Source organism: Taudactylus pleione, unplaced genomic scaffold (genome assembly GCF_031769625.1).
Source record: "Taudactylus pleione unplaced genomic scaffold, aTauple2 ptg000582l, whole genome shotgun sequence".
NCBI classification, from domain to species: Eukaryota; Metazoa; Chordata; class Amphibia; order Anura; family Myobatrachidae; genus Taudactylus; species Taudactylus pleione.
Genome location: NW_028284984.1, coordinates 210,265 through 354,443, shown reverse-complemented (window position 1 = coordinate 354,443; position 144,179 = coordinate 210,265).

Genomic DNA, 144,179 nt, shown 5'->3' with positions numbered 1-144,179 from the left:
AAATGGATCAGGGTTGTTCACCAGCTCAGCTTTTATAAGTGTCACCAAGCTACCAGAGTCTAACTGTGCCTCTACTCGGTTGCCATCTACAGTGAGTACACACATGTGCTTATCAGTCTCAGCCTGCCGGTCAGCCGTACAGGCTGTCTGTGCAAAGAAAGACCCCCTGCGGTAGACATGAGCAGTATCACATTGCATAGGTTCAGTTGTAAGTGAACAATTAGCGGCAATATGGCCGAAGCCACCACATCGGAAACACTGAGTCATATTAATGTCTAGTCGTTTACAGGGCAAGAACCTTCCTGGCCTGGCAGGCCTGTCTCCAGGTTCTACACCCTCAGTCTTAGGTACATTCCACCACCCAGCACCCTTCTCCCCTGGAACAGTCTTACCAGTGTCTGTGGGAGTTTGCCGGTGCGCCATCGGGGCTCGGTGGGGCATACTCATCAGCTCCTCAGCCGCCACGTACCTCTCCACCAGCTCGACCAACTGGTCCGCGGACTTGGGGTCTGCATGGCTCACCCACTTGCGCAGAGTCACAGGTAATGATCGCAGGTACCGGTCCATCACGACCCTTTCCACGATCTGTGGTCCCGTCAGCGTCTCGGGCTGTAGCCATTTTGAGGACAGATGGATGAGGTTATGCATCTGTGAACGTGGAGGCTTGTCCCTATGGAACTCCCAGCGGTGGACCCGTTGGGCACGAACAAAGGTGGTGACTCCCAAGCGAGTTAGGATCTCCTGTTTTAGTTTTTTATAGTCCTTGGCATCAGCCAGGCATAAGTCGAAATAGGCCTTTTGTGGCTCCCCAGACAAAAAAGGTGCCACCAGACTTGCCCACTGCTCCTTGGGCCAACTCTCCCTTTCGGCCGTTCTTTCAAACGCGGTGAGATAGGCCTCCACATCATCGCCCGAAGTCATCTTTTGGAGGAAGTGACTGGCTCGTACGGAGTGAGTGGGGGTGGGAGGACCAGTAGCAACATCTCTGGGCCGGGCGAGCAGGTGCTGTACCACCTCTTTTATGGCCTGGCAGGTTTCCTCGATGGCGACCTGTTGTTGCCTCTGGGCTGTCTCTAAGGCCAACAGTTGCACCCTGGTGGATTCCTGCTGAGCTCTGGTAGATTCCTGCTGAAGTTTGTTTGTCTCCTGCTGAGCTGCTGTAGCTTGGAGCAAGGCCTTAATAATGTCCTCCATTTTGTCCTGGGGTGTAGGTTGGAAGCTGAACCTTGCCTCTCTGAGCATTGGCTGACGCCTCCTCTATGGGACTCCAAGGACACAGCGTTATTTCCACACTTACAAATTGGGTGTTTGTCCCTTTAATTTTTAAATGGAAAGTTTTCCTCTTGCTGCAACTTCAGTGCGAGTGGTAGCGGGATCGATGCCCGCATTCTCCACCATATTGTGACACAGTTAGGTTAGGGGGTCCCTCTCCTGGGTAGAGGACTCCTTCCTTACACACACACACAGCAGCAGGGAAGCAGCACACCAGTCTGGATGCAAGTACAAGCTGGTCAGCGCCAGTCTTTATTGTACAATGTCAGAAATATAAAGAAAACATAAATATAAATCCTAGCCCTGTCGGGGCACTAACTTCACAGGTAGTTCCCTCACTACCAGAACCTGGCAGGGCCTAATGCCCTCGCCAGCAACAAAAGCACAGCACAACACTCACAGTTAGGTATCCAAGTGTCTCTGAGCAAACTCCCTGCCTGCTCTCCCAGGTGAGACACTCAGCCCTAAACACACTAGGCTTATATTGGCCACTCTCAGGTGGAAACTCTAACAAGCCTGTTACCAGGCTAAGAGAACCAAAACCTGGAGTGGCCGTGGGTGGAGCCCTCCCTCTCCTCTCACCCACAACCCCCAGGTCCCAAACCGGCTTTTCAAAAAGCCGAAACTCAAGCCTGCTATACTGCAGACTTTCTCCTGGGGGTTTAAAACACATAAGACAGGAATCTGGGACAAATGTACCTGCCACAGACCACTTTACCAATGATCCTATCACAATATATATATATATATATATATATATATATATATTGTGATGAGAGGGGTTGTCTCTCACCTGAATTACCCACATTCTGCTGGAATCAGCTCCCTCCAAGGGAGGCTGGAGTGAGACCTGTGCATTCTGCATTAGCAGTGGAGGTGTGGAATTCCAGGTTTTCACATTTACACAGACCCAGCTCGAGTAATCACTGGATAATACTTTCACACCTGATGCTCCTTGTTCCTGATGCTGGATAAGCTAGCCAGGCGATAGGCTGGGGGTGGTGGTTAGCATTAGGGTGCCAGGACCTGGAAGGTCCACAGACATTAGCACAAGGAGTGCTGAGACATTTACTTTTATGTTGTTTGCTTATTTTCTGTTATGTGCCTGTGTGTGTCCAGGCCTGACCTCATGTATGCTAAGGTGCAGTGTCTGCTACCATTAAACAGACACTGCTTTACCAGCCTGTCTGGAGTCCTCATTTCAATACCCAATGTTACAATATATTATAAGGGCAAAGTCGTGCCCTTATATTAAGGCTGCATCTAAAAAAATGGATTTCTCCATAGAGAATTCTAAAGGGGGGGCAGGGTGTTCAAAGGGCTACACCTCAAAAGCTATTAAAGGTACGGATCTGATATGTGGCATGGCCGGGTAGAACTGTCACTGGGTCCTGCATGCCAAATTTCAAGGAAAAAACTTAACAAATTAGGATTTGGGAGTACTCTAAAGCTCCAACTGTCACATTTTTCTGACACTCTCAATTAGGACCACTTTTCTGCTGTAGTCTATGGGGGTTTTTTGTGAAGGCAAACTGGGTAGGAGGGCAAATTTAGACTTGGGGTTTGTTTTAGTAGGTAGCTATTGTGCCAGGGCACGTGCTTTTGGGGTTCAGGTAAATTAGAAAGTTACAGTTTTTAAACTACTACATCAAGAATCCGCCATTATAAAGATAGGACTTTTCAACTTGTTGCGCAGCCTCTGTAGGAGTCTCTAGCGGGTGTTCTCACTGTGGCTTCACTTGGGTGCACAAAGATGGGCAATGTTTGCGGGCGATAGTGGCGCTGGAACGCACCAATGGTAGCAAGGGTTGGGGACACGGAGGCGGAGACATCAGCGGCGGCGGCACGTGTGTCGGCGGTGTCAGCGGCGGTGCGGGTGTTGGTGGAACCCAGCGGCGGCAGTGGAACTAGTGGCAGTGCGGGCGTTGGTGGCGGGCCTGGATCTGAGAGGATCCAGTCCCCGCCAGCCATTCTTCTGAGTACGACAGTGGCGCCCATTTCAAAAATGGCGCCTCAGCACCATTTTTGAAATTCAAAGATGGCTGCCGCGAGCCAATCACGGCTCACAGTGGCCATCTTTGAATTTCAAAAATGGCCACCGCAAACCAATCACGGCTTGCGACATCATTGGAGGCAGCAGGACCCATCAGCGGCACCTGAAGAGGACCACAGAAGCCCTGGGGAGGAAGCAGCCACCCCCCCAGGTGAAGACACCAGAAGCCCTGGTGAGTGGGCACCCACCAGGCGAAGAAGAAGAAGCCCTGGTGAGTAGGCACCCGCCAGGCAAAGATGCCGAAGCCCTGGCAGGTTGGTGCCCACCAGATGAAGACGCCATAAGTCCTAGAGGCGGCAGCCACGAAAAAGAGTTGACACAGGCTGTCACCCACTAGGTGAAAACGCTAAAGCCCTAGCGGGTTGGCGCCCACCAGGCGAAGACATCAGAAGCCCTAGTGGGCGGTGGCCATGTAAAAGAGCTGACACAGGCTGCCGCCCACTAGGCAAAGATGCTGAAGCTCTGGCGGGTTGAGGCCCGCCAGGCAAAGACACCAGAAGTCCTAGTGAGTGGCGGCCACGTAAAAGAGCTAACACAGGCTGCCGCCCACTAGGCAAAGACACCAAAGCCCTCGCGGTGTTGCGCCGGCCAGGCGAAGATGCTGGAAGTCCTAGTGGGAGACAGCCATGAAAAAGAGTTGACACAGGCTGCAGCCCACTAGGTGAAGACGTTGAAGCCCTGGTGGGTTGGTGCCCACCAGGCAAAGACACCAAAGCCCTGGCGGGTTGGCAGCCACCAGGTGAAGATGCCAAAGCCCTGGCGGGTTGGTGCCCACCAGGCGCAGACGCCAGAAGTCCTAGTGGGTGGCAACCAAGTAAAAGAGCTGACACAGGCTGCTGCCGCCCACTAGGTGAAGACGCCAAAGCCCTGGTGGGTTGGTGCCCACCGGCAAATATGCCAAAGCCCTGGTGGGTTGGCATCCGCCAGGCAAAAACATATAAGCCTTGGCAGGTTGGCGCCCGCCAGGCAAAGTCACCAAAGCCCTGGTGAGTTGGCACCTGCCAGGCGAAGATGCCTAAGCCCTGGGGTGGCGGCGGCCACATAAAAGAGATTACAGGTCACAGTCCCCCAGGTGAAGACCTGTAAAATAAAATATTACAATATTAAAGTGTGTTTTTTTTACAGGTGGACTACAGGTGGCAATGGGCCCTAATGCCCAGCATGCTGGTACTTGTGGTTTTCCAAGTACCAGCATGAAGGGAGGCGTGCTGACTTCAATGGTGAGAACTGAGCATGCCCTTTTCAAAAATGGTGTCTCAGCGCCATTTCTGAAATTCAAAGATGGCCGCCACAAGCCAATCATGGCTCGCGACATCAACACCCCGCCCAACTCGGCGGGTTTATATACAGCCAGCGCGAGTTCCGGCCACTCACATTCCGTCGGCCGGGAGAGAAGAGCTGTCGAACACAGAAGACACCGCGGAAGCCCTGGATGGGCGGCGGCCGTGCAAAAAAGCTGAAAGGCCGCCGTCATCCAGGTGAAGATGCCGAAGAAGTCCTGGGGGAAGCGGCAGCCATGAAAAAGAGCTTAAAGGCTGCCGCTCCCCCAGGTGAAGGTGCAGCTAAATAAAATATTTTAAAAAACTGTGTCTGTTTGTTTTATTTTAATATTTATTTTGCAGGGTTACTATAGGTACCAGCAGGCCCTTAATGCCCCGCCTGATTGTACTTGTGGTTCTCCAATTACCAGTGTGTGGGCATGCCTGCTGGGACCTGTAGTACTACTGCAAAAGACAATATTTATATTTTCGTACGTGCTACACTACATAATCAACCCAGCACACATCACCCAGGGGTGCTGGGGATAGCCCCGGACTTTCAGCCTGGGCCTGGGGTGCCCTGTGGAGGGGGATACCTTTATTGGGGAAGGTCCTCAACTCCCCAAGGATCCCTGGCCTGGGCTGACTAGCGGACAGGGGTGATTCTTCGGCAGTTGACAGGGCTCCCCTGGCTGTGTCATCACTCCCCCGCTAGAAAGAGTCCGGTGCTGGATCTGGGAAATACAGGGGGACCCTATGCATTTTTCCCCCTGTGTTTTCCTGAACCATAACCGGCTTGGAGCCCAGTGCTGGTTGCATTAAATACAGGGGACCCTTACGTAATTTGCCCCCCGCATTCTGGCAAACAGGACTGGTTCTGAAAAGCCTGGTGCTGGTTGTGCCTAATACCGGGAAACCCCTACGTCATTTCTCCCCTGTATTTAGCACAACCAGTACTGGCTTTCCAAAGCCCGCTGCTGGTTGTTGTTTTTGGGGAGGGGACACACGTTTTCTTTTTTTCTTTACACACGGATATTTTTTAATCACAGAAGCATAGACGGGTCTCACTGATCACATCCATGCTTTTGTGTTTATTTATACACAGATACAGGTATCACGGATCTTTCAGATCCGAGCCTGCATCTGTCTGCTGCTACCTCCCCCCAAGTCCTTCTGCTTGCCCCACCGCCGCCACTAATGCCCCCGGGTCCCGGCCACAGCTAACATCTGCTGCCCCCTGGGTTCCTGCAGTAAATTACGGCTGCTTTCTTCTCCCAAGCCCATCCACTGCTACCGACCGCACTGACCTGCCATCTTGGTGCACCCAAGTGAAGCCACAGTGAGTACACCTGATGGAGGCTCCTACTGAGGCTGCGTATCAAGTTGAAACTTCCTATCTCTATTATGGCGGATTCGTGAGTTAATAATTTAAAACTGTAACTTTCTCAATTACCTAAATCCCAAAAACACTTACCGTTGAACAATAGTTACCTAATAAAACAAACCCCAAGTCTAAATTTGCCCCCTACCCTGAGTTATGCCTTCCCAAAAATCCACCATAGAGAACAGCAGAAAAGTGGTCCTAATTGAGTGTCAGAAAAAACTGACAGTTGGAAATTTAGATTATTCCCAAGTCCTCAATTTTTATGTTTTTGCCCTGAAATTTGGCATGCAGCACCGAGCGACAATTCTACCAGCCCATCCCAAATGTCAGCTCCGTACCTCCAATAGCTTTTGAGGTGTAGCCCCTTAAACACCATGCCCCCCCCCCTCCGGAATTCTCTATGAGAGAATTCTGTTTTTTTAGGGGACCCCTACGTCATTTGTCCCCTGTATTTTGGTAAACAGGACTGGCTCTGAAAAGCCTGGTGCTGGTTGTGCTTAATACGGGGGACCCCTGCATCATTTGTCCCCTGTGTTTAGCACAACCAGCACTGGGGCTCCGAAGCTTGATGCTGGTTGTGCTGTGGGGGCACGTCATTTTTTTTTTTTTATTATTATTATTATTATTATTATTATTATTATTATTATTATTACACATTCATTTTTTAAAACAATGCATGGATGGATCTCACTTATACGTCCATGCATCTATGTCTTAGTGATTTGATTTTCTCAGGTGCATTCCCAGCACCAGAGAGTCCCTCTGTGGCCCGCTGATGCTTCTGCGCACGGCCCTGTTGCTGCCACTGCTCCATACCCCCACTGCTGCCACTGCCCCACACAACAGAAGCCTGCCCACACAGCCATCTCTCCCTCTGCACCCTTAAAACACCTCCTGTGTGCTGTCTGCTCCTCCACCTGTATTAGTGTACCTAGTTGTTGACCTTCTGCCCTGCAGGTGGCCCGGTTGGATCATCAAAACCCTGATGATTAATACATTTTTAAAAATCTTTGGAATTCCATAGACAAAAAACCTTACGGTTTCACATGTCCTATTAAGGCTGCTTAAACATGATCTGAAATTTCACAAAACCTATGGAATTTCTGCCACTCAAACTTCAAAAAGCAATGATATTACGATCATTAAGGCTGACGCCTTAATGGACGTGTTACTTGCGTAATACAGATATGGTATGCCATGACACTTTATGGTTAACTGCAGATTCACCACTCTCACAGAGTGACATGGCTGGGGGCAAGGCAGTGGTAAAGATGGAAGGAAACACAGTGGCATGGATGCAGGAAGACAGTGCGGTGCACATGGGGAAAGACAAATTGGTGTGGATCAGGGCATACAGACTAGCACAGTTGGGAGAACACACAGCTGTAGGGATTGGGGAAGTTATAGCAGCATGGAGGCAAAGATAGTATACATGTATAGACAGAGTATGATAGTTTTAGCAATTGGGAAGCTGAATGTGTATAATAAATTAGATAAATATATGGAGTGAGAAGGATGTTGTAACACAGTGACATTTTTGTGATGACTGACTGGGAAGATTGTGGGCACTGAGTGGGATGTGGGAGCCACATAACTGCTCAGACCTCAGTTGCATAGACTGCATATATGTATTCCAATGAGCACACAATTCTGTGAATTAGCAGCTCCACCATTTTGTGAGTGACAGCAATCTCACTCTGTGAGAGTGGTGAATCTGCAGTTAACCACATGGTGTCATGGCATACCATATCTGTATTACGCAAGGAACACGTCCATTAAGGCGTTAGCCTTAATGATCGTAATTGCATTGCTTTTTGAAGTTTGAGTGGCAGAAATTCCATAGGTTCTGTGAAATTTCAGATCAGTCTAAGCAGCCTTAATGGTACATGTGAAACCGTAAGGTTTTTTTATTTTGTCTATGGAATATATATATATATATATATATATTTTAGGGGTGAGCGGGTTCGGATTTCTGAAATCCGAACCCCCCCCCGAGCCCCCCCGATCCGAGGCCGATCCTTGTCAGGCTCGACATTTCCCGCCTGACTCGGATCTGAAATCGAGGCAAAACGTCATCATCCCGCCTTCTGGGTCTCGCGGGTTTTGGATCCTATATAAGGTACCCGCGTCGGCACCATTTTCTCACTCGGCTGTGGACAGTGAAGAGGGAGGGTGGGAGTTAGGGCTGGCTGTGCTGTGTAGTGTAGTGTAGTGCAGTGTATCATTGTGCTGTGCTGTGCTGCTGTTGTCCATAGGGGCTGTGTCCACTCCTCCAAAGTCCATAGGGGCTGGCTGGACTGTGTTGTGCAGTCAGTTGTCCATAGGGGCTGTGTCCACTCCAAAGTCCTGTGCAGTGTCCCAGTCCTAAAGGGGTGCTGTAGTGTTGTCCAGGGGGTGCTCTGTCCATCAGGGGTGATCCCCCCAAGTCCAAAAAAATAAATATTTTTTCTGTGTTTGTGAATTGTGTGCACTGTGGCTGCACATGCATCAACAAAGGAGCAGCGCCAAGCGTGCGCCTGTGTCCCATTAGTAAAGGGCCGGCTGGCTTGTCCGTTAAAGGGTGCTGTAACCCCCAAAGTACACTCCAAACAAAATAAAAAAATATTTTCTGTGTTTGTGAATTGTGTGCACTGTGGTTGCACGTGCATCAACAAAGGAGCAGCGCCAAGCGTGCGCCTGTGTCCCATAAGTAAAAGGCCGGCTGGCTTGTCTGTTAAAGGGTGCTGTAACCCCCAAAGTACACTCCAAACAAAATAAAAAAATATTTTCTGTGTTTGTGAATTGTGTGCACTGTGGCTGCACGTGCATCAACAAAGGAGCAGCGCCAAGCGTACGCCTGTGTCCCATAAGTAAAGGGCCGGCTGGCTCATTTCTTAAAGGGTGTGGTGTAACCCACAAAGTGCACTAGTCTCCAACAAAAATAAAAAATAATTTTCTTTGTTTGTGTGTGCCTTAGCCGCACGTATATATCAATATAACATAAATGGAGGACCAAACTTTCTCCGTTAAAAATAAAATAGGGAAAGATCAAGAACCACTTCCTCCTAGTGCTGTTGCTGCTGCTGAGAGTTGTTCATCATCCCAGAGAGGAAGTAGGAACACCACCACTTTTACTAAACAATTGACCCTCCAACAGTCCTTAGCGAGGAGGATGAAGTACGACAGCAGTCATCCTCAAGCAAAACGTATAACTGAGGCCTTGACTGCTATGTTGGTGTTAGACGTGCGTCCGGTATCCGCCATTAGTGCAGTGGGATTTAGACAATTGATGGAGGTAGTGTGTCCCCGGTTCCAAATCCCATCTAGATTCCACTTCACTAGGCAGGCGATACCGAGACTGTACAGAAACATCAGAAAAAGTGTCCCCAGTGTCCTGAAAAATGCGGTTGTACCCAATGTCCACTTAACCACGGACATGTGGACAAGTAGAACAGGGCAGACTAAGGCTTATATGACTGTGACACCCCACTGGGTAGATGTATCACCTTACGCAGCAACAACAGCAGCGTCACCAGTAGCAGCATCTCAGAAACGCCAGCTCGTTCCAAGGCAGGCTACGCTGTGTATCACCGGTTTCAGTAAGAGGCGCACCGCCGACAACCTCTTAGAGAAACTGAGGGAAATCATCGCCCAGTGGCTTACCCCACTTAGACTCTCCTGGGGATTTGTGATATCTGACAACGCCACCAAAATTGTGCGGGCATTACATCTGGGCAAATTCCAGCACATCCCATGTTTTGCTCACACAATAAACTTGGTGGTGCAGAATTTTCTGTAAAGCGACAGGGGCGTGCAGGAGACGCTTTGGGTGGCCCGAAAAATGTCTGCCCACTTTTGCCATTCAGCGACTGCGTGCGCCTGTGTCATAAGTAAAGGGCAGGCTGGCTTGTCCGTTAAAGGGTGCTGTAACCCCCAAAGTGCACTCCAAATAAAATAAAAAATTCTTTTTTTTTCTGTCTTTGTGAATTGTGTGGGCTGTAGCCGCACCTGCATCCTTAAAGCAGCAGCGACAAGCATGCATCTGTCTATTAAAGGGTGGTGTAACCCCCAAAGTGCGCTCCACAAAAAATAAAAAATTCTTCTTTTTTTTTCTGTCTTTGTGAAATGTATGCGCAGTAGCCGCACCTGCATCCTCAAAGCAGCAGCGACAAGCATGCGTCTGTCTGTTAAAGGGTGGTGTAACCCTCAAAGTGCGCTCCACAAACAATAAAAAAATTCTTCTTTTTTTTCTGTCTTTGTGAATTGTGTGGGCTGTAGCTGCACCTGCATCCTCAAAGCAGCAGCGACAAGCGTGCGTCTGTCTGTTAAAGGGTGGTGTAACCCTCAAAGTGCGCTCCACAAACAATAAAAAAATTATTCTTTTTTTTTCTGTCTTTGTGAATTGTGTGGGCTGTAGCCGCACCTGCATCCTCAAAGCAGCAGCGACAAGCGTGCGTCTGTCTGTTAAAGGGTGGTGTAACCCTCAAAGTGCGCTCCACAAAAAATAAAAAATTCTTCTTTTTTTTCTGTCTTTGTGAATTGTGTGGGCTGTAGCCGCAACCTGCATCCTCAAAGTAGCAGCGACAAGCGTGCGTCTGTCTGTTAAAGGGTGGTGTAACCCTCAAAGTGCGCTCCACAAACAATAAAAAAATTCTTCTTTTTTTTCTGTCTTTGTGAATTGTGTGGGCTGTAGCCGCACCTGCATCCTCAAAGCAGCAGCGACAAGCATGTGTCTGTCTGTTAAAGGATTACATCGGTGACAGCATCCAAGTAGGCATGTCAGACAGTCTGTACCTGTACTGGCAGGAAAAAGAGGCAATTTGGAGGCCCCTGTACAAACTGGCTCTATTTTACCTGAGTTGCCCCCCCTCCAGTGTGTACTCCGAAAGAGTGTTTAGTGCAGCCGGGAACCTTGTCAGCGAAAGGCGTAGGAGGTTTCTTCCACAAAATGTGGAGAAGATGATGTTCATAAAAATGAATTATCAACTCTTCCAGGGAGACCAGCCTCCAGAACGTACAGAGGGACCTGTGGTGGTGGATTCCAGGGGGGACGAATTAATACTCTGTGAGGATGAGGATGTACACAACACTGAAGAGGGTGAGGAATCGGTGGATGAGGAGGACGACATCTTGCCTCCGTAGAGCCAGTTTGTGCAGGGACAGATTAATTGCCAGCTTGTTTTGTGGGGGCCCAAACGAACCAATAATTTCAGCCACAGTCGTGTGGCAGACCCTGGCGCTGAAATGATTGTTTTGTTAAAGTGTGCATGTCCTGTTTATACAACATAAGGGTGGCTGGGAGGGCCCAAGAACAATTCCATCTTGCACCTCTTTTGTTTCTTTGCATTATGTACTGTTTGAGGCCTAGTTTTTCAAACTGCCATCCTGTCTGCCACTGCAGTGTCACTCCTAGATGGGCCACGTGTTTGTGCCGCCCACTCATGTCACTTAGCATAGTCATCCAGCTACCTCGGTGCAACCTTTTGGACATAAAAACACTATTGTGAGGTGTGAGGTGTTCAGAATAGACTGGAAATGAGTGGAAATTAAGGTTATTGAGGTCAATAATAGCATAGGAGCAGAAAAACCCACACATTCTGTGATTTTAGCTGTTTTTAAAAAAAAATACAGATCCAAAACACAAAACCCAGAAAACTATGGCTAACTCCATCTAGCATTAGCTACTGGCGCCAAGCTCCAGAATACATTGGTTTTTATTGTGGTTGCTTTCGCAATAAAAATAGGGGACTGCAGCAGATATTTCTGATATCCTTTGTGGTCCCTCATAGATTCAAGGGGATACTTGTGGGTACCCCCAAAATGGGTGTTTTTTTTCAGAGGATATTCTGCAAATATTCCTGAATAAATAGAGCATAACCTTTTTGCTGTAGCTAAGCCGGCACACTAATCTGATACTTCCATGGCATGTTCAGCACTAATTTGCCTTATTATTTATGCAGAATGTGTCCTGAAGGACGGGATTCCTACCCACAAGACATGAAAGAATGACGCACACAATTCTAGCTCCACATGTCTGCAATCTTTTACATATATTATTCTTAAGGAACTCAAATGCCCTTCCAAAAATTAGAAGCAGCATATGTACACAGTTAGCTTTCTGTGATGTTTTCATAGCACAACATAAAGGGAGAATGTTTACTTCCAGCTAGAGAATAACAAACTTGGGCAAGAAACAGGCATCTGGGTTTTCAATAGGAATTTCTGAGCAATTTAAGACTTCAACAAAGCCTTTTAACCCCTACTTGCCTACTATCGGGGAGCTCTTCTGAGAGAGTAAACCAACATCCCAGGTTCTTTCACTCCCCCAAAGACCTGGGCGATATGGGGTATCAATGATGCGCTAACATGTCCATGCCAATTGTGCAGCGGGGGATGAGTGGGGTTCGGAGCCGTAATATGCAATGCCACAAGGTAATTAATAGTACACAGCTTCATAACTATTAGCCTGCATTTTGTATATATTCATAACCATATTAACTCACTAATTTTCAGATATATTAATGCTTTAACCTTTTCGCTGCTAGGACTGCATGGCAAAATTATACTCAACACAAAACACTTATGTGCTCCATTCAGTATACATTAAGATGATCACCCATTTTCCATGACTGGTATGAATTACAGATGTGTCTAAAGGCTCTAGTTATTATCATTATTTTTACTAAAATAAAGTGAAAAAGGGTGTTTTCACACCCTTTTCACATTATTTTAGTTTCACCTAAAGTTACTAAAGGGCAATTGGAGTAGAATTCGTAAAATTCTACTCCAACCCCTAAGTATCACTTATTTTTAGTAATCAGATCGCATTTCCCATAATTGTAATGGAAATGCGATCTGTGTGCAAGTTAATAAAAATGAATTGTGATCAGCTGTGTGATCTAAACAGACCACACGCTGATACACTGCAAAAAAAAAAAGGTAAAAAAAAAATTAACTTACCTGAGTCCAGGGTCCGTAGTTTGAGGCTCTGGTGATGTCCTCCCTCTGGTCAGCTGGTCTGCTAGCGTTCCCGCTAGGCTGTTTTAGGCTCCTTCTGGAGAACAAAAAGCACCCTGCCCACCAGAAGGAGGGCAAAAAGCGCCCTGCCCTCACAGCCTGCGGGTGCCGTCTTCACCCGCGGGTCGCAGTGTCCCGCGGGTGGAGAAATGTGTGGTGACCCTGTCACCGCCGGAGAATAGACGCTGGGCGCATGTTCCCGGCATCTATTCTCCCTGTCTGCAGCGCTTGGGGGCTGCCCGGCATGTCCGTAAGTGCCGGGCACGCCCCAAGAGTCACGAAAAGGGGATGCGTCTTATAGACACAGACCCTTTTCAATGGCCATGCCACGCCCTGCCTGATGCCGGAGCTAGAGTGAACACTAGTCTTCCATACTGCACTGCGGCCCATTCATCAGGTGACCGGGTCCCAGTGCAGTATGAGATGTCAGCTGACCGGAGCCATGGAGGACATCACCAGAGCCCGGATCATGCAGGTAAGTGCAATTAAGAGAGGGGGGGTCGCAGAGGGTCCGCGATCACAGGGGGCCGGGGCTTAGCACCAGGGGCGGGGCTTAGCACCGGGGGGTAGCAGCGGCGGCCGGTCGGCACATGTGCGGGCACTTATCACGGTATTTTTTTTTTAAATACCATGATAAGGCTGAGGAGGGGATTCGCAGGGACAGAGCTTTATCGCAAGCTCCCTGCAAGGGATTTTTAGTAAATCCCTGTGATATTGCCTGAATTCGTTCAGTCGGTAATATCACACTACAATCTGCATTCCCAATTGCGGATTGTAGTAAATAGAGCCCTAAGTGTGTGGAGAGGTGTAGAAGTCTGAAGAGCAGAACTTTACACAGGGCTGGTGCAAAGTTTCTTGGTGCCCTAGACAATGTTTCATACTACAACCCCTCCTCCCCCAAAACACCCTTCCCCGCAGCTCATACACTACAATCATGTGAACTACAGCTGAGAGGCTGCAGTGATGTAATTTCAGGGGCTGAATCCCAGTTGCTGGTGTGGTACCCCAGAAACTGGGAGTACAACTTATGTAGTATTTCCTAGTGTCTAAATATGTAATTTATATGCATGCGACTCTGCACTGTTTGACATTGGTGACAGTGGACATTAAGGACAATTGCAGAAGTGGGCGTGCGGGCAGAACTGACAGTTGACGGAAAATGACAGTTGGCTGCTCTTGCTCACGGTCCCAGAAGAAAGCGGCTCGGACGTCAGTCAGAGAGGCTGCAGTTGAGATTGCTGGGCTACGGGAGTGTAGACATCCTTCCCAACATCTGCGGATGTCGCCGGCCAGGGCTGTGACCAACCAGGCACACTCAACCTCCCTTCATACTCACCAGCAGTAGCAGGCGGTCCAGAGGTGGGCAGAAAGTGGCTGGGACTTTACCCTCTAAAAGGGGAGTGGATGGAGAGGGAATAGCAATATCCCATCAACAAGCTTCTCATCTCAGGACCTCCAGATCCCGTACGTGAGAGAAGTCTGTAGCACCATATTCCCCACAGCCCTGCACCTCAGTTACCTCTTATAGACAGTGCTATTACGTCACTAGCTGCAAATATTAGTATACAAGATATATCTATTCAGCACAGGGACTGCTATGCAGCACAGGGACTGCAGTTAGCCATATCAAGCACAGTTCTGCATAATATAACACTGCACTCCAACTGTCTGGCTGCTTAGAGGTAGACAGTGTCCTCTTGTGGCAGTTGAGAGAGAGAGACTCAGGACTCAAGCGTAGCTATAAAAGCATAATTCTGTAGACTAGACAATTTCTCAACCAGTTAACCCGGGCAACCCAGCTAAAGTGCACCAACTCTATAGTAAGCACTGGACTTATTCAAGGGACTTAGCATGCATGCAGGGAAGTTAATTGAGTAGCCAAGACAAACAGAGGTTGATATATATCTTTACAGTAATTACCAAAGTGTTTGGTGAATTATTTTTATGTGATACTGTCACAAATATGTTGTGTTTCTTTTCTTTGTTGAGTTAACCCTTTAAGTCCGACAGGTGCCTACCTAAACTGTGTTCCTGAGGAAGAGGGTAGTTGACCCTACAAATATTCCTGTTGAATAAAACTTTTGTTTTATTCAAAACATTTTAAAGTGTGATACTCTAGCAGGGGTGTTAACAATATATTGTAAATTGTCTTTTACCAGTGATTATCTATTGTGTAATATCATCTGTTCAAATAAATTGTACTTTGCGTTTGAAACATAATGGGTTACTATACATGCCTGCATACTCCTTCTTACTCTCTAAACAAAGCAAAAGAACTAAGAGACCCAGGAACTGGTAAGAGTCGAGACACCATAACGCATCACTTGCTCAAACTTTTGGGGTGTTGCACTTGGCATCACAACGAACAAGATTTAGAGTCCAAACTAAAGAGGAATTGAAAGCAGGAACAATGTAACAGGAACAACAAGTGATGGGGGACTCATCGGTTGCAAGTGCCTGTTGCAACAGATCAGGGGCTACAATGATGCCTCAACTCAACCCAATTATGCTGCCATACTATTTTGGTGCTCCTTGGCTCCCCACGTACATGGATCTGATGGAAACTCTCTGACGGAGTTTAAAAATAAAATGAAATCCATGTTCCGGCTATACCCACTAAGCTACCAGCAACAGGTTGAAATATTAATTGGACAACTCAAGGGATCGGCCCTTAAGGAAGTGACCTTTTGGCCCTTGGACGAAAAACAGAAAGTAGATCAGGTGTTTCAGTGGTTGGCTGCTACTTTTGAGACCAGAACCATCTCAGAATTAAAAATTAGATTCTATGCCCGAAAACAACTTCCAGGAGAAACCCTGCGGGATTATGCCTTAAGTCTACAGGAAGCTGTACAAGCTATACAAGCTGTAGATGGTGAAGAAATACAAAACAAGGATGAAGCTTTGGTAGCTCAATTCATCGAAGGGTCTACTAGGGGATTCCTATTTTGTCTGCAGCTTGCAATTCTTTGGGATGAAGGGAAAAAAAACCCTATACACTATGAAGATCTGCTCCTGAAGTAATACAGAGCAGCTTTGCTCTGATTGGTCAGAACGTGGGAAAGTCACCCTGTATTGGTTAGCTGTATTATAGGCATTGATCCACTGCACTCACCACTGCTAGATCTGTGTGCAGGGGGTATGTGACCACAGTGTTTAAATAAAAATAACAGAGGCTCTGCACTCACCATAACAATGCATGGGGATTTAGTAGAACTCCAGCTTCTGGCTCTCTCCATGCGCACTATGGGATAGACGTCATGATGTCTCTCCCACAGTTCCGAGGAGCAGCCGGGCGGACAGGACGGCGGCGGATTAAGGTAAGTGGGTTTATTTTTTTTGTACAAGCGGCACTACAGGGGCATTATATGTGGGCACTACTACAGGGGCACTATATGGGGGTACTACTACAGGGGAACTATATGGGGCACTACTACAGGGGCATTATATGGGGGTACTACTACAGGGGCATTATATGGGGGCACTACTACAGGGGCATAACTATGGGGGCACTACTATATGATTTACTTCCTTTCAAATCAAGGGGGTAATGTCGGCGTATCTAAATATATTTTGGGGTAAAAGGTAAAAAAGTTCCCTGACCCCTGGTCTAGTGTGTATCCAGTAGTGCCTGTTGTCTGACCATGCAGGAAGTGGCCCTTGAGCTGTAGCTGTCTCCTCAACCTATACATGTCAACCTGCCACTTAAACTTAAAAGTGCGGTCGGTCTGCATCCCATCCAGACAATAACTGTTCAGAATGGGAATGCGGATGCGAACAGTGTAGTGCCCACAAGGGAGGTAGCAATGAATTGTCCTTGGACAAGAGCAGAGCTAAATTCCATAATGAATGATTTCCCTGATCCTAAAAAGGAATTAGCAAAATGCCAAAGATTTTTGAAAAATGTGGGTAGTGCTCACGAGCCAACCAATAAAGATTGGCGAGTGGTGTTTAGGGCTTGTCTTCTACACAATACCGACGTGACAAAGTTTATCATGGATTGCGTATTGGATGGAGATGTTCCCTTAACAGACGAAATTAACCAAGGTAACATTTCCCGCATAATAACTCAATTGGGTGTATATTTTCCAGTAGTAGTTAACTGGAGCAAAATTTTCACCATAAAACAAAAGGAGAGTGAATCTGCAGAGGATTATTGTAACCGAGCTCTGCAGGCTATCACCCAGTACACTGGGATAGAGGATATTAAAGATAGCACTCATCACAGGAGAATGATCATCACTGTACTTATGGATGGTCTAAAAGAGAATCTAAAGACCCGAGTTCAGACCTCACTACCTGGCTGGAGAGGAGTTACTGCGACCATCGGGCTTGCGACGAGACCCTGCGGTAGGGTCTCACTGCCGTAAGCCCAGGAGTGCTTTTGGCTCTATCAGAGCCAAAAGCACTCCCACTGACATCACTAGTGATGTCAGTGGGGCCGGCCCCAGACGGTAGGCGTTCCCATGGGAACGCCTCCATCTGGGCAGCAACGCCCCCGACACACCCACCAAAGGGGGCGTGCTGTCACTCACCATCGACAGCACGCCCCCTTTGGTGCGAGACCCATCGCTATTCGGGTCTCGCGCATGCGCACGACGGAGCTCCCTCCGTCATGCGCATGCGCACTAGGGCACCATCGACCCGCTTGCAAGCGCTCAGCACTCACGAGCGGGTCTGAATCAGGCCCTAATTCTTTATTGAAAAACGTAGGAGTTGTCCGGAGCCACGCAAACAATAGAGATGTTAGACAATGATGTACTGCTAATGGAAGCGCCGCTTGGATCGGCCCGTCGTATCATGCATACAAAGTATGGTACTTATGCAATAAGGTATTGTGATGTATGGTTTAAGATAATGATGAAGAGTGCTAGACCGTTTCCCAGAATTGGTAGTTTTGATAAAGATGTATTGGATAATGTCCGGGACCACATCAGTCTGATGCGGTCTCGAGGTAAGAAGGTAAAATATTATGAATGTTTAAAATTGTGGCAGCATGAAGGGGATGCGTGGCTTAAAAATGTGCAAGCGACACAAACTAGCGTCATGAACGCATTGCCAGGAAATACACCCGCAGCGCTGGATTGCAATGCGTGCGAGCCACAAAATGGCGCGCACGTGCAGCAAGGTAGCATTGCGGAAGGTATTGCCAGCAGTTCATGCGCACCACCGCCACCTTATGTGGATGGGGGTGCAAGTACAGTTATTGAAAAAACCTATAAAAATGTAACAAGCAATTTGTACCCTCTCTTAAGGAACCATAAAGAAAATGTTCATGATGTGGACGATGAGCCTATTGTAATGTCTGCCATTTCCCATGCTGCACAAAAGATAGATGCTGTACCACGACAATCACGAGTGGTGCCGCCATCTCCATCGGTAACAGCAAGGGAAGTGCTAACACCCTCTGCACCCATAGAGGAAGTTGTTAATACCATACGTAGCAGCAACAGATTAAACCCCCAGCCAGGTAACAAGGTCAAAGGTAGCAGTACTGCCGGTCTGCATCCTATTCGGACAATAACTGTTCCGAATGGAAATGCAGATGCGAACGGTGTAGTGCCCACGAGGGAAGTGGTAATGCATTGTCCTTGGACAAGGACAGAACTAAATTCCATCATAAATGATTTCCCCGATCCCAAAAAGGAACTAGCCAAATGTCAAAGATTTTTGAGGAATTTGGGTAGTTCTCATGAGCCAACTAACAAAGATTGGCGTGTGGTGTTAAGGGCCTGTTTACCACACAATATCGACGTGACAAAATTTATCATGGATTGCGTATTGGATGGTGACGTTCCCTTAACAGACCAAGTAAATCAAGGTAACATTTCCCGCATTGTAACTCAATTGGGTAAATATTTTCCAGTAGTAGTTAACTGGAACAAAATTTTCACCATAAAGCAAAAGGAGAGTGAATCTGCAGAAGATTATTGCGACCGGGCTCTGCAGGCTATCACTCAGTACACTGGGTTAGAAGATATTAAAGATAGCACTCATCACAGGGGAATGATAGTCACCATACTCATGGACGGTCTTAAAGAGAACCTAAAGACCCGGGTTCAGACCTCACAGCCTGGCTGGAGGGGAGTCACAATAGATACCCTCATAGAATCTGCCATAGAACATGATAAAAACATCTCAAAGAAGAGAGAGACCCAGAGCGAAAAGCTAATGGCTGTCAGTATCCAAGCTCTAGAAGGAATGACAGTAACATCACAGCCAGCAGACACACCTGCACCCACACACACACTTACACCTGAACAGTTATATGCCCTCACTAATCCCACACAACAGCAAACACAGCTCCATCCCACATACCCTACACAACCACAGGTCCCATACTACCCACAAACTTCATGCCCCCTACAATACCCATATCCTCCATATCCCTACCCATATCCACCACCTTTCCCCCCTGCTCAAATCTCACAACAACCCGTGTCCTCATCTGATCCACGAGCATGTTTTAATTGTAAACAATTAGGACATTTAAATAGAAACTGTCTGGTAAAAAGGGTAGGACCCCCAAACCAGAGAGTACCTAAAGGATATGCACAGAGACCAGCAAATATCCAACAGGTACCAGCTCCAATTGTGGCCGTTAATGCATTATTGGAGAATGGTAGCCAACGCTAGGGGTCAGGTCATACCTATAGTCTACAGATAGTCAGGTTAACGGAAAGTACTAGGGAAGAACCGGTCATGATGGTTGATGTAGCTGGTACTAAATATCCTTTTCTTGTAGACACAGGGGCGACCAGGTCAGTGATAAAATCTCCCATTAATTTACAGGTGACCAACGATATAGTACCAACAATGGGTGTAACAGGTAAAGTGCAACATTATCCTTTAACAAAGTCCACAGAGGTTACTATCGGGCCGTTGCATACCAGGCATTCTTTTCTTCTGGCTGCAGCGGCTCCTACTAACCTGCTGGGTAGAGATTTGTTATGTAAGATGGGATGTGTCATATACTGCACCCCTGATGGTGTATTTCTAGATATCCCAAAGAGAGTTGCGAATGAGGTGCGGGATATGTTGGACACTCCCCAAAGGATAATGTATCACTCTACCAGTTTAAATGAAAATCCATCTCAGGTAGATCAAATGTTGTCCCAAATTCCAGGTTCCCTTTCGACTAAGGATGGACAGGACACTGGATTAATGGCAAACGTAAGCCCCGTAAAGGTAAATTTAAAAGGCGGTAGGCAAGCTCAAAAAATTCCCCAGTACCCACTAAAACAGGAGGTAGAATTAGGGGTTTTTCCAATAATTGAGCGATTATTGCAACAGGGAATTTTAGTTCGTACAGCTAGTGTAGCCAACAGTCCCATCTTTACGGTGAAGAAGAGTGGTGGGAGGGGTTATAGGCTGGTACAAGACCTTAGAGGTGTTAATAAGGTAGTAGAGAGCCAATTCCCCGTAGTGCCAAATCCAGCTGTCATTCTTATGCAGATCCCACCAAATGCAACCCATTTCATTGTCATTGACCTCTGTTCTGCTTTCTTCTCTGTGCCTCTCCACCCTGACTGTCAGTATTTATTCACATTCACATACAGAGGTGTACAATATACATGGACACGGTTGCCCCAAGGTTTCATAGACAGCCCCAGTATCTTCTCCCAGGCCTTGCACGACTGTTTACAATCTGTTCAACCTGCAAATGGATCTGTTTTAATTCAATTTGTGGACGATTTATTGCTATGTTCTGATTCGTTTATGTCATGTTTGAATGATACTAAACTTTTGTTGCTTCATCTCTCGCATACAGGACACAAGGTTGCTAAGGAAAAACTACAGCCGTGCCAATCCAGAGTAAAATATTTGGGACACTGCCTAACTCAGGGGTTACGACATCTCACAAATGACAGAATCCAGGCCATACAGAACATGACACTGCCGCAGAACCAGCAGCAAATTCGTACCTTCTTGGGAATGTGTGGATACTGTAGAATGTGGATCCCAGGTTTTTCTATTTTGGCCTTGCCTTTACAGGACTTAGTCACTTCCTCAAAGCCCAATCGTGTCATACACACAGAGGAATCAGAGCAGGCTTTCCTTAATCTTAAGGATAGTCTGACAAAATCACCTGCATTGGGAATACCTGACTATGAAAAACCTTTTGATTTGTATTTTATACATAAAAACATGGTGATGCCAGTAGGCCCGTAGCATACTACAGTGCACAATTGGACACTGTGACAAGATCACTCCCAACGTGTTTAAGAAGTGAAGCAGCAACTGCTCTATTGGTCAGTAAGAGTGAGGATGTAGTACTAGGCCATGATATGATTGTCTATACTCCCCATGCTGTATCTGCTTTGCTAAACTCTGCCCAAACCAGACATGTCTCCTCAGCTAGGTTCACAAAATGGGAACTAGCCTTAAAAGCGCCTGCAAACTTCACCATCAAACGGTGCAGTACGTTAAATCCAGCTACGTATTTACCATATGTGCAAAATGATGCGCAAAGGGTGGAGAGAGGTGAGTCGCTGGCGAAAGGTGAGTTCTGCAGGTGTATTGATACACATGATTGTATGGAATATCTGAATCAAACCTTTACTGCAAGACCTGACATATGGGATACACCTTTAGAAAATGTAGATGTGACATTTTACACGGATGGGAGTTGTCATAGACAAACTGAAACAGGAGAGTCATGTACAGGTTATGTTGTGGTAAATGACGAGGACGTTATAGAAGCCGAACCTTTAGGCCCAGCACACTCGGCCCAAGTGGCGGAACTGGTGGCACTAAAGAGAGCATGTGAATTAGCGGAAGGTAAATCTGCTAATATCTACACTGACTCTAGGTACGCCTTCGGGGTAGTACTCGATTTCGGCACCCTATGGCATCTGTGAAAATTTATGACAGTAGCAGGCACACCAATAGCACATTCCAGACATATAAAAGGACTACTAACAGCAATCCAATTGCCTAATACAGTGGCGGTAATTAAGTGTAAAGCCCATACATGTGAGGATGATCCAATGTCACTGGGCAACAACAGGGCAGACGAAGCTGCAAAATAGGCAGCAGGGTTAATAATGAATGTATATGGGAAAGATTAAACTTAGATTTATAAGTTAAAAATGAATGTACCAACTGAACAAATGATGACTTTTCTATCAATAGATATGCTGAAATTAATTGAGATGCAAAATTTGTGTTCCACGCAGGAAAAGGCAGTCTGGAAGTCCAAGGGATGTGGGCAAGAGTCTTCTGGACTCTGGAGAGATGGACAAGGTAAGCCAGTGGCTCCCAAGGCATACTACCCAAGCCTGGCTGAGGCAGCGCATGGTCTGACTCATTTGGGAAAGCAAGGTATGTGCAAATTGGTGAGAGCATACTGGTGTGCACTGGGTTTTTCTTCTCAAGCAGAAAAGAGAGCAATGTCCTGTCTGACCTGCTTGAGGAAAAACATTGGGAAAATGATCCCTACCGAACCATCCCACATTCCTCCGACAGACGGACCTTTTCAGGTAATACAAATTGATTTCATCCAATTACCACCCTGCAGGAATCTCAAGTATGTATTAGTGTGCACTAATGTGTTTTCTAATTGGGTTGAGACATACCCAGCTGCCACTAATACTGCTGCGTTTACTGCCAAGAAAATTGTTCAGGAGTTTGTATGCAGATACGGTATCCCTAGAATTATTGAGAGTGATAGGGGTACTCATTTCACAGGTGATGTTTTCCAAATATCTGTAAACTGATGGGTATTAATAGTAGACTTCATACCCCCTACTGACCGCAAGCCAGTGCCAAGGTGGAGAGGATAAACGGGACTATTAAAAACAAATTAAGTATAATCATGTTGGAAACTGTACTAGGTTGGCCAGAAGCACTACCACTTGTCCTTCATAGTATTAGGACAACTCCTAGACCCCCTCTCAATCTGTCCCCCTTTGAAATACTGTTTGGTAGACAACCTCATTTGATATAAGACAGCAGGAAGATTTGAAAGGTAACTGTAAGGTATCTTATATCAATGAGCAAACAGTTAAAACAGCAACAGCAGGAACTGAAATTGTTGTCACATGATATGCCTGAAACAAACTGTCATGGTGTTGAACCTGGAGAATATGTTATGATCAGAAATTTCTTGTGTTCAGGTTGTTTGACAGATCGGTGGGAAGGTCCGTATCAGGTGTTGCTGATGAGCACAACTTCATTGAAGGTGGCGGAGAGAGATACCTTGGTCCATTCCACTCACTGTAAAAAGGTCAACCAACCGGTGGAGAAACAAGGCGGAGACGAGGTAGATAAAGCAGACTTGTCAATCGCGAGCTTGTTCTGGGAGCGTTAAAAGGTTGCAGTGAGATATCTGAGCTAAAGAAATTTGCAGATCCTTGCTACGGCAATGGACTGGTCTGCTGTGTTCATTTTTATATTCTCTTCCAGAGTTTCCATCATCCTGTTTGTTTGGGGATCTCTTATTTCTGTGACGGGGAACCGATAGAGGAGATGGGAGCTAATGGCAGTATTGACGGAGTGGAGTCGAGAGGAGGAGTGCTATGCCAATCAGGGGAATGTCTGAACAATCTTACTACAGTAATTGTTAAGAGATCTGTTATTTTGGATACTCGGAGACAGTGTGAAGGTCTATCATCTAAGGATTATTGAATGTGTGAGTTCTGTAGGTCCGTAATTGATGAGAGATGCATCCAACGGTGTCAACCCAAGTATAATCAGTATTGGGGTGGGTATCCTTTAGAGGATTATCACACTATGGTGGGCAAAATTTTGAACCAAACCGACTGTTGGGTGTGCTCTCACGTGCCCCAAGGACAGCATAATGTAGGATTAGTGCCACTCCCATTAAATGTATCTGAAATTTTAGAATCACAAAGAGGGCATGCACTGGATGGAAAATTTCTTAAGTCCAAACCACCCCATTTTAAACTCCACCAGTAGCAAGTAGATAAATCACTTTTATGTTTAAACATCACCAACTCCAATGAACCAGGAAGTTGGGAGGTGACTGGGAATAACCAGACGATGACCTTCTCACTAAGAGCTGATCATGAGCCTATGAATTATGAACTGTTACGCACAATTAGATCAGGTGGAAGACATTTCCGGTATAAATATACACTAAGTTCCACCAAAGAAATGATTGGTAGGGTACCAGAAGGGTATTGTGCCAAGATATTACAACGGGAAACTTGTATGAGTCAAATGGGAGAACCTTAAGTAGGATCACTTGCTAGGGAAATGTGTGGGTTACTGATGTTCACTATTCCTTATGTTCTCCCCGATGATGTATATTTTATATGTTGAAGGAAAGCGTATAAGTGGCTCTCTCCAAGTTCCGAAGGTTTGTGTTACCTGGGAAGAGTAGTCCCAGAGGTTATGACCCTTACACATGGTGAAATGCTTGGTATTCATAAAGACACACCATCACCATATCTTCACACGCAGTATGAACACAGAGACAAAAGAATTATGATACCTGGTGACGTGCATAAAGCCACACAGTTAATTAGTGAGACAACTGGCTTTCAAGTATACAGGTAGGGAGTTGCAGGCCTACAAGAAAGAACTGGTGCAACACAGACTAGTGTTAAATTATTTAACAGCTGTCACTGGAGGGTATTGCGTAACTTTGGCCACCCAATTTGGAGTAAAGTGTTGCACTTACATTACAAATGATACAAGCGATCCCAAGGAGGTACTAGACCGGAAGATGGATGAAATTCTGCAGTTAAAATGGGAATTTCGAAAGAACCATAATGCTTCAGTGGCTGAAGTAGAGGAGAATGTAGAGGATGGGTTTCATGGTTGAACCCAGTGAAATGGTTCTCATGTCTAGGAGAGTGGGTCCAGGAAATGATTGCATGTATAGGTAAACTCCTGATCCTCATACTAGTTGTCATCATAGTAATTGGCACGTGTCAGGTGTGTTCCTACTTTGTTGAAATGTGGAAAATGTAAAGATATAGTGAATCAAAGGAATGAAATAATGATGGTGGTCAGTAGTAACAGTATGAATACTAAGGTAAATGTAGGACTGCATTACAAACCTGGACTAGAAGGTACCATCATATGATGTATAAGATTTAGACATGCATAAAATGTGTTATTAAAATGTTATTTCAAAACATCTTAAATAATGTAAGTCCCTATTCCCCCTCAAGACTTCCCTTATAGGATTGGTGCATCCCAACATCTTTCCCATGATCTCCCAAAATCTGCTGTGTGCGCATAAGGGTAGTTTTATGTCCCTCCCAGAGACACATTATTGATGATTTAAGAACCACCTTGTGCCATCCCATAATATAACATTAAATAATATGCCATAATGTAAGCCTAAATTAAATTTTAAAATCAGAGTATGATAGCATGTTGTTTACTGTCAAAGGGTGGACTGTCGAAGCCGGATAATTGGCTGTGACAGGATCAGTTTAAAATTAAATCTGCACAACGCCATTTTGCAAATGGCAATGAGATGCCATTTTGCGACTGGCCGCCCAGCGCCATTTTTTGTGAATCTCGCCCATTATAAGTACATACGGCGATGGTATTATTTAGCGTTGTGCGATTCCCACGCAATAGAAAGAAGTTAAAAGTCCTCATCATACAAATACAGACAGTCACTAAGCCATATAAAATGATTAACCCTGCAAAACACGTACCATGGTGTACTCCACAAACACATAGTCGCACAATGCTAACTAGCGTATTTTCTCAATTCCCCAATACTTACACACTGCACACTTACATAAAAGGTTCCCTAGTATTAAAGTGTAATATTCAAGGTTTATTCAGTAATGATTAATGTTGTGTTTGGTGTTGTACTGATCCACTGTGTCTCAACAGATTTCCGGTATCATCGGTGAGAAGATTGCAACATGCATCTGCAAACTATGGACTATAGAGAGTTATACATTAAAATGTACTCTGTAATGTTACCAGCTTAGATTTAGCATGCAGTGGGAAAAAGGAAACAAAGGGTTGTTGTAGGCTGGTTTGTGTCCATACAAACTGACCTATGAACTATCATGTAACAGAAGAACCTTTAAGAAGAACCAATGGAATCATGCCAAACTGTTCTATTGTATTGCCTATCCCTGTAAAGAGTATATATGTGGGCTCTCTAAACTTGGATACCAGTCTTCTTGCCTTGCTGTTGACGGAGGTTTCTATGTTGATGCCGGAATCTGGGTCCAGAGAGCGTGCGTATGTAACAACTGTACCTTGAGTCTGTATGATTTATTTGCGCTAATTGTATTTAGATCACAGCATGTAACCATCTGTTTTTATATTGAATAATAACTTTTGTGCTTTGGAACCACACTCAAAATCTGAAACCTTTTATTTCTTGTGCGACTCATAACGCTAAAGAGCGACAATTTTAGAAGGTGCAGGCAGGGATCGTAATTAGAAGGTATAGACAGGCAGGAATCTAACGATACTGGATTTGAACCTCTATACGCTCCTACCTATACCTTCTAAAACCTGCCTATAAACCTCTAAAATTTACGCTATTTGCGTACGCAGTCATACCGTAAAATAAAGACTTTAGACCTTGAACATGTGTTTCCAAAGCACAAAGTATTATTCAAGTAAAGTACTGTCAGTTACACGCTGTGATCTAAGTACAATTTAGCGCAAAGAATTATACAGACCCAAGATACAGTTATACATACGCACGCGCTCTGGACCAGATACCGGCATCAGCAAGAAACCTCCGGCAATCAGCAATCAGCAAGAAGACTCCAGACTGGGGTCACAACACACACATTTATACCCTTACAGCAACAAACAACACAATAGAGAGGTTTGTTGCTGATCCCATTGGTTCCCATCACGGTGCGTTTGTTACAGGACATTTAACAGGTTGATTCAAATGGAAACAGAACAGCCTCTAACAGCGTGTTGCCTCCTCTATTCCACCTGCATGCAAATCTAGGCTGTTGGTTTCACAAAATACATTTTGGTGCTTTATATCTCTACGGTCCATAAGTTGAGAATGCATGTTGCGATCTTCACACCGATGATACCAGAAAGCTGTTGAGAAAGTGCAGATCAGTATAATACCAAACACGGCTTACTTATCACGTATTAAACCTTAGATACCAAAATAGCCTTTATTTCACAGCATTTCTAATAAATGAATAAAACTTAGATCTTATACTTTAAAGCTATGGAACCTTTTATGTGAGTGTGCATTATGTAAGTATTAGGGGTTTGGGAAAAGACGCTAGTTAGGTTTATCTGATTTGGGGCAGATGTGCACACATGCAGCTAATAAACAGCATTCGCATGAAGGATATTGTGCATTCGCTAATGTGCATCATGTTAACAGCGCAACTGTGCATAATTTGCGGTGTTTATGCATGTGAATCTATTTATAATAGATTTAATATATATATATATATAATTTCTTACTAACATTTTTTAAACTGCAATGCAAATGTGTTATGGGCAGTGAGCTCCACTCTCAAACAGGGTGGAGACCCCCAACCGTGCTGGTGCCAGCCTGTCTGACAGTGAGTTTAAAAGAGCAGATTTCTTACCATTGTTCATTCAGTCAAATTCAAGTGTCTGGGCCATATTACAATTGCCACAGCTACACCTGTCCACATGTGGGGTCTCTCCTTTTACATGCAAAAACACCCACAGTTCCTGGTGTATTGTTTTTTTCTAATTCCTTTTCTCAGGAAGCTGTTTTTCTAGTTGCTAACTGATACTATGTTTGTTTTGGTATATTTCTATGCAAGGTTGTCCCCAGAATGGGCCCGTCATGGCTTCTAAAGGGATTACCAAAAACATTGCCATCTGTACTTAGCTTGTGAGTTGTAACTTAAAATGGCGTCGTGCAGATTCTTATTTTTCCATTCGCAAGATGGCGTCGCTCCAAACTAATTTTACACTGATTCTGTCTCAGCCATTAAACCAGCTTCGATAGTCCACCCTTTGCCCTTTGATAGCAAACAACATGCTATCATACTCTGATTTTAGGCTTGCATATGGGGTATTATTTTACCGTTATTTTTATGGGATGGCACAAGGTGGTTTCAATTCATCTATGATGGGTCTCTAGGGGGGGAACATAAAACTACCATTATACGCACACCACGGATCTTGGGAGATCATGTGAAAGATGTGGGGATGCACCAGTCCTATAAAGGAAGTTTTGAAGGGGAATAGAGACTTACATCATCTAAGATGTTTAAATGAGAAAAATAAGTTCAGGGTTGTAATGCAGTTCTACATTTACCTCAGTATTCATATGGACACTACTAACCACCATCATTATTTTGCCCTTTCGGTTTACCTTATTTTTACATTTCCCACACTTCAACACATTAGGAACACACTTGACACATATGCCAATTACTATGACGACACCCAGTATAAGGATCAGGAGTTTACCTATGCTTGCGATCATTTCCTGGACCCACTCCCTTAGACCTGAGAACCACTTCGCTGGGTTCAACCATGAAACCCATTCCTCTACCTTCTCCTCTACTTCAGCCACTGAAGCCTTGTGGTTCTTCCGAAATTCCCATTTTAACTGCAGAATCTCATCCATCTTTCGGTCTATCACCTACTTGGGGTCACTGGTATCATTGGTGACATAGGTGCAACACTTCACTCCAAATTGGGTGGCCAAAGTTACGCAATATCCTCCAGTGACAGCGGTTAAATAATTTAACACTAGCCTGTGTTGCACCAGTTCTTTCTTGTACGCTTGCAATTCCCTACCTGTATACCTGAAGGTGTCATCATACATCTCGGTGATATTATCTATCAATTTAGCAAGATCTTGGATATATCTAAAATTTAGTGTACCCCGAGCGATCCTGGTGGGATCCAATGCGACTAAAACTTGAAAGCCAGTTGTCTCACTAATTCATTCAGTGGCTTTATGCAAGTCACCAGGTATCATATTTATTTTGCATCTGTGTTCATACTGTGTGTGAAGATATGGTGATGGTGTGTTTTTATGAATACCAAGCATTTCACCATGTGTAAGGGTCATAAATAACATAACAATTACGGTACTAAGATTGGTCAGACACTAACCTGATCTGGCATAGCACTCCTCCTCCTGACTTCACTCCTTCAGCACTGCCATCAGCTCCCATCTCCTCTATCGGTCCTCCATCACAGAAACTGGGTATCCCCAAATAGATCATCACGACAGAAACTCTGGAAGAAAGAAATAGGATGACCACAGCAGACCACTCCATTGCTGGAAGCACCGATCTACACATTTCTTTAGCTCAGGTATCTCACCGCACCTTTTAACCCTCCCGGAACAGGCCCACAATCGACAGGTTCATGTTATCTGCCTCGACTCCGCCCCGTATCTCCACCGGTTGGTTGACCTTTCTACAGTGAGTGGAATGGACCCAGGTATCTCTCTCGGCCACCTTCAGCAACACCTGATTCGGACCTTTCCAATGATCAGTCAAACAACCTGAGCTAAAAAAAATTAGCATCATAACAAATTCCCCAGGTTTGACATCATGACAGTTTGCATCAGACATGTTAGAAAATAACATTTACAATTTCAGTTGTTCTTACTCTTCGTGAGACACTGCACAGTAACCTCATTATCATATTTTCACATGAGGCTGCCTGTTAAACAGTATCTCAAAGGGAGACAGATAAAAAGACAGTCTGGGATGATCTTGATATTAATACCCATCACCTTACACATGTTCTGGAAGACGTCACCTGTGAAATGAGTACCCCTATCACTTTTAATAATTCTAGGGATATCGTATCTGCATACATATTCCTGCAATTAAATCCTGTTATCAATAGCTACTGCTCTAAATATTGCCTGGGCCCCTGGGTTGGACAGTATTCAGAGTATTTGACCTTAGCCTGGCATGGCTGCCGTTTGTCCTTAGCAACCTTGTGTCCTGTGTGTGAGAGATAAAGCACAACAGTTTAATATCATTTAAACATGACCTAAATACAACAATAAATCGTCCACATTTTACATTTTACATTAGAACAGATCCATTGGCAGGTTGGAAAGATTGTAAACAGTCATATAAGGCCTGGGAGAAGATACTGGGGTTGTCTATGAACCAATGGGACACTCGTGTCCATGTGTAGTGTACACCTCCCCCTAGGTGAGAAAAGAAAAATACTGACAGTCAGGGTGTTAGGGTACAGGGAAGAAAGCACTACAGAGATTGGGAATCAGTGACATCAATTACCATTACCAGTTTTTCCCTAGTACTTCCCGTCAACCTGTCTATCTGCAGACCACAAGTATGACCCAACTCCTAGCATTGGCTCCCACTCTCCAATAAAGCATTAACGGCCACAATTGGAGCTGGTGCCTGTTGGAGGTTTCCTGTTACTATCTGGTTTGGGAGTCCTACATTCTTCACTTTACAGTTCTTACTTAGGTGTCCCACTTGGTTGCAGTTAAAACATTTTTGTGAGCGGGGTGGATGAAAGGATTGTTGTGGGAGTTGAGCAAGAGGGAAAGGTGGTGGGTATGGGTAAGGATATTGAGGGAAAGGATATTGTGGGGGGTATGCAGTTTGTGGGTATTATGGGACTTGTGGATGTGTGTGATAAGTGGGGTAGGGCTGTGTTTGCAGTGGTGTGGGATTGGTGAGGACGTGTAACTGTTCAGGTGCAGGTGTGTGTGTGGGCGCAGGTGTGTCTGCTGGCTGTGATGTTACCATCATTCCTTCTAGAGCTTGAATACTGACAGACATTATTTTCTCGCTCTGGGTCTCTCTCTTCTTTGAGATGTTTTTGTCATGTTCTATGGCGGATTCTATGAGGGTATCTATTGTGACTCCCCTCCAGCCAGGCTGTAAGGTCTGAACCCGGGTCTTTAGGTCTTCGTTAAGGCCATCCATGAGTATAGTGACAATCATTCCCCTGTGGTGAGTGCTATCTTTAATATCTTCTAACCCAGTGTACTGGGTGATAGCCTGCAGAGCCCAGTCGCAATAGTCTTCTGCAGATTCACTCTCTTTTTGTTTTATAGTGAAAATTTTGTTCCAGTTAACTACTACTGGAAAATATACACCCAATTGAGTTATAATACGGGAAATGTTACCTTGGTTCACTTCATCTGTTAAGGGAACGTCACCATCCAATACACAATCTGTGATAAATTTTGTCACGTCGATATTGCGTGGTAGACAGGCCCTTAACACCACACGCCAATCTTTGTTAGTTGGCTCATGAGAACTACCCAAATTCCTCAAAAATCTTTGACATTTGGCTAATTCCTTTTTTGGATAGGGGAAATCATTCATGATGGAATTTAGTTCCGCTCTTTTCCAAGGACAATGCATTACCACTTCCCTCGTGGGCACTACTCCATTCGCATCCGAATTTCCATTTGGAATAGGTATTGTCCAAATGGGATGCAGACCGGCAGTGCTGCTACCTTTGACCTTATTACCTGGCTGGGGGTTTAATCTGTTGCTGCAACCTATAGTGTTAACAACTTCCTCTATGGGTGCAGAGGGTGTTAGCACTTCCCGTGCTGTTACTGATGGAGATGGTTGCACCACTCTTGATTGTCGTGGTGCAGCATCTATCATTTGTACAGCATGGGAAATGGCAGACATTACAACATTCTCATCATCCACATCATAAACATTTTCTTTATGGTGACTTAAGAGAGGGTACAAATTACTTGTTACATTTTTAGTTTTTTTTTTTGATAACTGTACCTGCACCCCCATCCACATACGGTGGTGGTGGTGCACGTGAACTGCTGGCAATACCCTCCGCAACGCTACCTTGCTGCACGTGCGCCCTATTTCGCGGCTCGCACGCATTGCAATTTAGCGCTATGGGTGTACTTTCTGGTAATGAGTTCGCAACGCTAGTTTGCATCGCTTGCACATTTTTAAACCATGCATCCGCTTCATGCTGCCACAATTTTAAACATTCATAATATTCTACCTTTTTCACTTGAGAACGCACCAAACAGATGTGAGCTCGGACATTATTCAATATCTCCTTATCAAAACTACCAATTCTAGGAAACGGCCTAACACTCTTCCTCGTCATATTAAACCATAAATCACAATACCTGGTTGCATTGGCACTGTACTTAATATGCATAATATGTCGTGCCGACCCAAGTGGCGCTTCCAACAGCAGCAAATCATTTAACATCTCTACTGTTTGCTTGGCCCCCATCCTGGGAGAACCCTAAGTTTTTCAATAAAGATATAAATTGGTGAAAGACAGTCTAGATACTCTCACTTACCTATGGAAGTTATTTCTAGATGCTCCCGCTCACCTATGGAAGTTATTTCTAGATGCTCCCACTCACCTATGGAAGTTTTTTCTAGATGCTCCCGCTCACCTATGGAAGTTATTTCGAGATGCTCCCACTCACCTATTATCTCTCAGTTTACAATCACAAGTTTCCAGTGAGGCTCAATTACAATGCTCCAGTAACCCAACCTAATTACTAAACACTGCAATCACACTGAGAGCCGGTCCCTACAACAAAGACAACATGTACACCTGCTGATGTGTATAGAACGGTAGCTACTACCGAGCAGCTAGGCTAACTCCTGCACCTAGCCCTTAAGGATCATACAATACCCTTAAAATTCAGGACCCGTGTTACACCCTAAACAAATACTCACAATCACACACTCTTTTCCTGCGCAGAAAAATACTCGTTAACCCAGTTATTGGCAACAATTGATAATGTAACCTCAATGGCTTTGTTTAAACACGTGGCAGCACAACCGGAAGTACGTATACGCTATTGTGCGACTAGTCGCATACACAATAATGTGAATACTACACAACCGTATGACTCTTACCCTTAACTGCGTACGCAAAAATGCATCTCAGCTGCATATGCAAAACTGCGACCCAGCCATGTACGCAATAATGCGATACCCCTTTTTAACACAAAAAAAATAAAACGGAAAAACAACCTGTCAACGAAGGAAAACAAACTTTTTCCTCCCCCATCCCTGGATTCTTAATCAGCGCTCCTAATTTCACAGTAACCGGCAGCGCACTCTCAGCAACAATGGTGGTAACAGATTACGAACGCACAATGCGTTCTCCTGCCAGGCGCCTCCACCCTTTTGCTGAGAGTTCGATACCGAGTGTTACAGAGTGGTTGCGAGTTTAAACCTGCGAGCTCCCATCTAATGATACTGGATTTGAACCTCTATACGCTCCTACCTATACCTTCTAAAACCTGCCTATAAACCTCTAAAATTTACGCTATTTGTGTACGCAGTCATACCGTAAAATAAAGACTTTAGACCTTGAACATGTGTTTCCAAAGCACAAAGTATTATTCAAGTAAAGTACTGTCAGTTACACGCTGTGATCTAAGTACAATTTAGCACAAAGAATTATACAGACCCAAGATACAGTTATACATACGCACGCGCTCTGGACCAGATACCGGCATCAGCAAGAAACCTCCGGCAATCAGCAATCAGCAAGAAGACTCCAGACTGGGGTCACAATACACACATTTATACCCTTACAGAAACAGACAACACAATAGAGAGGTTTGTTGCTGATCCCATTGGTTCCCCATCACGGTGCATTTGTTACAGGACATTTAACAGGTTGATTCAAATGGACACAGAACAACCTCTAACAGCTTGTTGCCTCCTCTATTACCCCTGCATGCAAATCTAGGCTGTTGGTTTCACAAAATACATTTTGGTGCTTTATATCTCTACGGTCCATAAGTTGAGAATGCATGTTGCGATCTTCACACCGATGATACCAGAAAGCTGTGGATAAAGTGCAGATCAGTATAATACCAAACATGGCTTACTTATCACGTATTAAACCATAGATACCAAATAGCCTTTATTTCACAGCATTTGTAATAAATGTATAAAACTTGGATCTTATACTTTAAAGCTACGGAACCTTTTATGTGAGTGTGCATTATGTACGTATTAGGGATATGGGAAAAGACGCTAGTTAGGTTTATCTGATTTGGGGCAGATGTGCACGCATGCAGCTAATAAACAGCATTCGCATGAAGGATATTGTGCATTCGCTAATGTGTGTCATGTTACCAGCGCAACTGTGCGTAATTTGCGGTGTTTATGCATGTGAATCTATTTATAATAGATTTAATATATATATATAATTTCTTACTAACATTTTTTTAAACTGCAATGCAAATGTGTTATGGGCAGTGAGCTCCACTCTCAAACAGGGTGGAGACCCCAACCGTGCTGGTGCCAGCCTGTCTGACAGTGAGTTTAAAAGAGCAGATTTCTTACCATTGTTCATTCAGTCAAATTCAAGTGTCTGGGCCATATTACAATTGCCACAGCTACACCTGTCCACATGTGGGGTCTCTCCCTTTACATGCAAAAACACCCACAGTTCCTGGTGTATTGTTTTTTTCTAATTCCTTTTCTCAGGAAGCTGTTTTTCTTGTTGCTAACTGATACTATGTTTGTTTTGGTATTTCTCTATGCTAGGTTGTCCCCTGAATGGGCCTGTCATGGCTTCTAAAGGGATTACCAAAAACATTGCCATCTGTACTTAGCTCGTGAGTTGTAACTTAAAATGGCGTCATGCAGATTCTTATTTTTAAGATGGAGTCTGGTTTCCATTCGCAAGATGGCGTCGCTCCAAACTAATTTTACACTGATTCTGTCTCAGCCACTAAACCAGCTTCGACAAATCGATAAGAGATTAGAGGGCACCCTCCTAATAGTGGCTGAATGGAAGCTGGCAGCTCTCCCAGGGGTCCGCCAACACCCAGAACCTAGAGGTAATATATAGTAATCGATGGTAGCACCAAAACGCCTGTATCTGACCCGTGAGACACAAAGAAAATTTGTACAGAATATATCACAATATATTTGTTATTATAATAACACAGGCATTACTTCAATGATAAAGTCAATGTGCTGATCTTAAAATTCCATATATAACATATTCTGGATGCAGAGAAAAACTTCCAAGGATCACGTGTATTATAAGGCCATAAGCTAGAAAATGTAGTATAGAGTGGTTTTAGATCAGCTTTTCTTGTAAAATCCAGCCTTTAGAGTGCTTCCAAGTCACAAAGTGGCATGTGCATGAAACACTGTATCATTGCAATAAGCAAACACAGTATCCATTCACGGTGATTCCTAGTATTCTCAACTAGGACTACAATATCTGGCTTTCTCAAAGTCTCAATGGTATTAGCAGCTCCTTATGTACTGTAGTTCCACATAAACAGGATCAACCAGTACTGTTGCTGCAATGTAACCCCACTCTACCAATGTCAGTGTGAAGGGAACCGGCTAGTGTAACACCCCTGGGACCCGCCATAGCCGATCATAAATGGGGAGACGCTTTATTATTATTATTATTATCCTTTATTTATATGGCGCCACAAGTGTTCCGCAGCGCCTTACATAGTACATACAACTAATGGGTGAACAAGAAACAAGTAACATACAGTACATTACAGTACAGGACAAGGACACAACTTATATACATTGCTGAAATAGTGATTAAAGCACTCACAATAAGCTGCCGGGAATTGGCGGTCCCGTGTTAGGTGCCCTAATGGGGAGTAGAGAGTAGAAGAAAATGTAAAGAGAAGCACATGAAGGAAGAGGTCCCTGCTCGTGAGAGCTTACATTCTAAGGGGAGGGGCAGACAGACAGGCGTGACACAGAAGGGGAAGATGGGAAGGAAAGAGCATGAGGTGGGTTAGGATGAGTGCTGGAAGGCCTTGATGAAGTAGTGGGTCTTGAGAGCCCGTTTGAAGATTTGTAGAGAGGTGGAGAGTCTGATGGGGAGAGGGAGAGCATTCCAAAGGTAGGGACAGCACGGGCAAAATCTCGGATGCGGGAGTGGGAGGAAGTAATCAGTTGGCAAGAGAGGCGGCATGCATTAGTTGAGCGAAGTGGGCGGGCGGGAGTGTGAAGGGAGAGAAGGTCAGAAATGTATGCGGGAGAGGATTTGGTGAGGGCTTTGTAGGCGAATGTAAGAACCTTGAATTGGCATCTGAAGGGGAAGGGGAGCCAGTGTAGGGCTTGGAGGAGAGGGGAAGCAGATCAGGTTTGTGTGCTTACCAGGTCCGTATGGTGTTAACTGCATGCCAGTTCCTGCTGTTGTTGCTGTGGCTCGGGATTCCTGCGAAGTTCCCACTGCTGTAGCCATGGCCAGGGGTTTTGTGTATTGATACACTGTGAGTTGTATCCCACTGCTGTGGTTGCAGTTAAGGAGCTGCTTCATATGTAGACAATCCACTCTCCTAGTAGGTATAGCCTGCAATGGATGCAGTGTTCTGGCCACAGCTAGGTTATGAGGTCAGGATAAAATAACCTTCTGGATAATATGCAAGGAGCTGACCGCAGTGAGGCATTCACTGGCTACTAATCACTGGTGGAAATCAGACAGAGGTTTGTTCAACCCAGTCTCCTGTGAATCAGCAATACAAGTCAAATATGCAATCTTGATCTGGAGACACCCTTAACGCGTTACTTTCTCACTGAGCACGTGAGCCGGGATCTCCTCCGTGCCAACCAGGATAGACACTGCATAGGTAAATCGTAAGCTTCAACACTACAGATCATGGCAGCCCCCCCATCCCTCCCTTGATGGGTGATCCCAGGGCACCTTTGAGGCTTGTGTGGAAACTTGGCATGGAACAATTTGATCAGCTGAGGAGCATGCACATCAGAAGAGAAGAAAAAGTCCAAGAGTGTTCTTCAGGACCATAACCTTTCCAATCAATCAAGTATTGAATTCGTCCATACTGAATACGAGAGTCCAGAATCTTAGCAACTTCATACTCTACTCCATGATGAGTTTGAACCTTGGGATTCTTTGGAAGTGTAGAATGAAATCTGTTGAGTATGAATGGTTTCAATAAAGAAATATGGAATGAATTAGATATTTTCAGGAAAAGCTTGAGTTTGAAGGAAACTGGGTTGATCACATGTTCAATAGCAAATGGTCCACTGTAACGGGGTGCAAACTTCATGAATGGCACTCTCAGACGCAAATTTCTAGTGTAAAGACAAACCTTATCACCTTCTTTGAGACTGGGAGCTGCTCTTCTCTTTTTGTCAGCACATATTTTGTAACTATCAGAAGCTTTCAATAGTGGATTTATTTCCAAACTTTAGAAAAGTGCTATAAGGTGCGATCAGCAGCTGGAGCTTGAGATGCAGGTAGGAGTTGAAAAACAGGAACTCTGGGGTGGAGACCATAATTGGCATAGAAAGATGTGGTTCCAGGTGAGGAATAATACTGATTATTATGACAATATTCAGCCCAAGGAAGAAGTTTAGCCCAGTCATCTTGAGAGGATGAAATGTACAGTCTAAGAAAAGCTTCCAGATCTTGATTAACTCTTTCCATTTGACCATTGGATTGAGGATGGTATGCAGTGGAAAAGTCGAGCTTGACCTGAAGTGAAGTACATAAGAACCACCAAAACTTTGCCACAAACTGTACTCCTCTATCTGAAACGATTTCCTGAGGAAGTCCATGATGTCTGAAAATTTCTTGAATGAATATCTGAGCTAACTTGGGAGCCTATGGAAGACCGATGAGAAGTATGAAGTGAGCCATCTTGGTAAACCAATCCACCACTACCCATATGGTATTGAATTTATTGGAAACCAGAAGAAAGGTAATGAAATCCATTGAAAGATGAGACCAGGGTTGAGGTAGAATTTAGAGAGGAAACAATTGCCCAGCCGGAGACTGTCGAGGAATTTTATGCTGAGCACATTTGTTGCAGGAAGCAATAAAGTCTTTAACATCGATGGCCACCAATAGGATCTGGAAATAAATTCAAAAGTCTTTTGTACACCTGCGTGACCAGCAAAACAGGAAGCATGAGCCCAATGTAACAGGTTTTTGTGCAGGACTGGTTTAAGAAGTGTTTTCCCAACAGGAGGAGAGTCTTTTACTCCAACAGCAGCAAACGCAAGTATATCAATGATGAGATGTCTTTGTTACGATCCTCTAGCAATTTGCTAGGACCGAGATGGAGGTATTAGAGATACGTGGCACATAGAAGAACAGTCACAAGCAGAATATTAGAATAATGGCAGTTTACTTAATAAATGATATGGTGGACCAGGAGGGCCAGTACAAACACAACATGTCCATGATGTAATAAGGAGCTGAAACAATAGGATAGTCAATAGAATATACTGTAGACTTACAGTCCAAACTAAAGTTGTTAAATGGCCAGGAGGCCTAGTTGACAGCGATGCTTGAAACGTGGTGTAGAAGCAGGATTGCTGGATGGCCTTTAGGGCCTAGTAGACAGTGATGCTTGAAACGTGGTGATGAAGCAGGATTGCTGTATGGCCTGGAGGGCCTAGTAGACAGCGATGCTTGAAACGTGGTGTTGAAGCAGGATTGCTGTATGGCCTGGAGGGCCTAGTAGACAGCGATGCTTGAAACGTGGTGTTGAAGCAGGATTGCTGTACGGCCTGGAGGGCCTAGTTGACAGCGGTGCTTGAAACGTGGTGTAGAAGCGGGATTGCTGTATGGCCTGGAGGGCCTAGTAGACAGCGATGCTTGAAACGTGGTGTAGAAGCAGGATTGCTGTAAGGCCTGGAGGGCCTAGTAGACAGCGATGCTTGAAACATGGTGTTGAAGCAGGATTGCTGTATGGCCTGGAGGGCCTAGTAGACAGCTATGCTTGAAACGTGGTGTAGAAGCAGGATTGCTGTAAGGCCTGGAGGGCCTAGTAGACAGCGATGCTTGAAACATGGTGTAGAAGCAGGGTAGCTGTATGGCCTGGAGGGCTCTGCAGACAGTGAAGCTTGAACCCAGGGTACTTGGGTCACTTAGAAGCCGGTGAGCAGAATACACGCAGCATGTACAAATTATAGCTGGAAGTCTGGATGCACAGAAAGCAGGTTGCATAACCAAAAGTTCCACATGAAAACTCTATAGCCGACAGGGCGGCGACAGTCCAAGAAGTTCAAATAGGATCAGCTGCCAATCAGGCAACACTAGGAGGCAACATGTGAAATCCTCTGACGTCTGGGTCTCCTAGCAACCGGCAGCCTAGAAGCATGGTCAGGAGCAGGAGGAATACTGGCAGGAGACAAGTCCTTGACTGGACTTGTAACAGTCTTTCACTGGATGAGTTATCATTCTCTTGTTCCATAGAGAAAGAGAGAGCATCGGCCTTCTGATTTTAGTCTCCTGGGTGAAAAGATAATTTAAAATTGAACCTGGAAAAGAATAAGGCCCATCTGGCTTGTCTAGGATTGAGACAATGAGCTGTTTGAAGATACAAAAGATTTTTATGATCTGTAAAAATACTGGTGGCATGTAATGTTCTTTCCAGCAGGTAGCACCATGCTTCTAAGGCTAACTTGATAGCAAGAAGTTCTTGATCTCCAATGGAATAATTACATTCAGCTGGAGTGAATTTCCTGGAATAAAACCAACAAGGATGGAGAAGATTATCAGCTGCCCATTGAGAGAGCACTGCCCCTACTCCCACGGACGAAGTATCAACTTCTAAGACAAATGGCAAGTGACATCAGGCTGTCGAAGAACAGGAGCAGAAATCAATCATTGCCTAATTTCTTAGAACGCCTCAATAGCTGCTTCTGACCATGGATTGGCACCTTTCCGGTGTAATAGGTGCAATGACAGTAGAAAAGTTCTTTATAAATTTCCGATAGTAATTGGCGAAGCCCAAGAAGCGTTGAACCGCCCTGAGAGTATTGGTTAAAAGCCAATCTTGAATTGCTTGAAGTTTAACGGGATCCATTTTGAGACCGGAGCCTGAAATTATATATCCCAGAAATGGAATAGACGACTTCAAAAACACATTTCTCCAACTTGCAATAGAGATGATGAGTGTGAAGATGTGACAATACTTCCTTTACTTGAAGACGATGTTCTTACAGATTATTGGCAAATATGAGATACAACAACATGTTTATATAGTAGATTGCAGAATATCTCATTCACATAATGCTGGAATACAGCAGGAGCGCTACTGAGGTCAAAGGGCATAACAAGGTTCTCATAATGGCCGTCACGAGTGTTAAATTCGGTTTTCCACTTGTCTCCTTCACGGATGTGTATGAGATTGTTAGCACCACGTAAGTCCAATTTTGAAAAGATGGTGCACCACTGACCTGATAAAAGAGTTCTGTAATGAGTGGAAGAGGGTAATGGTTTTTAATGGTGATTTTATTTAAACCTCTGTAGTCGGTACTTGGATGAAGGTTTTCGTCCTCCTTCTTAACAAAAGAGAATCCTGCACCAGCAGGAGAGGTGGAGGGATGAATGAACCCCATTTCCAGATTCTCTGCAATATAGTCAGACATGGCTTTATTCTCTGGTATAGATAGAGGATAGGTATATACTCTAGGAGGAGATTTTTCTGGAACACGTTCAATAGGCCAATCCCATTCACGGTGCAGAGGAATGACATCAGCTCCTTTTCTGATGAAAACATCAGTAAATTCTTGATAAGGAGGAGGTAGGACATCCGGATGAGACGGTACAACAGAACACACTGGAAGAACTTTCTGAAGACAGGAGTCAAAACAGGAGGATCCCCACATAGTAATTTGTGAGGTTCGCCAATCAATTTGCGGATTATGTATACGGAGCCAGGTATGCCTAGAACAATAGAATGCGAAGCCCAGGGTATCACGAGGAATTGTAAAAGTCCAGAATGCAAAGCACCGATTTTGACATACAGTTGGAGTGTTGCTGAGTAATAGTACTTCCTGGAATATGGCTGCCATTCACAGCAGTGAGATAAATAGGACTGGACAAGTTCTCAGTAAGCAGTGCTCATTGCTGAACCCATTCGGATGTAACGAAGTTACCAGCTGCACCGGAATCTAATAAAGCTAAGACTTGCTTGAAGGTCTTTTTTACGTGATTAGAAACTGGAATGATACAGTATTTATTTTTTGGAGAGGATCGCATCACTCCCAACTTAGCCTCTCCTTCCTGAGTTAAGAGAGGGAGTTTCCCAAACGCTTGGGACAGTTATTAATTAGATGTGATGGAGCAATACAATATAAGCAAAGGTTCTCTGTTTGCAGTCTCCGGCATTCTTCTTGAGACAATCGAGAGCAATCATCTTGCATCAGTTCTGCTTTAAATTCTTCCTTGAGAGGTGAGGTGGGGGAAGACACGACTATAGCTCGAGTTTTGAAATGAAGGGATCTTTCTTTCTCTGAAACGTAAGTCCACTTTGGTACATAAGGAAATTAAGGGCCTGATTCAGACCCACTCGCGAGCGCACAGTGCTCGCAAGCAGGTCGATGGTCGGGCAGTGCGCATGCGCGGCTTGCGCACTGTGCGTGCGCGAGCCCCGGAGTGAGTGAGAACTTCACTCGCTCGGGGCTTGCAGCAAAACGGGGTGGCTGTCGATGTTGATCGACAGCTCACCCCATTTTGTAGGCGGGTCGGGAGAGTGGCTGCACAAACGGAGGCGTTCCCGCAGGAACTCCTGCCATTTGTGGGCGGCTCTATTGACATCACACGTGATGTCAGTAGTGAACTTCCTGCTCTATTAGAGCAGGAAGTTCACTGGGGCTTGCGGTGGACGAGACCCTACCACAAGGGTCTCATCACAAGCCCGATGGTCGCGATAATCGCGACCATCGCTGTGGTCACCCACAGCTATGCGAGCGGCCTGGAGGCGGATTTTTTATTTTTTAAATCCGCCCTGATTCAAAGCGAGTGCTCACAAATAGTGAGCGCCTCTGAATCTGGACCTAAGTCCTCTAATTTATCAGGCAGATCACAAGTGACCAGGACATCTTTAATTCTGTTGGATAAGCCATTCCAGAAGGCTGCGTAGAGAGCTTGATTATTCCAAGACAATTCTGATGCTAGAATGTGGAACTGCACAAGATATTGATCCACAGTATTAGAGCCCTGATGTAAATGTAAGAGATTAGTGGATGCAGATGATACTCTTCCAGGCTTATCGAAAAGTAGTGATGAGCTCTTTATAAGATGAGAGCAGAGGATCTGTTCTTTCCCATAAAGGCGATGCCCAGTCTAAGGCGGAACCAGACAACAGGGAAATGATTTACGCCACTCAGGTTCGATCTGTAGGAAAATTGTGAGATTGAAGCTCAAACTGTATTTCACATTGTATTAGAAATTCTCTGCAGTTCTTAGGATTTCCATCAAATTTCGCTGGAGTAGGAATATGGAGATGAGAAGCTGTAGACACACTAAGAGTCGGAACTGTGGACACTCCTGAATTTCTGAGAGAGGATTGGATGTTATCCAGCCGGCCAGATAGTTCTTGAATGAAATGGACCACTCTTCCCTGTGCCACTGCTTGGTGTTCCAGGCGGGTAACCAGGTTAGGTGAAAACCAGTGGCGTCACAAGGGGGTGCGGGCCGCACCTGGGTGTCACCCGCCGAGGGGTGACACCAAGGTGCAGACTGACACTCCCCCACAGTAACAGGAGCCGGGTGTTGCACTGTAGTATTAAGTGCAGCACCCGCCTCCTGACACTGTGAGGGAGCTGGCACTGTAACACAATGCAGTCAGCACCCCCTGCACCCCCCCCCCAGTAATATAAAAAAAACGGATGAGGGGGATCGGGCCATGAGACTACACCCCGTTACGTGAGGTCACACCTCTTTGCACGAGGCATTGCCCCCTTTTAGGTGCGCACGTGGATGCACCGTGCTCACAATGTCCCTCCCTGCACCGGGTGACACCGCGGGGAGGGACGCCACTGGTGAAAACGCAGCAGCTTGTGTTGGATTCATGGCTGGATCCTTGGGGCCTGTACAAACTGTCATGCCTGCGGGTAGATCTGACTGGAAGCAGGCTTGGGTAACTGAAGAGGAATGCACAAACCTGTGTGGCTGGACCCAGGTCTTTCTCATAGAAGAACAGGAGGTAGATGTGATGACTGTGATGTCAGGAGGAACGGATGAAAGAACCACTAGACAATGATAATAGTCCACAAGAATAGATGACTTGATATTAATAGTAAAAGTCAATAGAAGAATATACTGGATCAGCATAGACAATCGGTAAGGACCGATATTGGCACTGGATAGTGACCGATGGTAGAACTTAATATTGATAGTTGATGAAAAGCAAGGTGAATGCTTGATAGGAATTGATGATAACTTTATTAACGATGATCGGTAAGATCCAGTTTTGGAACTTGAAAGGAATTGATGATAACTTTATTAACGATGTTCAGTAAGAACCGATTTTGGAACTTGAAAGGAATTGATGATACATTTATTAGAGACGGGTGGTAGGAAAAGATGTTGGTAGAAATCGATGATGACTTTATTAGAGATGATCGGTAGGAACCGATGTAGATAGGAATTGATGTTGACTTTATTTAAGATGTTCGGTAGGAACCGATGTTGATATGAATCGATGTTTATTGAGAGATAATTCCCAATGATGGTAATAAAACTCCAATGGTCGAACTCGGAGAGATACTTCTCGATGGCAAATCCAGACTGCAGCTGAAGAAATGAGAATAATTCCCAATGGCAAATGCAAACTGCAACAATCGATGGTGGAGTTGATTGAAGATGAAGATAATTGATAAGGATGGACTGCGCCATTCAGAATAGAAATTAAGGGAGCACAGCACAGGAGCTGTTACTTCAGTGGAATAGACGTTGTACTGGCAGAGGAGTTTGTTGTACTGGCGAAGGAGTCCAGACCGAGGAAAGAATTTATAGGGCTGGACTCCAGATGATAGGTCGGTGCAGTCAGCAGACCCGCAGACCATGCTCTGAGTGGATGACTGGACTCATGTCCAAGATGGCTGCACCCATGACCCAGCTCTGGAGGTAATTTTTAGAACCGCAATTCGTATGATGTTTTTAAACGTTGCGCGCCATTCTCTGTCATTTCTAGAAACTACTTTGTGTAAAAATCCCAGGAGTTTCTGAGACACACTAAATACCCCAACAATCATTCCACATTCAGGGCCAGTTCTAGATCAAGGGGAGCCCAGGACGAAAATTTCCTTTGCCCCTTCCCCCATACAAAAAAGTTAACATCCCAGTTTAATAATAACAATACTTGGTACAAGGCATCACTCATTTTGGAAAAAATAAGGAAAGGGGGTCTAGGAAAGACTAATGCACAGGAATTATTGGTATATAATGACTCAATGTTAATTATTTCTGAACCAACACTACACTACTGACCCCTCTATATCTATACCCTGCACTACATTACCGACCCCTCTATACCCTACACCACACTACTGACTCCTCTATACCCTACACTTCTGACCCCTCTATACCCTACACCACACTACTGACTCCTCTATACCCTACACCACACTACTGACTCCTCTATACCCTACACTTCTGACCCCTCTATACCCTACACCACACTACTGACTCCTCTATACCCTACACTTCTGACCCCTGTATACCCATAAGACAAAGGATAAAGTGAGCAACAGACACTGATGCACTAGACAGAGGAGAGAGGGAGTGTGAAAAAAGTAAAGCACTGGGCAACGGACACACAATAGTGTCGAAGCCAGATGATTGGCTGAGACCAGATCTTAAATTAATATCTGAAGACGCCATGTTTGCGTTGTCTGCATGACGCCATCTGGCGTAGTCAGTACAATATTATTGTATACGGTGCTATTAAGCGTTGTGTACATCTCCCGTGTTACTGCACATTGTTAAAGTCTTTACATAATAAATGCGCACGGATACACATATGTATTTAAAAGACTTTATATATATTTAAAAATGCAAGGTTTGGCCAGTGCTGGGAGACAAGTCCTGTGGACATGTCTGTGACTAGTAATTGAAAAACACGCACATATTGTGAGGTGCAGACGAGTGTTTTCAATGAACCATTGTCTTTAAGTCTGACTATCATTGTATGCCTAAAGGAACTGGCATTTACCTTCCAAATAGGCTGGAGAGAGGCCTTTAATTACATTGTGATTCCATCAAGTATCTGCTGGCCATCTCTGATCAGAACAACTCCATTGTCTGTCATTTTTGACCTTAGGGCCTGATTCAGACCCGCTCGCGAGTGCTTGAGCGCCCGCGAGCGGGTCGATGTTGTGCTCTGCGCACGCGCAGCGGCCGCACTGCGCGTGTGCAAGCCCCGGAGCGAGAGAGAAAATCTCTCGCTCCATGGCTCACTACAACAGCTCGCCCCATTTTGTAGGCGTGGTGGGGGAGTGGCTTCACAAACAGAGGCGTTCCCAAGCAAACGCCTGCCGTTTGTGGGTCGCCCCACTGACATTACCAGTAATGTCAGTGAGAGAGCTTCCGGCTCTATTAGAGCCAGAAGCTCTCTGGGGCTTGTGGCCACGAGCCCCTACCACAAGGGTCTCGTTGCAAGCTCGATGGTCGCGATGGTCTTGACCATCGCGACCATCATCCTGGCCGCTCGCAGAAGGCCGCACAAAAAAAAAATCTCTGAATCAGGGCCTTAGTTCAGACAGAAGTAAACATAATATTACCAGTTACTGAATAAAGCTAGATATATATATATTAAAATATGTATATGACACTGATGCACATTAGCACACACACACATATATATATATATATATATATATATATATATATATATATATATAATGTGATAGGATCACTGGTAAAGTGGTCTGTGGCAGGTACATTTGTCCCAGATTCCTGTCTTTTGTGTTTTAAACCCCCAGGAGAAAGTCTGCAGTGTAGCAGGCTTGAGTTTCGGCTTTTTGAAAAGCCGGTTTGGGACCTGGGGGTTGTGGGTGAGAGGAGAGGGAGGGCTCCACCCACGGCCACTCCAGGTTTTGGTTCTCTTAGCCTGGTAACAGGCTTGTTAGAGTTTCCACCTGAGAGTGGCCAATATAAGCCTAGTGTGTTTAGGGCTGAGTGTCTCACCTGGGAGAGCAGGCAGGGAGTTTGCTCAGAGACACTTGAAAACCAAACTGTAAGTGTTGTGCTGTGCTTTTGTTGCTGGTGAGGGCATTAGGCCCTGCCAGGTTCTGGTAGTGAGGGAACTACCTGTGAAGTTAGTGCCCCGACAGGGCTAGGATTTATATTTATGTTTTCTTTATATTTCTGTCATTGTACAATAAAGACTGGCGCCGACCAGCTTGTACTTGCATCCAGACTGGTGTGCTGCTTCCCTGCTGCTGTGTGTGTGTGTGTGTAAGGAAGGAGTCCTCTACCCAGGAGAGGGACCCCCTAACCTAACTGTGTCACAATATATATATATATATATATACATACACTTAAACAATCGCAGGTGTATCCTTAATGCGTGCACACATATACACAGTTGCTATTGTAAATATAAACACACACACAGCACATGTTTGCGCTGTACACAACCCCTGCACACAGCGCACCTTTTACGCTGCGTGTAGCTGCACAACGCATACTTACATATAATCATAAATATACACTCACTCATAAAAGGTTCCTTTACATTAAACATAATATTAGAGGTTTTAGTAGCATATAATTATGTTGTGAAATGTATGTATATGATATTTAAGGTATACAACATGGTAGACAAGTCATGTTTGGTACTATACTGACACCCTGTTTATTTCCAGATATTCGAGTCTATCAGCGAGGGAGTCGCATCTTGCGTTTGATGGTTATGGATCACAGGAAATTATTGGTTAGAATGTTTACTCTGTATTTAGTGTCTTAAACCAATTATAGAAAGACAATGTAATCTCAAGAGACTGTGGAGAATTGGGACATACCCCTAGTGAACTGTCCTATGAACTATAGCGTACTACAAAGATCAGAGAAGCAAGAACCAAGGGAATTATGTTTGTCTGTCTACATTGTTGTTATGATCTGTTAGGGTATATAGCCTGTGTCCCGGTCCCAGTCAACAGCCATTCTCCTTGGATGACCACAGGCTTCTGGACTGATGACTTTATGCTGGGACCGGTGCACACGCGTATGTATTGGGCTGTATCGTATATTCTGTATTTAATTGTCTTTGCGCTAATTGTGCTAGATCAAAGAGTGTACCTTTCTTTTTTATTGCAATAAGAATTTTTGTGCTTTGGAAACACAATTATTGTCCGGACAGCGATTATTTCTCTCTAGCAATTAAGGGGTATTTATAATAGAGAGAGTGAGTATATAAACACTACAAAAATGAAAACAAAGGGGAAAGTGGGCGAAGAATACAGACAAGACACAGAAACACTAAAGGGGAAAGTGGGCGTACACTCACCTACATTCATCTATGGAGTAGTCTGCATGATGTACATGGCTGTTCTTTAGGCTGTACAGCTCCTGTCTTCCTATGGCAGTCCCATGACACCACTGGGACTAGTGGACCACAGGAAACCCCCAGTGAGGTCAATAACTGGCTACAGACCAAAGAAGAGGCAGCAGCTTCAGAAGAAGAGGGAGAGGCAGTATGCACCAGGCATATGCAGCAGGGGGAATGCAGCATGAACCAGGGGAAAAGGCAAGCCAGATGGGGGGCAGTATGGAGCATGGGGAGAATGTATGCAGAAGGGAAAAGGCAGCAGCTACACGGAGCAGGGTAGAGGCAGTATGCAGGGCCAGTGCAACATTTGTTGGTGCCCCAGGCAAACCTTCACTCCAACAACCCTCCCAATACCCACTTACCAGCCCTCACAAAAACTGACATATTGACTATTTACCTCATGAAGCGCAAACAGGGGAGTTACCCCAACATTATTATTATGACGCCTGATACTTTATTCAAGTATCTGCTGCTTCTGGCCTAATACTAAAAATTCTGTTTTTGTTGCTAAACTGATTCATATAAATACTAATTTTAACTTATTACTAACCTTTATTGATGACCACAGACATAATACAAGCACGAATGTGGATTGATAGGGGCCAACATACATTTGGGAAAGAATGTTAACTTCAAACTATTAAATTCTGATCACTTAAATTCTCCATTGCCCCACTTGCTGTGGAGCACCACAAAAAGAACCCTTAAACCTAAGATGTAAAAAGCACTCACTAACCTTGTAAAAATAATTTTCAGAATTGAATCATTATTGTAATTTCCCCATGTGATATAGTCATCGCAGGTGGGGTGTCCAAGGGATTGCATGAGAATACCAGAGAGATTTTTTTCAACTGTGTCACCTTGTGCAGTATCACTGGCGGCTCCCATTGTGCCAGTTGCAGTAAGCAACTGCATAATGGGGATGACATGTCATCCGACCTGGCCGCAAACAGCACCAAGGTGGAAGTGGTGTAGGGGTATCTGGAAACCTCCGGGTGTGGTCTACATAAGACCTGGGGGTATATTTACAAAGCTTCGATTTTGTTTTTTGTTCTATTTGCCATTTGATTTTGGTTTGATTTTTTTATGAAGGGATTTACAAAAGGCTAAATCAAATGTCAAATCGAACAGAAAAATTAATTTCAAATGAAATTGAATTTTTTAAAAACATCAATGTTTTCCCATAGAGGACATTAGGATCCCTTAATTTACTAACATTCGATTTGCAAATAGAATGAAAAACAAACTGAAAATCGAACTGCAAATCCCCAAATGAATAGAAGAACTTCATGCTTTCGTTTTCAGCATGAGCAGTTTGTTTTGACACAGATACATGCATTTTACATGGAGAACCCTATGCATTTTTTCCCCTGTAATTCCAGAACCAGGACCAGATCAGAGCCTGGTGCTGAGGACAGGGGAACCCTACGCAATTTTTTCCCTGTACTTACACAACCAGTACTGTCTATGAAAAGTCCGGGGCTGGTTCTGTTTTAGGGGGGACCCCACGTAATTTTTTTTTTAAAACATTAACCCTTTACAAGCTTTTTACAGTAAGCATGTATCTGTGTCAAAACTAACTGCTCATGCTGAAAATGAAAGAATGAAGCAGTTCTAATCATTTCGGGATTTGAAGTTAATTTTGGACTGGGATTTGCTGTTTGATTTGGACATGAACATGCAAAATCGAACAGCAAATCCCTTCTTAAACTGAAACAAGATTGAATTTGAGTTGAAAATCGAAAGCAAAATCCATTCTTAGTAAATTTGAGATTTGCTTAGGGATTTTGCTGTTCAAGTTCAATTCAATCTCAGGAGATTTCAGAGATTCATAAAAATGAATCTCTAATCGAACTTTAATAAATTTATCCCCAGGCTCTTGGCTCCGTAATGCTCATGTTTATTCATCGATGCCCTCACTACTCCTGGAAACATTTATGTGTACACTGTCATAGGTAAATGCAGGATTTTGTTTTTGGGGGGGAGGGCACCATCCACCAGCAAGCAGCTCTTTTACCCTGAGAAAGTGGAAAGTATGGGTTGGCCAATGACATGATTTGCTTTGATGTGAAATGCATGTCATGATCATGGCTGATCATGGCGTTCCACTTTTTGGATGCACTTTACATTTGCGCTTACATACAAATTGTGTCCAACTCTGAATAAAGTCCATTCTATGTATGTATCCTTTTTCTTTCTATAAGGGTTTGTATTGCATGTCCGATATCAAAAGTAGGCAACTTGTGGCACTCCAGCTACTGTGCAACTACACATTCCAGAATTCCCTGCTCCAGTTTTAGCATGCCCTAATAGCAAGACTGTGGTAGGGCATTTTGGGATGTGTAGTTTCACAACAGCTGGAGTGCCACATGGAACATTGCTACTGTACTATATCAACCCAAATATGTGATATCGTACTCTGGGCGGGATTCGCTATGGTATGCAACTGCGTATGCAATAGCGTTTACACACGTAGTTCAACTGCGATAGTATGCTAATTCATTGCAATCGCTATTCCCTCGCAGCATTACACAAGGACGCCCATTTTACTTACCACATATCCGTAATGATTAGAAAGACTGCAAAACCATCGGTACAATCGAGTACCATCGCAGCCTCACGCACACTTGCACAAGCCCTGACCTTACTCAAAAATGACTAACAACCACGCAAGCTATGAGACCTCAGATTGCATAGGTCATTGCAGCGGATAATTTATGCACGCCCCTGCAACGGCGTTGAAACGCACTGGCATGCCTGCGTTTGCCCGACCACCACCTCGTCACCACCCACAAATGGCACTTCCTGTCAATCACTCTGCGATGGGTGTGTGTAGTCACTGCGATCGCAGTCCCCATCATAATGGCTAGTTTGCGCACACGTACTGCGATGCATACGCATTACGCAACACTTGGCCAATTGCGTGCGTATCAGCAGTTGCGTTCCTTGCTGAATCAGGCCCTCTCTCAAGTAGATTTTGTGATAATTGCTAAAAATTACACATCATAAGATTACAAATTGGCTGTGGAGTTAGAAGCAAAAGTCATATTATGATGTTTGATAGAAATCCATGTGTTAATATTTTGCTATATCATAAATGTAAATGCCTTTGTTTTTTATAAACATATTTTTAAAGGTGTACATTTTGGAAACAGATGTTAAACACTATTATATAAAAAATTTCACATGAGTCATGAATTTGCTATGCACAGTTCAGTAATAAAATAACATTTTACTGATTGCAAACACTAGCATATTTTCACAGTGGGTCTGAGTGCGTAATCGCAGCTGCGATAGCAATAGCGATCCGTAATGAATCAGGCCCAGTGTCCTTAAGGGATCTGATGATGCATAATATGACATAACTGGTCCTGCCCCTTTGTATCAATCTACCAATCCATGCAGTGTATTTCTGAATAGTCTATCATTCACTGAAACTTCAGTTACCAAGAGTCTTTGCTCCACTGAAAATAACCTTTTAGTGCGCTCTTTGAATAGTATATGCAAATGTTTACACAAGATGTTTTTGATAGTTTGTTTTGTGCTGATTGTATCATTTTATAAAGCTCTTCAGTAGCTGTCTTTTGTTGGCTTAAATATATTGTTGTAAATTGTAATGCCATACATTTTATAAACAGACGAAAATGTAAGGTTGGAATGTTCTGTTTAATATTGTTTTGACAGTTCCAGTATGTTGTACAGTTCCAGTATGTTGTACAGTATGTCTAATTATAGAAACATAATTTGCTGTAATATAAACCAGAAAATGTGTGCGTACATACATTTGCATGTCAGAGGAATTTGGCAGCTGGCCAGTACACCTAACATTTAGAAAAAATCTCGATAGGATGTATTGTCTAGCACTTGGCAAAGATACTAGGCTTCATTAAGCATTGGATATAAATTAATTTGTGCCACAAAAAAAAATGTGTTGTGGTGCATTGTGTTTACTGTAGAATTATAGAGGTGGATCAGGAGTGTTCAAAAGGACTCAAAGGCTAAGCACTTTATATCTGCAAGAATTAAGCCACATTACAAAGGAGGCAGCCATCTCTGGCGCACTACAAAACTTACAGTGGGTGAATACAAAATATAAAACTATAAATTTAATTAGAAGGTATAGGGGGCTTGTCAGGTTACGGCCTAGGATCGGCCATTTCTCACCCCAGCGCCGACTTCCCCTGATTTCTCGAGCGGTCAGACAACAGGTGCAGCGGTGAATGATGTGCTGAGGATTATACCTTAGGACCGCTTGGACTTCCATGTGCTGCTCCGTGACTTGGTTACTGCTGTTGCCGTCATGGGTGCAGCCATGACAGTCTTCATCACCTGACTGATGCTATCCTCCAATGGACTGTTACCTTAGGGAATATAACTGGGCTCTGGACAGCAGGAAGTTGCCTGTACAACATGGTTTCTTCTGGTGTGTGCTTGCCATTACTACGTTCCAGGTTCTGTGCTCCGCTCTTGTCAGAGCTATTTCTAATGTTCATCCACAGCTTGTGTACTCATGGCCTGATTCAGGTTGGTTCGCAAGGCTGCGTTCGCATGCACCCACTCGCTGCGAAAATATGCTAATGAATGCAATCGCACGACAGCTGCAGCACTATACTAAGATGCCCACCACTGTATAAGCCACCCACTTCCCATGACATACATCCGCAAGTCAGCAAAAACATCGGTAACAATGAGTAACATATCGAAACCATACGTACAGTGGTGGTTGACCATGACCTGCCCCACAAACTGCTAAACTTCCTGTCACCAACTAGATCTCTGGCTACGTATACAGTTGCAAGGCTTAATTATGCACGCCCCTGTAACTCACAGGCATGCCTGCGTTCGCCCGACCACCCCCCCTCTCCACCCCCAAACGGTCACTTGCTGTCAATCACTGTGTAATGGGACTGCATGCTTATTGCAATCGCTTCCTGATCGCATTGGCCAGTTCTCGCACGCAGAGCAGTCAGTTCATGCATGCGCACTGCGGTGCATACGCTTGCGCAGAATGCAAACATCGACCGGCTGCGTATGAATGCAGCCTTGCGAACCAACCTGAATCAGGCCCCCAGTACCATCATCTAGTACCTCTGCATGATACCATCTGCCAGCGACAGTGCTGAGTCTAAGACCACAGTGTGTGTACTCAGGGCCTGATTCAGACACGTTCGCTTGCAAGCGATCGCACGGAGCGAGCAATGTTTTACAAAGTGCGCATGCATATGCATCGCAGTGCGTGTGCGCAAACTAGTCCGAGCGATCGGGAAGCAATCGCTCGCCCAGTAGAGACAGCCCAGCTGCATGAGTGGCAGGTCAAGAGATTTGTGGGTGGTAACAGGGGCAGGCCACTGGAAACGAGGGAGTGGCGGTACGAATGCAGGCGTGCCAGAGCATCTTAACTAGTGGTGTGCACCGGCCACTTTTCGTGTTTTGTGTTTTGGTTTTAGATCTGGATCTTTCTTCATGTTTTGGATCTGGATTGGTTTTGTCAAAACCACCCTTCCGTGTTTTGGGTTCTGGGTTTTGTGTTTTGGATCTGTATTTTTTTTTAAAAAAGCATAAAAATAGCTAAAATCACAGAATGTGTGGGTTTTTCTGCTCCTATGCTATTATTAACCTCAATAACCTTAATTTCCACTCATTTCCAGTCTATTCTGAACACCTCACACCTCACAACAGTGTTTTTATGTCCAAAAGGTTGCACCGAGGTAGCTGGATGACTATGCTAAGCGACACGAGTGGGCGGCACAAACACGTGGCCCATCTAGGAATGACACTGCAGTGGCAGACAGGATGGCAGTTTGAAAAACTAGGCCCCAAACAGTACATAATGCAAAAAAATAAAAGAGGTGCAAGATGGAATTGTCCATGGGCCCTCCCACCCACCCTTATGTTGTATAAACAGGACATTAACAAACCAATCATTTCAGCGCCAGCGTTTGCCACACGACTGTGGCTGAAATTATTGGTTCTTTTGGGCCCCCACAAAACAAGCTGGCAATTAATCTGTCCCTGCACAAACTGGCTCTACGGAGGCAAGATGTCGTCCTCATCCTCCTTATCCACCGATTCCTCACCCTCTTCAGTGTTGTGTACATCCTCTTCCTCAAAGAGTATTAATTCGTCCCCGCTGGAATCCACCACCACAGGTCCCTCTGTACATTCTGGAGGCTGGTCTCCCTGGAAGAGTTGAAAATTCAATTTTATGAACATCATCTTCTCCACATTTTGTGGAAGCAACCTCCTACGCATTTCGCTGACAAGGTTCCCGGCTGCACTAAACACTCTTTCAGAGTACACACTGGAGGGGGGGCAACTCAGGTAAAATAGAGCCAGTTTGTACAGGGGCCTCCAAATTGCCTATTTTTGCTGCCAGTACAGGTACGGACTGTCTGACATGCCTACTTGGATGCTGTCACTGATGTAATCCTCCACCATTCTGTCAATGGTGACAGTATCATATGCAGTGACAGTAGACATGTCAGAAATTGTTGCCAGGTCCTTCAGTCCGGACCAGATGTCCAAACTTGGTCCTGCCTGCCCTGCATCACCGCCAGCGGGTTGCTTAGGATACCTAAGTTTTTTCCTGGCAGCCCCAGTTGCGGGAGAAAATGAAGAAGGAACTGTTGACGAGTCACGTTCCGCTTCAGCTGACAGTGTTTTCACCAGGAGGTCTTTGCACCTCTGCAGGCTTGTCGGCTGGAAAGAGAGACACCACATAGGCTTTAAACCTAGGATCAAGCACGGTGGCCAAAATGTAGTGGTCTGATTTCAACAGATTGACCACCCTGGAATCCTGGCAAAGCGAATGAAGGGCTTCATCCACAAGTCCCACATGCCGAGCGGAATCGCTCCGTCTTAGCTCCTCCTTCACTTTCTCCAGCTGCTTCTGCAAAAGCCTGATGAGGGGAATGACCTGACTCAAGCTGGCAATGTCTGAACTGACTTCACATGTGGCAAGTTCAAAGGGCTGGAGAACCTTGCACAACACGGAAATCATTCTCCACTGTGCTTGAGTCAGGTGCATACCCCCTCCTTTGCCTATGTCATAGATGGATGTATAAGCTTGAATGGCTTTTTGCTGCTCCTCCATTCTCTGAAGCATATAGAGGGTTGAGTTCCACAGCGTCACAACCTCTGGAATTTGCCCAGATGTAATGCCCGCACAATATTGAAGGCATTGTCAGATATCACAAATCCCCAGGAGAGTCTAAGTGGGGTAAGCCACTGGGCAATGATTTCCCTCAGTTTCTCTAAGAGGTTGTCGGCAGTGTGCCTCTTACTGAAACCGGTGATACACAGCGTAGCCTGCCTTGGAACGAGCTGGCGTTTCTGAGATACTGCTACTGGTGACGCTGCTGTTGTTGCTGCATAAGGTGATACATCTACCCAGTGGGCTGTCACAGTCATATAGTCCTTAGTCTGCCCTGTTCCACTTGTCCACATGACCGTGCTTAAGTGGACATTGGGTACAACCAAATTTTTCAGGAATTGATATATCAGATACGAGCGCTAATGAATAATAATACTAAATATGTAGATTGTTATATAGTGGCTAGTGTATTGTTGAGAATACGTGCTCTACCTCACCATAAATCATATAACAGTGGCACCTGTGTGTGCTGAGTGATTTATAAATGGTTAAAATTTAAGTAAGAGCACTAGAAGCACTTGAGATATTGGTAACAATAATTTGATACCAATACTGGATATATAAATTGTTACTTAATAACTAGTGTGTTTGCTGACATGTAAGCTTTGCAACACTGTATCTTATTCACCTCTTTGAATAGTCAGTGATGTATATTTGATTATGTGTAGAATTGGAGCATTTAATTAAACTTTAAAACCAATGTTTGGAACACAAGGATAATTAAAAACAAAGCCAAAATTAAAAATCACTTAGATAAAAATGTTTTATGTTTATAGCTCTTATGAGATATTTGTTTGGAGAGTCCGTCAGTCTGTACACGGCTGATATGCCGCCAATGGATGCCGCACCTGGCAGTGAGGCCAAAACAATGGAGGTAATGCGTCACCCTAACTGTCCCTATCTTACCTCCTAGGCTTCTTCTGTTGGTGCGGGAGGTCTTCTCCTCGCTGCTGCCGTGAGTGGATGCAGGAAGGGAGCCGCTAGTAGTGTAGCTCTGCCGGGACGGGTGATATGACGTCACCCGCTTCCGTGCACAGTGCGTCTCTTCTGTTATCGGACTCCGGTTCTCTCTCCACCTTCTCCAATGCGTTTCGTACCACAGCGGATACCTTTTCAAGGATAAGGTGTTCCAGGACTGCTGCTCTTTTTATACGAATTTTAATTAAAATCCTCACAAAAAACTTTATTGTTCCTTTTAAAATTAGAGCAGGAAGTTCAAAAATAAAAAGCAGTAACCTTGTGTTCCAGTTAAAAAAAGTGCTCTCATGCTTATAATGGTAAAAAATATATGTACGGACATGATAAAATAATTGATGTTGTTTTTGAAATATATTGTAAGCCCTAGTCAAAATTTTAATGTAAACTTGTATTGGGATATGATAAATCCAAATTAAAAGCATTAATAGAAAAATTTTTTTTGTTTAAAAATAGTGGTTATTTCAAGGTTCTTCCAAGAAGGCATTTAATTCTATATCAATATTTAGCCCTCTTGGTGTAAGGGTTCTTAGGGTATGAATCCATTTTGTTTCACATTTTATTAGGGTTGTACTGATGTTTCCTCCTCTCCAATTTAATAAAATATTCTGGATACCTATGAACTTAAGTCCCCTTGGATTTTTCCCATGCTTTTCCAAGAAGTGATGAGATACACTATGTGAATCAACTCCTTTTTTTATATTGTTAATATGTTCCATGATCCTTGTTTTTAATTTGCATAGCTTGGTGCGAATGTGGTGCCCATAGCTTTTGAGTTGTTTGAAGTATCCCCCATTGTACCAAAAAAAGTTATGGTTGAGGATAAATTCAATACTGTCCATTATGAAATTCACTTGTCTTGTTGGGATATTTGTACTTGTTGTAAGGTAGTGTCTTGTGTGATTACATCCAATTTCATGATCTATACACGTATAAAGAGATTTTACGTCACTTGTGCATAAAGTATAGCTATTCTTCCACTCCGTTTTCTCCAGCAGCTGTAGAACTTGTATGGTGTCCTTCAAAAACTTTTTTGTTTCATTACTATGTCTTGGAGGAAGAAATCTATGTATTTGGATAGTTTTGATGATATAGAGCCAATTCCCGAAACTATGGGCCATCCTGGTGGGTTACGCTTGTCTTTGTGTAGTTTCGGCAAATGGTAGAACACAGGAATTTTGGGGTTTTTGACATCCAGTAATCCATTTCTTTTTTTGTTATTATTCCAAGATGTAGCCCTTCCTCAAGGTGGAGTGATAGTTCTCTTCTATACTCTTCTGTTGGGTTTTTGGGTAATTGTTGATAAGTTGTTGGATCTTCTAGCAATCTCTCTAGTTCTTTTGTGTAGTCCTCTTTGTTCATAATTACCAATCCCCCTCCCTTGTCGACGGGTTTGATGATTATTGAATCATCTTCTTTTAAATTCTTCAATGCTTCTTTCTCTGCTATTGTCAAGTTGTAGTTGATTTTCAATTTTTCTGGTAAATCTTCTATTTCTTTTTCCACCAATTTCTGAAACGTATCGATATGGGGTCCCTTGATGTGTGATGGGAAGAAGGTTGAATTGGGCTTGAATGACGTATGTACATATTCTGAACACCTGTCTTTAGTGGTCTTATTTTCTTCATTGTATGTTCTGGTGGTTTCCCTGTGCCCCAAACAAAGTCTAGAAAATCTTCATCATCGCTATCTTCTGAATTGACTCTTTCTTTTCTTTGTCTTTGCTTTGTTGTTGTTCCTGATGGGATTGTTGTTTCAACTTGTTCCATTAGACTGCGATAGTTTCTTCCTTGTTCTTTTTCTGCTGCCTGTGTACCTTGATTGAATGATTTCTTGATAAGTTTATATGGGTCCTCTATATTGTATGAGAAATGTCTCTTATTATATGACTGGTAGGTCCTCGGTATTGTTGGTGCTGTCGACATTGGGCATCGGCCTCGACAGCACAAAAAGACAAAGACAAAGAAAAGAAAGAGTCAATTCAGAAGATAGCGATGATGAAGATTTTTTAGACTTTGTTTGGGGCACAGGGAAACCACCAGAACATACAATGAAGAAAATAAGACCACTAAAGACAAAAGAAAAAGAGGTGTCAGAGGAGGACTTAGAAATAGAAAGAACCAGACAAGTTTCACGGATGTGAATAAGGAAAAGAAGCAGAGCATATTCAATTTAAGCAACAAGATTCTAACAGAAAACCACATAAATCTACTCAGTAAAGGTCTGAAATTCGCTCCCCACTCAAGTATTAACAAGTTTAATCTTTATGTTGACACTCAGAAGTTTATCAGGAAATTGTGCCTGAAGAAATATTTTGTAAGGGACCCAGTAACAAGAATGGATTTGGGACCACGTTCAGAATATATACATACGTCATTCAAGCCCAATTCAACCTTCTTCCCATCACACATCAAGGGACCCCATATCGATACGTTTCAGAAATTGGTGGAAAAAGAAATAGAAGATTTACCAGAAAAATTGAAAATCAACTACAACTTGACAATAGCAGAGAAAGAAGCATTGAAGAATTTAAAAGAAGATGATTCAATAATCATCACACCCGCCGACAAGGGAGGGGGATTGGTAATTATGAACAAAGAGGACTACACAAAAGAACTAGAGAGATTGCTAGAAGATCCAACAACTTATCAACAATTACCCAAAAACCCAACAGAAGAGTATAAAAGAGAACTATCACTCCACCTTGAGGAAGGGCTACATCTTGGAATAATAACAAAAAAAGAAATGGATTACCTGGATGTCAAAAACCCCCAAATTCCTGTGTTCTACCATTTGCCGAAACTACACAAAGACAAGCGTAACCCACCAGGATGGCCCATAGTTTCAGGAATTGGCTCTATATCATCGAAACTATCCAAATACATAGATTTCTTCCTCCAAGACATAGTAATGAAACAAAAAAGTTTTTTGAAGGACACCATACAAGTTCTACAGCTGCTGGAGAAAACGGAGTGGAAGAATAGCTATACTTTATGCACAAGTGACATAAATTCTCTTTATACGTGTATAGATCATGAAATTGGATGTAATCACACAAGACACTACCTTACAACAAGTACAAATATCCCAACAAGACAAGTGAATTTCATAATGGACAGTATTGAATTTATCCTCAACCATAACTTTTTTTGGTACAATGGGGGATACTTCAAACAACTCAAAGGTACAGCTATGGGCACCACATTCGCACCAAGCTATGCAAATCTTTTTGTCGCAAAGTGGGAAGATGACCACATTTGGACCAATAACCCCTTTATTGAATATATAATATGTTGGAAACGATATATAGACGACATACTGTTTATTTGGGATGGACCAGAGAATCTTTTGAAAGATTTTATCAAATACATCAATGATAATGGTATCGGCTTGGAGTTCACCACAAAGAGCAGCAAAGAAACAGTGGTTTTTCTTGACCTGGAAATTTTTGTCAGGGGAGGAATACTGAAGACAAGAACACACATTAAAGAGGTAGATGGTAACAACTTCCTTGATAGTAGAAGCAACCACCACAGGAAATGGATAGAAAACAGACCAGAGGGTCAGATGAAAAGAATATGTAGAAATTGTACAGACCAAGGAGACTTCATACAACAAACGGAAGATTTAAAACAGAAATTTGTTGAAAAAGGTTATAAGGAAGAAAAATTGGAGAATCATATGAAAAAAGTCACGAATATGAAAAGGGAAGAACTCCTACAGTATAAAAAAAGAGTCCAAGAGAACCCTGAAGTTACCTTGATTACACAATACAATGGAAACTATAATATTATAGAAAACATATATCGCAAGCATTGGCACATCTTACAATTAGACCAGGACCTCAAAGGAATGGTTGGAGCAAGGCCAAAAATAATATACACCAGACCCAAAAACCTAAAACAGGAACTCACCAAAAGCTTTGCACCCATTGAAAAGGATGAGAGAAACAAGCTGAATACAGGTTTTTACCATTGCCTAAAATGTAAAGCATGTAGAAATGAGAAATTTCATAATACAAGGAAAATTGAAAAATTTAAATCAAACAACACAGAGCAAGAGTTTAAAATCAAAGAGCACATCACATGCGAAACAGAAGGGGTCATATATCTTTTAGAATGCCCTTGTGGTAAACAATATGTAGGCCAGACGAAAAGAAAATTAAAAACAAGGATCATGGAACATATTAACAATATAAAAGAGTTGATTCACATAGTGTATCTCATCACTTCTTGGAAAAGCATGGGAAAAATCCAAGGGGACTTAAGTTCATAGGTATCCAGAATATTTTATTAAATTGGAGAGGAGGAAACATCAGTACAACCCTAATAAAATGTGAAACAAAATGGATTCATACATTAAGAACCCTTACACCAAGAGGGCTAAATATTGATATAGAATTAAATGCCTTCTTGGAAGAACCTTGAAATAACCACTATTTTTAAACAAAAAATTTTTTTTCTATTAATGCTTTTAATTTGGATTTATCATATCCCAATACAAGTTTACATTAAAATTAACATATTGACTAGGGCTTACAATATATTTCAAAAACAACATCAATTATTTTATCATGTCCGTACATATATTTTTTACCATTATAAGCATGAGAGCACTTTTTTTAACTTGAACACAAGGTTACCGCTTTTTATTTTTGAACTTCCTGCTCTAATTTTAAAAGGAACAATAAAGTTTTTTGTGAGGATTTTAATTAAAATTCGTATAAAAAGAGCAGCAGTCCTGGAACACCTTCTCCTTGAAAAAGTACCCGCTGTGGTACGAAACGCGTTGGAGAAGGTGGAGAGAGAACCGGAGTCCCATAACAGAGGAGACGCACTGTGCACGGAAGCGGGTGACGTCATATCACCTGTCCCGGCAGAGCTACACTACTAGCGGCTCCCTTCCTGCATCCGCTTATGGCAGCAGCGAGGAGAAGACCTGCCGCACCAACAGAAGAAGCCTAGGAGGTAAGATAGGGACAGTTAGGGTGACGCATTACCTCCATTGTTTTGGCCTCACTGCCAGGTGCAGCATCCGTTGGCGGCCTATCAGCCGTGTACAGACTGACGGACTCTCCAAACAAATATCTCATAAGAGCTATAAACATAAAACATTTTTATCTAAGTGATTTTTAATTTTGGCTTTGTTTTTAATTATCCTTGTGTTCCAAACATTGGTTTTAAAGTTTAATTAAATGCTCCAATTCTACACATAATCAAATATACATCACTGACTATTCAAAGAGGTGAATAAGATACAGTGTTGCAAAGCTTACATGTCAGCAAACACACTAGTTATTAAGTAACAATTTATATATCCAGTATTGGTATCAAATTATTGTTACCAATATCTCAAGTGCTTCTAGTGCTCTTACTTAAATTTTAACCATTTATAAATCACTCAGCACACACAGGTGCCACTGTTATATGATTTATGGTGAGGTAGAGCACGTATTCTCAACAATACACTAGCCACTATATAACAATCTACATATTTAGTATTATTATTCATTAGCGCTCGTATCTGATATATCAATTCCAACATTTATTTTACTGAGCTGCTTAAACATTCATAAGCGCAGAATATTTTTATTTTTTTACGCATTTTTCAGGACACTGAGGACACTTTTTCTGACGTTTCTGTACAATCTCGGTATCGCCTGCCTAGTGAAGTGGAATCTAGACGGGATTTGGAACCGGGGACACACTACCTCCATCAATTGTCTAAATCCCACTGCACTAATGGCGGATACCAGATGCACGTCTAACACCAACATAGCAGTAAAGGCCTCAGTTATACATTTTGCTTCAGGATGACTGCTGTCGTACTTCATCCTCCTCGCTAAGGACTGTTGGAGGGTCAATTGTTTAGTAAAAGTAGTGGTGTTCCTACTTCCTCTATGGGATGATGAACGACTCCCAGCAGCAGAAGAAACGGCAGCAGCAGTAGGCGTAGCAATGCAGGATCCTCCGGAGTAATCCCGGATAGGAGAGTCAGTCATGCCAGTGACATGGCCTGCAGGACTACTTCCGATCCTGACTAAGGAGGAAATTGACGAGGAGGGAGTTGACGGTGTGGTTTGCAGGTGCTTGCCTTGGATACAACAGGACGAAGGGATTTAGGTGTCCCTGGACTGCTTACGGTCTTAGCCAAAGTTTCTGAACTTGACAGTAACTTTTTATGAATGCGCTGCAGGTGACGTATAAGGGAGGATGTTCTTAGGTGGTTAACGTCCCTACCCCTACTTATTTCACCTTTACATATGGTACATATGGCAAGACAGTTGTTGTCAAGATTTGGATAGAAATATTGCCAGACCAAAGAGGTGGAATGTTTGGTCTTCTGCCCAGGCATGACCATGATGGGCTTTTTCATCCCACGGACAACAACTGTCTCTCCTGGAGCCTGATTTAAACACACCACATCACCATCAGAATCCTCCTCGCCAACTTCCTCCTCAGGGCCAGCTACACCAGTATCCTCATCCTGTTGTACTTCAACAGTGACATCTTCAATTTGCATATCAGCAAGTGGACTGTGGGTGCTCCTTTCAGCACTTGCAGAGGGCGTGCAAATGGTGGAAAGAGCCACCTCTTCCTGTCCAGTGCTGGGAAGGTCAGGCATCGCAACCGCCACCACACTTGGACTCTCCTTGGGGATTTGTGATATCTTCTTAGAACGCACAGTTCTTCGCTGTGCTTTTGCCAGCTTAACTCATTTGATTTTTTTAGCGGGATGAGGGCTTCCATCGTCATGTGAAGCTGAACCACTAGTCATGAACATAGGGAAAGACCTTAGCCGTTCCTTGCCACTCCGTGTCATAAATGGCATATTGGCAAGTTTACGTTTCTCCTCAGATGATTTAAATGTTTTTTTAAGGTCATTTTCCTGAACTTCGTCATTTGGGATTGTATATCCCCTCTACTATGACATTGGGCATCGGCCTTGGCAGACAATGTTGATGGCATGTTATCGTCTATGTCATGACTAGTGGCAGCAGCTTCAGCACTAGGAGGAAGTGGTTCTTGATCTTTCCCTATTTTATTTTTATCTGAGAAAGTTTGGTCCTCCATTTATGTTATATTGATATATACGTGCGGCTAAGGCGCACACAAACACAGAAAATAATTTTTTATTTTTGTTGGAGACTAGTGCTCTTTGTGGGTTACACCACCCTTTAAGAAATGAGCCAGCAGGCTCTTTACTTATGGGACATAGGCACACGCTTGGCATTGCTCCTTTGTTGATGCACATGCAGCTACAGTGCACACAATTCACAAAGACAGAAAAAAAAGAAGATTTTTTAATTTTTTGTGGAGTGCACTTTGAGGGTTACACCACCCTTTAACAGACAGATGCACGCTTTTTCTTTGCTGCTTTGAGGATGCACGTACAGTGCAGACAATTCACAAACCCAGAAGAAAATGTTTTTTTTTGTTGGAGTGCACTTTGGGGGAGCACCCCTGATGCACAGATCACCCCTAGGACTACAGCCTTTATGGGACACTGCACAACACAGTCCAGCCAGCCCCTATAGACTTTGGAGTGGACACAGCCCCTATGGACAACTGACTGCACAACACAGCCCAGCCAGCCCCTATGACCGCAGCACCACACAGCCCAGCCAGCCTCTATGGACAACAGCAGCACAACACAGCCCAGTCAGCCCCTATTGACTGAGTGGTCACAGCCCCTATTGACAACAGCAGCACAACACAGCCCAGCTTGCCCTAGCTCCCATCCTCCCTCTTCACTGTCCACAGCCGGAGTGAGAAATGGCGCCGACGCGGGGACCTTTTATAGAATCCAAAACCCGCGAGATCCGGAAGGTAGGATGATGACGTTTTGCCTCGATTTCAGATCCGAGTCAGGCAGGAAAAGTCGAGTCTGACTCGGATACGACTCGGATCGGGGGGCTCGGGGGGGTTCGGATTTCAGAAATCCAAACCCGCTCATCCCTAATCTTAACGCAGTTTCAGAGGCGTGCATAATTAACAGGCAGCATCATAGTACACGTCACCTGGTTGAATATTACACTGAAGTGCTCGCAGTGCTTGCGGTAGGGTACTGTCAACCGCAAGCGCTGCGGTCAATTCCGATGGAACCCGATGTGCCGATGGTTGTATACACTTCCTGGAAATGACGTTCGCTAGTGGGCGGCTAAAGACAGGCTGGTGGGCGTCTGCATACACTAAGTGTTCGCATGCCAATACATAGTGGGTGTGCTTATGCCTTGCCGTGTGATCGCCTGCCTTGATGTCACTTAGCTGATTTTGCATACGCTGGGAGCGAGCGTACACATCTAGCGGCCGGGTCTAGCGGCCGGGTACCTTCATATAGTACCACTGCATGATACCATCTGCCTGTGACAGTGCTGCGTCTAAGACCACAGCGTGTGTACTCAGACCTGTTTGCTATGATGCGAATGCTCATAGGTGGCCGATAGTCGCTAACTGCACATGCGTATGCTTTGCAAATGCACATGCGCAAAACAATGCGAGAAATCAGGATGCGTTCGCTCACTGTGTATAGACTGCCCAGTAGAGTGAGTGACAGGAGAGGCCGTTGGTGGGTGGCGACAGGGGCTTAGCTCCTCAGTACCTTCATCTAGTACCACTGCATGATACCATCTGCCAGCTACAGTGCTGCGTCTAAGACCACAGTGTTTGTACTCAGGAGCTCATTCAGACCCGCTCGCTAGATGCGTACGCTCGCTCCCAGCGTATGCAAATTCGACTAAGCGATGGCATGGCTGGCGATCGCACGGCTAGGCATAAGCACGCGCATTGCGAAGCATACTCATGTGCAGTCAGTGACTATCAGCCAGCTACAAGCATTGGCATCAAAGTGAAAGGGTCTGAATCAGCCCCTCAGTACCATCATCCATTGCCATTTCATAAACCATTCCTCTGTGAATGCGCTGCGTCTAAAACCACAGCGTGTGTACCCAAGGCCTGATTCAGAGGAGCTCGCTGTTTGCGAGCGCTCGCTCTGAATCAGAGCGGGGATTTTTAATTTTTTTTTCTCCTTCCCGCTCACTAAGCTTTGGGTGCCCACCCACAGCTTGTGCGAGTGGGCTGGAGATGGTCACGATTATCGCGACCATCGGCATTGCGAGGAGACCCTAAGGTAGGGTCTCAGCACTCGTAATGCCGAGTGGACTTCCTGCTCTAAGCAGGAAGTCCACTACTGACATCACGAGTGATGTCACTAGGGCCGCCCACAAACGGCAGGTGTTCCTTCAGGAACTCCTCCGTTTGTGCAGCCACCCCCCCTACCCGCCTACAAAACGGGGCGAGCTGTCGATCAACGTCGACAGCCACCCTGTTTTGTTGCGAGCCCCGGAGACAGTGAAGTTCTCACTCGCTACGGAGCTTGCGCACGCGCGACGCATTCGCCGCATGTGCGCACTGGGCCACCATTGACCCGCTTACGAGCGCTATGCGCTCGCGAGCGGGTCTGAATCAGGCCCTCAGTACCTTCATCTAGTATCACTGCATGATACCATCTGCCTGTGACAGTGCTGCGTCTAAGACCACAGCGTGTGTACTCAGGGCCTGATTCAGATCCGTTCGCTAGACTGCATTCGCACGTAGCCTGCCGATATTTGCAGTGTGCGCATGCGGCAGTGCGCGTGTGCTAACTAGTCAATGCGACCGGGAAGCGTTGCACCCTGTACATAGTCGCCTCACTAGAATGAGTGACAGGACAAGCCATTTGTGGGTGGCGACAAGGGTTGGTCGATGGAAACGGGGGTGTGGTCATACGAACACAGGCGTGTCTGTGCAGCTTAACGCCATTACAGAGACGTGCATAATTATGCAGCATCATAATACACGTCGCATGGCTGAATTACACGCTGAAACACTCACATTGCTTGCCGTAGAGTGGTCAGTCAAAAGTGCTACGTATGGGTCTGATGTTACCGATTGTTGAATACACTTCCTGGAGATGATGTGTATTACCAAGGGAAAGTGGGCATCTTAAGACAGGCCGGTGGAATCTAAATACACACCGCGATCGCACACCAAGACATAGTGGGTGTGCTAATGTCTTGTCGAGCGATCGCGGGATTTGCATACTTTGGCAGCTGACGGCTGTGTGCGAACGCATCTAGCAACATGGTCTGTATCAGGCCCTCAGTACCATCTTCCAGTGACAATGCCACATCTAAGCCACAACTAGTGTACTCAGTACCCCCATCAAATACTTCCTCGTGTTACTAATTCTCTGTGCCAGCGTTACCTTAGGATCTGCTTTTAGCGCACTCTTCCTGCAGCTTAGTTCTATCAGTGCTATTCCTCTGTGTCACCTCTGTGATTGTGTTCCTCTATTCCCATTTGTGCCAGATACCTGACCTGCCTGTTGGGTGCAGCATAAACTCAAATCCCAATTGGAGGGGTCACTGGTGAACACCTCCCAGCAGGTTAGACTCCTTTGATCAGGTCTCGTCAATATCCGGTAATATATATATATATATATATATATATATATATATATATATATATATATTAGTGTAACAGAGTCAGCATAATTCTACATGAGGTAAATGTGGAATATCCAGATCTCCCAGGTTTGGCAGAGCAAAGGCATTAGGAATGTGTGAAGTCCAGTTCAGGTGTTGTCTCAGTCAGAATCTGGAAAGTCAGCTGATTACAGACACCTGTGTGAGGCTGGTTTAAGAACTGCAGAGACACTGGGGAAACTGAGCCTGATGGTGACATAGTTGCCCAGCTTATAGGCCCGGTGGTGATTAGTGTTAGGGATCCTGGACCTGCGAGTCCACTGAAGAAAATATTGCTGTTTGGAAGACTATGTAATATCTTTCCAGTGAAACTGCCATATCCTGTGTACCTGCCTGTGGTGAGCAATAAAGCTACTGATGGATTTTACCAGGTCTATGTGATTCTTGTCACATTTGGCACCCAAACATTGACCTGGTGGAAACAACTACACAAAAGCCCGGATACAGTGACCGGATCCACTCACAGCACTGTGAGATGCTTTGCAGTACACTACCCATTGCGCAGCGGCTTGGTGAGTGAGTCGCTTTACTAGCAGCTGGGTGGGTGAGTGTGGCAGGCCAGCCATAAAACGGCAGTTGTTCACAGTGATAATTTGTCTGTGTATATGCAAATTGTGCACAATATAAAAACTGCTTACAATAATTCCTATGTATGTGGTTGAGTACCCAGGGAATGTAGTGCAGTTTTAAAGCCAGTTGTTATAGATTGCTGAATCTGGCTTGCAAAAGAGAACTTCTAAAGCCTGCTAAATGTATCCATATAGGGAAAATGCTGTGTAATATGGAGGAATTGATGAAACTGCTTGCTGAACTGGCTGTAGGGCAGCAAGCTTTGGCTGCTGGGCAACAAACTGAAACTCAGCTATTACATGCAGAGTTAACTGAAGTGAGGAAAGTTGGGCAGGAGCGAGAGGTGTTACAGAAGCTTACTCCGTTTGATGACATTGAAGCTTTTCTGTGCACCTTTGAGCATCCGGCCTGACGTTTAAAATGGTCTGAGGAGGAGTGGGCTGCCAGACTTGCTCCCTGTCTCACAGTGGAACCTCAGAGAGCATATGTTGATCTAAATGTGACTGAGGCAAACTCCTATCCGCACTTGAAAAATGCCATATTAAGTAGAGTTGGAGTGACTGGACCTAGCAAAGCTCAGGAGTTTCAGGAATGGCGGCTAAACCCATCTGAAGCTCCAAGGGTCCAGCTGGCGAAATTAGTAAGGCGTGATTGCAGCCGGATAAGAACTCTGCTCAGTGTATAGTAGAAATGGTGGCTTTGGACCATGCTGTGCGGGTACTAGATCGTGTAGTGCTACAGTGTGCTCTACAGGCTGATCCTCAAACGTTTGAGGAGTTAGCGGTGGTGATTGATCGGTACCTGACTCTTTGGAAGTTAAACACTTAACTGACAAATTCTTTTTCCAAAAACCGCTCCAAAATTGTCGGGTTTTTTTATGATTGAATTAGGTCAGGAACAGCTTTTAAAACATATCCAACACTATTTTGTAAAAAAAAAATATATATATTTGTTTAAACGCTGTATACCACAAAAATGGCAATTCTTATGGTATATAGTAGTGATGGCCATTGATAGAAAAATCGATTGTGACCACAGCTGCAGTGGTTTTGGGCTGATATGTATGTATGTGTGTGTGTGTGTATATATATATATATATATAGCCAGGGCTCTGCTGTTTATTCATGGGGGTGGGGCTTGCATAAATTGGGGAGAAGCTGCTGATAGCGGGGGTGGAGAGAGGGAAGGACAGCGCTGATAGCGCTACCTTCTCTGCCCAGCGGCTGCTGCTTGCCGGAGGAGGAGGGAGAGAAGGACAGCGCTGCCTTCTCTGCCCTGTCCTCTTGACAGCCGCTGGGGGGGTGGGTGTGCCAGCGCTGGGCTGGCCGATCACTGCTCGGCCCACGGGGAGGGACAGTGGGCCTGATTCAGACCCGGTTGCAAGCGCTGAGTGCTCGCAACCGGGTCGGTGTTTGCCCACTGGGCATGCACATGACGGAGCCGGCTCCATCGTGCACATGCGCGAGACCCGGCTAGCGACGGGTGCTCCGTCGCTCCGGGTCCCGCATCAAAGGGGGCGAGCTATCCATGGTGATTGACAGCTCGCCCCGTTTGGTAGGCGTGGCCGGGTGGTGGCTTCACAAACGGAGGCGTTCCCAAGTGAACGCCTGCCGTTTGTGGGTGGCCCCACTGACATCACAAGTGAAGTCAGTGGGAGAGCTTCTGGCTCTATTAGAGCCAGAAGCTTTCTGGGGCTTGCGACCACGAGACCCTACCACAAGGGTCTTGTCACAAGCCCGATGGTCTTGACCATCGTGACCATCATCCTGGCCACTCGCAATAGCTGTGGATGGTCACCCACAGCTATGTGAGCGGCCAGGAGGCAGAAAAAAAAATGCCCAGATTCAGTCCGGCTCTGAATCAGGGCCTGTGAGCAAAGGGACCAGGAGGTCCCTCTGTGATTGGCGGCTGCAAGAAAATGATTTTCCAGCAACCACCCACAGAGCTTTTCTGACTGGTCGTATCAGATACAACCATGTCAGGGAAAGCCCAGTCTGGTATGGTCGTATCTGATACAACCATGCCAGGCAAGTGGTTAAGCAAAGCCAAACCGGGATTCCAGCCAGTTCCCAAGCCTAGAATCCAGGACCCAGTTGTTAAAGCCAACAACCCACCTCCAGCTGTGTGTTTTGACTGCGGCAAGCCCAGTCATTTGCGTCTGCACTGCCCAATGCAGGGCGAGCTGATGGACTGTAGTGCTGGAAAAACAACTCGACCAGTGGTCAGCATGGCTGCTGGAAGCACTTTCCCGGTGCAAACCACCATGTTTCGTTTGATGGTGCGAGTGGAAGGCTGGGAGGTCAGAGCCTTAGTGGATGCTGGCAGTGAATTAACCATCATCTCTGCCAACCTGGTTCCACCTGGGGCTGATCAGGTGCTACCCCTTTTAAAGATTATATGTGCACATGGGGATGTAGAAGAATGCCCCTGAGTGCACTTCCCAATAATGATCAAAGGGCAATTCCTGAAAGTGACAGCCACAGTAGCCGCCAGGCCACCCTACCCATTGATCCTAGGTCGGGACTTTCTGTTACGTGGCATGATGACAGCAGAAGGTCCACATCAGAGGTGTCCCAGGAGCCAAGCTCTGCTGTTTCCCAAAGTTTGGTGGTTGTAACACCCTCCTTAGCCAGTGAGCAACCTGGAGGGGAGTGAGACCGAGACACAGTGGGTTCCCATTGGCAAGGAAGTGTCCTTGCAGGACTTTGGCAGGATCAACAGAATGATGGGAACTTGATAAATGCATTTGAAAATGTTGTAGAGATAAATGGTAGAGTAATCACAGCTTTACCAGCAGGTGTACCATACTTTGCATTGAAAAATGATTTGTTATATCGTGTAACCTATTTGCAGGGTGAGAGCATAGACCAATTGTTGGTTCACCGGAAACACGAGCAGTTGGTGTTAAGGGCGGCTCATACACACCTGTGAGGTGGCCATATGGGGGAGGAGAAAACTCTCCAGCATATTCAGTTAAGATGCTTCTGGCCCGGCATTCATGCAGCAGTAAAAATGTATTGTCAACAATGTCCAGTCTGTCAGAAGACAGCACCCTGGCCAAGGTTTCGGGCACCCTTGGTTCCCCTCCCTGTCATTTCCGTACCTTTTGAGAGAATTGGCATTGATCTGATAGGGCTGGTGGAAAAATCTGCTCTTGGGCATCAATAAATATTTGTGGTGGTAGAATATCCGACAATGTACCCGGAGGCCATCCCACTACATTACATGAAATCTAGCACTATGTGAGGTTCTGAATTTGTTGTGGACCCGGGGTGGTGATGGGAGAAGACACAGAAGCAGAGTTAAATGAAAAAGTGGAGTTTTTAATAAGTGACTTAGAAGACATGGGAATGGCAAATGAAAAAGTCCAGGTATAGCACTAAAGTGCACTTGATAACTGTAGTGGGGGTTAATGGGGAAATGTCCAGATAGTGACAGGCAGGAACAGTCCAGTATACAAGTATGGTGAGCTGAAAACAGAATGCAGGTTTGATGAGCTGTAACTGAATGCAGGTTTGGTGAGCTGTAACTGATGCAGGCAGAGGTAGTGAAGTCCAGCTGGGAGTGAAATAAAGCAAGGTGCAGGGAAACAGCAGGTTCAGGGACTCAGGCAGGTAAGAAGGTATATGGAGGGTGCAGGGTAAGTCCAGCAGGTTGGAGCAGGCAAGGTTCAGGCTAGGAGCATATTACAAGGAGGTAGGTAAGGCACAGGTACTCTCTCTCAGCCGCAGCTGAGAAACACGTTGCAAAGGAAGGAAGGCTCTGGACCTTCCTAAATACTCAGTACCATGCTGTGACTGGCTGGAATGAGCACATGACCCACCAGGATTGGACAGCTGGGTTCACATGGCTGCAGGCAAGATGTCGGCACCCATGCCAACAGAACGGAAACACCACCAGGCCTAGTGACAATGTGCCCGCACAGAACCATGCGCAGCCAATGTCCCTCACCAAACACCAGCACCGCTTCCAGAGACCCCTCACCATAATGACCTCACAGGTAATACCCGGTGACTACCATGCCGAGAAACCCTGGCCGTGACACACTATTACCCGGGAATTGTTGATGCTATATACCCACTTGGGAATACCAAAGGAGTTCTTTACGGACCAAGGTACCCCTTTTGTCTCTAAACTAATTAAAGATATGTACTGACTGTTAAAGGTGGATAGGATTACTACCTCAGTTACTACACCCGCAAACAGATGGGCTTGTTGAACGCTTTAACCACACCCTGAAACAAATTATAAAAAGGGCGGTGTCTGAGGAAAAGCGAGATTGGGACTTACTCCCTCCTACCTTACTTAATGTTTGCAATGTGAGAGAGGTACCCCAATCCTCTATGGGATTTAGGACCTCATTCAGACCCGGTCGCAAGCACTGAGCACTCACAACCGGGTCGATGTTAAGGCCCTGCGCACGTGCAGCGGCCACACTGTGCGTGCGCAAGCCCCAGAGCGAGAGAGAAACTCTCTCACTCCGGAGCTTACTACACAATGCCTGGCTGTCGATGTTGATCGACAACTCGGCCCGTTTTGTAGGCGGGGCGGGGGGTGGCTACACAAACGGAGGCATTCCCAAGTGAGCGTCTGCCGTTTTGTGGGCGGCCGCACTGACAACAGCAGTGATGTCAGTGGGGAGCTTCCTGCTCGATCAGAGCAGGAAGCTCCCTGGGGCTTGTGGTTGCCAAGACCCAACCTTAGGGTCTCGTCGCAAGCTCCGATGGTCGCGATGGTCTTGACCATTGTGACCATCAACCTGGTCGGTCGCTAAGCTGTGGGTGGTAACCCACAGCTTAGCTAGCAACCAGGAGGCTGCACTAAAAAAAAGAAGTGGCCGCCCTCATTCAGAGAGAGGAGGCAACCTAGAGAGATTTTAGATCTGTTGAAAGAAGGGTGGGAACAACAGTCATGCCATGAGCCTAACATCGTTCAGTTAGTGACCTAATTGTATGGCCATTTAAGGCAAATTGCGCCACTCGTGAATGAGCACATGGATAGGGCACAACAGCGGCAAAAAACGTCGAGATGACGTGACCGTGGTTAATCGGTCTTATAAACCGGGTGGCAAGGTACTGGTTCTGGTACCCACCACTGAAAGCAAAATGTATGCTCAGTGGAAAGGCCCTTATGAAGTTATACAGGCAGTGGAACCTGTTAATTATATGGTTCGACAGGAGGGTAGAAGGAAAGAAGTGCAAATCTACCATGTAAACCTGTTAAAACCCTGGAAAGAGAGCGTTGGTCAGCCCACATTGGTTGCCAATAAAACCCCGGAATGTCAGGTACCCATTAAAGTTACCCTTTTCCCTGCCAGAAACAGAAGGCCGTGAGTTTAGTAGCACGGCACCAACATGTGTTCTCTGCCATTCCGGAAAAAAACTAATTATCCAGCAGGATATAGTTACTCCTCCTGGGGTGGTAATAAAACAGAGGCAATACTGTATACCCGAGGCAAAGCAGGCAGCAGTTAAACAGGAAGTAGAGGAAATGCTGCGCCTAGGGGTCATAGAGGAATTAAATAGCGAATGGAATAATTCCATAGTTTTAGTGCCTAAGCCTTCAGGTGCTTTAAGATTCTGCAATGATTTTTGCAAATTAAATAGTGTTGCAGTTTGATTCCTATCCGATGCCCCAGGTGGACGAGCTGGTGGAGAATTTAGCAAACAGCCAGTATCTCACCACCCTAGATTTAATAAAAGGGTATCGGCAGATTCCTTTAACTGAGACTGCTGAGGCCAAAAGAGCCTTCTCTACCCCAGAAGGTTTGTTTCAGTATAAAATGCTGCCGTTTGGTTTGCATGGGGCTCCTGCAACCTTCCAGAGGTCTATGAACAGATTGCTGCAGCCTCACAAGGAATATGCAGCTGCATATCTAGATGACATAGTTATCTTTAGCCCCGACTGGGAGTCACACCTACCCAGAGTAGAAGCAGTGTTGCAGTCTTTACGGGCACATGGATTTACTGGTAATCCTAACAAGTGTGCCATTGGAATGGTGGAGGCAAAATATTTGGGATATATTGTAGGCAGAGGGCAGGTAAAACCTCAGCCCACTAAGGTGGAGGCAGTTCTCACATGGCCTAAACCCAAATGTAAAACCCAGCTCAGAACATTCCTTGGCCTAGTGGGTTACTACCGTAGATTCATTCGTGATTTTGCCACTAGGGCAGCACCATTAACAGAGTGTCTAAAAAAAACAGTCCCCAGATAAGATAGTCTGGTCTGGAGCAGCAGAAGCTGCATGGCAGGATTTAAGGCGCGCCTTGTGTGCAGAACATGTTCTGCAGGCTCCTAACCTTAAAAAGCAGTTTATATTGCAGACAGATGCCTCAGGTATGGGATTGGGGTCAGTCCTTTCCCAAGTGGTAGAAGAAACCCATCCTCTACCTTAGCCGGAAATTGCTGCCCAGGGAGTGCAAGCACTCAACTGTGGAGCAAGAGTGCTTGGCAATTAAGTGGGCAGTAGACTCGTTAAAATATTATTTGTTGGGGCAGGAGTTTTTGTTGGTTACAGATCATGTCCCTTTACAGTGGATGCACATGAACAAAGTGAATGCTCGTGTAACCCGCTGGTTTTGGTCTTTGCAGCCATTTTAGTTTGAGGTGCAGCATCATTCGGGGAAACAGCACCTCAATGCTGATGCCCTTTTCAGAAGGTTTGTTGGGCACGATCCTCCAAGCAACCCTATGGTGAAGCTAGACGAGAAGGAGGAAGAGTGTGAGGATGGCAAATGGTGGAAAATGCAGATAGCTCGCTTGAAAGTGTTTTAGCTTCACCAGGGTGGTTGAAGCTAAGGGGGGAGGAGTGTGACAGGGTCAGCATAATTCTCCCAGGTTTGACAGAGCAAAGGCATTAGGAATGTGTAATGTCCAGTTGAGGTGTTGTCTCAATCAAAATCTGGAAAGCAGCTGATTATAGACACCTGTGTGAGGCTGGTTTAAGAACTGCAGAGACACTGGGGAAACTGAGCCTGATGGTGAGGTAGTCGCCCAGTTTATACGCCTGGGGTTGACTAGTGGAATCCTGGACCTGCGAGTCCACTGAAGAAAATATTGCTGTATGGAAGACTTCGTTACATCTTGCCTGTGAAGCTGCCATAACCGGTGTACCTGCCTGTGGTGAGCAATAAAGCTACTGATGGATTTTACCCTGTCTATGTGATCTTGTCAAAATATATATATATATAGATATAGATATAGATATATATATATATATATATATATATATATATATATATATATATAGAGACTGGCCAGACTAAGCAGTAACTCAGTGGGTCAGTATGCCTGAGGAAGCTGAGTAATGCTCAGATGCATCACCAGTGTATTTCTTTATATACGTGCGGGTGATGAAATTGTTTAGTCTTCATACACTCTGCAGTTACTGTCATAGACATGCATGCACACCTCATGTATAGCATGTGACTTACTAGATAGGATCCCATATGTCTGATAAGTGGAGTTGCACTATCAGCAACTGCTATATATATTCTCCCAGGCTGGCTTCCTCTCCACCAAATATCCACATTGTTCCTAATTATTTTAAACCTTTCACTACATTGTGTTCATGTCAACTTTGTACCTCAGTTGACTACACGGTTTATGGAGTTTTGTGCTCTGCCAGTTTTATAGCCTCTTTATTTCTGTTCATGATATGAACTTGTACACAATGATGTCACAGAATATCCTGTATCATGCTCTTCCTTCTTTACATCATTTTCTAGTCTTCCTAATACATACATACATACATACATACATACATACATACATACATGCTGTATATGCAGAACATAGAGCCATGGCAGCACCCGTGCAGAAATGGACACCAGTTCTAGGCAGGGTCACCCCAACTTTGTGTGGGGGCTCCTCTGTGACTGTGGGCCCCTGTTGCCCCACTCCTAATCAAACCCTCAATAGCACAAAGGAGGGACAGTGTGTGACTACGTAGACACATGAGGTTCAGAGGCCCCTGCACATGGAACCTTACAATCTAGAGGGAGGGGGAGAAGAAGAAAGGAGAAGTTGTTCTGACTGTGGCAGATGGGAAGAGTGGTAATAGATGAATCAGGAGGACAAGAGGTAGGCACTGGAAAAGAAGTAGGTTTTCAGTGACCGCTTGAAGCATTGAAGAGAATCCTGGTTACGTGGATAAGATAATCACACAAGTGGCCAGCAACATGGAAGATGTATTAGATGCGGGAGCGTAAGGTGGTTACCTGGCTGGAGGAGAGGCGTAGGTCAGGGGAAGATCAGAGAGAGTGATGAGGGGGATAAATCTCAAAACAAGGTCAGATATGTATCAAGAGAAGAAGCTGGTTAGGCCTTTAAAAGTGAGGGTGAAGAGTTAGAATTTAATACTGACAGGTGAGCCATTGGAGAGAGTTACTGGAAGGTGAGATGAAGTGACACAAGAGGAAGATCAATCTTACTGTAGTATTTAGGATGATTTCTCAGAGGGTAAGAACCAGTAGTGGGAAAGATCATATTACAGGATGTTGCAGGAGGTGATGGAAGAGTGGATCTGGGATTTGGTAATATTCTGTGTCAGGAAAGGGCATATTTTTGCAATGTTACAAAAATGGAAGAGGCAGGATAGGGTGATGGATTGTATATTATGTTACAAGAGGAGTACTGTGATGCCAAGGTAGCAAATTTGGGTAAAAGTTCAGAGTAGGATGTTTTCAACTGTGAGGGAGCCTACGGAAGATGCAGTGACTCCCAAGTTGAGGAAGATGATGAGCTCTGTTTTGTCCATGTCCAGTATTACAGTAGGTAGTGTTTGCATATTTAGGTGAATATAGCAGAGTGGCAGTCGGAAATGCAGGATAGAAAGGAGGAGAGAGGTCAGGAGAGGATAGATTTGTGTGTCTTCAAAATATAGTGTGTGTGGAGGCCAAAGAAATGTATAAGTTCACCAAGATAATAAGTAGGAGGAGAACCAGGATAGTACAGTGTCAGAAAGGTCTTAGGAGTGATGGATTGGGAGTAGAATAGGTGGGTCAGTTGTGTCAAAAAACAGCAAAGAGGTGAAGCAGAGAGTAAGTAGAGAGAAAGTTTAAACCATTGTACAGAAGCTGCTGAAGTAAATTAGAGACAGAAGGGAGGAGAAAGGGCAGTAGCTGAAAATATACTGTAGGTAGGGTCAATAGAGGGTTTCTTAAAGAGTGGGGTGATGACGGCACATTTGAATTGGAAGGGATAGGTGCTAGAAGAGAACGATAGCTATAAAAGGCAAATGAAATGCAAGCTGGCATTAGAGGGGGAAAAGGATAGGAGAAGATGACCAGATCAAGGAGACGGGGAGGGTGGATGAGAAGGAGTATGACAACCTCATCTCCAGTGACAGGAGAGATGGAACAGAGGGTGGGGTGATTGGTAAATGAGGAGATAGTGTGGGAAGGGGGTGTAATGAGAGGAGATCTCTTGAGGGATGTTACTGTATATCTAAAGAAGGTGGCAGTCATGCTATAAGAAGAAAAACAGAAAGGTGGGTGTCTCCCAGCACACTAAATTGTACCTGCAACAATACTTGAAAATGATATGGTACTAGAAATTCTGAGATATTTATTGCATGCATTTGCAAATACATGTCAATTCACCAGGCCAACCTCATGGCTTCTCTGGTGGTCCCTACACTGCATGATAACAATACCCTCTCTGCGCCATGAAATTGTCTTTTGCAAGGCCTCATGGTAAAGGCACATGCAGAAATATATCCACATTGAGAGCAATGTGGATGTGTTTCTGTATGTGCCTTTACCATGAGGCCTCTTTCTGTTGGGGTACCACCAGTATCAGAGAAGCTGTGAAGTTGGCCTGGTGGCTTACCATATATTTGCAAATGCATGTAACAAATATCTCTGAATCTATTACGATATAGTTTTCAAGTATTGTTGCAGGTGCAATTTAGTGTGCTGGGCGACATCTGGGACATCACACCCTTTTCTGTTTTTTTTGTTTAGTATGACCCTTCCCTTTCATGCACCTGAAGAGTATAGCTGGATTGATTTGAGCAGCTTGCACTTTGTTATGTTTGTTGTTTTGAGAGGCATAGATGGAATCAGTAGTTGGAGGGCATGTTGATTCCTATAGTGCTAATTGGAGGTCCCAGTGGTGACTCCCAGGTAATCTGGCTCTCAATATCAATGTATTTCTCTATGTGCCTTTACCATGAGGCCTTACAACAGACAATTACATGGCGCAGAGTGGGTACTGTTATCATGCAGTGTAGGGACCACCAGTATCAGAGAAGCCGTGAAATTGGGCTGGTGGCTTACCTTGTGGCTTACCATGTATTTGCAAATGCATGCAACAAATATCTCAAAATTTCTATTACCATATCATTTTCAAGTATTGCTGCAGGTACAATTTAGTGTGCTGGGGGACATCCCCTTTCTGGTTTTTTGTTTAGCATGACCCATACTTGCCTAACCTCCCGAGAATGTCATGGGAGGCTCCAGATTTTTGGGTAACCTCCGCACCCCCGAAAGAGTAGGCAATTCTCCCACATCCTGCCCACTTCCTGGAGAAGTGGGCAGACTGGGGAGATTTTCTGAGAAATTTGCGGGACCGTAGGGAGGGGACAGGGCTAAATACCACGAATCACAGGGTTTTCCTGTAAAGGGACGGGGCCTAATGATGGCTATAGTCTGGGTTCGCCCCCCGAAGATGAGCTGCAGGTCCTCTCCGGTGGCTTCCAGAAAGGTGCCAAGCAAAGTAGGTAAGTATGGTATGACCTCTCCCTTTCATGCACCTGAAGAGTATTGTCAGATTGATTTGAGCAGCTTCTACTTTGTTAGAACAAAATTTCTCCCTTTGGCATTTAGCTGTACAGGAGAATTTTGCATATGGCGTGCTTCTTCTGCATGTCAGGGATGGGGATTGGGTGATCAGAGGTGGAATGTGGTAATAGGATCTGCCATATCTAGGGCTGCAGCAAAATGGAGTTGTAGAATGAGACAGACACTTCTCTTTATATAAGAGAGGAGATGGAGGAAAGAGGAAGTTAAACTGAGGCACAGAATAGATTACAGTCAATGCATTTAGGAGAGAAGAATAGAAGGTTGCGATCAGAGGAGGAAGACCGAGCTAGACAAGGTGGAGACATCACCGAGAAGAAAGAAAACATGATTGATGGAGTGTCTAATTGTGATGGGTGGGAAAATATTCCACTGTGGTCAGTGCCGGTAGCGTAGTTAATGGTCATGTTGAAGTTACCAACACTGACAGAAGGTCGATGAGAGGTAAGACAGCCAAGTCGAGAAGTTATAAAAGAATTATGAGTCAGAGCCAGGGGGCAGATAGATGACAACAGCATGGACGAGAGAAAATTAAAATGGCCTAGACTTCAAAGGAGGAGTATTCACACCTCACTAAACACAGTATTAAGACTTTGAGGAAATTATACAGAAACCATTCATAAAAGGAATAACACCTTAAATACTTTTGGCAGGCTTTGGCAACAAAAATGTAAAAAGTTGAATGCAGGAATTTTGTTTCATAAAGAGGTGCAGTTCATAGAAACAACTGCTTCTTCCACTATGTAATTGTGTCACAAACAGTCAGTACTTAAAATGGTCTTAGAGACACGGTGGAACCCCCCCTCTGCGCTTTTTCAATAAAGGGACAGAGTGCGCTGCAAAATAGGGGTGTGGTCACAAAATAAAGGGGCGTGGTTGCACAATAGTATCCACAATTCAAATTATGCCACACAGTAGCACAATCTTATTCACATTACAACACACATGGGACCTGATTTAGTAAGGACCGCAACTGTGATTGCAATAGCTATTACGCATGCAGTCTCACTATGATAGTATGCTATTCCATTGAGATCGCTATGCCGTCGCAGCACAACATAAGGATGCCCACTTTACCTTACACACATCCGTAATGTTTAGCGAGACTGCAAAACCATCGGTACCATCACAGCCTCACAGACACTTGCACAAGCTCTGACCTTACTCAGGAATTGCTAACTTCATCACACGCTATGAGACCTCAGTGTCACGACCATGTCTAGTTTTCACCCATTTGCCTGTAGACTTATCCCTGCCAGCTGTCTCATGGATCTGTTTGTAATTTGCCTGGGAGATCATGCTGGGAATGCATTCAATTCCACAGTGATTATTCACCTGGGCCTCCTCTGTCTGTGAGTACTGCTGGTCTTGATTGGAGTCGCAGATGTGGTTCTGACTCTCAGTACTGCAGAGAAGATCTCTCCCTCTGCATGTTGTGCTCTCCACCACTCAGAGTGCTACTACCAGACGACCTGTCCGTATCCACCAATTGCTGCCAGACCCAGGGTATAAACATCCTCGTCTGATAGCATTCTGGGCCTGAACATCTCATTACTTCCCATGGTGTACAGTGTGTGCTATTTCTGTCTCTCCGTGTGCAAGTGTATCCCAGGCTCCTGCTGGCAGTAACCCCTGCTGCATTTGGAAAACTTGCTGGTTCCTAGACCAGTTCAATCTGAAATCCTGCTAACAGCAATACCTGGCAATCCAGAAATCCTGCTAACAGCAATACCTGGTGTCGAAGCTGAATAATTGGCTGAGACAGAATCTGTTTAAAATTAAATCTGCACAATGCCATTTTCCGAATGGCAACAAGATACCATTTTGCGACTGACCGCCCAGCGCCATTTTAGTGAACCTCACACAAGTACATACGGCGATGCTATTATTTAGCATCGTGCGATTCCCACGCAATAGAAAGATGTTAAAAGTCCTCATTATATAAATACCAACAGTTACTAAAACATATAATATGATCAACCCTGCAAAACACGTACCACAGTGTACTCCACAAAACATGTAGCCACACAACGCTAACTAGCGTCTTTTCTTCAAACCCCAATACTTACACTCTACACACTTACGTAAAAAGGTTCCCTAGCATTAAGGTTAATATTTAAGGTTTAATTCATTATCAGTAATGTTGTGAAATACATGTTATTTGATATCTAAGGTTTAGTGCATGATAAGCAGACCGTGTTTGGTGTCATTCTAAACCACTATGTTTTTGCAGATTTCTGGTTCCATCGGAGAAGAAATTGCAACGTGTGTCCGCAAGTTATGGATCATAGAGAGTCAGGGATTGAAATGTTTCCTGTAATGCAGCCAGTCTAATTTGTTATGCAGCGGGAAAATGGACACTAAGAGCTGTTGGAGGCTGGAATGTGACCATACGAATTGACCTATGAACTGTACTGTAACAGAAGAACCAATGGAATCATGCCAACCTGTTTTATAGTATTGCCTATCTCTGCTAGAGTATACTGTATATGTGGGCTCTCTGAAACTAGATGCCAGTCTTCTTGCTTTGCTGTTGATGGAGGTTTCATCTTTGATGCTGGGATATGGATCCAGAGCGCATGCATATGTAACGACTGTACCTTGTGACTGTATGATTTATTTGCGCTAATTGTATTTAGATCACAGCGTGTAACCATCTGTTTTTATATTGAATAATAACTTTTGTGCTTTGGAACCACAATCAAAGTCTGAAAACAATTATTTCTATTGTGTGACTCATAACACTAAATAGCGACAATTTTAGAGTGTATAGTTAGATAGGAATCAATAGTTGGGGGCTCGCAGTGTGAAATCACGCTACCGGTCACTCGGTCAGCGATCTCTCAGCAAAAGGGTGGAGGCGCCATAGCAGGAAAGAATGCATTGTGCCTTCGAAAATCTGCTACCATTTTGTTGCTGAGAGTCCGCTACCCATTATTGTGTGAGTTCAAGGAGTGCTGATTAGAATCCAGGGTCAAGAGAGGAAGAAGTTTGTTTTCCTTTGTTGATAGAATTTTCATGTTAAAAGGGGAAGTCGCACAATAGCGTAAGGGTAATAATACGTTTTGTGTAGTAGTCGCATTATTGTGTATGCGACTAGTCGCACAATAGTGTATATGTATTTCCTGTACTGCCGTCACGTGTTTTAAACAAAGCCGTTGAGATTGTATTGTGATATTGATAGATAACATTGTTGTAAATATCTTGATCAGTGTTGCCATAATCTGGGAAAACGTGTATTTTTCTGCTCAGGAAAAGGGTATGTAACAGTGAACATTTGTTGGTAGGGGTAACATGTTCCCTAGTTAACGGTATCGTAGGACCCTTAAGTGCTAGGCACCTGGTGTCGGCCTAGTGGCTCGGTAGTAGATACCGCAGTCTATACACATAAGCAGGTGTAGTTGTTGTCTTTGTTGTAGTTTTGGCCCTCAGTGTGATTACAGTACACAGTGATCAGTCAGGGTTATTTGAGCATTGTAATTAAACCGCACAGTTGTGGAAAATTGTGATTGTGAACTGAGCAGAGGGTGGACGAAATCACTGAAAAGGGTAGGTGTTATTGGAATACCTACATGCTAGCAGTGAAAGGTAGTCAAAAAGGGATTAGGTGCGTGGAAGCAGCCTGGTTATTCTTCCATAGGTGTGTGGGCACATCCTGTTAATATCGTCCACAGGTAAGTGAAAGTAGCCTTGATGTTCTTTTACCAGTCTAAATCTCTATTGAATAGCTTAGAGTTATTTTCCCAGGATGGGAGCCAAGCAAACTGTAGAGATGTTAGATGATGTGCTGCTGTTGGAAGCGCCGCTTGGGTCGGCACGGCATATTATGCATACTAAGTACAGTGCTTATGCAATTAGGTACTGTGATGTATTGTTTAAAATGACGAGGAAATGTGTTAAACCGTTTCCCAGAATTGGCAGCTTTGATAAGGAGGTATTGAACAATATCCGAGATAGCATCTGTATGGTGCACTCTCGAATGAAAAAGATAAAATATAACGAGTGTTTAAAGTTGTGGCAGCATGAGGGGGATGCGTGGCTTAAAAGTGTGCACACGATGCAAACTAGCATCACGAGAATGATGCAGGAGAGTGCACACGTGGCGCTAAACTGCGGTGCGTGCGCGCCTGGAAATAGCATGCTCAGCAAGGTAGCGTTGCTGAAGGTATTGTCAGTGGATGGGGGTGGAGGTACAGTCTATGTAAAAACTCATAAAAATATAACAGGTAACTTGTACCCTCTCTTGAGTAATCACAAGGAAAATGTTTATGATGCAGATGATGACCCTGTTATGTCTGCCATTTCCCATGCTGTACACATGTTAGATGCTCCATCACAACAAGCACGAGTGGTGGCCCCATCTTCATCAGTGATAGTACAGGAAGTGTCAACATCCACTGCACCCGTAGAGTAATTTGTTAACCCTATATGTAGCAGTAACAGGCTAAATCTCCAGCCAGGTAACAAGGTCAAAGGTAGCAGTGCGGCCGGTCTGCATCCCATCCGGACAATAACTGTTCCAAATGGGAAAGCAGATGCGCATGGTGTAGTACCCACAAGGGAGGTAGCAATGCATTGTCCTTGGATGAGAGCTGAGCTAAATTCCATAATGAATGACTTCCCTGACCCTAAGAAGGAATTAGCAAAATGCCAAAGATTTTTGAAAAATTTGGGTAATGCTCACGAGCCAACCAATAAAGATTGGCGAGTGGTGTTAAGGGCGTGTCTTCCACACAATACCGACATGAAAAAGTTTATCACGGATTGCGTATTGGAGGGAGATAGTCCTTTAACAGACGAGGGTAACCAAGGTAACATTACCCGCATAATAACTCAATTGGGTGTATATTTTCCAGTAGGAGTTAACTGGAGCAAAATTTTCACCATAAAACAAAGAGTGAATCTGCAGAGGTGGAAAGTGGATGAACAGCGCTAGTAGTATGTGAACATAAATACGAAATCGTATTGATAATAATGCAATAACAGAATTGACTGAGCTAGCAAAATCAATATTCATAGAATAAATCTATATAGATAATAATGGATACTCTATATGGCTTGATTGAAAATGTAATAAAACTATTTATTCTTATAAATAAAAAATAAAATATACACATACATAACATGAAAACACATATAATGAATAAAATCCAATCATGGACGAAGAATGTATTGAAGGCTTTTGGGAGCAACAGTGAGCTCAATCCAAATGACAAAGTCAATGTATCACAACAGTCACTGGCCTGTGCGTATGTATGCGGAATAATGTCCAGCTATTGGTGTATTTACCAGACTCAGTAGAATGTCCACAGCCTGAGATGCGTCCAGAAATGAATGCACTGGTGTGCTGACGATGCAGAGTAGAGACTGGAAAGCAAATGCAGTGATGCCAGTCCGGAACGAATCTGCAGAGGATTATTGTACCCGAGCTCTGCAGGCTATCACCCAGTACACTGGGTTAGAGGATATTAAAGATAGCACTCATTACAGGGAAATGATCATCACGGGTACTTATGGATGGTCTTAAAGACAATCTAAAGACCAGAGTCCAGACCTCACTACCTGGCTGGAGGGGAGTTACTGTAGACACACTCAGGGAATCCGCTATTGAGCATGATAAAAACATCCTCAAGTAGAGAGAGACCCAGAGCGAGAAGCTAATGTTAACTGTTAGTATTCAAGCTCTAAGAGGAATGAATGTAACATCACAGCCACCAGACACACATGCACCTGCACTGCTACACGCCCTCACCAATCCTGCACCACCACAGCCCTACCCCACTTATCACACACAGCCACAAAACCCATACTATCCACAACTACCATGTTACCCTCAAAATCCTTATCTACACCCACAATCTTTCTCTACCACTCAACCCTTTCACCCACCCCACTCTTGAAGGTGCTTTAACTGCAACCAAGTGGGACATGTAAGTAGGAACTGTAAGGTGAAGAAGGTAGGACCCCCTAACCAGGGAGTACCTGGATATCCACATAAGGGATATACACAGAGTACAGGTAATTTCCAACAGTCACCAGCTCCAATTGTGTCCATAAATGCTGTATTGGAGAGTGAGAATCAACGCTAGACTTCAGGTCATACCTGTAGTCTACAGATAGTCAGGTTAACGGGAAGTACTAGGGAAGAACTGGTGATAATGGTTAATGTAGCTGGTACTAAACATCCTTTTCTTGTAGACACGGGGGCGACCAGATCAGTGATAAAATCTCCCACTAATTTCCAGGTGACCAACGAGACAGTACCAGCAACGGGTGTAACGGGTAAAGTGCAACATTATCCTGTAACTAAACTAACAGAGGTCACTATCGGGCCATTGCATACCAGGCATTCTTTTCCCCTGGCAGCAGCGGCTCCTACTAACCTACTGGGAAGGGATTTGTTATGTAAGATGGGATGTGTCATATATTGTACCCCTGATGGCATATTTCTAGATATCCCAGAGAGAGTTGCACACGAGGTGAGGGATATATTGGACACTCCCCAATTCGCTTTTACATACAGGGGTTACACATGGACACAATTGCCCCAGGGCTTCATAGACAGCCCCAGTATCTTCTCCCAGGCCTTACATGACTGTTTACAATCTTTTCAACCTGCCAACGGATCTGTTCTAATACAATATGTGGATGATTTATTGTTATGTTCTGATTCGTTTATGTCATGTTTAAATGATACTAAACTTTTATTGCTTCATCTCTCGCAAACAGGACACAAGGTTGCTAAGGACAAACTGCAGCTATGCCAGTCCAGGGTTAAATACTTGGGACATTGCCTAACCCAGGGGTTACAACATCTGACCACTGACAGAATCCAAGCCATACAGACCATGACACTGCCGCAGAACCAACAGCAAATTCGTAACTTCTTGGGAATGTGTGGATACTGCAGAATGTGGATCCCAGGTTTTTCTATTTTGGCCTTGCCATTACAGGACTTGGGGCCTGATTCAGACCCACTCGCGAGTGGCTGTCCGCTCGCAAGTGGGTCGATGTTCTGGACTGAGCATGCGCACGACAGAGGGAACTCCGTCGTGCGCATGCGCCAGACGCGACGAGCGAAGGAAAGTCCTTCGCTCGTTGTGTCTGATCAAAGGGGGCGTGCTGTCGATGTTGATTGACAGCACGCCCCCTTTGGTAGGTGTGCCGGGGGCGTGCCTCCCTGACGGGGGCGTTCCCACGGGAACGCCTCCCGTCAGAAGCCGGCCCACTGACATCACTAGTGATGTCAGTGGGAGTGATTTTGGCTGATAGAGCAGGCTCCGGGTCGCAGTTTCGATGGTCACGACCATCGCGGCCATCAAACTGCACGCTCGTATAGCCTGTGGGTGGTGACCCACAGCTATACGAGCGTCCAGGAGGACGCTCCATTTTCAGGGAGGCCGGCCCTCATTCAGAGCGTGCGCTCTGCTCAATCAACATCGACAGCACGCCCCCTTTGATCAGACACAATGAGCGAAGGACTTTCCTTCGCTCATCGCGTCTGGCGCATGCGCACGACGGAGCTCCCTCCGTCGTGCGCATGGTCAGTCCAGAACATCGACCCACTTGCGAGCGGACAGCCGCTCGCGAGGGGGTCTGAATCAGGCCCTTATTCTCTTCCTCAAAGCCCTATCGTGTCATACACAGAGGAATCAGGGCAGGCTTTCCTTAATCTTAAGGATAGTCTGACAAGAGCACCTGCATTGGGAATACCTGATTTTGAAAAACCTTTTGATTTGTATTGTACGGAAGCTAATGGTTGTGCAGCAGGTGTCCTCACACAAAAACATGCTGATGCCAGTAGGCCCGTAGCATACTACAGTGCACAATTGGACACTGTGGCAAGATCACTCCCGATGTGTTTAAGAAGTGTAGCAGCAACTGCTCTATTGGTCACTAAGAGTGAGGATGTGGTATTAGGCCATGATATGATTGTCTATACTCCCCATGCTGTATCTGCTTTGCTAAACTCTGCCCAAACCAGACATGTCTCCTCAGCTAGGTTCACAATATGGGAACTAGCCCTTATAGCACCTGCAAACATCACCATCAAACAGTGCAGTACGTTAAATCCAGTTATGTATTTACCATATGTGCAAAATGATGCACAAAGGGTGGAGAGAGGTGAGTCGCTGGCGGAAGGTGAGTTCTGCAGGTATATTGATGCACATGACTGTATGGAATGCAAATGAGAGGTGTACCGTTCCGATGCAGGGAGACCCTGTAACGAGGTGGCAAGTGGTACGGTGTACTGGCGGTGACGGTAAGCACTGCGGTGAAATGGATAAAATAACTTGCACACAGGCTGTGATGGTAAAGCACTGCAGTGAGGTGGATGGTATAACTTGCACACAGGCTGCGATGGTAAAGCATTGCGGTGAAATGGAGGATAACCTTGCAAACAGGCTGTGATGATAAAGCACTGCGGTGAGGTGGATGGTATAACTTGCACACAGGCTGCGATGGTAAAGCACTGCGGTGAAATGGAGGATAACCTTGCACACAGGCTGTGATGGTAAAAGCACTGTGGCGAGGTGGTTGGTATAACTTGCACACAGGCTGTGATGGTAAAGCACTGCGGTGAGAATGCTCTGTAGCTCTGGAAGAAACACACTGGAAGCATGGGAACCTGGAACGAGACTCCACTAGTTACAGTAGCAGTGACAATGGTTGTTCAGGCAACTACCTGGAGCACAGGAGCCAGATATATACCCCTGGAAGCCTGCTGATAGGTCCAAAGCATCAGCTGACCAGCCAGGCCACCCGGGGGAAGGAAGTACTGTCATAGGGAAAAGTGTCATGGTGGCGCCCATGATGGAAACTGCGATCCCCGCTCACCGGACAGCCCGACAACACAGCAACAGGGTGAATGCTCAGCTCCTCCCATGTCGCCGCGCCAGCCGCCTGACTGTCCTGGAGAATTTGTTATGATCAGAAATTTCTTGCATTCAGGTTGTTTGACTGATGGGTGGGAAGGTCCATTTCAGGTGTTGCTGATGAGTACAACTTCATCACCAGATATACCTGGGTTCATTCACTCACTGTAAGAAGGTCAACCAACCGGTTGAGAAACAAGGCGGAATCGAGGCAGATAACGTAGCCCTGTCAATTGTGAGTCTGTTCTGGGAAGGTTAAAGGTTACAGTGAGATACCTGAGCTAAAGAAATTTGTAGATCCTTGTTTTCAGCAATGGATTGGTCTGCTGTGGTTATCTTTGTGTTTTCTCCCAGAGTCCTCATTATCTTGGGTTATTTCGGGATCTCTGGTTTCTGTGATGAAGGACGGAGAGGGGAGCTGATGGTGATATCAATGAAATGGAGTCGGGAGATGGAGTGCTAAACCTACCGGGGGAGTATCTGACCAAACCCAGTACAGTAATTGTTGAGATCTGCTATTCTGGATATTCTGAGACAGTGTGAAGGTCTATCATCTGAGGATTATTGTATGTGTGAGTTCTGTGGGTCCGTAGTCAATGAGAGATGCATCCAACAGTGCAGCCTAAGTATAACCAGTATTGGGGTGGGTATCCTTTAGAGGATTAACATACCATGGTGGGCAAAGTTTTAAACCAAACCGACTGTTGGGTGTGCTCTCACGTGCCCCAAGGACAGCATAATGTAGGATTAGTGCCATTTCCATTAAATGTCTGAGATTTTAGAATTACAAAAAGGGAAGACACTGGAAAATTTCTTAACACCAAACCACCCCATTTTAAACTCCACCAGTACCAGGTAGATCAAACATTTTTATGTTTGAACATCACCAACTCCAATGAACCAGGAAGTTGGGAGGTGACTAGGAATAACCAGACTATGACCTACTCACTAAGAGCTGATCATGAGCCTATGAATTATGAACTGTTATGCACAATTAGGTAGGGTGGAAGACACTTCCGGTATGAATATACACTAAGTAAGACCAAAGAAATGGTTGGCAGAATACCAGAAGTGTACTGTGCTAGGGTTATACAACAAGAAATGTGTATTAGCCAGAAGGAAGAACCTGAGATAGTATCATTTGTTAGGGACATGTGCTGGATGATTATGATGCATTTTATTCCTTATGTTCTCCCCGATGATGTATATTTTATATGTGGAAGGAAAGCATATAAGTGGCTCTCTCCGAGTTCCAAAGGTTTGTGTTACCTGGGAAGAGTACTTCCAGAGGTTATGACCCTTACACATGGTGAAATGCTTGGTATTAATAAAAACACACTATCACCATATCTTCACACACAGTATGAACACAGAGACAAAAGAAATATGATACCTTGTGAAGTAAATAAAGCCACACAGTTAATTAGTGAGACAACTGGCTTTCAAGTTTTGGTAGCGTTGGACCCCACCAGGATCGCTTGGGGTACACTAAATTTTAGATATATCTAAGATCTTGCTAAATTAATAGATAATATCACTGAGATGTATGATGTCACATTTAGGTACACAGGTAAGGAGTTGCAGGCCTACAAGAAAGAACTGGTGCAACACAGATTAGTTTTAAATTATTTAACAGCTGTCACTGGAGGGTATTGCGTAACTTTGGCACCCAATTTGGTGTAAAGTGTTGCACATACATTACAAATAATACTAGTGACCAAGGAGGTGATAGACCGGAAGATGGATGAAATTCTGCAGCTGAAATGGGAATTCCAGAAGAACCATAATGCTTCAGTGGCTGAAGTAGAGGAGAAGGTAGAGGAATGGGTTTCATGGTTGAACCCAGTGAAATGGTTCTCAGGTCTAGGAGAGTGGGTCCAGGAAATGATTGCGAGTATAGGTAAACTACTGATCCTCCAACTGGTTGTCATCATAGTAATTGGCTTACGTGTCAGGTGTGTTCCTACTGTGTTGAAATGTGGAAAATGTAAAGATAAGGTAAACCGAAAGAATGAAATTATGATGGTGGTCAGTAGTAACAATATGAATACTGAGGTAAATGTAGGATTGCATTACAACCCTGAACTAGAAGGTACCATCATATTATGTATAAGATTTAGCCATGCATAAAATGTTATTAAAATGTTATTTTAAAACATCTTAAATAATGTAAGTCCCTATCCGCTTCAAGACTTACTTTATAGGATTGGTGCATCCCCACATCTTTCCCATGATCTCCCAAGATCAGTGGTGTGCGTATAAGGGTAGTTTTATGACCCCTCCTAGAGACACATTATTGATGGTTTAAGAACCACCTTGTGCCATCCCATAATATAACACTAAATAATATGTCATAATGTAAGCCTAAATTAAATTAATTGTAAAATCTGAGTGTGATAGCATATTGTTTGCTATCAAAGGGTGGACTGTCGAAGCTGGATAATTGGCTGAGACAGAATTAAAATTAAATCTGCATGACTCCATTTTGTGAATGGCAACAAGACGCCATTTTGAGACTGGCCACCCAGCGCCATTTTAGTGAACCTCACACATAAGTATATATGGTGATGCTATTATTTAGCGTTGTGCGATTCCCACACAATAGAAAGATGTTAAAAGTCCTCATTATATAAATATCGACAGTTACTAAATCATATAATATGATCAACCCTGCAAAACACGTACCACGGTGTATTCCACAAAACACGTAGCCGCACACCACTAACTAGCGTCTTTTCCCAATACCCTAATACTTACACTCTACACACTTACGTAAAAAGGTTCCCTAGCATTAAGGTTAATATTTAAGGTTTAATTCATTATCAGTAATGTTGTGAAATACATGTTATTTGATATCTAAGGTTTAGTGCATGATAAGCAGACCATGTTTGGTGTCATTCTAAACCACTGTATCTTTGCAGATTTCTGGTTCCAACGGGGAAGAAATCGCAACATGTGTCCGCAAGTTATGGATCATAGAGAGTCAGGGTTTGAAATGTTTCCTGTAATTTGTTATGCAGCGGGAAAATGGACACAAAGAGCTGTTGGAGGCTGAAATGTAACCATACGAATTGACCTACGAACTGTACTGTAACAGAAGAACTAGAAAGAAGAACCAATGGAATCATGCCAACCTGTTCTATTGTATTGCCTATCTCTGCTAAAGTATATATGTGGGTTCTCTGAAACTAGATGCCAGTCTTCTTGCTTTGCTGTTGATGGAGGTTTCATCTTTGATGCCGGGATCTGGATCAAGAGCATGTGTGTATGTAACGACTGTACCTTGTGACTGTATGATTTATTTGCGCTAATTGTATTTAGATCACAGCGTGTAATCATCTGTTTTTATAGTGAATAATAACTTTTGTGCTTTGAAATCACAATCAAAGTCTGAAAACAATTATTTCTATTATGTGACTCATAACACTAAATAGCAACAATTTTAGAGTGTATAGATAGGTAGGAATCGATACTGGCAATACAGAAATCCTGCTTACAGCTATACCTGGCAATCCAGAAATCCTGCTTACAGCTATACCTGGCAATCCAGAAATCCTGCTTACAACAATACCTGGCAATCTAGAAATCCTGCTTACAGCAATACCTCGCAATCCAGAAATCCTGCTTACAGCAATACCTGGCAAATCCAGAAGTCCTGCTTACAGCAATACCTGGAGCATCCAGAAATCCAGCTAGTTCCCAGGCCAGTGCAACTCGTGTGTTTCAGCATCAGCTATAAGTGAGTTCCTGCACTCCTGACCTTGTACTCTGCTGCTTTCCCTACTCCTGGTTGGTCCCTGGCTCCCTGCAAACCTGCACCATGTAACCCTGCCTTGCTTCCTGCTGTGGATCAACTCCTTCTCCTTCTACCTACCCACTCGCTCCCTGAACCTAAAATTCCCAAACCTACCCATTCCTTCCTGCACCTGTTATTCCCAAGTACCCAATCCAGCCTGCACCTGAGTTCCAGCCTTTGTCACAGCATTTCTGGATTACCCTGTTTAGCCCTCGTCTAAGCATTACCTGATTTCCCTTCAGCCATTGTCACATTATTCCAGTCCAGAGTCAAGTTCCAAGTTCACCAGTTCGACACAGGAAGTCTTCCTGCCGGTCCCAGTCCGGTTCCTCCAAGTTTTCCACTGGTTCCAAGTTTCTGTCATTTATCATCAAAGGCAGTTCTCGCTGCCGCATAAGTCTTGCAATAGAGCTATTTACGTCAACTATGGTTCCAGTCATGCCGGTCTCCATTGAATCCAGCTCATCACCTGAGACAGGTAACTCACAGACACCAATCGTGACACTCAGGCTGCGTATACCATCGCAGTGGCTAATTTATGCATACCCCTGCAACGGCGTTCAAATGCACTGGCATACCTGAATTTCACCACCCCCCCATCACCACCCACAAATGGCTCTTCCTGTCAATCACTCTGCGATGGGTATGTGTGGTCTCTGCGAATGCAGTCCCGATCAGTGGCTGGTTCGCACACGCGCACTACGATACATGCGCAAAACACAACAATCAGCCGACTCTGTGCTTAATCGCAGTTGCGATCAGTAATGAATTAGGCCCATAGTGCCCCTGATTCACATTACGCCACGTAGTAGTGTCCCTTATTGATGTTATGACATACAGTAGTGCCCCTTTTACACAATGCCCACATTAGTGCCCTTATACACAGTGCCCACAGTAATAGTGCCCCTAATACACATAATACCCACAGTAGTAGTGCCCCTTATAAAATGCCCACAGCAGTAGTACCCCTTATGCAATGCCCCCTGTACTGGTGCCCCTTATGCAGTGCCCCCACTAGTGGTGCCCCTTATGCAGTGCCCCCACTAGTGGTGCCCCTTATGCAGTGCCCCTTATGCTGTGTCCCCAGTGGTAGTGTCCCAAGTAATAGTGTCCCCATTAGTGCCCCCAGTGTTAATGCCCCCATTAGTAGTGCCCCCAGTGGTAGTACTACCAGTAATAGTGCCCCTTACACAAAAAAAACTTAAAATACAAACACAATACTTACTTAAGCCCTGCTCCTGTGTCTCTGCCATCTGGTCAGACCACTTCTTGGAACTATGGGAGAGACATCATGATGTCTCTCCCAACATGCCTGTGGGGATGCCGGAGCTGAGGAGTGAGCTCCAGCCTCCGGCTGCCACTGCAGGGAAGGAGCCAGACGCCCACTGGTACAAAAATCTCAGCAAGCGCCCAGAAAATGGAGCTAGTTGGAGTTCCCAGGGGTGACTCCAAGGTAAGCTGGCTCTCAATTCGGATGCATTTATGTATGTGCCTTTATCATGAGGCCTTACATCTGCCAAAATATACTGTACATGTGTCTTTATTATGAGGCTTTAATTGGCATACATTACATTTGGGGTGAGTGTTTGGGCGTAGGGCCCCCGAGGCTGTTCTGGCTGGGCCTCCTCAGGGCCACTTAATACACATAATACCACTTAATACACATAATTACTTTTCACATCACCTTTTATGTTTGTTTATTATTCATGTAATTTTTCACATATATTTTTAACTCTTTTTCAGAACTTAATAATTACTTGCACACGTCTATACTTTACACTACACTGTCACTCTTTTTCCATTTTTCGTGTGATGCCCTGGGGGGGGTCCTGGGCTGGACATTGTTTTGGGGTTTTCTGCATCCCAGACATGAACCTTTTAGTGTTAGGGACTGCTAGTGACAGAGAAGCCGTGGCGAGGCCTAGCAGCTTCCCATGTATTTGCAAATGCATGCAACCAATATCTCTGAAATTCTGTTACCATATAGTGTTCATATATTGTTGCTATTATAATTCAGTGTGCTGAGGAACAATAGGGGGTTAAACCCCCCTCCCTTTTCTACTTGGTATGACCCCTCCCTTTCATGCACCTGAAAAGAGTACTACCAGATTGATTGAGCAGCTGCCATTTCTTGTTTGCTGTCTAAAATACAACCAAGTGACGTGTACAAAGACACTTCTTTACTAATTATGCACACCCATAAAATGTCATTTAGACGCCCAGACATGCTTGCGTTTGCACATTCACTCCCCCATTCACAAGCACCATCCCCTGTTACCACCCACAAATGGCGTTATCTGTCACTCAAAATAGCATCCAGTCTGTATAATTCGAGTGCTCGAATCCCGGACGCAGTGAATGGTTTGCGCATGCATACTTTGATGCATGCGCAAACGTGCGATAATCGCTCATAGCGTGTGTTCACAGCTTCACCCACCCTTATGTAGTATATCCTTTTTTTCCTCACAGTAATCAAAAGGACTTTATGACCTGCTAATTTGTACACTGTCATTAAAATAATCATCCACTATCCTATTGATGCTTAGTGTATTAGTTTGAGTCATGGTAGAGGTACATAGGGGGAGGGGCCCTAGATTGCACACCCTAAGGACAATGTGAGGAGCTACCTGCTGAGACTTGTAGTGCTGCAAGCATAGAGAGACAAATGCAAGTGTACACTTGGTAGAGGTGTCAATAATTTTGGGCAATTCTTTTAAGCCTCACCAGATTTCAAAATGGTGTTTCACTTTGTTGCACTGAGTTGACTTATCATCCTCACCACCAGTGGGTTTTTTTCCCAGTAGCAGCATTTGCAGGAGATGTTGTGGTGTCATGTAACACTTGAGCTGACAACTTGCTCTCAAGGAGCTTTTTGCATCTCTCGAGATCTGTCAGTTGAAAAGAAAGACATTATGTTGGATTTAAACAAAGTTGCCAAAATGTAGAAATCCTGTTGTAAGATGTTGCAAACCCATTGGTCCTGGTGAAGGGAAAACAGAACTATGTCTACAAGTCTGACATACTTTGTGGAATCACTTCGCTTCATCTCCTCTTTCAGTTTCTCTAGCTGCTTTTCCAGTAGTTTAACTAATGGAATCACCTGACTCAGGCTGGCAGTGTCTGAACTCACTTCTTTAGTTATCATTTCAAATGGTGTCAGTATCTTGCATATTCTCCACTGTGCTAGAGTAAGAAACATTCCCCCTTTTCTCCCTATGTTATGGCTTGTAGTGTAGGTTTAATGGCTTTTTTGCTATTCCTCCAGTCACTGAAGCACATAAAGGGTGCTTCAGTTGGAATGGGAAGTTGAACTGTTCTTGCAGCTGCTGTAATCTTTTACATGCCTTTGAATGCCAAAAATGCCCACAAATTTTTCAGGCCACAGACATCACCTCCATGCCCCTGTACAAATTTCTTTCAGCATTCTAAATCTAAAATAAAATAAAAGTTTTTGTGTGCAAAACATGGTACATATTCAAATCACCCAGTTGTAATGCTCCTATAACATTTCTTGTATAATTGGAAATTTCAAATCCAGAGGAAAGTCTTAAGCTGGGTACACACACCTATACATTCATTGGGATGTTCATCAATATCGAGAGAATGGCCGTTGGATTGTATAGGTGTGTGTATGCTGTCCCAATGCAGGAACATTAGCCAATAAATGGCTTTTAACACTCCTGCAACGGTCAGGATCGGGAGGTCGCATCTTATGTATGGTTTAATATTTATTGTGTCAACCTCCCAATCCCATAGAAGCCCGTACACACTGTGCTATGTCTGCACAGTGTGTATGCAGCTGACAGGGGGTCACACTGGGGATAGACTGCATGGCTGATCAGGACAGTTTTACCCAATCAGCCTGCAATTGTAAAAGTGTGTACCCAGCTTTAGCAGGGTAAGTCATTTTGCTATCCCATCCATTAGTTTTTCCAACAGGTTGCCATTGGTGTGTCTCTTCATTAAGCCAGTTATACAGAGAGTACCCTGCCTGTGAATAAGCTGGCATTGTGTGTTAGATACTGCTGCTGCTGCTGGTGAAGGTGGGCTGTCAGTCATGTAATCTTTCATTTCACCAGTCCCGCTTCTCTATATTTCTATAGTTAAGTGGATAGAGGGTGCAATAGCATTATTTAGGCCAAGAATTCGTTTTTGTTTTTACCTCTCCGTACAGGCGTGGAATTGTTGTTTTGGTAAAATGGAATTGAGATGGAATTTGGTATCGGGGACACAGGACCTCAATTAACTGTCTAAAAGCAGATGCACTATGACAGATATTGGATGCAGATCTTATGCTAACATAGCTGTCATGGCTTCAGTGATCCGCTGAGCAACTGGATGGCTGTTTTCATACTTGCTTCCTCTTGCAAAGGGCTGGTTCACAGTCAATTGCTGTTTGAAACTACTAGTCTTCTTGGTCCCCTTCTGGGATGAAGATTCACTCCCAGCAGCAACAGCAGCACGAGCGCACAAGGATTCTTCTAATGAGGAGTCATTTAGCCTTCCCAAATTGGATACAGAAGGACTACCTCCAATCGTTAATGAGGAGATTGATGATGGTGTTAGCAGTGGAGATTGCATGTGCTGAGATCTATCCAAGCTGCTGATAGCTGATGCTGGGCTGCTTGCTATTATTTTACAAGATTTTTGAGATTCCCAAATAATTTGCATGACCTCGCTGCAAATTATGTAACATGGAGGAGGTTCCTACCTCTACTTACTTTTAACAACACAAACAGTACAGATGCCACTTTGGCTGACTTACTTTGACACAAACAACATCTTCCTCACATTCATCATCACCATCCTCAGTATTGTCAGATACAATAATACCCCCCTCATCCTGTTGCACTTCTACAATAGCATCCTCAATTTCTATGTAACCATCTTTACTTTTACTGCTACTCATCCTCACATTTGCTGAGAGTGCAGAAATGGTGAAAGGAGGCTTCTCCATAATTACAGTTTCAGAAATGTCAGACTCACACATGGCATTCGTGGACACCATTATACTCTCCTCCGGGATTAGTGAAGTTTGTAAACACTCAGTTTGTTCTTCAGCCTTAGAATTTATTTGTGCACTGATTTGCCTATTTTAAAGGTAACACCTTTTAGGCTCAAAGCGAGAAGGTGTTGCATGTGAGGTTTCAGAAGATGCCTTACTCTGTTTGGCCCTGGCTTCTGCAATAGGCATTCTAGTGCATAAAACAGCAGTAGCAGGACCACCACTCACAAAGAAAGGCCATGGTCTGAGCCTTTCCTTGCCACTGTGTGTGGAGTATGGCATGCTGGCAATTTTACATTTTTCAGCAGTAAATCTTCCCATTATTGTTAGAGGTAATATTTTTTTTTTCTATAACATTTTGAAATATTGTTTAGATTTGGTGTGTCCTTTCCTAAACCTTCTTCTTTAAACCTTGACCTCTTTTAGTAGATGTTGAAGTACTATCATCATGACTGGCAGCAGCTGCGGCTCTAGTACTGGTTTGCTGCTCCTGCTCTTCTAACCACTGATCCATGATTGGTTTTATTTTTGACACCAGCCAAGAAATTCGTTTTACACAGTTTAAAATTGTTTTAGCATGTAGGTGATCAGGAACACCACTGCACACAGAACAGTAATATACGCTGCATCACTCATCTGAACACACACTAAATAAATACACAACATTATTTTTAATTCAATTAGAAAACACTGCAGATGTTTTAGACAACAGGAAAAAAAATATTTTGTTTTGCAATTATTTAGCTGGGACTCATCAAAACAAAGAAGTCTTGTTGGGGTGTAGCAGCCTCAAACAGATTAGAGTATATTATTTTTGGGGCAATTATTAAACAATATGGTTTTATGCAGTGATAGATTGTGCCTAAACACACAACACAGTGCCTCACAGCGCTGCTAGTAATGGCACCCTAATGGAGTTTAACACAGTGCCTGAACACACAACACAGTGGGGAATTCAGTTGTTTTTTGGGTGTCCTGCGTCCAATGGAGCAATTCAATTGTTTCCAGATTCGGGAGCGTATTCCGCGCATACCCATTATTTCTGCTTGCTCTCTCCTGTGGAGACGTGCAGAAATGTACGAAAAGCCAGACTTTCCACACATTTTCCATTTTGCACCCGGTCTATTAGTGCGTGACCAGTGAGATAAATGAATGGGCTCCAAGGGCCGGATCCAGAATTGAATATCATCCAGTCGAAAGTAACAGTTGATTGGGCGCAACAGGGCATGTAAAAACAATTGAATCTCCCCCACAGTATTTTTTGTTTTAAATTAACAGTGCCTGAACACACAACAGTGTTTTATTTTTATTTTTTTAACATAGCGCCTAAATGCATAACACAGTGCTCCTATTAATGGCAACCTAATGACGTTATTTTTAACAAAGTGCCTGAACACACAACACAGTGCCTCAAAATGCTCCTAGCAATGGTACCCTAATGGCTTTTTTTTAACAAAGTGCCTGAACACACAACACAGTGCCTTATAGCACTCCTAGTAATGGCTTTTTTTAACACAGTGCATACAACAGTATTTTATTTAAAAGAAAAACACAAAGTGCTTCTATGGGAGTGGCACCCTAATGGAGTAATAACAGTGCCCCTTTACCACAGTGCTCCTAATGGCTTCTTTTAAAAACAGTGACTGAACACACAACACAGTGCCTCACAATGCTCCTATGACAGTGGCACCCTACGGCATTTATTTTATTAATAGCACAGTTCCCCTTTAAGACAGTTCTCCTATATATTTTCTTTTTTATAGCACAATGCCTGAACACACAGGCAGTGGCAGGTGGGGAGTTTGACTGGGGCGGTACACCTGTCAAACCGTAATGCAGGTGTCCTAAGGCAAGCTCAGGGAGGACAGAAACTTCCCGTGGAGCAGAAGGAGCAGCAGTTTTTTTAACACTGTTTTAACACAGTGCCTGATACCCTGAACACTCTCTATGGTGTTGTTTTTTAAATAACACAGTGCCCCTTTAACGCATTGCTCTTAATGGGGTTTTTTTCTAGGTCCTGATAGTGCCTCACAGTGCTGCAGCCCACAGTCTACATCCCTCCTCTGTGAAATGGTGCCCGATCACAAGGGAGGAACTTGTATGTTATCCAAAACACATGAGATCCGACGCCCGGGAAGAAACCTTTTGCTTCGTTTTGGGATTGAAACGTGGCGGGAAGACCCGAGCAGGGACTCGGAATCACTTATTTTTACCTTTTAACTGTGCCAACCTAATTCTGTCTGATCTTAGGGCCTGATTCAGATCCGGTCGCTTGCTGCCAAAAGGGGCCGGGTATGCAAATCCCGCGATCGCACTATCTGACTTAAGGATGCCCTCTATGTCTTAGAGGGCAACGGCAGTGAGCATACGCAGGAGTATAAAGCCACCCCCCTTTCTCTCTTAGCACACGTCCTCTCCAGGAAGTGTGTGATTAATCGTAACATCGAGACCCATCGGAGCTGCACGCAGCACTTGAGGTAGCCCCTACCCCACCGCAAGAGCTGCGATCAGTTCAGGCTAAAGTACAACCAACTGACGTGTTCAATGACGCTACTTTGATAATTATGCACACCCATTAAACTCCGTTTTGACGCTCAGACACGCCTGCGTTCGCACATCCACTCCCCCATTCACAAGCACCTTCCTCTGTTACCACCCACAAACGGCACTATCTGTCACTCAAAGTAGCATCCAGTCTGTGTACGACGAGCGCACAATTCCTGGCCGCAGTGACTGGTTCGCACATGCGTACTTTTACGCATGTGCAGATGTGCGATAATCGCCCCTAGCGAGTGTTCACAGCTTAGCGACCGTGTCTGAATCAGGCCCTTAGGGCCCGATTCAACAAGGATCGCTGATGTGATGGTGGCTGCAATCGCGCACGCAGGTCTGCTGAGAAAGAACTGTATGCTAATAATTGCAATCGCGAAGCACTCACACGGACAACATGCAGATGCCCACTTCCCCTCTCGCACATCCATAATACCTTGCAATCCAGGCAAAACATCGGTAACATCGAAGTACATTGGAGCCACTCGCACATTTAAGGCAGGTCTGACCCTACCACTGAATTGTGATTTGGGGATGTGTGACTGGCGCTGAGTTTCACACAAAAAGGGATCCAATTGGATATGCAGCCATGAACAGCAGGGGCTTTTCAACAGAGCTCCTCAAACAGACAATGGAAAATAAATAAATGAAAGGGTTGGTTCTGGTGTTTCCTTAGGATCTATGGCTATCTTGGTGCTCCCATCATGGGATAAAGAGAGAAAAAATATATATAGTGTAAATCCGTAAATAATAGCAAATAAGAAATGGCGACGTAAGAATCACACTCACCCTTTTTCGGTGAGTGTGTAGTGTTAGACCTAATAATCACCGTGGTCCTACGGTGGTTGCCGATTGCAACAATGACGTCACAGATGGTTTCAATGGTTATCTTCAAATGGTCAGAGGGAGAAACTTCCATGGGTTTTAAATTAATATGGTACAAAAGCTCAAAGTAATATTGGAGAAATAGATACGTGTTCCATAAAAAAAAATTTACATTTTATTTTATTTCCTCAACAAAAATATTTTCCTGAAAGAGTATTTAAGATGTGTGCTTATATATAAAAAAAATGGTATTTGCAGGTCATACATAACCATTTAAACACATCAAAATAGAATAAGGGCATATATGACAATAAAATACTAGAGAAACATTTTTTAAAAATAAAAATATTTAGTAATAAAATTATTTCTTAAAAAATGAAAAAATAAAAATAAAATGGGTAATAAAAAATGGAGAGTACCGAAAATCAAGCAACGCATTTCGCAGAGCCTCTGTCTGCTTCCACAGGCTGATGGACATATATCTATTTCTCCAATATTACTTCGAGCTTTTGTACCATATTAAAACCCTGATTGAGTAGACACCGACCGACTGACAATTTTTTTTTTTACAAGAAATAAATGTCCAAAGATCATATAATTATAAATAGTGAGCATAATAACGCATTGGCTATAATCTGGTTTCCTGAAACACATTGATCTGCACCATGGAAGTGCTCTCCATGTCTTTCTCCCTCTGATCGTTTGAAGACAACCATTGAAACCATTTGTGACATAATTGTTGCAATCGGCAACTACCGTAGGACCACAGTGATTATTAGGTCCAACGCTACACATTCACCGAAAAAGGGTGAGTGCGATTCTTACATCTCTATTTCTTATTTTGCTATTATTTCCGGATTTACACTATATATATATATATATATATATATATATATATATATATATATATATATTTAACAAATAATGGCGGCACTCCACGACTGTATGGTAGATCAAAACAGCAGCTTTATTGCGTCAATCCAACGTTTCGGGCGTCAGCCCTTCGTCTGGGATATACACATACAGTAATACAAACACATATAAATAGACAAACAATTAAAAATTACCTGATCCAGGTGAGCCGGAAACTCAGCATCCACCTCCATCGGCCCCCGCAAACACGCGCCCAAACAGCAGAGTTGCGGTCAGCGTGACATCATCGGAAAGTGTCCGCGAGGTAACCGGACCACCTGCACCGCCCATGCAGTCATGGCAACAAAGCTGTTGCCGGAAGTATAATAACATTATCAGGGGGATATCCAACAATATACATGACATATAATGAATAAATAGGCTCATATACAATAATTGTACTGCTGGCTACCAATTTCAAACACATTGTATCCATATGGAAAACGCCAACAATAATAAATATAACAACTATGTATAAAGCCAATCATACAGCGGACTATACTAGGGAAAATACGCATAAGTGGTCAACAAAATAGCAAGATGATAGTGCAATGATATTATTACATAAACAAATCTAGAAATAATGTAGGAATATAAGCAGCACAGACTCCAATACCTATAGGAAACACTGCAAGCCAAGGGTTTCATTAAGCCCCCTGGGTGCCATGGTATCGAGCTTAAAAATCCACCGACATTCAGCCTGTAGTAATTTCAAAGATCTATTGCCACCCCTGATATCAGGTGGGATGTTGTCAATGATTTTAAATTTCAAATCAGCCACTCCATGCTTTAAAGCTATCCAGTGCCTAGCCACTGGCTGTTCGCTAACTCCTGCATTAACACCTAAACTGATAGCCAACCGGTGTAATGCCATGCGCTCTTTGATTTGGCGTTCTGTTTTGCCCACGTAGTTAAGTCCACATGGGCAAAACAACATATATACCACAAAGGTAGTACTACATGACACTGGGAACCTGATGGAGAATCTATTACCCGTGTGTGGATGATTGAAGGTATCACCCAAAATTACCGCCCTACAGGTTATGCATCCCAAGCAACGATGGTAACCATTTTTAAAGATAAAAAATTTGGGGGGGGTTTTTTCTTTTTCAATTTAGCCACATCAAGTTTCACCAGGCGATCCCTAAGATTTCTAGCACGAGTATAGCAGGGCATTACTCTAGAGCCCTTCAAAGTTGGTAGATCACTATCAGTGTTTACTAATGGCCAGAGATTTTTTACAATCCTGGCTGTTTCTGTACCTTTAGTGTTAAACTGATTAACCCAGGGCATGACCTGAGCTGATAAGTTCTTCATCTGATTCGAACTGAAGGTCATTTCTCTGGGCAAGTCTAACACTCTCTGCTTGGTCTTATGAAGTTCATTAAGTTTATATCCTCATGCTACAAATTTGTTGACCATTAAGTTCAATTGATGTTCCAATTGGACTGGGTCACTGGTAATATGCCTAACTCAACATTTGGGAGTAGGGTAAACCACGACGTAAAGATAGTGGATGAAAGCTATCGTGTCTAAGAATGGTGTTACGGTCTGTCTCTTTGACAAACAAATCAGTGTTAAGTACACCCTCATTCAATGTAATTCTAACATCCAAAAAGTGTATATTTACACTATCAATAATGTAGGTCAATTGCACCTCATGACCCGAGCGATTGTGTATGTCTAAAAGATTTTGCAGTTCCTCTCTTGGACCAGACCAGAAAATCAAAAGATCATCTATGAATCTACAATATAATAACAGTTTGCTGGAAACATCAGAAACAGAACTGAAAAGTTGTTGTTCAATCATATACATGTACGCATTGGCGTACGATGGGGACACATTCGACCCCATCGCACAGCCGAGTTTCTGTAAATAAAAACGATTGTCATAGATGAAATAGTTCCTGGTCAGGACCAATTCAAGCAATTTTAGAAAAAAACTAATGGGGGGACCCGTATATAATGGGTTACCACTAATAAGTTTCTCTACCGCTTTTAGACCTTGCTGATGTGGTATGCAGGTATAAAGTGATGTGACGTCCGCACTACAAAGAAGAGTATCATCAGGTAAATTGCCAAAATCTTTCAGTTTAATCAACAAGGAGGTAGTATCCCTCAAATAAGAGGGTATGCTTTGAACACATATATTAAGGTATCCATCCAGCATGACCGAAATCGGCTGGTATAGTGATCCCCTGGCCGAGATAATAGGTCGGCCAGGGGGACTCACTAAGGTTTTGTGTACCTTAGGGAGGGTATAGAATAAAGGGACAATAGGAAAAACAACCTTCAAGGTAGAACATAATTCATTAGAAATCACACCCTCAGAAACAGCAACAGCCAATAATGTATCTAATTCTCTTTTGTAGGCAGATGTGGGGTCCCTCGGCAGGAGCTCATAGGTGTCATTATTGAGCAGCTGTCGTTGGCACTCACTATCATACGCCTGAAGGTCTTGTATCACCACAGCACCGCCCTTATCGGCACTGCAAATTACCACATCAGACCTGCTTTCTAAAGACCTCAATGCATCATATTCATCATTTGACAAATTATTACCAACATTAAAACCAATGGGCAGTTGTTGAACCCGTTGGTCAACCATCCTAGAAAAGGTTTTAATAGATGGACTCGTTGTAGCTGGATCAAATTTAGACCGGGGTTTGAATTTATTCAAGAAGTCAGGGACCACACAAGGGTCCTGCACAGATGACTTAGGTTGTTTGCCAAAGAACTCTTGTAAACGTAGTTTACGATTAAGTCTGTAGGAGTCAACTTTCCACTGGAACTCGTCAAATGGACTGGTTGGAATATAAGAAAGTCCCTTAGCCAATACGCTGTATTCAAAAGAAGTCAAAGTTACAGATGACAAATTAAAAATCGTATTTATCTCTTCCGTGGTGGTCTGCGAGTAATGGCTTTGCCTCGTATTTTGCCCACCCCGACGGGTTGGTCGCAACCTGGGCTGTTGATAGCAGCCCGGGTGGTTACCCCTAAAGGGTAGGCTCTCACTGAATTAGATGTCTGGAGAAGGCTCTCAACTTCACTCATAGAAGATGTAGAAGATCCTTGCTGAACAAAAGTACGCCTTGACTTAGTAAATTTACGGGGTTGAAAGGTACCTCTTGCCGAGTTGTTTAACCAAGAGTATACCCGTTGTTGTTGGTAATCGAATTGTACCTTTACCAGCTTGTATCCATATGGAAAACGCCAACAATAATAAATATAACAACTATGTATAAAGCCAATCATACAGCGGACTATACTAGGGAAAATACGCATAAGTGGGCAAAATACGAGGCAAAACCATTACTTGCAGACCACCACGGAAGAGATAAATACGATTTTTAATTTGTCATCTGTAACTTTGACTTCTTTTGAATACACCTATGAGCTCCTGCCGAGGGACCCCACATCTGCCTACAAAAGAGAATTAGATACATTATTGGCTGTTGCTGTTTCTGAGGGTGTGATTTCTAATGAATTATGTTCTACCTTGAAGGTTGATTTTCCTATTGTCCCTTTATTCTATACCCTCCCTAAGGTACACAAAACCTTAGTGAGGCCCCCTGGCCGACCTATTATCTCGGCCAGGGGATCACTATACCAGCCGATTTCGGTCATGCTGGATGGATACCTTTAATATATGTGTTCAAAGCATACCCTCTTATTTGAGGGATACTACCTCCTTGTTGATTAAACTGAAAGATTTTGGCAATTTACCTGATGATACTCTTCTTTGTAGTGCGGACGTCACATCACTTTATACCTGCATACCACATCAGCAAGGTCTAAAAGCGGTAGAGAAACTTATTAGTGGTAACCCATTATATACGGGTCCCCCCATTAGTTTTTTTCTAAAATTGCTTGAATTGGTCCTGACCAGGAACTATTTCATCTATGACAATCGTTTTTATTTGCAGAAACTCGGCTGTTCGATGGGGTCGAATGTGGCCCCATCGTACGCCAATGCGTACATGTATATGATTGAACAACAACTTTTCAGTTCTGTTTCTGATGTTTCCAGCAAACTGTTATTATATTGTAGATTCATAGATGATCTTTTGATTTTCTGGTCTGGTCCAAGAGAGGAACTGCTAAATCTTTTAGACATACACAATCGCTCGGGTCATGAGGTGCAATTGACCTACATTATTGATAGTGTAAATATACACTTTTTGGATGTTAGCATTACATTGAATGAGGGTGTACTTAACACTGATTTGTTTGTCAAAGAGACAGACCGTACCACCATTCTTAGACACGATAGCTTTCATCCACTATCTTTACGTCGTGGTTTACCCTACTCCCAAATGTTGAGAGTTAGGCGTATTACCAGTGACCCAGTCCAATTGGAACATCAATTGAACTTAATGGTCAACAAATTTGTAGCACGAGGATATAAGCTTAATGAACTTCATAAGACCAAGCAGAGAGTGTTAGACTTGCCCAGAGAAATGACCTTCAATTCGAATCAGACGAAGAACTTATCAGCTCAGGTCATGCCCTGGGTTAATCGGTTTAACACTAAAAGTACAGAAACAGCCAGGATTGTAAAAAATCTCTGGCCATTAGTAAACACTGATAGTGATCTACCAACTTTGAAGGGCTCTAGAGTAATGCCCTGCTATACTCGTGCTAGAAATCTTAGGGATCGCCTGGTGAAACTTGATGTGGCTAAATTGAAATAGAAAACCCCCCCCCCAAAATTTTTTATCTTTACAAAATGGTTACCATCGTTGCCTGGGATGCATAACCTGTAGGGCGGTAATTTTGGGTGATACCTTCAATCATCCACACACGGGTAAGAGGTTCTCCATCAGGTTTCCAGTGTCATGTAGTACTACCTTTGTGGTATATATGTTGTTTTGCCCATGTGGACTTAACTACGTGGGCAAAACAGAACGCCAAATCAAAGAGCGCATGGCATTACACCGGTCGGCTATCCGTTTAGGTATTAATGCAGGAGTTAGCGAACAGCCAGTGGCTAGGCACTGGATAGCTTTAAAGCATGGAGTGGCTGATTTGAAGTTTAAAATCATTGACAACATCCCACCTGATATCAGGGGTGGCAATAGATCTTTGAAATTACTACAGGCTGAATGTCTGTGGATTTTTAAGCTCGATACCATGGCACCCAGGGGGCTTTATGAAACCCTTGGCTTGCAGTGTTTCCTATAGGTATTGGAGTCTGTGCTGCTTATATTCCTACATTATTTCTAGATTTGTTTATGTAATAATATCATTGCACTATCATCTTGCTATTTTGTTGACCACTTATGCGTATTTTCCCTAGTATAGTCCGCTGTATGATTGGCTTTATACATAGTTGTTATATTTATTATTGTTGGCGTTTTCCATATGGATACAATGTGTTTGAAATTGGTAGCCAGCAGTACAATTATTGTATATGAGCCTATTGATTCATTATGTCATGTATATTGTTGGATATCCCCCTGATAATGTTATTATACTTCCGGCAACAGCTTTGTTGCCATGACTGCATGGGCGGTGCAGGTGGTCCGGTTACCTCGCGGACACTTTCCGATGATGTCACGCTGACCGCAACTCTGCTGTTTGGGCGCGTGTTTGCGGGGGCCGATGGAGGTGGACGCTGAGTTTCCGGCTCACCTGGATCAGGTAATTTTTAATTGTTTGTCTATTTATATGTGTTTGTATTACTGTATGTGTATATCCCAGACGAAGGGCTGACGCCCGAAACGTTGGATTGACGCAATAAAGCTGCTGTTTTGATCTATTATACAGTCGTGGAGTGCCGCCATTATTTGTTGATTATACCGGACCCGGTGGCCCATGGATGGCACCTACGCTCTTCATTGCTTTTGCCACGAGTGCCGGAATTCTCTTGGTATATATATATATATATATATATATATATTTTCTCTCTTTATCCCATGAGGGGAACACAAAGACATCCATAGATCCTACGGAAGCGCCGGCACCTTTTTTTTTTTTTTTCTACCACCCTAAATTGCTAACTTTCCTGTACGCAGTGAGCTGCATATACCGTCACAGTGGCTAATTTGAACTCACTGGCATGCCTGTGTTTCTCCAACCCCCCCCCCCATCACCACCCCCCAAACGGTGCTTCCTGTCAATCACTCTGCGATGGGTCTGTGTACTCACTGCGATCGCAATCCTGAATGCAGTGAGGAATTCGCACACGCACACTGCGATGCATGCGCAGTACGCTACAATCGACCTTCTGCGTACGCTTTAGCAGTTGCGATCCTTGCTGATTAAATACCACAAAATATAATCCTAAGATCCTGATGAGTGTGAAGTGTGATAACCCCTAGCAAAGAAACTGGCATTTTCAGATGTCTACAATGTTCTTTTTTATTTATTTTCTCAGCTGCACAACAGAAGAGGCTTTCTGGACAGGCTGCTAAAAGGTGACAACCTGAGAATGACGACACTGAGAGGCTGGTGAGTACAAAACATGGGTGTAACTATAGTGGGTGCAGGGGGAGACATTGCTAGGGGCCTTGAGGCTTAGGGGAGCCTGGACCCACGTTTGGAAGTTGCATAGCAATTTCCCAGATTTTCCAGCTAAGCAATTGTGTGATCCATTGACCAGCCAGAATTGGGTCACATTACGTTCAGTGAGAAGTGTGTGTAGTGGATGTTACAATGGTAAGGGGGCTCTGTAATATGGAATAATCTGATCTGCTCATGTAAATGTGGAGGACACTATAATGTTATACAAGAAGAAATAGGGCACTTTAATGTGGCACAATATCAAATGAACTAGGGTATACTATTATGGACCATAAAATTAATAACTGTAGCAGAGAGTTCTCTCTGAAGAAGTAAACTTCCCATCCAGGAATAACGTAAAAAACAAGTTTTTTTTGGGTGGTTAAACCAATAACTGACTGAAACCACCTGTGCACAAGGATGGATATCTGCAAGACATGCATTGTTAGGAGGGACAAATTACAGTGTATATTGTTTCTTACTGCTCTGGGTGTGTCAGACTGTAAGGGCTGTGGGGTGCAGCACAAAGAGCGCTCGCTCTGAATCAGGACATTTTTTTGTTTTGTTTTTTTAGAGCGGCTTCCTGAATCAGGCCCAGTGTCAGTGAAGGGCTGGTTGTGGGGTGCAAGCACTGCTCTGTATGTGTCAGACTGTAAAGGGCTGTGGGGTGCAGCACTAAGGGCTGTGTCAGTGAAAGGCTGTGGGGAGCAGCGCTGTGAGACACTGCGTTCAGTACAACAAACCATGTTAGAAAAAAACTAAAATAAAACTGTCAAATAATTACGTTCAGTAGGTGCGGTGCTACCGTTAATATCAGCGCTGTGAGTCGCAGTGTGAAGTTGTCATTTGTTAAAAATAATAAAAAACTTTTTTTCATAAAACATTTTGTGTTAAGGGCCAGGCCATGTCACAGTTCTTATCAGCTAGCAGTACAAGTAAAGATGGGGAATACCTGTAATAGAAATTGAGGTGCAATAGGTCGATGAGGGGAATATTTGTGTACTAAATGACACTAATGAGGATGTCGAAGATGAGGATGTTTTTGTGTAAGTCAGTCACCAGTGGCAGCAGTTCTAGCTCATAATACAAAGAAAGCCATTTTAATGCCTGGGCATAAGACCAGTAAAGTCTCCTTTTGGGTGTGAAATTACTTTTACCCAAATCCTGACAACATTTGTGAAGTCATCTGTACCATTTGTGAGGCCAAAGTTGGTAAAGGTAGGGACTAGGGCCCTGATTCAGACCCACTCGCAAGCGGGCGTACGTACGTTCGGCGTACGTAAAAAAATATTTAAATTCAAGCACTCGCTCGTATTTTTGTACGCAGCTAAAAATCCGCCCCAAACTCAGGCGACCCCTCCTCTAACTAACGAGCGTGCCAAATAGCGAGCGTACATCCCCGAAATGGCTTGAAGGGAACGCACGCACAAGTACAAACCGGAAGTGGGACTGTCAGATTCCGATTACCTGCTCGTTTATTCTGCCTACCTCCCTCAATCGTATCATGCCAATCAATGTATCAATTAGCTTAATTGTTTTTTTTTTTTTCAACACAATGCAATAAACTTTAATCTTGTCCGTGTTTGTGTTTACCCGCAGAATACGTACGGCTTAAACATTCGCTTTTATTGTTCAAAATACATGTTAGCCCCAATTAAACAATTGTTCTATTTGTTTGGATCCCCGCAAATTTTCTGTGGTTCATTTCTTTATTTAAATTTGCTTACGCATGTCACTGCATCAAGCCTATCATAACTCTCAAGAGATTTCTGGCCCTGTCGAACACATGACTCATACACTAACCAATAGAATTGCTCCTGTTAATTTCCCAAATACATTAGCCAATCAAATTTTTTTTTGGTGCTTTATTAAAATTAATTTTTTAAAAATACACCATTGCCATCATGAGAGCTGCCGCATTCACCAGGCGCGAGCTGCTGGTGCTCACGGAGGTGATGGACAGGCGGATCACCAGGCAGCCTCCACCCATCACAAATCGCAGAAAGCGTTCCGCATATGCGGAGGTACGTCGCCGCCTGCGCTCCTTCGGCTCACGCCGACATATCGGCCAGCTGGAGCGCAGGTGGTCGGACCTGCACCGGCGGACGCCCCGCTTGCTGGCATGCTTTCGCATGCAGATCGCGGAAAGTACGTTTTATGTACTGTGGTTTTCATGTTTATCTTGTGGGCCCTAACTGCGTGTGCATGTTTTCATGTCTGTCCTATTTATTCATTGTAGTCATATCAGCATGTGCATGTTTTCATGTCTGTCCTATTTATTCATTGTAGTCATATCAGCATGTGCATGTTTTCATGTCTGTCCTATTTATTCATTGTAGTCATATCTGCATGTGCATGTTTTCCTTTTTTTTTTTTTTTTTTTTTGGATTCATGTTGAAATTAACCACAATATTTATTACATCTTTTAGGGGCACAGCAAAGACTACGGCGTCATCGGCAGACAGGATGCCGGTCACGGCCCCCCTCGCCAACCCCCAATTCCTCAATTACCCCCTCCTCCCCAGACCCTGTGGCCGAGATTTCGGGGCTACTTCCCCTCCAGCCCAATTCCCCCTCTCCTCCAAATACCCCCTCCCAGGATTCTGCCAACACCCTGCCCCTAGGTTTGGGGAATGTAGCCACCTCCGAGGAGGTCGAGGGAGTGGCTTCTCGCTCTGGCGTTTTGCAGAACGGTATGTTTTTTTTGTTTTTTTGGGGGGCACCACAAACTGTTTGTATGTAATCATGTGTCGTCCCCATTTTTGTGGGCTTTCTGTCGCCTTTTGGAATTTTTGGGGGTTGTCTTTACCTGTTCCTGCTGATTTCACCATACACATATCACACCTGTGTGCATTTTTTTTGGGCCCTTGTATTTTTGGCCTACCACATTTTGGGGTGCTGGGTTTTATCCGTGTAATGTTGGTTTTTTGCACAAGCTTTTAAGTTTTGGTTTGCTTGTTTTGTGTTGTTTTTGAATGTTGCTTCATTATTGATGTATTAATCCCCAAACTTTTGTCACCCACAGAGGAACAGAGGCGTCGGGCAGAAATCTGTCAGTGTGTGGCCCGTATGCGGGAGCAAGTCACCGGGCTGCTGCAGGGCCTTGACCATCTGGCGGTCCTCCTTAGGAATTAGTTTTTTTTTTTTTTTTTTTACAAATTGTTTAAAAATAAATCAGTTTTAATTAACGCTCTGTCTCATGCGTTTTTTGTAAATCCAAGATTCTTTACACTGACATAAGTAGACTCTTCAAGCAAGGATTGCCAATTAATCTCACTACAGATTGTGTGTTTTATTTTGAAGGCAAACAGGCACAAGAAACACCTCCCAGTACCAATGTCATTTTCCTTTTTTGGGGTGGGCAACATTATAGTTTACAACATTTTACAGGTTCCTATTTGGTGGGCAATCTGCTTAGGCCAATCTTACGAAGCCAACTGATTGTACAGGATTCCTTGGTGTGTTGGTTTGTACCCCGAAAACATATTACATTTTAGCTCAACTTGCTTCATTACTGGGTTACCCCTTAGGCAAATTTAACGTTTGTGAGTTTGGTTACACTTGCTTCTAACGTTCCCAAAAAGGAAACAAATTACACTCTCCAAATATTTATTCACAACAGAAATCAAAAAACAAAGTGGTCACTCACAAACAAAACAGATAATCAGAAATACACCACATACCAAAAACAGGAAACAAACACACAACAAATCAAGAACTGGTTGACGAAGGTCCATGCCCACATGATTCAACAAATATGGCGTTGCAATATGGGTGACATAATATATTCCACAAGTTTCCACATAAAGGTTTTTGAATGGTAGCACGAAGTAGTCATCGTGGGAGTGCCAAAGATTATGCAAACAAACAGAAGATGGGGCAAAAATTAATTTAAAAAAAGATGAACGCAAACAAACCGTAACACATTGGGTATAAACACTGTTGTTTGGTCAATAATTACCTAAAATATCGGGCCACCACATCATCGCGTATGGCCCCCCCACATACTCACCTCCGACCAACCTCGGGGGGGCCATCCTCAGGTAAGGCATCCTCTGGCTGCATTGGGACACCACTCCTTATGGCGATGTTGTGAAATATCCCACACAGGACCACAATTTTCGAACCATATCCGGCAAATACATGAGCTCGCCACCAGAGCGGTGGAGGCATCTGAATCGGCCTTTTAAAAGGCCGATACAGCGCTCCATCACTTGCCTGGTGGCTGTAAGTGCGGTATTAAACTCACTTTGTGGGCCTGGTGTGGGAGCCAAATAAGGAGTGAGCAGCCAGGGCATGCAAGGGTAGCCACTGTCTCCTGTGAAAAAGAATAGACAACATCAGGATCACTGTGTATCAAGCTTAACATTGTTATGTACTAAAGGTCTCCACTTACCCAGAAGCCACGCATCACCAGCTTGTAGGTTGGTTAATTTGTGCCATATCCCTGATTGCCGGATGACGAAGGAGTCATGTGCACTTCCTGGTAATTTTGCATTCAGGGACAGGATCTGGAGGGAGGCATCACATACCACCATTACATTCAGGGAGTGATAGTGTTTACGGTTGCGAAATATGGCCTCCAGCCGTGCTGGAGGCTGAAGTGGTATGTGAGTACCATCCACAACCCCTATGATGTGTGGGAAGCCAGCTATTTGGTAAAAATTGGCCTTGGCCACACTAAGGGCACCCATATCCAAAGGCATTTGAATAAAATGATGGAGGTGCTTGAAAAGTGCCTCCATCACTGCCCTCAGGATCCTGGAAAAGGAGGATTGTGAGATGCCCGCCACTATTCCCACCGTTGTTTGAAACGATCCTGAGGCACAGAAATGTAACACCACCATAAATTGCGTAAGTGGTGGTATTGCTGTTGGACTGTCAATTTGCCGCTCAAGATCACTCTCTATTAATGAGAGAGTGTCTATGATGATTTTGGGAGGAAGACGGTAGCGTCTTAAAACCTCATCATCGGGCATTCCAAAAAGGGTGACACGTGTTCGAAATATCTGGGGCCTTGCACGCCTACGATGCCTATGCCTGGGACGAGATTGAGGTTGGTCGGCTTCCGGGAGCATGGCCAGAACAATCCGCCCCAGATCAACCTGAAATGGCAAGATTTGAATGTAAGGCTTTTTACCCACCCCAAAAGAAAATTAAAACAACTTAGCTTGATGATACCATCCATTGCTGCTTACATGCCGGGGTATTGTCATGATACGTCCAAACTGAAAATATTCCCAATATTAAAAAAAATATGTTTAGTCTGTGCATTTATGTTTCTAAATTTGGTGCAAGACAAAACATAAAATAGGCGAAACACACATTTGGGCAACGAGCAAAACGACATTGCACACAGTACGTCAAATTGGGGTCAAATGTAAGCCAAAAATGCTAAAGGGAAAACACAAACAATTTTACAGGATGAATAAGCATTTAAAAATGCGCTAATTAGTTTGCCAATACAAGTCACTATACAAACTGAGAAAAATGCGCTAATTAGTTCGCCAATACAAGTCACTATACAAACAGAGAAAGATGCGCTAATTAGTTCGCCAATACAAGTCACTATACAAACAGGGAAAAATGCGCTAATTAGTTCGCCAATACAAGTCACTATACAAACAGAGAAAAATGCGCTAATTAGTTCGCCAATACAAGTCACTATACAAACAGAGAAAAATGCGCTAATTAGTTCGCCAACACAAGTCACTATACAAACAGAGAAAAATGCGCTAATTAGTTCGCCAATACAAGTCACTATACAAACAGAGAAAAATGCGCTAATTAGTTCGCAAATACAAGTAAAAAAATGGACTTACCAAGAGCTAATATATAAGATTCCCAATCAAAAGGTCTTTGGGGCCGAAAGAAAAAAAAACCTAAAAGAGATGAAATTAGGGGAAAAAAACTTAAGAAAAATAACAAACAGAAGGAGACACCAATTGAACCAAAGTTAGACTTCACAAAACTTACCAAATCAAGAAACGAGCCCAAAAAAAAAGCGACCGGAAAATAAAAACGCAACTCTAGCAGACAAAATAAACTCCAAACAACGCCAACTCCTAAATCCGCAAACAAGAAACTCCAACCAAGGTAACCTCCAACAATCCAAAAACGCCACCTCGACTCGAGACACACCAAGCTATAAATAGTGTTTAGTTTCCCGCAAAAATTAAGGAGGGATCATAGGAACGCACAATCAATGATGCGGCCGCAAAATAAGGACGCATGTATAAATACGTCACGAAACAACATTTAAATTCTGGTGTATTTCTTGTTTGGAGCTCAGACATGGCTACAGACCAGGGAAACAATGGACAACAGTCAGGCGGTAAGTCTTTCATGCATTTTGTCTCAATTATTAATTTGAAACATAATATTGGGCAAGTTGTGAAGTTGAGAAATCTGCATATTTACACAAATAGGTGAGGAGGATGACATGGAAGAGGCTGCTGGGCCCAGTATTCCGGGCAAAGCTGCCAAAAAGAAAAGGCAGCCACATTTCACAAGAAAGGAGATGGAGGTTTTGATTCAGAAGTGTGTGGACATCCTGCCACAGGCAAACAGGAATATGAGTACAAGCCAGAAGTGGAGAATGTGGGAAGAGGTAGCCGTTGCTGTCAATAGGGTGGGTGATTATGTCCGTCTAGCCCGGGATGTCAAATGGCGGTAAGTAAACACTTGCCCCCCCTATAAACAAACCACATTTTAAACAAAAGGATAATGGTTCCAATTTTATCCCACAGATGGGGCGACTTCAAATATCGCCTAAAGCAAAGACTGGCGGACAGGGCTAGGCATGCAAGGGGGACAGGTGGGGGTCCCACCCCTGTGTCATTGGAGTTGACGGATTTAGAAGAGCTGGCACAGGGGTGTGTGCAGCCTGTGGAGGTGTTTGGCGTGTCCAACATGGATACGGACATGCCAGACTTTGCGGCTCCTCATGTTGTCCCAGGTAAATCTTGTGATGTCACCAACTCTGAAATGTTATTGTGCCAATATGTAGATTCTAATGTGAGTCTTTTCTCATTTTTCCAAACAGAGACACAGGCGGATGAGTCTGCTCCAGAGGGGAGCCTTGGCCGCAGAATTTCTGCTGGCTCTGCAGGGGAGGAACCATTACATCCGGCTGAGGACCCTGCAGAAGCCAGTCCAGGGCAATCCCCCTCGCAGGCAGTGGCCCTCCTCACAGAACTCAATTTCAAATCGGATTTCCATACGGAGATTCTGCAGAGGATGGACGCCAGTCTGATACGGGTGGCTGAGGCCCTGGAGCAAAATGCTGCGGCCAACGTGACCATTGGTCAGGCCCTGGCGGAAAATACCAGGGCCAACATCCGCATCGCCAATGCCCTGGAGCAGCTCGTTTGCCAGCACATGGTGGAGCCGACCTCCCTTCCTGTCGGAACATCAGGATCCTCCACCTCTGGCACAACATCAGCCAATCCTCCAAATGTGCCACAACATCTGCCTCTGGACAGGCCAGCCCGATGACCTCCCAGACCCGGTCTGGCGCCCTCCCTCCCCCAGCCAAACGGGTGAAAAAACGGTGACAGCAATGGCGACTTCCCACACTCCTTCTGTGCTTGGCTCATATTCCTTTCTGGTCAAAACTTCCCTCGCCTTTCTTGTGAATTGTTTTTAATTTTGTGTTCTACGTTTCATAAATCTTTTATGTTGGCCCAATTATTGTAACTTTGGGAATGAACCCTGCAAAAAAACTTTTACAAAAATCTGTTCTTTATTTTAGTTTTTGTTTGAGCAATAAAAATTACAAAAAAGTCTGACATTGTATTCTCACATTATTGTCAAAATGGGTTACATTTAATCCTGGGCCAAAAGGCAAAAACTGGCAAAAACCACATTTTACATGAAAAAAAAAAAAAAGGCTCTTTAAGGAACATTTAAAATTTAAGCTAACGATGCAAATTCAACAGGCCAAAAGAAAAAGGTAAAAACAAAAAAAACATGATGACATTATTGTTACAATAGGCCCTAACCAACAAATTGAGCCCAAAAGAAACCCCCACAAATGTACGCAAATTGATTGTGTAATCCTGACATTAGCAGCTATGATTTCCACCTGCGTACGCTTTTGTGCTAACCCAAAAAACTGCTTTCAAAACACATACCAAGCCGGTTTTCAATCCAACACTAATTGCTGTTCTGACCACCCGCGCTTAATCGCTGCAACATCGTGGAGTGCCGGGATGGAGGAGAAGGCCATCGCCAATGTGGTCGAGTAATCCAGACCCTAAGCTGTGCGAGCACTTTGAAGGGAAAGAGGATCATCCAGTGACGTATGAGTCGGTCCGAACACATTTTACGCTCGCATCTGCTAATGTATGTACGCCCCAAAAACGCCTCGACACGCCTGCGTTTTTCCATCTCCACCCCCGTCAACACCCAAAAACGCCCTGTTCTGTCAATCACATTGGACATGTCACTTCCTGTACGCTTTTTTACGAACGAGACAAAATAAGCTTGCAATCTGCCGTACGTACATGCGCAGTGTTACACCGACGCATGCGCGGTTAGTCAACATCGGAACGCAACGAGCGTACTGCTGTTAACGTACGGCTCTGAATGAGGGCCTAGGTGCCTCCTCCCTGTTACATCATTTGCAGCGAGTTCATGCAACTTATTTAACAAAATAAGAATTTGTTAAATAATAACAAACAGTCCAGTATCAGCTTCCAGCAGTTTGGACCAGCACATGCAATCTCCAGCGTCAACAGCCTCACCATCAACCTCCTTATTAATGATCGGAGTTGCTGTAGTCCTTTAAAAAAATTGTTTTGTGGGGGCTGAAACATAGCTGGGACTTCAGCCACAAAAGTGTCAGTCCTTGAAGTGTTTGGTTTGTGAAACAGTGCATGTAATTTTCAATGTCCAACATACAGTAAGGGTGGAAGGGCCGAAGGACAATTCCATCTTGCACCACTTTCCTTTTTCATAGTAGGCAATATTTTGGGGGGGCATTGGGGTTGGTCTATTTTTGCATTGTCAAACATTTTTATTGGTTATTGCTCTAATGCATTACTAATTTGCAAAACATTTTAAAACCAGTAAAGAATACAATGTTAATAGTAGAGGATTCCTGACAAGGGTTGAAACAAGAAGCCAAGAAAAATAATAGTTGCACTGCAGAACTGCAAACTCCAAATCAGCTTATTTTACACTAACAAAACTTAGGAGGCTGACCCCCCTCCTCCCTTATACATATTCTAAGTCAATTACACAATTAAATTAAATTAACTAACTAATCAATCCTTCCTTTACCTGTCTTCCACCACATACATACTCCACCTCCATTTCCCTGTACTTCCCTCTTGAAGTACTTCTCTAGTTCTTGATTAATGAACACATTCTTGGTTTCTATGGGGTTGTATAGTTTATTAAATTGCCATCCTGTCTGCCACTGCTGTGTGGCAATGTTTCATAGATGTGCTATAGTCTTTTAATCACTTAACTGACAAATTATTTTTCCAAAAACCGCTCCAAACTCGTCGATTTCTTTTATGATTGAATAAGGTCAAGAACATAATTTTAAACTTATCCATCACTATTTTATTTGAGAAAAATATTTTTTTTAAAACACAGTATACCATAAAAATAGCAAATTTTATGTTATACTGTAGTGATGGCCATTGACAGTTGTACCATCGATGGTTCAACCATCGTTAGAAGCCATCAAGTGTTTAGTGATTAGTCGAGATCTGTGTAGACCACAACTGCAGATGCTTCCTAAACATCGATTGAGGGTTGTCATCGAAGGTGCAACATTGATGGCCGCCAGCAATGGCAAACCACTTGTTTTCAGTCAACCATCGATGGTTTGCAGACCATCGATGGTCGGTTGCCATCCCTAATCAGAGGCTCTGCGATATCTATTGAATATATATGTATATATATATATATATATATATATATATATATATATATATATATATAATATAGTATATGCATCTGCTATATATTGGGATAAGGTCGGAATAGGGGTCCCTCTCCTGGGGTAGAGGGACTCCCTCTCTACACACACAGCAGCCGGGAAACCAGTACACCAGTCCGAGGTTCTCGTGTAAGCTGGTCGGAGCCAGTCTTTATTGTGCCAGATAAATATAAAACAAAATCCTAGCCCGTCTGGGCACTAACTAAACAGTAGGTACCCTCACTACCAGAATGGTGGGGCCTACTGCCCTCACCATCAATAACAGCACATGCACGATACTTACTTGGTTATCATACAGTGTCTCTGGACATGCTAGCCTGCATGCCTACTTCCCCAGGTGTGAGACACTCAGCCACAAACAAACCCAGCTTATATTAGCCATTTCCAGGTGCAAGCCCTAAGGAGCCCGCTGTCAGGCTGAAAGACCCAACACCTGGAGTAGCCTGTGGATGGAGCTCCCCCTCTCCAAACATCCACGCCCCCAGGACCCAATCCGGCTTTTATCAAAACACACACAATATCCACAGTAGGAAAGACCAGCATGTGATGATGGTGCCCCGTGATGATGGTGCGTCTAAGCACCGAAACGGCTGTCTGGCTGTCCATTAACTAAGGTTGTTTGCTGTAAACAACTGGTGCCAGAGAGCGATACAGGCAGCTTGGATGAGTATATACAGCTATGATGGACTTTAATATGCACTTTAATATGTGACTGCAATTGGCTCCTGGATACCAGTGTCTTTACTGACATGCACTTTATATAAATTACATTTTTTGCTTACGTTTTTTTGGTGTGCTGGTCTTTCCTACTCTGGATATTATTGTGCAAATACTCTATGATCAAGCACCCGTTTTATGTATTTTTTCTTTTGAGTGTGCAATGCTCCTTTATATATATATATATATATATATATATTACATACATGCACACATATGTGTGTGTGTGTGTGTGTATATATATATATATATATATATATACTATTATGGCCCTTATAAAAACGGGCATCATGGGGGAGGAGGAGGAGCTGAGGCCGGAGGGAGTGTGTGGGGCACCACTAGGCTGCCTGGGTACATAACAGTGATCACCAGTGTGATCACTGTAGTTCCAGAGCCACAGCTGGAGGGTGTCCCGCTGTTGGCCCAGATACATAGCAGCAGCGGCAGCTACCAGAGCCAAGGCTGCTGTTCCTTACTGAAGGGGGTGGGGCCAGCTGCCTGATCACTGCTGGCCACAGTGATCGGGTCACAACAACAGCTGCGGCTACATGAGCCGTGGCTGCTGCTTCTATAGCAGTGCGTTGGGAGGGAGTTGCCAACGGTGCCCGATCATTGTGGCCTGCATTGATCGGGACACTCTGTAGAGGCAGCCATGCTTGCAGAGGGACCAGAAGGTCCCTCTGATGTAGATGGCTGCTGGAAGATTAGCTTCCCACAGCCGCCTAGTGTCAGGGAAAGCCCAGCCTGGTGTGGTCGTATCTGATACGACCGTGCCAGGCAAGTGGTTAAACTGCCGTGTGTTTGTACCACTGCTCTGTTGCATAGTTTAGCCAGCCAGCCTTTGGACAATATTGGTGAACAATACTGTGAGGTGGTCAAAATTGACTCAAACTGACTGGAAATTAATGTTATTGAGGTTAATAATACTGTAGACACAAAAACAGACCAAAATTAAATGAATTTAGCTGTTTTTATAATTGTTTTTAAAAAAAATACCTTGACAAAGACTCTATTTAGGGTAGAAACGCATTGGGAACAGGTGGAAGCGGTCACTAGCAGCCAGAGTTCTTTGAATCCGACAGTAGCAGTGGTAAAAGTCGTCAGTGCTTGTGCACTGGGAGTCACTAGGAGGACATAGGAAGGCTAGCGGTCTCAGCCCAACAGAGGTCCCAGGAATACAGCTACTCATAGCCCTGGGAATACTGCAAAGACAATCTTCCTTAAAGGTCCGGTGAGCTCATTTTGATATAATTCTTGCTAATATACCACTGGCTGATGTAAGGAATGCAAGCACCCCCTGTGGGGGAGTCTTTTATGGAACTAATAAAGTCTGAAGAATTTTAAACATACATCTGGTGATTTGGATTTTTAATATGAACTGTGCTTTCCGATATGTGCTGTAGTACTTTGTGGAGTGATGGAATTTTGATGTGAACTTTGTTAGGTTGTGTTTGGATATGGGGAGGCGCATGCCTTCTTGAATTGTGTGCTCCGGACATGTATACTTTTTAGGTTGGTGCTTTATGGTATATTTACATAATTTGTAAAAGAGGATAAAGTTTGTGTGTGAGACTAATATATCGGAGTCATTTTCATGTGCAGGACAGGCGTTCTCCAGAAGTTATGGTGTGTTAAATAGTAGCACACCAAGAGTTATAAAGAGGAATTTTCATTCCTCTTATTTTGAGATATCCAGTGTTGCAGGACAGAGTGGCTGAACTGACCATTATAAAGACAGCTGCAGCAACTTAGAAGCCCTTTAATTGGAGTTTTAACATTGTCGTCATTGACATTTATATACATGTACATATATATTTTTTCCTTTTTTACCTTCCATATTTCATGGCACAGAGGCTTCCTTTTACTGCTCTTTGGTTGGTTAAAACAATTCACAAAAATAGAAAGTCTACTCCTGCAGTGATCTAGGAGAATATTAAGTCCTTCTTCATGTCAGACCCTATGACAGAAAACCAGCTACAGATTGCATGAAAAGCCTATCTGGAATGTAATACTGCCTCATCTACACATGACATGTGGCGGAGAACCATAAACACTGACAGCAGCACATTATTTCTCTCTCACTGCAATCAGTGCTTCGTACAGCTCAAGTGAATTACAATTTAGAGACCTCACCTACGGTATATATGCAGCCTTTATAACCCCATCACTACTACTGTACCTTTATTCTACCTTTCTCTGCTTGTGCTTCCGCAATCTAGTTTTATTTGCCTGTTTATTGACTTTGGCTTTGTAACTCATGGCTCTACCTTCTCCAGCCTAGCAACATCAACTTTACTTTGTCCCTCATGACTCCTCCCTCTTGGCTAGTGGTGATATGTCGCTGACAGCTACTGACCTCAAGTGGTTTTCACCTGGGAATAACCAGCATTGCATGGTGACAATTCTCCACAGTGCTTTTGGCAATTGTAGATAACTGTTTTTCTTTGTGACCGTAGACTTTGGATGATGCCAAGGTATTTACCTAGGTACATCAGTTCTGGGATGAAAATGAATGGAAGGTAAATTCGAATTTCAGGCTTTTGCCATACTAAGGGCGGGATGCATGACACATGACATTTGGGATGTGGTGCATCCCACCACCCTGCGTATGCATGCCGGTGTTAATTACGCCGGTATGCATGAAGGAAACCTCTCTCTCGGTAAGAGCGGTCCTTTGCAAATGAGGGACTTTTGGGTCTATGACCCAGAAGTCCCACCTTTGTCCTTCTGCGCATGCGCAGAAAGACGTGCGCCGCAGGGTGTGCTGAGAGGGATCAGATTGGATCCCTCGCAGTGCGACGACTATGAATAGAAGCCCATGTATCACATTCTGGGGCTTGATGCTTTTGAGAAATGCAGTCAGACCCCCGAAAATCGCATTTCCGACATTAGTGCATCCTGCCCATACTATTTGTACAGATAACTGTCTAGGTATTTGCACATTCTGAAAATCCACTATAACTATACTATCAAGAGGATGTAAAAAGAGTTTTCTACTATAGGTTAAATAGTGCAAGATTAGGGGTGAGCGGGTTCGGATTTCTGAAATCCGAACCCCCCCGAGCCCCCCCGATCCGAGTCCGATCCGAGTCAGGCTCGACTTTTCCCGCCTGACTCGGATCTGAAATCGAGGCAAAACGTCATCTTCCCGCCTTCCGAGTCTCGCGGGTTTTGGATCCTATATAAGGTACACACGTCGGCGCCATTTTCTCACTCGGCTGTGGACAGTGAAGAGGGAGGGTGGGAGTTAGGGCTGTGTAGTGTAGTGTAGTGTAGTGCTGCTGTTGTCCACTACTTCAAAGTCCATAGGGGCTGGCTGTGTTGTGCTGTGCTGCTGTTGTTAATAGGGGCTGTGTCCACTACTTCAAAGTCCATAGGGGCTGGCTGGACTGTGTTGTGCAGTCAGTTCTCCATAGGGGCTGTGTCCACTCCAAAGTCCTGTGCAGTGTCCCAGTCCTAAAGGAGTGCTGTAGTGTTGTCCAGGGGGTGCTCTGTCCATCAGGGGTGCTCCCCCCAAGTGCTAAAAAAATAATATATTTTCTGTGTTTGTGAATTGTGTGCGCAGTAGCCGCACGTGCATCAACAAAGTAGTGCCAAGCGTGCGCCTGTGTCATAAGTAAAGGGCCGGCTGGCTTGACCGTTAAGGGTGCTGTAACCCCCGAAAGTACACTCCAGTCCAAACCAAAAAAAAAATAATTTTCTGTGTTTGTGAATTGTGTGCGCAGTAGCCGCACGTGCATCAACAAAGTAGTGCCAAGCGTGCGCCTGTGTCATAAGTAAAGGGCCGGCTGGCTTGACCGTTAAGGGTGCTGTAACCCCCGAAAGTACACTCCAGTCCAAACCAAAAAAAAAATTATTTTCTGTGTTTGTGAATTGTGTGCGCAGTAGCCGCACGTGCATCAACAAAGTAGTGCCAAGCGTGCGCCTGTGTCATAAGTAAAGGGCCGGCTGGCTTGACCGTTAAAGGGTGCTGTAACCCCCAAAGTACACTCCAGTCCAAACCAAAAAAAAAATTATTTTCTGTGTTTGTGAATTGTGTGCGCAGTAGCCGCACGTGCATCAACAAAGTAGTGCCAAGCGTGCGCCTGTGTCATAAGTAAAGGGCCGGCTGGCTTGACCGTTAAGGGTGCTGTAACCCCCGAAAGTACACTCCAGTCCAAACCAAAAAAAAAATTATTTTCTGTGTTTGTGAATTGTGTGCGCAGTAGCCACACGTGCATCAACAAAGTAGTGCCAAGAGTGCGCCTGTGTCATAAGTAAAGGGCCGGCTGGCTTGACCGTTAATGGGTGCTGTAACCCCCGAAAGTACACTCCAGTCCAAACCAAAAAAAAATTATTTTCTGTGTTTGTGAATTGTGTGCGCAGTAGCCGCACGTGCATCAACAAAGTAGTGCCAAGAGTGCGCCTGTGTCATAAGTAAAGGGCCAGCTGGCTTGACCGTTAAAGGGTGCTGTAACCCCCGAAAGTACACTCCAGTCCAAACCAAAAAAAAATTATTTTCTGTGTTTGTGAATTGTGTGCGCAGTAGCCGCACGTGCATCAACAAAGTAGTGCCAAGAGTGCGCCTGTGTCATAAGTAAAGGGTCGGCTGGCTTGACCGTTAAAGGGTGCTGTAACCCACAAAGTACACTCCAGTCCAAACCAAAAAAAAAATTATTTTCTGTGTTTAGCCGCACGTATATATCAAATCGATATAACATAAATGGAGGACCAAACTTTCTCCGATAAAAATAAAATAGAGAAAGATCAAGAACCACTTCCTCCTAGTGCTGAAGCTGCTGCCACTAGTCATGACATAGACGATAACATGCCATCAACGTCGTCTGCCAAGGCCGATGCCCAATGTCATAGTAGAGGGCACATACAATCCCAAATGGCAAAGTTCAGGAAAATGACCTTGAAAAAGACATTTAAATCAGCTGAAGAGAAACGTAAACTTGCCAATATGCCATTTACGACACGGAGTGGCAAGGAACGGCTAAGGTCGATCCCTAGTATGTTCATGACTAGTGGTTCAGCTTCACATGACGATGGAAGCCCTCCTCCCACTAAAAAAATCAAAAGAGTTAAGCTGGCAAAAGCACAGCGAAGAACTGTGCTTTCTAAGAAGATATCACAAATCCCCAAGGAGAGTCCAAGTGTGGTGGTGGTTGCGATGCCTGACCTTCCCAGCACTGGACGGGAAGAGGTGGCTCTTTCCACCATTTGCATGCCCCCTGCAAGTGCTGAAAGGAGCACCCACAGTCCACTTGCTGATATGCAAATTGAAGATGTCACTGTTGAAGTACAACAGGATGAGGATACTGGTGTAGCTGGCGCTGAGGAGGAAGTTGGCGAGGAGGATTCTGATGGTGATGTGGTTTGTTTAAATCAGGCTCCGGGGGAGACAGTTGTTGTCCGTGGGATGAAAAAGCCCATCACGGTCATGCCTGGGCAGAAGACCAAACATTCCACCTCTTTGGTCTGGCAATATTTCTATCCAAATCCGGACAACAACTGTCTTGCCATATGTACCATATGTAAAGGTGAAATAAGTAGGGGTAGCGACGTCAACCACCTAGGAACATCCTCCCTTATACGGCACCTGCAGCGCGTTCATAAAAAGTTACTGTCAAGTTCAGAAACTTTGGCTAAGACCGTAAGCAGTCCAGGGACACCTAAATCCCGTTGTCCTGTTGTATCCAAGCGCCTGCAAACCACACCGTCAACTCCCTCCTCGTCAATTTCCTCCTTAGTCAGGATCGGAAGTAGTCCTGCAGGCCATGTCACTGGCATGACTGACTCTCCTATCCGGGATTCCTCTGGAGGATCCTGCATTGCTACGCCTACTGCTGCCGCTGCTGCTGTTGCTGCTGCTGGGAGTCGTTCATCATCCCAGAGAGGAAGTAGGAACACCACTACTTTTACTAAACAATTGACCCTCCAACAGTCCTTAGCGAGGAGGATGAAGTACGACAGCAGTCATCCTGAAGCAAAACGTATAACTGAGGCCTTGACTGCTATGTTGGTGTTAGACGTGCGTCCGGTATCCGCCATTAGTGCAGTGGGATTTAGACAATTGATGGAGGTAGTGTGTCCCCGGTTCCAAATCCCGTCTAGATTCCACTTCACTAGGCAGGCGATACCGAGACTGTACAGAAACGTCAGAAAAAGTGTCCTCAGTGTCCTGAAAAATGCCGTTGTACACAATGTCCACTTAACCACGGACATGTGGACAAGTGGAACAGGGCAGACTAAGGACTATATGACTGTGACAGCCCACTGGGTAGATGTATCACCTTACGCAGCAACAGCAGCGTCACCAGTAGCAGCATCTCAGAAACGCCAGCTCGTTACAAGGCAGGCTACGCTGTGTATCACCGGTTTCAGTAAGAGGCACACCGCCGACAACCTCTTAGAGAAACTGAGGGAAATCATCGCCCAGTGGCTTACCCCACTTAGACTCTCCTGGGGATTTGTGATATCTGACAACGCCACCAATATTGTGCGGGCATTACATCTGGGCAAATTCCAGCACGTCCCATGTTTTGCTCACACAATAAACTTGGTGGTGCAGAATTTTCTGAAAAGCGACAGGGGCGTGCAGGAGACGCTTTGGGTGGCCCGAAAAATTTCTGGCCACTTTCGCCATTCAGCGACTGCGTGCCGAAGACTGGAGCGCCAGCAAACACTCTTGAACCTGCCCCGCCATCACCTGAAGCAAGAGGTTGTGACGCGGTGGAACTCAACCCTCTATATGCTTCAGAGGATGGAGGAGCAGCAAAAGGCCATACAAGCCTATACATCCACCTATGACATAGGCAAAGGAGGGGGTATGCACCTGACTCAAGCGCAGTGGAGAATGATTTCCGTGTTGTGCAAGGTTCTCCAGCCCTTCGAACTTGCCACACGTGAAGTCAGTTCAGACACTGCCAGCTTGAGTCAGGTCATTCCCCTCATCAGGCTTTTGCAGAAGCAGCTGGAGAAAGTGAAGGAGGAGCTAAGACGGAGCGATTCCGCTCGGCATGTGGGACTTGTGGATGAAGCCCTTCATTCGCTTTGCCAGGATTCCAGGGTGGTCAATCTGTTGAAATCAGACCACTACGTTTTGGCCACCGTGCTCGATCCTAGGTTTAAAGCCTATGTGGTGTCTCTCTTTCCGGCCGACACAAGCCTGCAGAGGTGCAAAGACCTGCTGGTGAACACACTGTCAGCTGAAGCGGAACGTGACACGTCAACGGCTCCTTCTTCATTTTCTCCTGCAACTGGGGCTGCCAGGAAAAAACTTAGGTATCCTAAGCAACCCGCTGGCGGTGATGCAGGGCAGGCAGGACCAAGTTTGGACATCTGGTCCGGACTGAAGGACCTGGCAACAATTTCTGACATGTCTACTGTCACTGCATATGATACTGTCACCATTGACAGAATGGTGGAGGATTACATCGGTGACAGCATCCAAGTAGGCATGGCAGACAGTCCATACCTGTACTGGCAGGAAAAAGAGGCAATTTGGAGGCCCCTGTACAAACTGGCTCTATTTTACCTGAGTTGCCCCCCCTCCAGTGTGTACTCCGAAAGAGTGTTTAGTGCAGCCGGGAACCTTGTCAGCGAAAGGCGTAGGAGGTTGCTTCCACGGAATGTGGAGAAGATGATGTTCATCAAAATGAATTATCAGCTCTTCCAGGGAGACCAGCCTCCAGAAGGTACAGAGGGACCTGTGGTGGTGGATTCAAGTGGGGACGAGTTAATACTTTGTGAGGATGAGGATGTACACACTGAAGAGGGTGAGGAATCGGTGGATGAGGAGGATGAGGATGACATCTTGCCTCCATAGAGCCAGTTTGTGCAGGGACACATTAATTGCCAGCTTGTTTTGTGGGGGCCCAAACGAACCAATCATTTCAGCCACAGTTGTGTGGCAGACCCTGGCGCTGAAATGATTGGTTTGTTAAAGTGTGCATGTCCTGTTTATACAACATAAGGGTGGGTGGGAGGGCCCAAGGACAATTCCATCTTGCACCTCTTTTTTTTCTTTGCATTATGTACAGTTTGGGGCCTAGTTTTTCAAACTGCCATCCTGTCTGCCACTGCAGTTTCACGCCTAGATGGGTCACGTGTTTGTGCCGCCCACTCGTGTCGCTTAGCATAGTCATCCAGCTACCTCGGTGCAACGTTTTGGACATAAAAACACTATTGTGAGGTGTGAGGTGTTCAGAATAGACTGGAAATGAGTGGAAATTAAGGTTATTGAGGTTAATAATAGCATAGGAGCAGAAAAACCTACAAATTCTGTGATTTTAGCTGTTTTTATGCTTTTTTAAAAAAAAATACAGATCCAAAACACAAAACCCAGAACCCAAAACACGGAAGGGTGGTTTTGGCAAAACCAATCCAGATCCAAAACACGAAGAAAGATCCAGATCCAAAACCAAAACACAAAACACGAAAAGTGGCCGGTGCACACCCCTAATGTATACACACACACACACACTCAACTAATAGAGCAGTTAATGTGGGCAGTTTATACTTCACTATAAAAAGCAGCCCTGTGGCCCTTTTTAACTATGTTTCCCAATTAAATTTACTTTGCGAACTTTCATTTAATTTATGATAAGTTGGTGTACATGAGCCGGCGCCAGAGATCTATTGGACAGAGCAGGTGGTATACGCGGAAACACACATAGGTGTGCCAAGTGTTTCTAAAGCGGGACACACACGACATCACAGTACATTACAAGGTCTATGACATTACATTATATTAAGTATTTGTTTTGCCCTTTAGGACATTTGTACCAGACAAACATAGAGAAGAAAGGACAAACAAAGTCCTATTGGGTTATCAAAATTACTAAATTATTATTTATCAATAATAAAGCCAGAGATGGCGTAAGGCCTATGCCTCCTTCAATGTGTGGAAAATGCACTGCTTTGTTGTAAACAGTGTAATTACTCTACCCTCCATTTAATTACTTACAATGACACTGTCACTCAATGTTACACTGGCACCCCTAACCTACATATAATTTTAATTGATAACAAAGATAAGTTCACTTTACAATATTTTGTCTCCTGCTATAAGTAGCTAGCATATTGCTGTTGTGAGAGGCTAAGAGGATAAGTGTCCCTTCTCCTAACAATACAATTAACCATATAGCCCCACAACCCACAGACCCCCCTTCACTCTCATCTATCCCAAAACGCCAGCAATCAAATCTAATACAGCATCATACTAATTATTAAAAGTACTGGGAAGAGCTGGGTGCATCTTAAAGTTGTAGATGATTGCTCAGGCTATGTCCCAATATGGAGGGTTGGTGTCCACTCAGGCCCTTGCACCCTAAGCTGGAGTCTGATCTGCCTAATGGTTGATCAGTTACTGATCATCTTCTTCCCTCACCACCTGGCCATATCTTCCTTACATCACACCCTGGAAACATCCTCCATCACCCTCTTCCTTCCTTCACATCCCAGCCACATCCTCTCCTCCATCACCCTGCTCATTCCATCGTACTATGGCCCATTCTTTTCATAATGATGCATCCCTCAAACCCTGACACTTCCTCTCCTCCATCACCCTGCTCCTTCCCTCACACGTCATAAACTTCCTCTTCTTCATTACACTCCTTCCCTAACACCTTGGCCATATCCTCTCCTCCATCATCCTCCTTTCCTCACACCCCAGCCACATCGCCTCCATCCACCCTGCTCCTTCCCTCACACTATGTCCCCATCCTCTCCTCCATCACCCTGCTCCTTCCCTCACACTATGGCCCCTCCTCTCTTCATCACTTTACTGATTCCCTCATACTTCAGACCCTTCTCTACTCTGACACCCTGCTCTTTCCCTCACACTCTGGATCCACCCTCCAGTACTCTGCTTCTTACTTCACATGCTGGTCCCACCCCCTCCTCCATCACCCTGCTCCTTCCCTCACACTCCAACCCCATCCCCTCCTCAATCACCCTGCTTCTTCCCTCACACTCCAGCCACATCCTGTCCTCCATCACCCTGCTCTTTCCCTCACATTCCAACCACATCCTATCCTCCATCACCCTGCTCCTTCCCTCACACTCCAGCCCCATCCTCTCCTCCATCACCCTGCTCCTTCCCTCACACCCCAACCACATCCTCTCCTCCATCACCCTGCTCCTTCCCTCACACTATGGCCCCATCCTCTCCTCCATCACCCTGCTCCTTCCCTCACACTATGGCCCCTCCTCTCTTCATCACTTTACTGATTCCCTCATACTTCAGACCCTCCTCTACTCTGACACCCTGCTCTTTCCCTCACACTCTGGATCCACCCTCCAGTACTCTGCTTCTTACTTCACATGCTGGTCCCACCCCCTCCTCCATCACCCTGCTCCTTCCTTCACACTCCAGCCCCATCCCCTCCTCCATCACCCTGCTCCTTCCCTCACACTCCAGCCCCATCCCCTCCTCAATCACCCTGCTTCTTCCCTCACACTCCAGCCACATCCTGTCCTCCATCACCCTGCTCTTTCCCTCACATTCCAACCACATCCTGTCCTCCATCTCCCTGCTCCTTCCCTCACACTCCAGCCCCATCCTCTCCTCCATCACCCTGCTCCTTCCCTCACACCCCAACCACATCCTCTCCTCCATCACCCTGCTCCTTCCCTCACACTATGGCCCCTCCTCTCTTCATCACTCTGCTGATTCCTCATACTTCAGACCCTCCTCTACTCTGACACCCTGCTCTTTCCCTCACACTCTGGATCCACCCTCCAGTACTCTGCTTCTTACTTCACACACTGGTCCCATCCCCTCCTCCATCACCCTGCTCCTTCCCTCACACTCCAGCCCCATCCCCTCCTCCATCACCCTGCTCCTTCCCTCACACTCCAGCCCCATCCCCTCCTCCATCACCCTGCTCCTTCCCTCACACTCCAGCCCCATCCTCTCCACCATCACCCTGCTCCCTCCCTCACACTCCAGCCCCATCCTCTCCACCATCACCCTGCTCCCTCCCTCATACTTCAGCCCCATCCTCTCCACCATCACCCTGCTCCCTCCCTCACCCTCCTTTCTTTACAGTCGTGGTACTCAGTATATGTCAGAAAGAGCGGGTCTGCAGGATTGCAGCTGCCCCTCACTTGCCTCAATGCTTGCCCCCTCGACCCCTGTAGCCTGTGTGGCCAGTGAGTGTGCAGTACACTAAGCCAGCATAGATTGCCTGTCACTGCTGCAATGATTGGCCACAGGCACAGTTTAGAGAGCAGTGCTCTGAGAATTGCTGTGGTTCTGTCATTGTCACTGTGACAGCTGTTGCTGATCCTATCAGTGGTGGGGGGCCCGGGGACATGTCCCCAGTCTCTCCCCTTTAATCTGGCCCTGTACTGGGGAGAGAGGGAGTCCAGCCCAGTTGGAAGTGTCCCATTCTCTTAATGGCCCAATCCACCCCTGTCCTGCTGAACGAGTCCACTGCCATAGGCAATACCATTTCCATGAAGGAATGCATTTGGTCTGCAACAATGTTTAGGTAGGTGGTGCATGTCAAAATAACATCCACATGAATGCAAGGACATAAGGTACCCAGCAAAACTTTGCCCAGTGCAACACACTGCCTCCGCCAGATTGCATTCTTCCCATGGTGCATCCTAGTGCAATCTCTTCCCGAAATAAATGATGCACATGCAACCATCCACCCACATGATGTTAATGAATATGTGATTCATCAGACGAGGCCATCATTGCTCCATGGTCCAGTTCTGATGCTCACATGCCCATTGTAGGCTCTTTTAGCAGTGAACAGGGGTCAGCGAGGGCATGCTGACCGGTCTGCGGCTACTCAGACCCATATACAAAATGCTGTGATGCACTGTGTGTTCTGACACCATTCTATTAGAGCCAGCATTAACTTTTTCAGCAATTTGTGATACAGTAGCTTTCATTTTGAATCAGACCAGACGGGAAAGCCTTTACTCCTCATGCACATCAATGAGCTTTAAGCATCCATGAACCTGTTGCTGATTCACTTCTTGTCCTTCCTTGGACCACTTTTGTTAGGTACTAACCATTGCATACTGGGAACACCCCACAAGACCTGTCGTTTTGGAGATGCTCTGACCCAGTTGTCTACCCATCACAATTTTACCTTAGTCAAAGTCGCTCATATCCTTACACTTGACAATTTGTCCTGCTTCCAGTTCCAACACACCCTTAGCACTTGCTGCCTTATATATCCCACCCTTTGACAGGTACCATTGTAAAGAGATAATCAATCTTGTTCACTTCACCTGTCAATGGTTTAAATGTCATGGCTAATATCTATAACTGTAACTTTATATGCCAGAATATGGTGCGGTGCTCCACAGGAGGATCAACTCTAAGGCTGTCCATCATGTAGCTCATCTTTGCAGAATTTGACACAAGAATTAGTTGAGGTAATGACCACAGAAATATTGTGTAAGGAAATATATTTAGATAATGCTTAGGACATATTTTTCCACCTCAAACGATTAAATGCTTTAGAAAAGCTGAATAGGTGGAAAATATAACATGTTAGAATAGACACATGGTAGGAAATTACAATTGTTGCCTCCTCAGTCTTTCTCCTCTCTGAGTAGCACCCACACTGCCAGCTTCAGTCTCCAACAGGCCTCGTTAATACTGTAGGTAGCCAGGAACCAATAAGCTTTGATGGAAAAAGAAGCACATGCTAAGGTAATTAAGTCCTTAAACTTTGTATAGACTGAGACTTTCCATGAATTAATGTCTTGTGCTGCAGCTTGCTGGATCATCCTTAACCTCCTGCTGTAATGGTCTGCAGTCTCACAGACAGCAGATTAGCCGTCTCCAGAGGCAGGAGAATGAAACAAGAGAAACATCAGAAGCCCAAATAAATTTTAATGAGCCTTGTATACAAATTTTAATATTACTGATATTATACATATAGGCCCTCATTCAGACCCACTCGCAAGCGGGCGCACGTACGTTAGGCGTACGTACAAAATTATTTAAATTCAATGGCTCGCTTGTATTTTCTTTCGCATCTAAAATTCCTCCCTAAACTCAGGCGACTCCTCCTCTAACTAACGAGCGTGCGAAATAGCGAGCGTACATCCCCGAAATGGCTTGAAGGGAACGCACGCACAAGTGAAACCGGAAGTGGCCTTGTCAGATGTCGATTACCTGCTCCTTTATTCTGCCTACCTCCCTCAATCGTATCATGCCAATCAATGTATCAATTAGCTTAATTGTTTTTTTTTTTTCAACACAATGCAAGAAACTTTACTCTTGTCCGTGTTTGTGTTTACCCGCAGAATACGTACGGATGGAACATTCGCTTTTATTGTTCAAAAAACATGTGAACCACAATTAAACAATTGTTCTATTGCTGTGGATCCTCGCATATTTTCCGGGGTTCATTTCTTTATTTAAATTTGCAAACGCATGTCACTGCATCAAGCCTATCATAACTCTCCAGAGATTTCTGGCCCTGTTGAACACATGACTCATACACTAACCAATAAAATTGCTCCTGTTAATTTCCAAAATACATTAGCCAATCAGAAATTTATTGCACACTTTATCAAAAATGTTTTGTATGAAAAACTCCATTGCCATCATGAGAACCTCCGCATTCACCAGGCGCGAGCTGCTGGTGCTTACGGAGGTGATGGATCGCCGTATCACCAGCCAGCCACCACCCATCACCAACCGGCAGAAGCGCTCCGCGTATGCGGAGGCACGGTCCCGCCTGCGGTCCTTAGGTTCACGCCGCAACATCGGGCAGCTGGAGCGCAGGTGGTCAGACCTGCAACGGCGAACGCCCCGCTTGCTGGCATGCTTTCGCATGCAGATCCTGGAAAGTAAGTGTTATGTATTGTGGTTTTCATGTTTGTGTTTGTGGGGCAAACTGCGTGTGCATGTTTTCCTGTCTGTCCTATTTATTATTTGTCCTCATATCTGCGTGTGCATGTTTTCCTGTCTGTCCTATTTATTATTTGTCCTCATATCTGCGTGTGCATGTTTTCCTGTCTGTCCTATTTATTATTTGTCCTCATATCTGCGTGTGCATGTTTTCCTGTCTGTCCTATTTATTATTTGTCCTCATATCTGCGTGTGCATGTTTTCCTGTCTGTCCTATTTATTATTTGTCCTCATATCTGCGTGTGCATGTTTTCCTGTCTGTCCTATTTATTATTTGTCCTCATATCTGCGTGTGCATGTTTTCCTGTCTGTCCTATTTATTATTTGTCCTCATATCTGCGTGTGCATGTTTTCCTGTCTGTCCTATTTATTATTTGTCCTCATATCTGCGTGTGCATGTTTTCCCTCTATTTCTGTTTTTTTCATTCTACTCCTATTTGCATGTTTTTTGTTGGTGGTTTTTTTTTTTTTATTTGGGCCCCGGATTTGCCCAGAAACTAACCTCAATTTGTTTGACATATTTTAGGAGGACAGCCAAGACTACGCCGTCACCGTCCGGCCAGACGGCGTTCCCGGCCACTATCCCCAACCCCCAGCCAACACTCCACCCCAAATATTTCCCCTTTACCCCACTCCTCCCCAGCCTTCCAAGACCCTCTCCCGGAACTGTCGGGCCTCCTTCCCCTCCGTCCCACTTCCCCCTCTCCTCCACCCACCCCTCTTCCAATTACCCCCTCCCCGGAGTCCGTCATTACCCCTCCCCGTTCTTTGGGGAATGAAGGCTCCTCCGAGGAAGAACATGGAGGGACTTCCGGAGCTCCCGTTTTGGCTCCCGGTATGTTTTTCTTTCACATTTTTTTTAACCACAAACTGTTTGTATGTAATCATGTGTCGTGCCTTTATTCGTGCTTGTTTGGTTTACTTTTGGTGATTTAGCAGTTTGCCTTTACCTCTTCCTGCTGATTTCAACATACACATATCACACCTGTGGGAATTTGTACATAGGCCTTGTATTTTTGGCAGCACCCCCTTTTTGTTTTGGTTTTTTTTTTTTAGGTTTAGGAGTGATTTTGTTGTGTTTTGGTTTTTTTAATGTGGATTCCCTATTGTTTTATTAATCCACACACTTTTCTCACCCACAGAGGAACAGAGGCGTCGACAAGAGGTGGACGAATGTGTTGGCCAGATGCTCCAACATGTCATTGGCATTCTTGTGGGCCTTGACCGGCTGTCTGGCATCCTTCGCCAGTAGTTTTTTTTGTTTATTTTCGTTTTCTAAATAAATTTTTTTGTTCTAATATACGTTCTGGCTCATTCTTTTTTTCCAAAACAAAAATAGTTTTCCCTGACATAAGTAGACTGTTCCTGCAAGGATTTCCCTTTTTTAAAAGTTAGATTGTGTTTTGTATTTGTATGTTAAACAGCCACAAGAAACACATAACAGTAACAATGTCATTTCCCTTTTTGGGTGTAGTGTCAATTAGATATTTCGACATTTTACAGGTTCCTAGTTGGTGTGCAAGCTGCTTAGGCCAATCTTCAAAATCCAAAGGTTTGGACAGGCTTCCTTTTGGTGTGGGTTGGGAACCTGAAAACATATTTCAGTTTACATCAACTGGTGTCAGTACTGGATTACCCCTTAGTCAAATGTAAGGTGTGTTAACCTGGTTACACTTGCTGTTAACGTCCAAAAAAAGGAAGACCATTTCACTCTCCAAACATTTATTCACAACATAAATGAGAAATCAAAGTGGTCACTCCCAAAAAAAAAAAACGGTGATAATCTCAAATACAACACATACAAATAAAATATTTAAATAAAAAAAACAATCAAGAACTGGTTGACGAAGGACCATGCCAACATGATTCCACAAACATGGCGTTGCGATATGGGTTCCAGAATATATGCCCAAAATCACCAGATCCAGGTTTGGTAAGGGTAGCAGGAAGTAGTGAGCATTGGAGTGGCAAAGATTATGTGAACAAACAGAAGATGGTGAAAAAAATAAAAATAAATTAGATGTTCGCAAACAAACACAAACACATTAGGTATAAACACTGTAGTTTTGGTCAAACTTACCTAAAAAATCTGGCCACCACATCATCGCGTATGGCCCCCCCACATACTGACCTCCGACCAACCTCGGGGGGGCCATCCTCAGGTAAGGCATCCTCTGGCTGCATTGGGACACCACTCCTTATGGCGATGTTGTGAAATATCCCACACAGGACCACAATTTTCGACACCATATCCGGCAAATACATGAGCTCGCCACCAGAGCGGTGGAGGCATCTGAATCGGCCTTTTAAAAGGCCGATACAGCGCTCCACCACTTGCCTGGTGGCTGTAAGTGCGGAATTATACTCACTTTGTGGGCCTGGTGTGGGAGCCAAATAAGGAGTGAGCAGCCAGGACATGCAAGGGTATCCACTGTCTCCTGTGAAAAATAAGAGACAACATCAGGAACACTGTGTATCAAGCTTAACATTGTTATGTACTAAAGGTCTCCACTTACCCAGAAGCCACGCATCACCAGCTTGTAGGTTGGTTAATTTCTGCCATATCCCTGATTGCCGGATGACGAAGGAGTCATGTGCACTTCCTGGTAATTTAGCATTCAGGGACAGGATCTGGAGGGAGGCATCACATACCACCATTACATTCAGGGAGTGATAGTGTTTCCTGTTTCTAAATATTGGCTCCAGCCGTGCTGGAGGCTGAAGTGGTATGTGAGTACCATCCACAACCCCTATGATGTGTGGGAAGCCAGCTATTTGGTAAAAATTGGCCTTGGCCACACTAAGGGCACCCATATCCAAAGGCATTTGAATAAAATGATGGAGGTGCTTGAAAAGTGCCTCCATCACTGCCCTCAGGATCCGGGAAAAGGAGGATTGGGAGATGCCCGCCACTATTCCCACCGTTGTTTGAAACGATCCTGAGGCACAGAAATGTAACACCGCCATAAATTGCGTCAGTGTTGGTATTGCTGTTGGACTGTCAATTTGCCGCTCAAGATCACTTTCTATTAATGAGAGAGTGTCTATGATGATTTTGGGAGGTAGACGGTAGCGTCTTAAAACCTCATCATCGGGCATTCCAAAAAGGGTGACACGTGTTCGAAATATCTGGGGCCTTGCATGCCTACGATGCCTACGCCTGGGATGAGATTGAGGTTGGTCGGCTTCCGGGAGCATGGCCAGAACAATCCGCCCCAGATCAACCTGAAATTCAAAGATTTCAAAGTAAGGCTTTTGACCCACCCCAAAACTATATTAAAACAACTTAGCTTGATGATACCATCCATTGCTGCTTACATGCCGGGGTATTGTCATGATACGTCCAAACTGAAAATAAACACCAAAATTACTTGACACATTTCACTCTGTGCATTTTTGTTTAAAAATTTTGTGCTAGACCAAAGCTAAAATATGCCAAACACCCATTTAGCAAAACCGCAAAGCGACATTTAACACAGTACATCAAAACGGGTCGAAATGTTGGCTCAAAAAGCGAAAGATAAACCACCAAAAAGTTAGAATGATTATTAAGCTGTTTAAAATGCGCTAATTAGTTCGCTAATACAAGTCACAAGAGTAACTACTAAAAATGCGCTAATTAGTTCGCTAATACAAGTCACAAGAGTAACTACTAAAAATGCGCTAATTAGTTCGCTAATACAAGATAAAAAATGGACTTACCAAGAGCAAATATCTAAGATGCAAAATCAAAAGGTCTTTGGGGTCGAAAATAAACAAAATCTAAAATAGAAAAAATTAGGGATCCAAAAATTACAAAATATACGAAACACAATGAAACAACAACTGAACAAAAGTTAGACTTCAGAAAACTTACCAAATCAAGAAACGAGGTCCCAAAAATATAAACCAACAAAGATAACGGAAAAAAAAACGCAAATCTAACCAACAAACGAATCTCCAACCGCCAACTCCTTTCTACGCAATCAATAAACTCCAGCCAAGATAACCTCCAACAATCCAAAAACGCCACCTCGACTTGAGACACACCAAGCCATAAATAGTGTTTCGTTTCCCGCACAAATTAAGGAGGGATCATAGGGCCGCACAATCAATGATGCGGCCGCAAAATAAGGACGCATGTATAAATACGTCACAAAAACACATTCAAATTCTGGTGTATTTCTTGTTTGGACCTCAGACATGGCGACAGACCAGGGAAAAAATGGCCAAGAGTCAGGCGGTAAGTCTTTCATGCATTTTCTATCAACGATTAATTTGAAACATAAGATTAGGCAAGTTGTGATTTTGTGAATTCTGTAAATTTACACAAATAGGTGAGGAGGATGACATGGAAGAGGCTGCTGGGCCCAGTATTCCGGCCAAAGCGGGCAAAAAAAAAAGGCAGCCACATTTCACAAGAAAGGAGATGGAGGTTTTGATCCAGAAGTGTGTGGACATCCTGCCACAGGCAGACAGGAATATGAGTCTAAGCCAGAAGTGGAGAATGTGGGAAGAGGAAGCCGTTGCTGTCAATAGAGTGGGTGATTATGTCCGTCTAGCCCAGGATGTCAAACGGCGGTAAGTAAACCCTTGCCCCCCCTAAAAACAAACCCCATTTTAAACCAAAGGATAATGGCTTCCATTTTTCCCCACAGATGGGGCGACTTCAAATATCGCCTAAAGCAAAAACTCGCGGACAGGGCTAGGCATGCAAGGGGGACAGGTGGGGGTCCCACCCCTGTGTCATTGGAGTTGACGGATTTAGAAGAGCTGGCACAGGGGTGTGTGCAGCCTGTGGAGGTGTTTGGCGTGTCCAACATGGATACGGACATGCCAGACTTTGCGGCTCCTCATGTTGGCCCAGGTAAGTATTGTGATGTCACCAACTCTGAAATGCTATTGTGCCAATATGTAGATTCTAATGTGACTCTTTTCTCATTTTTCCAACAGAGACACAGGCGGATGAGTCTGCTCCAGAGGGAAGCCTTGGCCGCAGAATTTCTGCTGGCTCTGCAGGGGAGGAACCAGTACATCCGGCTGAGGACCCTGCAGAAGCCAGTCCAGGGCGTGCCCCCTCGCAGGCAGTGGGCCTCCTCACAGAACTCAATTTAAAATCGGATTTCCATACGGAGATTCTGCAGAGGATGGACGCCAGTCTGATACGGGTGGCTGAGGCCCTGGAGCAAAATGCTGCGGCCAACGTGACCATTGGTCAGGCCCTGGCGGAAAATACCAGGGCCAACATCCGCATCGCCGATGCCCTGGAGCAGCTCGTTCGCCAGCACATGGTGGAGCCGGAACATCAGGATCCTCCACCTCTGGCACAACATCAGCCAATCCTCCAAATGTGCCTAGCCCTGTGCCTAGTCCAGAGGCCACAACATCTGCCTCTGGACAGGCCAGCCCGATGGCATCCCGGACCCGGTCTGGCGCCCACCCTCCCCCATCCAAACGGGCGAAAAAACGGTGACAGCAATGGCGACTTTTCCCACACTCCTTCTGTGCTTGGCTCATATTCCTTTCTGGTCAAAACTTCCCTCTCCTTTCTTGTGAAATGTTTTTAATTTATTTTTGTACGTTTATGTTAGCAGTTATTGATTATTTTTGATAAAAAGTATCTTTGCCAGAAAAAAACAAAACAAAATATTATGCCAATTGGTTTGTGTTTAAACAATAAATTTATGTTAAAAATCTGACATTGTATTGTGACATTATTGTACAAATGGGTTACATTTAATCCTGGCCCTAAAGGCAAAAAAGGACACAAAAAACCATTTCATTTTTTTAAAAAAAAAGGCCTCTTGAAGGAACGTTTAAAAAATCACATAACGATGCAAATTCCACATTAATAAAAAAAAGGGGAGCTAATTAAAACATGATGACATTATTGTCACAATAGGCCATAAACAACAAATTGAGGCCAAAAAAAACCCCAAAAAATTTACGCCAATTGATTGTGTAATCCTGACATTAGCAGGTATGATTTCCACCTGCGTATGGTTTTGTGCTATCCCAATAAACTGCTTTCCAAACACATACCAAGCCGGTTTTCAATACAACACTAATTGCTTTTGTGACCACCCGCGATTAATCGCTGCAACATCATGGAGTCCCGGGACGGAGGAGAAGGCCATCGCCAATGTGGTCGAGTAATCCAGACCCTAAACTGTGCGAGCATTTTGAAGGGAAAGAGGATGTTCCAGTGACGTATGTGACGGTCCGAACACATTTGACGTTCGCATCTGCTAATGTATGTACGCCCCAAAAACGCCTCGCCACGCCTGCGTTTTTCCATCTCCACTCCCGTCAACACCCAAAAACGCCCTGTTCTGTCAATCACATTTGACATGTCACTTCCTGTACGCTATTTTAGGAACGAGAGAAAAAAAGCTCGCAATCTGCCGTACGCACATGCGCAGTGTAACACCGACGCATGCGCGGTTAGTCAACATCGGAACGCAACGAGCGTACTGTTGGTAACGTGCGGCTCTGAATGAGGGCCATAGTATATAACCAATGGCATGAAAGTCAAATGATCAAAATCACATTACAAAAAACTACTATGTCGTGATAGTACATTCATAAAAGCTATTGACAAAACATTTGTACTAATCCACTGTGATGTCAAAAGATTTTTCTAATGAAATAAAATATATGTCCATATACTATTAACACGTATTTTTCACACTTGAAATAGTGGACAAATGGTCTGATTCAGCACAGGACGGAATTGCAAAGCTGCATGCAAGCAGCTTTGCAATTCCGTCCTTGCAATTCTAGCAATGCAGCAAGAGGCATCACGCCTCCTGCATGCATTACTTATCCGAGTTGCGTCCAAGGATGCAGCATGGTATAATCGGTGAAAACATCGACCGGCTAAGTGACCCATGGGATCACGCAAAATGGCCGCCGCAAATACAACAAAGAGGCCAAGAAATCTCCATCAGCCGACAGAGATCCTGGCCTCTTCCCTCCCTCCCTCCCAACAGCGGTGACACGCCTCCGTTTTGGGAAACAGAGACCATCGCCGCCTCCTCCCGTCCACAAATGGCCGCAGACTGTCAATCACTGACGGTCTGCTGCCGGACTGAATGCCGAACATGCAGGAACCATACTGCACATGGGCAGTACGGGTCCACCGCCTGCGCAGATTCCCGACCATCAGGAATCTGCGTTCAGCTGTGCACTAGCGTGCACTGCTGAATAAGGCCCAACGTTTGGTTTTTCGTGAAAAATATATATAGGATGCAATATGCAGTGGTGGAATGCTGACACAATTCTTTTAGGTCTCCTGGGGTCCAGGCTTTATTATTAAGTTATTACATAAGTTTCAAGATGGCTGGGTTGAATAAGGCAACTTACTTAGAAATGTCCTGGATAACAGCTCTGTCTCTAAAGGAACTTTCAATTGTAGACCATTGGCCCCCGAATAATTAGCAGATATCTGCAGCAAGACTCAACAGAATAAATTGAGATATCCAAATAGTAGTCCATCTCCAGATCAGCCGTGCCCTCTCGGTGTGAGAAAAATGTTCTGAACCTGGAAAATACTGATGTGCTGATGCATTTCTTCTATTGTCGGCGATTTCATCAGAGTAAAAATGTACAGGATACTACCGCACCCCAGAGTTCACTGTTTAACTCCAGCAGCCTCATATTCCCTCTACCAAACACTGTGTATGTGGAAGCTGCGTAGCCACCACATCCTAGAAAAGAGACGCAATCTGAAATGGCAACCCTCACATGCTAACAATGAGACATTAATAGCAGGCAAGTAAGGGCCGGCATTATGAAAGTCTTAGGTTGTGACAGGTAGACTGTGTGATTATATATATATTTATTCCTGAATAGATATTTTATTATTTATTTATTAACAGTTGCTTATATAGCGCAGCATATTCCGTTGCGCTTTACAATTGTAAACATTAATAGAACAAAACTGGGTAATAACAGACAGATATAGAGGTAGGAAGGCCCTGCTCGCAAGCTTACAATCTAAGGACCTCATTCAGAGCCGCTCGCTATTTGCGGTCGTTCGTTTAAAAAAAAGGGGTGACTATTCAAATGAACCGTTCGCACTTTGCGGTCTGTTCACGCCTCTAAGTCTGAACGAGCGAGCAAAACTTGCGGTCGAAATTTTGAAAAATATGCCCCCTGGCCGCTCGCATCCTACGTCATGTCCGCTATTTATTAGATTAATCGAGTCGAGTACATCTAACAGCGTATGAACTGCTCGCTATTCTTGTGGTTGGTTTTTTCAACCGCTATTTTGCGAGTAGTTCTGACTAAAAAAAAACCAAGTGACGTGGTCGCTGACGCTGCTGTATTAATTATGCACACCCATAAAACGCCTGTTTTGACCTTTAAGCACGCCTGCGTTCTGATCTCCACTCCCCGTTTTCAAGCACCATCCCCTGTTACCACCCACATACGCCTCCTCCTGTCACTCAAAATAGCAGGCACTCGCTATATAGCAAACAAACGATTTTCGGCCGCACTGACTGGTTCGCGCATGTGTATTACAATCCGTACGCATGCACAGTTGTGCGAACATCGCTCAGTGCGAACGAGCGGCCGCTTACGAGCGGCTCAGAATCAGGCCCTATATGTGTTGCCCTGAAAGTTTGTACAGTGCTGCACCACTAGCACCAGGTTCAGATGTGTTCAGTATGCTTCGGTGGCCAATTTCCTCATAGTTAAGATAGTGACAGAGAGGCAAGCCTGATATCCCCCTTTTTGCAGACACAGTGACCAGTCAGGAAGGGAGGTACAACGCAATTTTATTATTGCCAGTAAGTAAACAACAATTGACATAAGAAATGTTTACCATAAACAGAATAACATCTTGCACATTACAATACCAAGATAATTGTTTAATACCCCCCTGTCCTCTACCGGTGACCCCCAACTGGCAAATAAAGGTCAACTCCTGGAAACACAAGCTATGCTTGACTTAGTAAAATGTATGAAACCGTGGTATGCTTCTCCGGCCTATTGCAGCTAATAAACACAGTCCTTTGCTAGCATGAGGGCCTTTGCTGAGAAAAATTAACACAGTACATAGGCTATGCTGGGAGTAGTAGTTCTCAGGCCTATTGCAGCTAATAAACACAGGGCCTGTTTCAGACCTGCTCGCGAGCGCATAGCACTCGCAAGCGGGTCAATTGTGGCCCAGTGCGCACGCGCGGCGTGTGCGTAAGCCCCATAGCGAGTGAGAACTTCACTCGCTCTGGGGCTCGCTACAAGATGGGGCGGCTGTCGATGTTGATCAACAGCTCGCCCCGTTTTGTAGGCGGGTAGGGGGGGTGGCTGGACACACGGGGGCATTCCCAAAGCAATGCCTGCCATTTGTGGGCGGCCCTACTGACATCACTCGTGATGTCAGTAGTGGACTTCCTGCTCTATTGGAGCAGGAAGTCCACTCGGGCTTGCGAGACAGAGACCCTAGCACAGGGTCTCCTCGCAAGCCCGATAGTCGTGATAATTGCGACCATCGCCAGGCCACCCGCTAAAGCTGTGGGTGGTCACCCACAGCTTAGTGAGTGGCCTGGAGGCCGGGTAAAAAAAAACCCAGCTCGCCCTGATTCAGAGCGAGCGCTCGCAAATAGCAAGCGCTCACAAATAGCGAGCGCCTCTGAATCAGGCCCACAGTCTTTTGCTAGCATGAGAGCCTTTGCTGAGAAAAATGAACACAGGGTCTCATTCAGACCCGCTCGCGAGCGCTGTACACTCGCAAGCGGGTCGATGGTGCCCAAGTGCGCATGCACACAACGGAGGGAGCTCCGTCGTGCGCATGCGTGAGACCCGGCGAGCGACGGGCAAGCCGTCGCTCGGGGTCTCGCAACAAAGGGGGCGTGCTGTCGATGGTGATTGACAGCACGCCCCCTTTGGTGGGCGTGCCGGGGCGTGGCTGCCCAGATGGAGGCATTCCCATGGGAACGCCTTCCGTCTGGGTCCGGCCCCACTGACATCACTAGTGATGTCAGTGGGAGTGATTTTGGCTCTGATAGAGCCAAAATCACTCCAGGGCTTGCGGCAACGAGACCCTACCGCAAGGGTCTCGTCGCAAGCCCGATGGTCTTGACCATCGCGACCATCATCATGGACGCTCGCATAAGCTGTGGGTGGTAACCCACAGCTATGCGAGCGTCCAAGAGGCCGCTTCAATTTTAGCTGGGACGGCCCTGATTCAGAGCAAGCGCTCTGGTCAGAGCGTCCGGCTCTGAATCAGGCCCACAGTACATAGACTATTCTGGGAGTAGTAGTTCTCCGGCCTATTGCAGCTAATAATCACAGGGTTCTGCTAGCATGAGGGCCTTTGCTGGGAAAATGAGCACAGTACATAAGCTATGCTGAGAGCAGTAGTTCACCGGCCATTTGCAGCTAATAATCACAGTCTTTTGCTAGCATGAGGGCCTTTGCTGGGAAAAATGAACATAATACAGTGATGCATACACCACAAACTATTATCACAAAGGTTGCCAGCCGGGGTTACAAAGGGTTACATCTTCTCTTTCTTCAATTTTACTTCCTCCTAACCCTAAGCCAACTTTCCAGTGTGATTGGATCATACAGCCCACCAAGAACATCTGCAGTCGGGCTTACCAATTTGCAATATGTAGCACCTATCCTTGTGTATCAACACCTATTTCCCTACAGATTGTAAGCTTGCGAGCTGGGCCCTCTTACCTTTATGTATGTGGTTTTTACATATGTCTTGTATGTATGTATGTATGTATGTATGTATGTATGTATGACATGTATGTATGTCTTTTACAATCCAGTAAAATGTTAATGTTGATTCAAATTGTAAAGCGCAATGGAATTTGCTGCGCTATATAAGAAACTGTTAATAAATAAATAAATAAATAAGCATTAGATATACAGTGCACCACAGAAATTAACATGATGATAAATGGTTCACAACAAATATACACATTGGCCCTCATTCAGAGCCGTACGCTCTGAGCAGAGCGCACGCTCTGAATGAGGGCCGGGCTCCATTTTCATGGAGCGTCCTCCTGGACGCTCGTATAGCTGTGGGTCACCACCCACAGGCTATACGAGCGTGTATTGTGATGGTCGCGATGGTCGAGACCATCGCGACCATCGAATTTGCGAGCCGGAGCCTGCGGTTGAGGTTTTCAACCGCAAGCTCCGGAGTGATTTTGGCTCTATCAGAGCCAAAATCACTCCCACTGACATCACTAGTGATGTCAGTGGGCCGTCTTCTGACGGGAGGCGTTCCCGTGGGAACGCCCCTGTCAGGGAGGCACGCCCCCGGCACGCCCACCAAAGGGGGCGTGCTGTCAATCAACATTGACAGCACGCCCCCTTTGATCGGACACAACGAGCGAAGGACTTTCCTTCGCTCGTCGCGTCTGGCGCATGCGCACGACGGAGCTCCCTCCGTCGTGCGCATGCTCAGTCCATAACATCGACCCACTTGCGAGCGGACAGCCGCTCGCGAGTGGGTCTGAATCAGGCCCATTGTTTTGAAAAATGACAGCAACAAATTAGGCACCGGCAAGGATGAATATACATTACATTAGAATGCACTGACTTTGAAGTTGATACTGGCAACAAAATTTGCATTACATACAATCAGCATTAACACCAATACCAGCGAATACTCAAACATTTCATAGCAAGAGAAAAAAAAGAAATCGCCATTGACAATATTTAACAGCAAAAATGCACAGTGCCTTGGGAGAGATCAGCATTTAAAGGAAAAACATCAGCAAGAATAAATACAGATTGCATTAGATTCACAGCAACAGTTGACATCCCATATGATTGCATCAGACATGAGCTGACACAAATCACGTCCCCTCCCAGGCATGAGCTGGAGGTTCACAGCAAAAGGACCCACAACAAGCCACAAATTTGTACAGAGGGAGAGGGGGCGACCTATCCCTTACTTCCCCCTTATTTCAACACCTTACTCCCCACCTAAATGATCCCCTATCGGTCAGTTGGCAAGATTATGTGGCTAGTGGGAAAGAGACCCCCAAATACTCTAGCCCCAGTACATAAGTAACAATCCTGCTATGCTGGACTGTCAGCAGGAGGGACAAAAGGAGGTAGGCAGAGGTGGGAGCGCTAAGGTAAGTCAAGAGAGGTATTTACCTCACCCCAAACTGTGGCTTGTTCAGCCTCCTCCGATATCCAATGGAGCTCGGAGATGCTAAGCACCGCACCAGAGCTCCAAGTTGTGGTCTCCAGGCAGAGTAGAGGTTAGAGGAGGTAATCCCAGGTTCCCATCTTCCTACAGGGATGCTCAACTAGCGAGCAGATAGCGGGACAGCATTCCAAGAGACCCATACATCCTCTAGGCGCAGCTCCTCTGGCAAGTGGTAAGGTCTGGTTGGCAGCGACATCAATCACAGGCCCCGGCCTCTTCTCCCTCCGGCAGGCAGTGCAATGGTCCTCCGTGGGGCCAGCAGCAGCAGAGAGAGTTTCTTCCAGACTGCAGAAATTTCCCAGCGGGGTCCACAGGCTCTCCTCTTCAGCGCTGTCCCCACTCTTGCCGGCAGCCGGACAGTATTTCCTCAGCAACCATCTGGTCCTCTGAGTCCAGCACTCTCCTCCCCAGCGGCAGCAGCGCTCCCCAGTCAGTGGCGGTGGGACCCGCTCCCTGGTCCTGAAGGAAGGCTCCTCGGCAGCAATCTTTCCGCGGGCACTTCGTTGGGCAGCCAGCACCAGGAGGGGTCCTAATGAGCTCACAGTAGGTCCCGGCAGCAGCAGGGATGGGCAGATTGATTCATTCTACTGAGTTGAGCCACATGGCTCAACTCAGTGGTGTGTCTCGGGACACAGCTCTTTAGAGCTATAGGAAGCAGAGGTGCCAGCGACTCTGAGTGAGTCGCTGACAGCTCCGCCCCCTGCAGCCCAGCACTACATCACAAGGTTCTGCACTGACTCTCCTGACAAGGGTCGACCTAGTAGCTTGGTAGTAGATACCGTTCTAACACATAAGCAGGTGTAGTTGTTGTCTTTGTTGTAGGTTCGGCTCCCATTGTGATTACAATATTCAGTGATCAGTTAGGGTTATTTGAGCATTGTAATTGAACCGCACAGTTTTGGCTAAATTGTGATTGTGAACTGGGTAGAGGGTGGACGAAATCACTGAAAAGGGTAGGTGTTATTGGAATACCTACATGCTAGCAGTTGAAAGGTACTCAAAAAGGGATTAGGTGCGTGGAAGCAGCCTGGTTATTCTTCCATAGGTTTGTGGGCGCGTCCTGTTAAGACATCCACAGGTAAGTGAAAGTAATTTGATTGTCTTTCACCAGTTTAAATCTCCATTGAAAAGCTTAGGGTTCTCCCAGAATGGGGGCCAAGCAAACGGTAGAGATGTTAGATGATGTGCTGCTGTTGGAAGCGTCGCTTGGGTCGGCACGCCATATTACGCATACTAAGTACGGTGCTTATGCAATTAGGTACTGTGATGTATGGTTTAAAAGGACGATGAAGAGTGTTAGACCGTTTCCCAGAATTGGCAGCTTTGATAAGGAGGTATTGAACAATGTCCGAGATAGCATCTGTATGGTGCGCTCTCGATTGAAAAAGATAAAATATAACGAGTGTTTAAAATTATGACAGCATGAGGGGGATGCGTGGCTTAAAGGTGTGCACGCAACGCAAACTAGAGTTGCGAGCACTTTACCGGAGAGCACACACGCAGCGCTAAACTGTGGTACGTGCGCGCCACGAGATAGCACGCACGTGCAGTAAGGTAGCGTTGCGGAAGGTATTGCCAGTGGTTCACGCACACCACCGCCGCCATATGCGGATGGGGGTGCAGGTACAGTTGTTGAAAAAAAACATAAATATGTAACAAGTAACTTGTACCCTCTCTTGAGTAATCATAAAGAAATGTTTCTGATGCGGATGATGAGCCTATTGTTATGTCTGCCATTTCCCATGCTGCACACATCTTAGATGTTCTACCACAAAAAGCACAAGTGGTGCCGCCATCTTCATCAGTGATAGTACAG